Raw genomic sequence first — 140,905 nt, 5'->3', positions numbered from 1 at the left:
TTTCCCAACCGTTCTCTCGACTGGTACCTCCCCCTACACACATCGCTGAGATGGTCTCATTTCTCTGCCTCCTCCCTCACTTTTAGCCCTGCTTTAATTCTTGTCCTGACTTTACCTTCTAGCCTGACCTGGACTATTGCTTTGCTTTCTTTCCATCATGAAAATAATTTGGTCTCATCCAGGTGTGAAAGTACTGCCCCCCAAAACCAAAAAGCTAAAACCTTGTCCATCTGAGCCTTGTGATTGGCTTCTGCGCACTTGCTTCCCTGAAGCTTTTCCCATGCCTGTGCTAACAGCAGCTCCCAGACACCCCAGGCCCCAGCACCAGGGCCCAGATGTGCCCAGCCCGTCCGAAGGAAGCCAAAGGAAGGAGACCTCTTTGTGAAGCTGATTTTTTTTCATCTTCCTAAACTGTGGGGTAGGCAGAAGTCAGGGTTAACTCCGCCGGCTTCATAGACATGGCAAGAGTGACCCAGAGAGATGAATGACTCACAAGAGATGTCTGTGGAGTTAGAAATAAAATCATGTTTCAGTTTCTATTTTCAGAACCACTCACTAAGTCAGCTCTACTGGTTCACTCCTTGCATTTCAGGGGGGAGGGGGAACAGGTGTTGTGGATTTTCAGCCACGAGTAGATCTTTTCATCCCCAGGCACAAGGAAGCTCAGCTCTCTCTTATTTTTTGTAAAGACTGGCTTCATAATATAGCTATGTTTTGGCTTTCTTTTCCCACCATTTAGTGGCTTAAACAATGCAAGTGTATTATCTTAAGAGTCCAGTTGGTCAGAAGTCTGCAATGGGTCGGTCTGGCTAAAACCAAGGGGCTGTGTTCCTCGCAAGGGAAGCCTTTTTCTTGCTCATTTGGATATTGGCAGAATTCAATTTGCTGTGGTTTTAGGACTGAGATCCCTGTTCCCTTGCTGGCTGTCAGCTGAGGGCCATTTCCAGCTTCTAGAGGCTCCCACATTCCCTGGCTTGTTGGCCCCTTTCCTTAATCTTCAAAGCCAGCAGAGAAGGTCATGTGGCATGATTCTCTCCTACTTCTTTATCAGGTTCATGTTTCAGACCCATCTAGGGAAGGTATAATTAGATTGCGCACACTCGTATCATCCAGGGCAATCTCCCCATCCATAAGGATATAGATATGAGTCCATATCCTTAATCACACCTGCAAAGTCCCTTTTGCCATATAAAGTGAGATGCTCACAGGTTCCAGACATTAGGGGCTGGACATCTTTAGGGAATCATTATTCTGCCTACCAAAAATGATAAATTTCCAGATTTTCAAACCCTCTTGATTGTCCAGGATCTTTATCACATGATTTTCTTAATAACAGCTTTACTGAGATATAATCCACATACTATATAATTTACTCACTGGAAGTGTACAATTCATTTTTTTTTTTAGTATTGAGTTGTGCAACCATCACCACAATCAATTTAGAACATTTTTGTCAACCCCAACAAGATACTGTGTACCTATTAGCACTCAACTCCCCATTTCCCCTCCACCCTCTCAGCCCCAGGGAACCAATAATCTACTTTGCGACTCTGCGGATTTGCTGGTTTGGGGTATTTCGTACACATGAAATCATATCATATGGCCTTCCGTGTATGTATGTTAGATAGACACACAAATATATATAATGTCTATCTACATAATGTTTTCAAGGTTCATGCATGTTGTAGCACATATCAGTGTTTCATTCCTTTTTATTGCTAAATGATACTCTATTGTGTGGATATACCACCTTTTATGTATCCACACATTGGTTCATGGACATTTGGGTTGTTTCTACTTTTTAGCTGTTGTGAATAATGATGCTATGAGCCATATGTGTCCATGTTTTTGTGTGGACATATATTTTCATTTCTCTTAGATGTGTACCTAAGAGTAGAATTGCTAGGTCATATGGTAACTCTATGTTTAACCTTTTGAGCAACTGCCAGATTATTTTCCACAGTGGGTGCACCAGTTTGCATTAGCGCCAACAATTACAAGTGTTCCTATTTCTCTACATCCTCACCAACACTTGTTATTATCTGACTTTTTTATTCTAGCCATCCTTGTGGGCATGAAGTGTAATGTGACTATGGCTTTGGTTTGCATTTTTCTGATGGCTCCTGACACTGAGTATCCTTTCATGTGCTTTTGGCCATTTGTTTATCTTCTTTGGAGAAATTTCTAGTCATATTCTTTGCCAATTTTTCAATTGGGTCTCCTTGTTATTTTTGAGTTACTAGAATTCTTCATATATTCCAGATACAAGTCCCTTTCCATATACATTATTTATAAAAATTTCTTCTGTTTTGTGGGTTGTCTTTTCACTTTCTTGATGGTGTCCTTTGAAGCGTAAGAGTTTTAAATTCTCATGATGTCCAACTTATCTATTTTTTCTTTTGTTGTTTGTGCTTTTGGTGTCATATCTAAGAAGGTTTTGCCTAATCCAATATCCTGAAAATTTATGCTTGCATTTTCTTCTAAGCGTTCAATAGTTTTAGCTCTTACATTTAGACTTTTGGTCCATTTTTAGCTAACCTTTGTAGATGATATGAGAGGTAGCCAGTCCAGTTTCATTCTTTTGCCTGTGAATATCCAGTTGTCCCAGGATGCTTTGTTGAACTGTCACATAATGTGTTCCAAGAACATCTGCTTGGATAGCTATGCAACACTGGCATGACCAACATCCCTGCCCGGTCCAGTGAGACAGGCCCTAGCAAACCAATGCCTGGCCCTCAGAAAGTGTTTGTCAGATGAATGTGGTACAGAGTCACCCAGTTCAGAATCCCCTTTGCTCTGCGCATGGTTGTGGGCCCTCTGGGAATGTTCTCTCCACGTGGTCCCTTGGCCACAGTCTGAAGAGGTGCATTGGTGCCCCTGAGGAAAAGAGGCCAACTAGCAGTGCCATTACCGCCTGACCAGATCTCAGAAAAAAGTCCCAGATTTTGTCTTGAGACTGCCTGGGGGATGGGGAGGTGGTCAAGGGAAAAGAAGAGAGAAGAATGGGGGGCAGCAGCCTGGACATGAACCAGGACAGGGGACCTTGAGTAATGAAACAAGAGGCACCTGTGCTCAAGGTCAACATTTCTTGCCTTAAGCTTTAAGAGGCAAAAGCAGGGAACTGCTCTTGGCTGGCAGATGAAATGAAAAGATAAAAGTGCTGGCAGCCACCCCAGACATCTCTGCACCAGCAAAAGCTGCATCATATCCTTTGGGCCAAGCGGAGACGCAGCCTGGGACAGCCAGGCTTCTGGAACAGGTGACGGATGAGCCTGGGGTCTGGGGAAGGACAGGGCACCCTTGCAGGGGAAATGTGATGGTCAGCAGGACCTCACGAGACAGAGGCTGGCTTCCCTTTGGCTTGTCAGGAAGCAGGCACGGGTCTGCTTTCCCAGCCCTGACACTGCAGTGGCCTGGTCTGGGGCCAGGAGTCCGGGAGCCTCTGGTGAGCCAGCAGCTCCTGAGTAGCTGCAGGGTCACAGCAGGGGACACCTCTGCACTCATCAGCCCCTTCCTCTCCTCCCCCTCCAGACCTGGGAATACAGGCAAGGTACCCCTCATTCATTCACCCAGCACTGCATCCAAGCTGCCTAGGCTCGGGGGATGCAAGGCCCTGTCCTCAAGGAGTTTATATTCTACTCCAAATGGGGGATGTGTGGTGGGAGATGTAAAAAAATAATTACAGAGTGATAAATGTAATGGAAAACAAAATGAAGCAGAAAAATGGAATAGAATGAGTGGAGCGTATAAAGCTTCTCCAAGGGGTGTCATTTGACTGAGTTTAGAGGGAAGAGGCCAGTCATGTGAAAGCTGGGGGAAGAATGTTCCAGGCAGAGAGAACACAAGGTGCATACAAAGGCCCAAGCCAGGAAATAGTTCAGCATCTCTGAAGAGCTAACAGGGCCAGTGTGGCTTGAACACTAAGCAAGAGGTGGCCCAAGAATGGGTTTTAGGAGCTGGGACACCCAGGGCCTTCTAGGCCTCAGCAAAGAATGTCGATTTTATTCTAATTTGTAGTGGGAGGTGCTGGAAAATTCTAAATGAGAGTTTTCATTTTGGAAAAGTCTTGGGGCTCCTTGAAGCACATCCAGTATGTGTGTTGGGGGAGTGGGGTTCAGACTGGCTAGGGGCACAACTCCAGGGCATTTTAAAAAGTAAATGTTATTAATATTCAGGTATGGCAAGGCCAACAAATGAGGAATGCCTACCATTGGAAAGATAGTTTGTTACAGTTCCCAGGAAGAGGGGGCCTGCCGTGGCACCCACACAGGGCTGCATGGGGAAGTACCAGGGGCAGAGGGCAGAGGGCACCAGGGAAAATGGGCACAAGGGCCTGTATTGTGGGAAGGCATAGGCAAGGCAGGGTAGGCAGTCTTAGGATCGAAGAGTTCCAGCAGGTTCTGGGACACAGGGGCTGCCCCCTACGCGTGTGCCCTCGGTCCTGCATGATAAGACCAGGCGGATAGTGGCCCTGAGTGGGTGAGGGTATCGGTTCTGGATTGGTTTGTTTGTACAGGGAACATGCACTCCAGGGCGAATCACTGACAAGCTCTAGGATACCCTAGCACTAGCCCTAGCCTGGGGGTCAGTTCCTCCAGGGTCAGCCAGGCCCCAGATATCAAAGCGGGAGAAACACATAGTTACACTCAGGGGACACCTGTGTCCTGGGGCAAGAGGCTCCGGAGAGGAAATTGGCAGGAGGCGCTGCTGGGTTGGATAGAGGTGCAGAGGAAGGAGAAAGAAGGAAGGATGCTTTTGGCCTAAGCAACTGGGGCCCCTCACTCACAGAGCCAGTCTTTGGGGAGCCAGGAAACATAGCCAACATCAAGGAGCTTAAGCCCCGGTAGTGGGGGCCAGTTTCAAGTAGGGAAAGGTGGCAGAACAAGTCAGTGGCATTAGGCTCCCTGAAATATGAGCTTACTTTGACTTAAATGACAAATTTGTTGCTTAAAAGTAATACATAATGTAAAAATTCATATTAACCACTTAAAAATCCTGTTTCCCCTGTGTGCTTATGTTCATTTCAGCAACCATGATTTCTGGTTGGTTTTCACTTGTCCAAGGCTCTTCCATGATGAGGGTCTCTGTCTCTACAGTCCGGGAACTTTATGCTTCTATAGACCCAATTCATCTGTGGTAGAAAATCTCTTCATAGGAATTTAACATGAAGCCTTTCAAAAATACACTCTTCTGACCATGTAAATAATCGCCTTTTAATTTGTTTTGTTTTGTAAGACCTTATTTTGCTAAATTCAACTGTATATAATATATAACAGTAAATACTTTTATTACTATTATTTTAAAATCAAGACTAAGAAAACAGAGCACCTTTGACATAGAACAGGTGCTTGATAAAAAATTTCTTTTCTGTGATTTGATTTGATGGTGCAGCCTCCACAAAAGCAGGACTGGTGATGTATTTACAAAGAAACTCTCTCCCTAGAAATTAACCTTGACATGGTAAAGGACCAATGATCTGGGGATGTTATAACACCTGAAGTTAACATTCTTGAATTCTTGCTAATTTAGATGTCCCACAGCATCTACTATGAGGATTTAGATACTGATTTTGGTGAGAAATTTGCATGGTTTGGGGCAGGTGATGAAGGAATTGCATGGCTTTCCCTGATCAACCTCCCTTGATGCTGGAGAACTTTCTGGAATTCACACATTTGAATTATCGCAGGCGATAATCCATTTTGTTCTCAATCTCTCTGTTTTATGGGAAGTGTCTTGTCAACTAGACTATTAACACTTTGAAAGTGAGCTGTCTGCATAAACCCTCCCCAGCACTCAGCACAAGGCTCTCCTTGTGAGTTAAATGGGGGAAATGATTAATATAACATAGTTGTCAGCTGGCAGATCTTTGTCAGATCAGCTATTTTTTTACATATGCAAAAAGTCACATTTGGTTGTGCATCAATGGATACTATCGACAGAGTAAAAAGACAGCCACAGAATAAGAGAAAATATTTGCAAACCCTATGTCTGCTGCACGACTGATATTCAGAATGTATGAAGAACTCCTCCAGTTCAACAAGAAACCAAACATCCCAATTCAAAAACAGGCAGAGGACTTGAATAGATATCTTTCCAGAGAAGATAGACAAATGGCCAATAAGCACATGAAAAGATACTCAACATCGTTAGTCACTAGGGAAATGCAAATCAAAAGCACAACGAGATACTGTATCACACCCACGAGGTTGGCTATAATCAAAGGAACCAAGAAAATGGAGGGAAGTAATAAGAGTTGGTGAGGATGTGGAGAAACTGGGACCCTCATACACTGTCCGTGGGAATGTGTAATGAATGGTGCAGCTGCCATGCAAACAGTTTAGAGGCTCCTCAAAAAGTTAAACGTGGAGTTACTATGTGATGCAGCAATTCCATTTCTAGGTAACTGTCCAAAACTGAAAGCAGGGACTCAGATACGTGTACACCAGCATTCATACCAGCTTCAAAAGGTCTAGTGTCAATCAACAGATGAATAAACCAGATGAGGTCTATCCACCCAATGAAATATTATCCATAAAGGAATAATATTGCATAAAGGAATGAAAGTCTGATTATGTTACAACATGGATAAACCTTGAAAACATCACGCCAAGTGAAACAGGTCAGACAAAATATCATAGGATTCCATTTAATGCGATACCTAAACTAGGCACATTCAGAGACAGAGAGTCAAATGGTGGGTGCCAGGGGCAGGGTGGAGGGTGGGGGTGGGATAGGGAGTCCATGTTTAATGAGGGGAGAGTTCCTGTTTGGGAAGATGAAAAAGTTGTAGAGATGGATGGTGGTGATGGTTACTCAACATTGTGAGTAACCAAATGGTACACATACAAATGATTGCAGTGGTAGTAACTGTTATGACACAAATCTTTTATCACAATTTAAAAAAATCACTGAAAAGAAAAAGAGAGTCACATTAGGGCAGCATCCCGCGGATGAGGAGCTGAGAGGCACCCGGCTTGTGTGACATCATTTCACCCAGAATGCCTGCCCGCTTCCCCTGCCCTGGGATTAAGACAGAAGCCAACACCGCACGGCAAGGGCTCAGATCTTGTCTCCACTGCTCGTGTGTCCTTCTTGATGCCACAAAACCACCTGTCTGGCTGCAATTTTATTGGAAATGATAATTACGTGTTAGCTTAAGCCAGATGCTTTGCCTTGATAACCAGCCCACTGCAAGACGATGTTGAGTACATCCGATTCCCTGCTACAAAACAAAAGGTGTGTGAAATTCAAACGTATGCCAAGGTCTCTGAAACACTACATTCCCACAACCTGTGCAGTTGGGTAACACACAATGATGTTCTCCTGACTCTTCTAAAATTAAGTGCCACATGGATGAGGCCCAAAATTAGTTCATCTGTGTAAAATTCCAAGACGTTGGGCAATGTTAGAGCGAATCCCCCAGGTACATGAAGAAATCTGAATTACAAATAGAACCCTAAGGAGTGCAGCCTTTAGAAGGAATAGCCACATAAACAGGATTTTAGAGGTGGGATAGGAAGTGTAAATGGAGCCCTAATTAACGTAGGTGCTAATTGTGTTTCCCTGCAATTGGGAGATTAACCCTGACACATTTTTAAAGCTTCCGTGTGTAGCTGGTGAAAAAGAGGGACTCACTGGGTGCCATAGAAAAGAAGTTCATGTTCCCCCACGGCTCGTTGAAACCTGCGGGGCGCTCTAACTCCACCCTGGGATGGAATCGTAGGATGAAATCGGACTCTCCTGGGCTCTCTCCGCAGTCAGGATTTAAATTGTCTAGTCCGTGTAATAGTCAAAACCCCAAAGCCCAGCTCCTCCCCACCCTCGCCAGCCTCTGGCGGGGTGGGGGTGGGGGGTGGGGGGCTGGGCTGCTGTTCTCTGATAGATCCCTCTGCTTGCTCTCTCGCTCATGCAGTCTTTGCCTCCCCCAGGATTGCAGGGGGACGGGGAAGATAGGAGAAGGGACAGGTGAGGTTTACCTAGACTGGGACGCATGGAGTGGCCTCGCTGCTCTCGGGGCCCAGAAGGTATTTAAAGCTCACAGCACGGGCCCTTCGGGGGATCTTTGGGGATTCCAACAAAGTCAGAGCTCACACCTGCTGTTCTTTTGATTCCAGAGAAGACAACTTTTCTGGCTGGTCTTTTGTTATTTGTAATTCTACCCTCAGTCCCTGGAGATCAGACCCTTTCCTCTCCAGCCTCCTTCCCCTCCCAGGCAATTCCCTTGGGAAGATCTAAGACCACCAGACCCATCCCCGGTCTGCAGAAGCTCCCACCTTGGACTGGCTGTCAAGGAAAGAATGTCACTGCTGGGGCTGCTGTAAGCCAGGCCCCCTCCTCACCTTTCACTTCTCCGGTGGGAGTTGCACGCAAGCCATTGCATCCCTGACTCTGGGGCACACGTGCCTCCCTCTGGGTTCTCTCCGTAAAGATCCCTGCAGTCAGCAGGAGGCCTGGGGACGCAAGTCCCGTCTCCTCCACATGGGGGCGATACTCTGAAAACCGTTCCCTGATCTCGAATGTGCTGCATCTTTTTTCGGCTTCAAAGTAGTTTTTGCGCAGATGGAGGCAAAATGGTCCTTTGACCCTTCCCTTTGCTGTTTTCCCTTTGCTGTTTGTTCCGTTGTCCACGACTCACTCTGGAACTGGGAACTGTGGCCTCTAAAGACAGGCCTGCCGCTGACATGGGGCCCGAATCCCATTTTAGCATCTCTTACACACGCTTTTCATGGACTGAAGATTGAAGGCAAAGCAAGGGTTTCTTTGTTTTATCTTTTAAGAGTTTTTTGCATAGTATTAAATCTAAAAGGTGAAAAGCAAAATTCTCAGCAGAACTCAAGGGACCGGAATCTCTTCCACTGGATGAGTTTTGTCAGGAATACTAATGATTTCACTGGTGCCCTCCTTCCTGGGTAGGTAGCACAGTCTGTTTCCTCCCCTAACCGAATAAGGCTGGAGCCCAGGCACCTTCTCAGACTATTTCACACACATTTGTCATTTCTGTGGGCAAGCACCCCAGTGGTGGGTACCCCCCATCCATCATTTTATCCCCAGTCCCAGTACCTGGCACAGAGTAGGATCTAAACAAAGCCCAAATGGAATTACAATCTAAAGATGAAGTGGGGAGATCCACAGAGACTAGGAATTTATTCTTAAAGGAGCTTTCTTTCTAAAAACATTCTTTTTAATTAGATTTTCAGTATAAAAAAAAAATCAATCTGCTACTTTATTACTCTCCTGTTACATTAAAATGTGCCCCTGGTGGCTTAGAACCATAATGCTTGAAGTCTATAAAACAAAACAGCAGGCATGTTAAAACTGCCTGTACTTTTAAAAAGTAAGCCCTTAACATCCTCCTGTAGAAAAGGCCAGGGATCCTAATAAATAAGGAAAAAGGACATAGTGTTCTGTTGAGTCGATGACCTACCCCAATATCCGTTCTCCCCTTCTTCTAGTAACAGACTCTTGATTTTATTTGGGGTAGCAATGTACACGGTTATAACACTACATTTCCAAGCTTCTCTTGCAGCTAAATGTGGCCACATGACTAAGTTCTGGCCAGTGAGACATTAGCAGAAGTTACCAGAATTTACGAAAAGGGGAATAGACAGCTGACATGTGTTTTTTTCATATTTTTTCCCTATGCCCACTCCTTGCTTCCTACCTGGAATGCTGATGTGACAGCTGGGGCTCCAGCAATGCCGTTTGCTCATGAGGTGATGGTAAAACTGCAAGTCACATGCTAAGAATGGCAGAAGACAAATGTAGGAAGAGCCCAGGTCTCTGATGACAATGTGGGACCAACATGATATCCAGGACCTCTGATTTCTGGAACTTCTTTTACGTGAAAGAGCAATAAATTTCTATTTTGTTTTCTTTTTTAAACAAATTCTGTCATTTTCACAGCTCTTATCTGTTCCATCTGTCATAAAGGATCACTTAAACACAAATATTTTTATTTTACCCATTTGGGAAGGAAATCCTTCTGGAACACATTGCATACTCTCTTGTCTTTTTAAACCAAGCACATAGTGAACATAGGATTGCTAGATAAAATACAGCACACCCAGTAAATCTGAACTTCAGATAAGTAACAAATACTTTTTTAGTATAAGCATGTCCCATACATATGCATGAAACATACTGAAAAATAATTTGTTGTTTATCTGAAAAATTTGAATTTAACTGGGAGTCCTGTATTTTTATTTGCTAACTCTGCCAGCCCTAATGGAGCAGGCTCCTTTTCTGCCGCTACTCGTGATGATGTGTGTGGAGATGCTTCCAGGCCTCTGAGGCGTGAAGGGCTCTTAGTCCTTATACGAATCAGCCCCAGATCGCCATGCGTTTTATATACTCTTACTTCACTCTGTATTTCCCGACCCTTCTTGGGTTGCCAGCCTTCGGATTGTCTTGCCTGTTCCTCCATAAGTGTGCCTGCCGTCCTAGCCCCTCTCCCCGTTGATGATGTACGTTGGTGATCTGTGGGCAAACACGGAGTTCAGAGCACACTGAAGCGGGAAGTCTGGGTCTCCCCACTTTCAGCCCTATGACCTTCGGCAACTCATCTGACCTGTTGGCACTTGGATTCCCACCTACATAATAGGGGGTTAGTCAGAGCCGCCTCATGGGTTATGTGCGGCTTAAATGTGGGAAGTGCCGGGCCGGCGGCTGGCCCTTAGTAAGCACTGGTGAATGGGGTAATAGCCATGCGGCGGGCTCAGCAACCGGAAAACCAAGCTGGAGAAACAGGGATCTGAGGAGAAACCTTCTATGAGTAAAACATGAGCAATAGGGGTGCTGAGGAGGTCTGAGCAGGGGCGGGAGGGAGGCTGACACTGGATGCTGAGGCCATAGGGGAGTGGAGAGCACATGCTGTCAGCCGATGTGGGGTGCTTAAGTAGACAGCCTGTGTTCGGTCATGTGTCCCCCAAATTCACATATGGAAGCCCTTAGCTCCAGCATCTCAGAATGTGAGCAGATTTGGAGACAGGGTCTTTAAAGAGGTAAGGAAGGGCAAATGAAGTCATTAGGTGGGCCCTAACCCAGTGTGCCTGGTGCCCTTATAAGAAGAGGGGATTAGAACAGGCACACACAGAGGGACAACCACGTGGGACACAGGGAGAGGACAGCCTCTAAACCGGGGAGGATGCCTCAAGGGTAACCAGCCCTGTCGGGACCTGATCTGGGGACCTCCGGGCCTCCAGGAGGGAGAAATCAAAGTTCTGTTGTTTAAGCCCCCCAGTCTGTGGTTCTGTTAGGACAGCCCTGGGAAACTAACACAGGTGTCAAAAAAGGCTGCGGGAAGGCAGGAGGCAAGCCCTTGGCAGCCATTGGCCGCCCCTTTACCCCGCGGGTATTATTACTGTTCGTTACTGTTGTTGTTATTGGTGTCAGGATGTTCGGGTCTCATAAGAGATGAAGCACAAGTGAACAGCAGAACCAGAGGATCGTAGACAGCAGCAGATGCTGGGCTTGGGGGCTGCCTGGGGAGGGTGAGGAGCAGAGAGACAGGGGCTGCTCCAGGGAACCCCTCAAAGGCGCTCTCTGAGGAGGCAACCAGCTGGGGAAAGTTCCAGGGAGAGGGAACTGCCAGCGGCCTCTGAAAGACTCCAAAGGAGGTGGGTGCTGCTGGAGCCCAGCACGTGGAAAGACGGGGTCCAGAGGAGGCTGGGGCTGCCGAGGCCAGGCCTCGTGCCTCCTGGACCTCTGTGAGGCATTTGTGCTGTATTCTGGAGGAGGGGCAGCTGGGAAGGGAGCAAGTGGCAGAAGGACAGCCTTCCTCCCAGCCTCTGCGTCAAGGATGGCATGGTGACAGAGGTCCTGCGGGAAGCCAGCTTTCACGTTGGGGTAAATGAGAAGTGCCCACATGGAGCAGGTCATAGGTTTGCCTGGATTGATGAAGAATTCCACCAAGCACAGACAGGGGTCGGGTGGGAATGTGTTCATTCATTCACTCACTCATCTACAAACACCTATCGAGTCCCTACTATGTGCCGGGCGTGGTTCTGGTGTTAAGGACACAGCAGTGAATAAGAGTAACTGATCTGCTTGGAGGAGGATGCATTCCAGTGCAGGCAGACAAATAACAACAAATAAACAAGTATACAGTGTCAAGTGCTAAGATAGGGGCCTAGCAGAGAATAAAGTCAGGGGGTGGTGCTGGTATGCTGTTTTGAAGGCAGGAAAGACTGAAACGGGGACACCTGGGCCCTGACCAAGAGATGCAGGGTACATAACTAACATCTGCGGTCATTTCAAGGATCCAAGGAGGGCTTTCTTGCACCAAAACTATTTCTCATCTGACAACCAGGGTCTGAAAGTGCCCCCGTCCTCCCTTTGCAGTTAGTGTCTTCATTCTTCTGTCAAACACTGATACCCTGGCAAGAATAGCAGCCTAATGTGGTGAGCCTGCAACAGCTTAGCAGAGACACATTAACAATCGATGGAGCCTAGCTCACCTGTGTCCAATGTGGACAGAATTTGTAGTCTCCACTGCTTGGCACACAATAGCTGTTCAATAAACACTTGTAAATGAACAAGTGGGAAAACCCACAGAATGCGGATGTAAACTGGCAGATCTGATATTTGGGCATTTATGGTTCTGTTTAAATACACCAAGAGGCAGATTGGGAGGGTGGGAAATTGCCACCCCACTGTTGACAGTGACAAAGCAGGAAGGACGAACAACATGACTGTTTTGAGTGGAAGGGTTTTCAAGAATTATAAAATGCCTTTGGCTCCGTCTGTGCCTTCGCACGGTATTGCTCAGAGCAGAAAGAACCCTACACGGCACAGTTATCAACATACATGGCATAAGGGATTCAAGGCAGGAAAAGCCTTTCTCTTCTACCGAAGACCAGAGCCACCCTCTGGTACCCCTCCCCAGTGATGGTGGTTTTGTGTTGGCCGAGAAAAGGCCATGCACATGGAAGTCATCACAGAAGGCTTTACTCATCCGGAAAGGAAAGCCACTGTGATTCGATATTCTCAGGTTCCAACCCAAATGTTTTGCTATCTGAAGGCCGAGGGACTTTTTATGATTTAAGACATAGGGAATCTCCTGAGTCAGATGGCAATGTAGGGCTTACCTCCAGGCAGCTCTGCTGCTGGCCCTTTAGTGGCTCTACCTCATCCTAAAAAGGGAAAGACCCTGAGATCAACTTTAGAGTAACCCTTCAGAACAAATCCAGCCCCAACACTTTCCCTAGGCTTAGGCCAGTTTTTTCCTGCTGTTACTGAACAAAAAAAGAGACAGTGGGGCTTTTTGCATATTAACCCCACCCAAGGCAGCCGATGCCAAAAGCTGGGATGGTATCTGCCCTCCACCCCAGTGCCTGCAAATGCTAGAGCCAGTGCAGGAGACCCAAAGACGAATTACACTGCTCACCTTTATTTTCAAGGTCTAAGTTTGCCAGGGTCATTTGCATGTCAAAGCTACAGGATTTAGGGGCTAAGAAGAAATCTAGAGTGTGTTAGGACTTGTTCTTGGAGAAAATGGTAGAACCATCAGATTTGCTGAAACAGGAGGTAAAATGTAAGGACCCACGTTGGCAGTTCCAAAAGCCCACCATTGTTCCAAAATTTCTACTTATTTGAAAAAGAATGCTCGTTTCATATCAATTATTGACCCGAGAGTGGGTTTGTTAATCACCAGTGGCAAAGTTAGATGTGCGGCGACATGTCCCCTCCGTTCTCAAGATGACCTGAGCGCTGATCTGCACAATTAATTTTACTGAGTTGCTCCCATGTGTGTAAAGGCCATAGAGGCCACCCCAGGTCAGTTCGGCTGGGAAATAGCTGTAAGCGAAACACACCAGAGATTTGGGTTGGACAGAAAATTAATGGTGTCAAGTTGAGAAAAGAATCTGCAGCCCCAGCATGATTAAGCAGAAGACTGGGTAAGAGCACAAATTCTGGAGCCAGGGACCTAAATCCTGCCACTTAGTTGCAGGATGACTTAACGCCATTGTGCCTTAGTTTTCCGGACTGTGGGGGTGATAAGGCAGTGCCTGGGTCAGAGGGCTGCTGCCAGAAGCAAATAAGCCATCACATGTAAAGCACTTAGAAAGAGGCTGAGTGTTCTGTAGATGCAGCTAACTTCTAGCCAAAGGGCCCATCTTATGGCATCTCTAAAGATTAGATGGGACTGGAGGCCATCACATATCAAGGCTGTTGGTTCTCATATGAAAACCTTCACTCGGCAAGGCAGTGGGTTGAATGATGGCCCCCCAAAAGATATGTCCGGCTGGAACTTGTGGAGATGACCTTATTTGGGAAAAGGGTTTTTGCAGATGTAATTAAGTGAAGGATCTTGAGATGAGATCATACTGGATTTGGGTGGGCCCTAAATCCAATGACAAGTGCCCTGAGAAGAGATAGGAAAAGAAAGGAAGAAGATGCACAGAGGAGAAAGCCACGCAAAGACAGACGCGGAGATCAGAGTGCCGCCTCTACAAGCCGAGGAATGCCAAGGAGCGCCAGCCGCCACCAAAAGCCAGCGGAGAGGCATGGGATGGGGTCTCCTGCAGAGCCTCCAGAAGGAACCATCTTTGCTGACACCTCGATTTCAGACCTTGGGCGTCCAGAGGGTGAGACAATAAATTTCTGTTGATTGAAGCCACCAAGTTTGTGGCGATTTGTCACAACAGCTTTAGGACACTAATGCTGATGATATGCTGGGTCCCAAAACTGGAGGAGACTGAAATAAGGGTGTTTTGGTTCCTAAGCCTTCTGCACGGTCTTGTCCTTGGCAACAAGAAAATGATGTGGTATTTTCCCCCCACTTTCAACGAGTTTTCATTCCTTAGCCTAAGTCTGCATATCAACTGGGGAGGGGAAATAGAGTCTCTGAGCATAGAGGAGATCCTCAAGGTCATGTGAGAAAGAGGCAGGGCAAAAGGTCACCTAAAAGGGGATGATGATGGCAGGTCCAGCAGGACGACTACAGGATGGAGGATCTGAGGACCCCAATTCTAATCCAGGTTCTGCATTTTACTGGCCAGGTGACTGTGGGTGAGGTGCTGCCATTTCTTGGGTCTCAGTTTTCCTGTCTGTGAGATGGGAGAGTTGGGCTGTGAGCTCTCTGGGGTCCCCTCCCCTGAGACACTCAGTGAGTCTGCAGCCTGGAGAAGGAGCGTGACAACACCTCACATGGCAGGTGCTTGGCTGCGTCCGGCAGCATCACCCAAGCCGCCCGACCTTACCTGTCTGCCACAGCTCAGGGGTGAGGAAGGTAGACGAGGGCAGCGGAGGCAATGCAGAACCTGTGTAGGCTGTGGTGCCCTGCGGCAGCGTGGCCCTGGGCATCCCAGGCAGGATGCAGGTGGCCAAGCCTTGCCTCCCAGTCTGTTTAGAAATAAGTCACACACACAAAGTCATACATGCCGCATCTCATTTTGGTAATGAAATGTACACAGAATTGATGCAATTGGTTCTTCTGAACAATTTCTTTAGGAGTCTTAGCTGCCCTCCCTCCACTTTCTCCTCTTTTGTCCTTTCTGTGACTCTGAATTGGCATTAAATTCAAAACCTGGGATGACTCCCCTCACCTTCGGTCTATTCTGCCTCATCCCTTGTGGATTGTATTAGGATGCACTATTTTAACCATCTCTGCATTTAGACTGCTTCTCTCTCCTGGAATTTTCCCGATTAAATCCCTGTGTTAATCTTAAATGATACTAACTGCACAGAGGCAGGAGGAAAAACTTTAAGAATCACAGACATGTCAGATCAAAATTTACACTTTGTGGCCATCTTGTACATTTTTAAAATGGGGTTTTCTTGAAGGAGAGCAAAAAAGGAGGTTTCCCCAAACTGTGGAAAATTTGCCAGCAGATGGAGAGGAATTTTCCTCTTCTTTTTACCCTGAGTCTACCTCTGACCTTTTTAGGAAGATGATGGTATGGACTAGTCTGAGGCAAAGTAGACTGCCACACGTTACTTCTGATCCTTTCCTGGGCATTAGGCCACAATTCACAAACTTCTGACCAAGTGACACCTACTCCTAAAGGAAGTCCTAGAAAGGAGGGAATTAAGGATTCTGCAGCCCTGGTCTTTTTTGCAAGAAAAGCACCTCAGGTGAACAAATGCAGGAGGTGGTGCAAAGCCAGGGACCTGGCTGTGCAGAAGTGTGGGGATGGACGAGGTCCTTGGATGAGGTGTTTCAGAGAGGGGGCATCCTGTAGTGTCAGGTGTTTAAATTAAACCGAGGGAAGAAAAAGAGACCATTACCATCCCCACCGCCTGCAGTGCTAACTTCGGGCATCACTTCGCTGCAGGGACCCAGCTGACACTTCTTCTTTCGGGTCCTGCCTCCCCAGCGGAGCAGTCTGCAACTTGCCAGCATCCGGGCAGCATAGTAGCAGAAGAGCAGAGGAGAGAGGTAACTTCCAAGGAGGGGTGTGTTGATTTCCTGATGCTAGATCAGCTAGTTCTACATGCTCCTTAGACAGACGGCAGAAAGATCTCCTTTCCTTTGGGTTTTAAAAAGCTTTCTCTTCCAAGAAGCTGGAGCTCTCTCCCTGCACTTTGCAGAAACTCTGGTCTCCATGAAGTTCGTCTGGGTCCTTCTCCGCACGGCTTTCCAGCTGAGCAGCATAGGGAAAGCTGAGTCAGTTGCTCACAGGAGTAAATTTTTCAAAATAATCTTAAAATGCTGTTTGGATTATTGTTTTTTAAAATGGGTTTCTTTTTCATGTTGGTTTCATATTGATATCTTGTGTTCTCATTAAGCTGCAAAGAATATTAGTTTATGGAAGAAATTTTGGTGGGGGTTTTATCATTTAAAAAGCAAAATTCTCCTCCATTGCAGTCTTGCTGCAGTCCCGGCAACCTGGTTTAGCCGCAGAGGCTATCACGGTGCGGGCGGCCCCTCCTCTTTACCCTTGCTAGGGTCTGACTCTGATTCCCACCCGCCCGGCTTCTCTAAGCCCCTCATGCCCTCTCTCCTCGCCCACCCACGCTTGGCAAAGGACCCCGGTAAGTCAGCTGATGTCCGTGACACTTGGGTTTGAAGGAGAATTTGGACACTGCAGCTTTAAGAATGCCGTACTGCGAAATCTTTCTCCTTCAAGTGACTGCAGAACCTGGGCAGCAGCCGCCCGACAAGGGGAGAGGAAGAGGGGGGTGGAGGAGAGACAGGGACACCCGCTCCGGGGTCAGCCCACTGGGTACCTCAGATTGGAGAGCGCTCAGCACCGGGCAAAATCCACAGCACAGTCAGGACCTTACTTTGGGTTGGTTTCTGTCTCCCACATGCTTGGGGCGGGGGACCCCACAGACTTCCTGAGGAGTTGAAGCTTAGTCGTTGTCTTGATGCGTGCGTTTGCCTGCCTAACTGGCTTTTTAAGCCATGTGGAATCGGGCTGGAGGATTTGGGTCCGATCTCTGTTGTGATCTTTCCAACCTGCCTTGAACCCTGGGAACGCAGATGCAGCCTCCACTGTCTCATTAATTGGGGGTGGAGATTTTCTTCTTTAGGGTAAACAGAGATGAACTTTGGAGGGAAACTCGAAGCAGTGATTTGCAACCGCAAGGGCACAGGCTGCTGCATTTAAGAACGGATGAATTACCTCTGTGTTAGTCGTAGGTGTTGAATGATGATGCATGGGGTGCCAGGCAATTGGGAGGGCTCCATAAGGGGCTTTTCTGGACAGGGACTGCACAGAAGTAGCAGAAAGCATGCTGTGGGCAGAGGCTTTTTCCATGGAAGTGCACAAGCAGCCCCAAGTCCCTCAGCTCTGGTCTCTGAGACCAGACTCCTCCCCTACTTGATCAGACTCACCTCCTCCTACACCCCAAAGCCAGTTGCTGCCTCAGTACCTGCCTGCTGCAGGAGCTCCCCAGCTGGCAGGACTTCCTGGACAGGCGGTGCTTGGATCTGGACCTGCACTGGGGATGATGTTGTGCAGGGCCAATGGTAGCATCTGCTCAGGTGGTCCTAGGCACTGAGAGGGCTGAGCTCCTCACAATTCCTCCCATAGCAAAAAGGTGTCCTTTAAAAAAAAATCTTTAGGTCTCTCAATAAATCAGTTCCAAGGATGTGCAGTAGACCTCTCAGATATAAATTATCCAGGCAAGCCCCTGAAACAGCAACTGGACCGAGGCTGGCAATGTGCCGTGACCTCCGTAGGTCCCTGCCTTGTGTTCTGGTTCTTGCTGCAGACAGAAGCCAGACTTGAAGGCTCATCTTTAGAAACCCTTGCCTGTATTCCAGCAGTAGCTGCTGGAATGGAAGCTCCTTGGTGCATCCCACTAACTCCCCCATAGGCATTTGGGGAAATGCAGGCTCATAGACAAATATTTTATAGGGATTTAACGTGGACCACATACTCGCCTAGACTGCAAAGGCACACTGCAGGTGAAAGCAGATCTCTCCCCCAAATTAAAAGCGACTTCCTAGTTGTCTACTTTTGAAACCCCTGTTCTGTCTCTCAGAGCCTTTTGGCTTGCTCCACCCATGTTTCATACATTCCCTGTATGTTTAAAACCATCTCTGACCTCTGCTTATAAATGTTAAGTATATGTTTGCAGGAACCCCTGAGTGATGGGCAGTAACTTTATTTTTCCAGACTAACATCCTTGTACATGAAAGATGTTGAGCCTGGTGCATCCAGATGAGTCATAGGGTCCCACGTGCTAGGGTCTTTTGAGGTCAGTGTTGTGTGGGGATGAAGATGCAGCCTCATTTGTGTATTGGGCAGAATCTGCAATACCTCCACCCCCCCACACACACACTGCCCCAGCCCGGAGCTGCTAGGCTGTGCCATTTAGACAGACCTTGACAAGTTCTCCCTCATCAGCGGGCTGGAGGTATTGGTGGCCTCGTCACGTTAGGGAGTGAATGTTGCTGGTATGCCCAGGTCAGCTCCTCTCCCATTCAGTACCTCCCTGCCCAGCCTGGATGGCAGAGGAACATCCTTTATATCTGCAATTAGCCAAGAGAAGAGTGTTGTCAAAGGCTGCAAAGCAGATGCCACTGTTGGCCCTCAGTGGGCTGCCCATGTCCCGAGTCTGTGGTCCCCTGTGGGGAAGCCAGGTGAGGCAGCATATTCACGGATGTGCTCTGAGGGGGGCTGGGACGGAGCCCAGCACTCTGACATGGCTGGGCTTGTGCAGTGAAACACACACACTGCCAGGGAGATGAACAAGGGGCTTCACGATCTTCTCACTCCTGGATGCCTCCTTCCCACAGGCAGGTGCTGTCTGGGCCGAAGTGACCGCACCCAGGCAGTCCTGGAAGAAACAGCCGTGGGGGGCATGAGACCCTCAGGGATGGGTGGCAGGGGAGGGCCTCAGCCCCTCCCCCGCAGACCCCCAGGCACCCTCATCTCTCAGGCAGCAGAACAGGGAAGCCAGCTGCAGAGGAGCTGGTCAGTCAAGCGCTGGCCTAGGACAGCGAGGGGCCAGCACTTCCCAGGTTTTCTCAGGCAGAAAACCAGGAAGGGCCACTGCACACACCCATGGCCCCCATGTCAAATGCCCTAGCTGCCAGGCTACAGGGTGGCAGGAATGAGGAAAAGTTGCTCCCCTGCGCTGCCCAGAGGTGAGACCCGATGGCCCTGTGCTTGACCCCACAATAACATCTAGGGGGTGACATGTGCCTGGGCTGGTGGCCTTTAGAAAGAATCTCTGTTTCTCCATCCCCTGGAATACCCAGAACAGGGGCATTATAGCCCAGTAATCCTTGAGGGGAGAAACGAAGCCAGAGCAGGTCCCGGAGTCAGGAGGGGGTGCAAGGAAGGGGTGCAGACTTGGTCGGAGTCTCCAGGCGCCTCGCAATGCACCAGTGCTGACTCAGGGCTTCTGCAGCCTCCTCCCACCCCGTCAACTGCCCCAGCCTCGGCCAGCCCAGCCCGTGCGCTGGCTCTCCGGGTCTGCCTGCGCAGGGCCATTGGAACCCACGCTGCTGCAGGCCCTCCCCCACCCGCCGGGGCCCAGTCAGCAGTGCTGGGCTGCAGCAGCGGCGGTGCAGAGGCCCTGCACCACTGCTCCGGCGAGCGGGCGGGCGGCGCGCGTCTGCTCGTCCCCACGGCCACCTCCCAGCGGCTGCGCGCAGCCGGCGCCGAGACAGGACCCAGTCCCTGATTGGTGCGGTGAGTGAGTCTCGGGCTTTATTTATACAACCTTTTCTTCCCGACTCTACTTGATCCGAGTTGAGGGCTGGGGCAGGAGGCAGCCTTCCCGGGAGGGAAGGATGACAAACGGGCCGTTTTACCCACTGGCTTCGCGCATCCTTGGACGGGGCCATTTCACAGGCGCTTCGGTATTGAGTACACAAGTGTGGGCGTGATTTTGGAAACGTCCACAGAAGAGCAAGACGTGCAGCCCCTCGGAAGGGTTAGAAGGGTGAAGGCTTAGAGACAAGCCAAGGGAAGCTGTGCCCGGCGCCCTGGCTTTGGACCTCCTCCGAATCGCAGACATCAGTTTGGAAAGTGAGTCTGCCTTTCCAGCTGGGGGGTAAGAGGGGATTCCCAACTCAAGCATCCTCCTGGGGGAGGGCAAAGGGCCCCTCTTGGACCACACTCTAGAATGTCCCCACTCATGATTTCTGCAGAAGCCTATGGAGACAGGCCAAGGCTCAAAGGCAGTGGGAGAAGGGTTTCTCCTGTGTCGTGGGGACACCAGTTGGTTGAGGAAGGTTAAAGTTGCTTATGGAGGAAGTCCAGCTTCCCCTGCAGAGGGAAGCCAAGCCAGCAAATGTGGGTGGGGTCCAGTAGCTACTGATCCTTCTGGGTGACATGAGAGGCTTGGGTGGCAGAGCCAGGGACTGGGGACAGAGAGGACAGCCCCAGGGGTCCAGATAGCACCTTCTCCCTAGAGTAGCAGCCTCTGTGCAGGTGTTCATTTGTGCCAGAGGCATGAAAAGCCTGCCCTACTCGTCCCCAGGGGCCCATTCCGGCAAAAGCCCTGTCTCCCGGCAGGACGGGAAGTGATGTCACGCTGCGCACAGGAGGCTGCTTCTCCGGGGTTGCTCCCAGCTGTGAGACAGCTCAGGGACAGATGTCTCTCACTGTCCTGGACCCTGGACTCCAAAGAAGAGCCTTGGTGCTGGCGGCTACTTCTTCCTGTCTCTTGTTTTGGTGTCTCCACTTTGGGGGCCGCCCTTGGGGCCTGTGTTGCCCCCAGGTGGGAAAGGAGACTGCAGAGGGGCAGGAGGCCCCATGGCAGGGGGCGTGGGGCCTGCAGCCCCTGCTCCATGCTGATATCAGTTTTTTGGGCCTGTCCCTGCCCGTGGCTGCCCCAGAACTGACACAGGAGCCCTCCTGCTTAGCCTGGGACAGGCGCAGCACTGCGGCTGCCAACCTTCCAGCCAAGGACGCAGGGACAGGCAGATTTCCAGGGGACTGCCCACACCCTCCAGGCAGAGCCAACCGGCCAGCCGAGTCCTTGCTGCTCCTCCTGGGTCTAAGGTGTAAGGACTTAAGGTGAGGGTAATGGGGACAAATGGTGGGCCTGAGTTTTAACTGGAGAGAGGGTGGTGCTTCCAGCGAGGCAGGTGGGGGGCAGGAAAAGACTCCCCAGAGCTGCTGGGATCCTAGGGCACTGGGGCCCTGTCCTGACCTACAGCTCTTCCTGAGGAGCATCTTCTGCTTTTCACCCAATGGGGAGCTGGCAGTCACTCTGCTGTTCTCATTCTCTGCATATCTGACTAAGGAAGTACCCGTCTTTCCTTTTATGCATGTCAACTTCACCCCACAAATGGCAGATGCTTAGCAATCATCTGGTCCAGACTCTGGGCTGGGAAATGAGCACAGGGGGTCCCAGACATGACCAAAGTGCTGAAGGACACAGCTCAGGGCAGACCTGGGAGTCCCTGGGACATGTTCTGACCTGGCACTTGGGGCAAGGATGAAATCATCACGCTGGACCCATAGGGCACCCCAACTCGGGTAAATAGGACAAGGTAAGGAAATTGGGGACCAGGAGGTGACACAGACCTGGGGTCCTAAGAACCAAAGGGCAAACTTGCTGGACATCTGGCAATTCTGCTCCGGGATCTGAATGCTGCCTTGGAGCAGGTTTGAAGCTCCTCTGGTTTACAACTCCCACTGAGCAAAGTGCCAGGGGGCAGAAAACATGGGGCTTCTTTTACAGCTGCGCTTCTTTCTGATTCTGGAAAATTGGGGCCTCCTGAGTCCCGCGGTGCTCTGTCGGGTTATTAGTGCTGTAATGCAGGCTTCGACCAGCAGAGGGATCCCGAGGACGCAGGAAGGAAACTCGGGTGCCGGCGGCAGGGCTGTGCGGTTTGGACGCTTTGCGGAATGGGGTTTTCAGTTTTTCTTGTTTTCGTTCATGCGTTCACGCAGAAGAGTTTTTCAGGATTGTGTTTCCACTAATAAGAACATAAAGTATGCTTAGGAATTTCCCTGCCATTCAGAAACTGTGTCATCTCCTAGGTCATCCAATGTTTCATTTCCATCTCATAAAGCAAATGTCAAACACGATACACAGGGTGTCTGTGGCTTTTGCTAGATTCATTTCTTAGAGTAGACTTGCTTGATTGGTCGTTTGCACATCTGTTATTTGAGAAAATTTAACAGTATTCCCAGGGAGAGCTGGCCATCTCTGAACAGGGTGACAAAGGACAAATGGGATGGCCCACCTGCAATGCTAAACTGAGCATTCTGGCCCATTTGTAAGATCTTTAGGACAGCCTTAGGCTTCAGATGGGCACTTGTGCCCACTCCTCCTTGGGGAAGTTACAGAATGACAATAGCAAACCCAGACAGAAGATCACGTGGGGCAGCCACTGGGTTTGGCCTTATTCTTTTCCCTCCAGCTTCTTCCTTGAAGATCAATCTTTCCTTCCTTGTTTGGGGGCTTCTATTCAGTCTCAGCTCACTTTTGTGGCCAGTGAGTTCCCTGTCTCCTCCCAAATGGTTTCACTTGCTTAACACTGATTTGATGCTGTGAGTAGGACCCGTCTGAATACCCTTGAAACCAAAATGCTGTATGCTGATAACCTTCAGCCACTTGGAGGTTTATTATAGATTTTATAGAAGACAGCCCATTTAACAATGTCATGAGATCACCTCTCTTTTCCAAGGTGGAATATGTCCTCTTGTTTGGATGTTATCATATCCAGGTGGTACCTTCTTTCTTCTCCAGTTTAGGGCAAATATAAGACAATATTGTAAGTGTCCACGTATGCACAGCACATGTTTGTTGATGTAGTTCTGCAGAGCAGGAGAGCTGCCAGACCCCTTGTTAAGCTGTAGGTGGTGTTAGGTTGATTTGACATAGGTGGAGAAAGTTAACTAAAAAAATTTGACTAGGGCTGTCTTGAATGGGGCCAATAGGCAACACATAACTTCCTCACTCTCTGGCGGTTTAGAAATATTACAGCAGCCCCCATTTATCCATGGTCTTGCTTTCCCGGGTGGCAGTTACTCACAGTCAACCTTGGCCCAAAGGCAGATGATTTACCAGGTGCAGCGTCAGGTCAGTAGGAGCCTCATGCTGCGTCACAGCACCTACATCATTCACCTGACTTCATCTCATCATGAAGGCATTTTATCATCACATCATCACAGGAAGAAGGGTGAATGTGGTACAATAAAATATTTTGAGAGAGAAAGAGAAGGACCCCATTCACATAACTTTTATTACAGTATATTGTTCTATTTATTAGTAGGTATCATTATTGATCTCTTCCTGTGCCCAGTTTATAAACCAAGCTTTATCATAGGTATGTATATACAGGAGAAAACAGTATGTATATATAGGGCTCATGTTCAAAAAGGGCCTTCAGATTTTTTATAGCATTTCTAGTAAACACAGTTCTCTTGTATTTGGGGTGTGTGTGCTGGAAGCATTGTTTTTTAAATCTGAGGTATTTAGAATATGCATTTTTCTAATGCTGTTTTGACATTTCTTCATTTTGTAACCCCCTTGGTCCTCTAAGATGTAGCACAGGCCTGGGTATCTCATGTCCTGGGAAAGGCCCTGCTACACACTCAAGTCATTGACCCTTTGTGGTCTGAAGCCCATCTTGCCCTACAGCCTAAATGTTGTAAATAGTTTGTTCAAAGTCTGAGATATCAAGCTTCCTTCTATATCATAAATGTGCTTATTTCACAACAGAGAGTGGACCAGGCATAAGTGGTTTTTAAAAAGTACAAATTTGTTTTTTCTTCGAACCAGGAGGGGTAAGATAAGACTGGCTCAGGATAAAATTGTGAAATGGGCCAAGCTTGTCTTAGTTCCCTCATTGCCTACACCCTATTGACCTCCCAGGCTATTGCAGAGACACAGAGAAGAGCCCAGGCTATTGGGGACTCTCTGCTTAGTGCCTCTGCTCAGGCCTGAACACCAGATTGGTGTAGTGTCTGACCCATCTCTCTCTCTCTCTCCTACCTTAGAAGTTTGCAAATTCTGTTGGGGACATCAATGCACATAGGTCTCTGGAAGGCACAAGCATTTCCTGGGGTCTACAATGCCTTAACTCACAGGAGATATTCTTACCAGGCCCCTTGGGAGAGGTCGGTGAAGGATGCAGAGCACACCTGCCAGTACCCACAGGCTGCCTCCACGCATGCCTGGCCCTGGGGTCACTTTGGTTTTCATAAGTGTTTTGCTTTTTTGCTTCTCCAGGTCCCCAGAAGCCTAAAGCGGCTGCTCTCCCAAGGTGTCCCTTCCAAGCAGGGGGGTGGGAGACGCAGCTCTGGCAAAGATGTCCTGTGAGTGCCCTTTGTCTCTGCCAGCCAGAAATCTGGATGCTTGCAACTCAGTTTTCAGAGGGTTGTGCTAAGCATTCTTCCTATTTCAGGAAAGACACGGGTGACACTCATCTGTGGCCTGCTACAATGCAAGGGGCCAAAAGTGCAAATCTGTAACTTGGGGGTATGGGTCGGGAGGATGGAGGACGAAAACTGGGGTGGCTGAGTAGAGGGAAAGAGGTTTCACTGAGGACATGACCTGCATCTTTCATTAGGGTCATCCTGACGGTCTGCATGCTGCAAGTACATATTTTAGGATGTGGCTGCCTTTCTTTCTGGCTTTGTCTGTTGACCTTGGCTATCATTCAGAGTAGACTTACCTTAGGTGGGCGGCCTGTTCCACCAATCACTGTTTCACATCGGCCCGGTTTCACAAAGGCTGCATCTGTCCTCAGCATTTCAACAGCATTTCCCACCCCATGATCTCAAAGCCCAGGTGTGGAATTGTCTTCAACCCACCCTCAAACGGATGTCTCTTTCTTCTATAGGACAATCCCCCATCTCCTACTGGCGTGAGGTTTCCTCTCCTTTTTCTTTTTCTTCCCCTCTCTGGTTAATCAATAGAATAGTATGGTTATCTGCAGAGTAAACAAAGGCTTATGTTAATATTTTCTGAATTAAGAATTTTTCCCTCCATGGCCCTTTGGCTGTAAGAGATGGATGTGGTGACGATGGGCCTTAGTTCTGTTCCCTCGGATGTCTCCCTAGGGGCCCAGGATGGAAACTTGCTGAATGGGTGTAGCCTCTGGTTCTCACTGCCTGTTGGTGATGATGACAGTGGCGACCAAGGATGGTGAACGTTGGCCCCCAGTGCCCTGGTCTAGTTCCTTAGGCCAGAGAGAGGACTTCTTGGTGCATTCCAAGATCAGCAAGGAGGTGAGTGTGGCTGGAAAAAAGTAAGCAAGAGAGAGTAGCAAGAAATGAGATCAAGAGTCAGTTTGGGGCCAGTTCATTTGAACTTTTTAGGCCACGGAAGGAAGTTTAGGTTTGACTCTGAGCAAGGTGAAGGGTCACTGAAGGGTTCTGAGCAAAAGGTCATATGACCATTCATTCTAAATAGATTGCTCCTGGATGCTGTGTGGAGGTTGGACTTTAGGGAGCAAGGGCCAAGTGAACCCAGTTAGGAGGCTGCAGCCATCATCCAGGCGAGAGAGTGATACTGGCTTGGACAAGTGCAGAAGTAAAGAATGTGATGGGAAAAATCAGAGGAGGTCTGGGTTCCCGCTGTGTTTTGAAGGTGAAACCAGCAAGCTTTGCTGATGGACTGGATGTAGGGGAAGAGAGAGGTGAAGGATGGATTGGGAAGATTTTGGCCTGAGCACTGGGATGGTGCGGCTGCCGCGTGCAGAGATGGGGGAAACTCAGAGGCGCTCTCTCGGGAAGCCGGGTGCAGTCAGGAATTCAGTTTGGGATGCATCCTGTTTTCAGATTCCTCTTACACACCCATGAGACTGAATTGGCACTTGGCCATTGGAGTCTGGAGGTCAGCAGAGGTCATGAGGATAATTTGGGAGTCATCAGGATATAGATGTGATTAATAAGCCGTGAGGCTGGAAGAGCTCACCCAGGGAGGGAGTGTAGGTGGACCAAGCCCTGGGGTCCTCCAACACGAAGAGTGGGGGAGCCGGAGGAAGAGCCAGCAGAGGAAACTGACAAGGGGTGTCAGTGAAGTAGGTGAGAACCAAGAGAGTTGTATCCAAAAATCCAAATGGAAAGGAGAAAAGAGTCTGAAAGACCAGGGAGAGACCAGCCATGTCAAATGATGCAGATGGGACAAGCAAAACGGGGACTTGGAATTGACAATTGAGTTGAGTAACGTGGAGGTCACAGCGACCTTGTTAAGGTATGAATGGAACTAAAGCAAGGTTCAGTACTGCTTCCCTAGACCCAGTGGGCAAGAAAGAGGATCTGGCAGACCCGGGCCCATGGCAGCAAAATGGGTGGGCACCGGCGAAGCAGCCTTCAGATTCTGAGACCCCACAGGCTCAGAGGAAGCCCATCCCTTCTGCCATTGGTCTCCCCAGGTGCGGATGTAGCTGCAGGGCCTGGAGTCTGTCCGCTTGTCTCCAGTGATTGTAGAGAGACGGCCTCCAGGCCTTTGGTCTGTGGGGCCAACCAGACCTAGCTCTGGTCCCCCTGGGAGCTGCCAGGCGTTCAGCACCAGGCTGCTCAGCACAAGCGACCCATCAGAACTTTCAAAATACTTTGCCCAAACTCAGTCGCATAGGACCTTTCAAACACCATCCTTGTGCTCATATTCAATTGGCTGCCTTATAATCAGAGCTCATTGGCTGACTTGATCCTGAAAGACGTTTAGCCTTCAACTGTACATTTAAAGGACAATTTGGTGACCGAAGAAAAGTCTTCTTACCATGTTGCATTTGGGGATCCCAGACCCCGAAAGTGTATTGTCATGGAGACTCCCACCAATCCCTGCTATGCTTCATGTAAGCACAGTGGGCAGGGAGCTGTGTCCCAGGCTGTTTCTCATAAGGCCATAAGGCCCCTCGAGTAAGCCACTGACAGCTGGCCAACATGAATTACGGCTCAGGTTAGCCATTTTCTGATGTCCTAGATTAATTCAAGATAGAGCTTAGAGCTGTGTTGTCCAATACAGTAGCCACTTGTGCTAATGCAACAAGGAACTGAATGTTTCATTTTATTTGATTAATTAATTCCAATAGTCAAAAATGGCTAGTGGCTAATATATGGGATCAGCACCCTGATAAGGTCAGCCTGCAGGAACACAAGTTCAGGGGACGGGTCATCTGAAGGCAACCCCAGGACTGCGAAGTCCTAGGGAAAGGAGCAGCCTCAGGGCTGTGGTACCCTGGGGGCCATCCTAGATGGGGGGCTGACCGCAGACTCTGGAACCAGACCATCTGGGCACACATCCTAACTCTGCTGCTAACTATCAGCACGGCCTTGGCAAAGTTATCTAGCAGCTGTGTACCTCAGTTTCCTCATCCATAAGATGGGGATAATAAAAACCTGGGGTTACTTTGAGGATTAAGTGAGGTCATATCTGTAAGGCACTTAGACCAAAGCCTGGCCAAGAGAGAGCCTTAATGTAAGTGCTTGTTGAATAACTCGATGTGTGGATCAGCAAGACTCACGTCTCCAAAGAGCTATGACAATGAGGGCTGTGGGCTGGCCCTGGCTGAGAGGGGGCACTGCCCTCTACCACCTTGCCCAGCTGCCCCCAGGACACTAGCAGGTATCTTCTGAAGGGGTAACCAGGACTGGCAGCCTTGGGGTGAGCTGATGTTCCCAAGGTTCCTTGTGGGGCAGGATCCTCATCCTTCTCACAACTCTTAGGATGACAGCTTGGAGCCACTGTCAATGTGGACATTAAAAGGAAACTGACTGTATTTTCCTCTTTGACCTGGAGAAATAGGAGGTACCAGTTGCATGTATTTATGAAACCTGCAGGCAGCAAACAGATCTGGGCAAAGGTTATCTGGCCTCAAGGTTGTGGAGTTTGCCCTCATTCCAGCAAAAATGGCGGTGTTTCCCCCTGTGCCCTCTGCTTTTGTCAAACAGCGGCCCTGTGTTCTAAGTTAGCTGCCCTGCCTTGGGATTCAGCAGAGGTCCACATCTGGGGTCTGTCACTGATAAGCTGTATGACCTTTGACAAGGACATGGGACTGAAACTCCTCTGAGACTTAGTTTAACTATCACCTGCTAAATTGGCATGATGCCAGGGACATCACAGAGCTGCTGGGGATCAAAGGAGATCAGATCTGTACAACACATACAGTGCATTATATATATATATATATATATATATATATATATATATATATATATATATATATATTTTTTTTATTTTGGTATCATTAATCTGCAATTACATGAAGAACATCATGTTTACTAGGCTCCCCCTTTCACCAAGTCCCCCCCACATACCCCTTCACAGTCACCGTCCATCAGCATAGTAAGATGCTGTAAAATCACTACAGTGCATTATATATTTAATAAGGGCTTGATAACATGGTAATTGAATTAGGTAAGTACCTATACCTATTAAATATCTAGGGACAGACTGATCCGTAAGATCATCTCTTAAGAGTAAGTCAACCACTCTGCCCTCAATTAGGAAAAAGGCTGATCTGATGTATAAACCACAGAGCAACTTTAGGTACTGGAAAACAGAACCTTAAAGCTGTGTTTAGTTAAAATGCCTAGTCAGCATAGCAATGAGTCAACATTTCAAAGTAATTCTCCCCTTTGTACGGCATTTGGACTTCTTACATTTATTTGTTATTTTTAATCCAGTGTTGATTTCTCCATCAACCTGACAAGTCATGTTAGGCTTCCTTATTCAGAGATGGGGCCTTGAAAATTGTGCTCGCTGACACAGGGCTCTGTAAGTGCAAGGTGGGCTCCTTGGAGCACCCCCACGTGCCACACACACCGGCCTGTCCACCATCATCCAGTGATGTCAGGCTGCAATGAAGAAATGCCCTCCCCACAAGACCCTTTTCTCCTGCAGGGTCCAGTCCCAGACCCTGTGTCCCTATAGTCCTGCCTTCAGGCACATAAGAGACAAGATGCCCTGGCCCCTTGGCCACCTGCCCCGGAAACAGGCCCTGGCAGAGAATGGACGCGCAACCTTCCTGTTACCCACAACCTGGATTTGTCTTCTTAACCAGGGGAGTGAGCCTTTATTAAGAGTGCTTGGGGCTCTCTGATGACGTGCTAGGTTCTTGCCATGTATTTCTAGCCAGTAAGGAAAAATGGCAGCTCCTTTATTTTCTGCTGAGATATATGACTTACATTCCATAAATCTCCCCATTTAAGACTATAATCTAGTGGGGTTGTAGCACATCCACAAAACTGCACCCATCACCGTAATCTGATCCCAGGACATTGTTACTCTTTCTTTCATTCACATTTTTAGACAAGATCCATCCATAGGCCGACTGGAGAGCAGGACCCCCTGGGCCTCTGTAGTTAAATTTAAGGCCTGAAGGCCTCCAGGGTGCACCGGTTTGATACTGTTTGTGAGGATGGGGGCACCACCCACCCAGGGGCATAAACCAAAGCTTGTCCACATTACCCCGAAGCCCCCTTTGCTTGTTGGTAAGGTGGGGGGGGGGGTGCTTCCGGGTGCTGGGTGGGGTCTAGGGAAAATATAGCCCGGCCGGCATCCTCCTGCTTGGCGAGGCTGCCGGGAGGTGAAACGGACTTTGGCAAATAGAGAGGCCTTTGTAAAACAATCTTACCTCACACAAAAATGCTTAAAGGAAAAGAAATGAGGCCTGGATACGGTTTGGCCTCTCTGGATGGAAACGTGGGTAAGAATCTGCTTGTTTTAATTCTCTCGTGGCCAGAGTCTGGCGTCTCCAAAGTGTATTCCTTCACCTGTTAGCTTCCCAGGCTGAGGCATTTTGGTGGGTCTGAACGGAAAGGAAGAAGAAAGGCCGATGAGCGCAGAGGCTCTCAGACAGGAAAGTGCCCAGGCTGTCCGCAAGTAGGAGCAGAGAACTGGTGCTTGCTTGGGGCCTGGCCCCACACAGGTTCCGCAGATGAACGGGAGAAGCAGAGAAGCAAGTCAGGTGCGGTGGTTTTAGGTGCTCCTTAGAATTCCCGGAGGGGCGGGGCTTCATTCATTCCCGCAGGCGTGCATGCATTCCACGGTACTTCTGGAATGAGCCGGATGCTGTCTGTACACGTGAGGATACCACGCTCTGCTGGTAGGCTAGGCAGTGTGCCAAACTGAGGCAAGATGACAGGTGCTGAAGGAGTGAGGCTTGGGGGTCTGAAAGGCAGGCACTTAGGTCCTTGTTCCACCCCACTCTCCTCTTTGAGACAGTGGCCAAGTTTTATCTTTCTGGTCCTCGATGTCCTCACCCATAAGCAGGGCAGTATTAGTACCAATCTCACAGGACAGTTTTGAAGGTTGGATAACATTGCCTGGGAAAGGGCTTAGCATGATGTCTGGCACACTGGGAGTTAGATGATACTAGTATTCTCACCGAGGTCAAACAGCAAGTCAGGGGTAGAACCCCCCTTTCGCCGCCATGGCCACACCCTGCCTCAGAGCCATGAGCCTCGTTTAATACAAACGAGTCTCTGAGGATCTGTGAAAGCCTTCTCCACCCCATGTGGCCGTGGCCTCCCTGGGATGAGGGTGTGGGGGGAACTGTCCCTTCTCCCACACTGCTGGGGTGGTAGAAAGGTCAGCCTGACCTGCACCCATCCAGCAGCGCCTGGGCATTCTCACCGACTGACTGGCTCCTTCCTTCTCTAGGGCTGTTCTAGAATCCCTGGAAAAGTGTGGGAAACATGGGCTCCACCCAGACTCATGCCTTGAGCCTCGGGATTCTCATCTGTCAAATGGGGGCAGCTCACATGTAGCCTCCACTTGCTCCTTTCAGCGTGCCCAAATGCCAACGCTCACCTGGGCAGCAGCCGCTTCCCTAAGGTCCCCCAAGGATTATTTTCTCCTATTGCAAGATTAATGTCGCCATCCTCATTTTAGGGAGCCATTGTCTCTTGAGGCCAAGGAGACCTCGTGCCCTTCCGTTTCGTCAGTGTGGAGAGCACAGGTACCTGCCAGGTATCGGGTGCGTCTCTCTGAGTCCAGCAATTGTGCTGGCAGTGAGTTGCAGCGATCTCTATCCCTCACAACTCTAGGGCAGAAACTCTTGCAGAGAGAGCCTCCCCCCGCCTTGCCCTCTGGGAACTCCTTGTCCTTTAGTACCTGGGCACAGCAGTTCCTGGCACAGCTTATCTTTCAAGGGTCCCCACGTCCAAACCAGATGGGACTAAATGGGATCTGAGATGGTGAAGGGCAGGGTGGTGGATGGGGAGCCCCATCCCCACAGCAGACCCGGGAGGTCTTGGGGGCTGCCCATACATGTGCGTCCCCACCAACTCAGAGGGCGTCCTGTTCCACGGGCAGAGCAGGGGTGAAATCGCGAGAAGTAACAGGAGGAGCGCACCTTGCCGACTCCCCCGCTCCACCCTGCAGCTCCGCGCTCGGGCCCCGAGCCCGCGTTTGCGTCCCCGGGAACCTTTAAGGCCGAGCAGAGCGCTGCCCAGCGTGCGGTCGGCCTCCCCGCACACCAGGCCCCCGAGCACTGCGCCTCGTCCGTGCTCCCAGCCCGCCTCCTGCGCCCCGGGACCTGCCGGACCGAGGCACCCCAGGGGCCCGCAGCGCCGGAACTTGGGGGCGCGGTGAGTGGGGCGGGGCTCCAGGCCGGCGGGCTGTGGCCGCGGCCGGGTGCGGGTTCCTGAGCTGGAAAGTCCTTCCCCGTCTCCTTGCATCCGGGGCTGCGTGGAACCTGCCGTCTCTCCGGGCGGGCGGTGCCGCGGAGACTCCAGGTCCGGGCTGGGACGCCTCCTCCCCCGCGGCCGGGTCGTGAGTTTCCTCTTCCCCGGCCCCGGGAGACGCCCGCGGGCTGGGCACCGCGGTGAGCGCCCGCCGGGCCTCTCTGCCTTCTCACAGGCCCCCTGCGCCGCCCGGGCTGAGTCCCGCCTGCAGGGCGAGGCGTCCCCAGGAGGGGCCCGGCGGCTGTGGGGCCCGGGACGTCGACTCCGGCAGGCGCCCCCGCCCGGGCCGCGCGCTCACCGGGTTCCCGACGTGACCCCGCGGGCTGGCGCCGTCCCCGCCGCCTTTCCCCCCAGGGGGGACGCCGGCGCCCGGGCCCTCTGCGGCGAGCCCGCTCCCGGATCTCCGGCGGCAGCGACGCGTCTCCCACCCCGCGGCCGGGTGGCGCACGCGGGACGGAGGCCCCAGCAGCGGGCTCTGCCTGGGCTTGCCTGGGCTTGTTCGGAGAGCCGGGCTGCTGGTCTCGGTGGCCGCTCAGGCCCGCGGCGATTTCGAGGTGGGCGCCGGCCTTGCCGCAAGCCCCGGGCGGACGGGGGCCGGGAGCCCGCGCGACCTGCTCGCCCCGGCCAAGGTTGAGCCCAGGTAAACGCTTGTGTTCTCAGCCCGTGTGGAAGTTCGGGAAGAAGGCGGGAACTAGACTGCGGACTTTAATAATAATAATGGAAGCCCTGTTGAATGGGGTGGCCTCGGAGTCATGGGAAGAATTTTCCAAGATACAACAAATGCTCTTTGATTTCTTAATCTCTGGAGAGAAAGGTTGCGGTTTCTCTTCAGGGTTTGGTGCGGCTGATTCTTTCGCCCTCACTCCGCATGGTGGGTGCAGAAGGGCTCACTGGTCAGGGAGTGGAAATGTGACCCTGATTTTACTGCCGCTAACGACCACTTGGGCTGGGAGCAAATACCCTGTGGCCTGTAAGTGGGGGCATCGAGATGGGCCCAGAGTAGTTGCAAAAAATCTCAGGAGATGTGAAACGTGCTTTCGTTACGAAAGTTGTGTTGTATAAGAGGTCAGTCTGTCAACTTGCGTTTTAAAGAGAGAAACAGGAGAAGGGGTTGTCGGCCTTCCTCTCCCCAGGCTGAACACCAGCCCGCTTGCAGGGAGCGCTCCCAGCCTAGGAGCTGCAGGGGGGATGCAGAGGGCGCTCCTGGCAGTTCACCCTCTGCGCCAGGATCTCCTGGGCCATTGCTGCCAAGGCCCCCTCCCCCATCGTGGTGGCTATGTGGCTGGGTACCTGTAAGGCAATGAGCGCCAGCACCTTCACTATTTCTGTGCCTGCAGGGGCACAGGGAACCAGGCAACAGATAGCATAGGTGTGCAGAAAGACCCTGGGCTGCACCTCCTGATACGTCCACGCTGGTTTCCGGCAGCAAGGAGTGGCTGGGCTGCGTGGATATGCCTGTGGAACCCTTTAGCAGATGCCAAGAGCCACATCAGGTGACAAAAACAGCCCATTGGAAATTATGTGGGGCCACTTCTGCCTGTGCCCCCAGGTCTGAGAGACCTTCAGGACAAAGGGCTGCTCCCCTGAGCTTCTGTGTCCAGCATGAGCCACATATGGCCGGGATGGGTGGGCTGAGCAGGTGGGGAGGCTCCTGTATTTGCCAGCATTTCCCCTTGAGGGTCTACCCAGAGGCAGGGGGCTGATGGGACAGCATTAGTGGGTACCCTATTGGCCCCTGCTGCTGTGTAGATAGTGGCCTGTCTCCTGAGCCTTCCACACCTGAAGACTAGCCAGAACAGTCCTGCTCGGCCCTGCCAACCCAACTGTTTCTGCAGCCTCAAGGATCCCCAGTTAATAGGCTTGGCAGCCCCAGGGACTGTGCTTTTGTTCCCCACCCCACGCCCTTGGTGCACATCACAATTCAATAAAGCTAAGCCTAGACTTGTATGTGGGTCCTTCTCATCACTGCACACCAGGCAGCACTTCCCGCTGATCCTGTAATCTGACTGCCATCCCAGCCCTGTGCCTGCCCGTTTAACTGGCCCTGGGCTAGGAGGTGTAGGAAGGTGGAAGGACAAACAAAATGCAACCCCAGTCATAGGCTGCTCAAGGTCAGGTTAGAGGAGATCAGGCGTATGTGATACGAAGGTAACTAGGCAAGACTCATTCATTCATTCATTCATTCAGCCGGAATTACTGAGTCCTTGCTGTGGGCCAGTGTTACTTTAGCATTGGGAATACAGCAGTGAACACAACAGGCCGTTCTTGGCTTTTGTGGCGCTGATCTTCTGATGGAGGAAGCAGGTGATAAAGGAACAAAAAATAAATGTTTAAAACAATGTTGGTTTGTGTTAAATGGTGGAGGATGCCAGGGAGGGATTGTTATTTTTAATGGGAGGGGGTTTAAGTCATTGAGGATAAACCTGAATAAAGTGAGAAGAGGGCTTTTCAGGCAGAAGAGGCAGCAAGTGCTACGGTCCCATGTTTGGTGTATTTGAGAAATTTTCAAGAAAGCCAGTGAGGCTGGAGGTGGGTGGTGGCAGGTGAGGTCGGGCAGGGACCAGACCGTGTAAGGCTTTGTGTGCCCTGAGGCCTCAGAATAAAATCCAAAGGGTGATGTGCAAAGGCATTTGGAGAGTTTATTTGTTTGTTTATTTTGTTATCAGTAATCTACAATTACATGAAGAACATTATGTTTACTAGGCTCCCCCCTTCACCAAGTCGCTCCCACAAACCCCATTACAATCACTGTCCATCAGCGTAGTAAGATGCTGTAGAATCACTACTTGTCTTCTCTGTGTTGCACAGCCCTCCCCGTGCCCCCCGCCCCCATTATACATGCTAATCATAATGCCCCCTTTCTTCCCACCCCTTATCCCTCCCTTCCCACCCATCCTCTTCAGTCCCTTTCCCTTTGGTAACTGTTAGTCCATTCTTGGATTCTGTGATTCTGCTGCTGTTTTGTTCCTTCAGTTTTCCTTTGTTCTTACACTCCACATATGAGTGAAATCATTTGGTACTTGTCTTTCTCTGCCTGGCTTATTTCACTGAGCATAATACCCTCTAGCTCCATCCATGTTGTTGCAAATGGTAGGATTTGTTTTCTTCTTATGGCTGAGTAATATTCCATTGTATATATGTACCACATCTTCTCTATCCATTCATCTACTGATGGACACTTAGGTTGCTTCCATATCTTGGCTATTGTAAATAGTGCAGCGATAAACATAGGGGTGCATCTGTCTTTTTTCAAACTGGAGTACTGCATTCTTAGGGTAAATTCCTAGAAGTGGAATTCCTGGGTCAAATGGTATTTCTATTTTTAGTTTTTTGAGGAACCTCCGTACTGCTTTCCACAATGGTTGAACTAGTTTACATTCCCACCAGCAGTGTAGTTCCCCTTTCTCCACAGCCTCGCCAACATTTGTTGTTGTTTGTCTTTTGGATGGTGGCGATCCTTACTGGTGTGAGGTGATATCTCATTGTGGTTTTAATTTGCATTTCTCTGATGACTAGCCATGTGGAGCATCTTTTCATGTGCATTTGGAGGGTTCTGAGTTGCAAATGTCACGATCTTATGTTTTAAAACTATCACTCAGGCTGTTGTGTAAAGAATAGATGGAGCTAAGGGGGGGCAGCAGGGAGACCCCCTGTAGCTGTTTCTTGGGCCAGCAAACCAGTGGCTTGCACTAGGGCTGTAACACGGGGATAGGGCAGTAGGTTTTGAAGGGCGAGCTGACAGAGTGTGCTGGATGGATGGGGGAAACGGGGAGATGTGACAAAAAATGCGGGAGACAAGACTGACGCCAAAGTCTGTGACTTGCACAGAAGGGTGAATCATGTTTTGAGATGGAGAGAAGTGGCTGTAGGGCTTTGTGAGGGGTCCGGAATCCTGTTTTGGCTGCAGTGAGTTGCCTGTTGATACTGAAGCGCAGCTGGTGTTGGGTGTTGGAGCCTGGAGTGTGGGAGACAGCTCAGGGTGGAGGGTCTCTGACAGAGATGCTACCTCATGCCCCAAGGTTGGGTGAGACTGCCCAGGGTGTGGGTAGTGGGGGGCTTGAGGAAGAGCAGAAACTAGTCATCTTGGAGAATAGAGAGAGCATGGACCAGGGATGTGGCAAACAGCGCCTGGCATATGGCGGGTGCTTGATAAATATTTGTGGCATGCTTCGATGGAGGGGTAGATGAGGTAGGGAGTGTGTGGGGATTCAGAGCATCATTTCTGATAGATGAAAATTGAGGTGCAGGGAGCCCGTGGGGCTCCCCTCCTTAGTGGTGATGTGGGTGCCATTCCATGCAAAACCCCCCAGCTGTTTGTGCCTGTGGCCTGGGCTGAAGGGGTTGCCTGCAATCTTTTGTGTTAGGACTGAGGACAGAAACACCTGCTTATACCAAACCTTAAGGAAGAGTATACAGTCTGCACCACCCCAGGAAATCGGCATCCTTTTCTTTTAGGCTGTCTGAGGAGCGTCGGTGTGTGTGGTCAGGGAGGACTGGCAGGGGCTGATTTAAGTCTTGACTTAAGGACTAAAGAGTCCTTAGGAATGAAAGCGTTTGGTGGCCAGCTTTGGGGCCTCTCTTCCTGTTCTGGGTCTGCTATAGATGCCACGTAGTTGCTGCTGGACGCCAGGGTCCAGCTGTGGGTATGGGTCATGTTTCTCCACTCACAAGTCACCTCAGTTCCCATTGGGGCCCCCAAGAGTCCACTAAGCATATGACTTTTTAGTCAAAAACTTCCCTTCCAGGCCCATCCCTGTCCATAGCTGTGTGAATCTGGAAATATGACAGACCCTTCCTGGTTCTGGTTCCTCACGTATAAAATTTGGCTTATGTTAGGCCCTACTTTATAGAGTCACAGTTTAAAATAAATTCGATAATATACGTAAACCATGGACCTGCTGTGCAGCTATTAGGTCTTGTCAGTGGTAAAGAGCCTTATTTTCACAGATGTGTAATGCCTTCACTAAGTCACCCATATAATCTAAAGAGGGGTTTGGAGTTTTTTGTTTGATTTTTGCATTGCAAATATCCTTCACTTCTCCTTCCTAAAAATTGATGCTTTCATTTTTGTTGGTGTTGTTAACTAGTACTGCAGATACTTGAATGGGGTAAAATGCCTCAGGTTGATGCAAAAAGAATCCACCCTGCTCCCACGTCCCTGGTTGTGGGCAGGTGGTAACTGACTCCAGTGCTTGTGGGGAGTTCCGTACATGGAGCCCTTGGTCCATCAGTCACCCTGGGGCCCCACCCTGACCTCTGTGGAACCAAGTGGCCTCTTACTGCTTGTCATTTGAAGCTTGCTTTGCCCGTTCCTGAGAAGGTCTCTGACTCTTCTCCCAGCCTGCTGGCCTCACCTAGCCCCAGCCTGCAGCTCATGCCTGGTTCCCATTGCCTGGCGCAAGGAGGATGCCTCTTCCTCTTACCAGATCAGCCACAGGCTGGGTGCACCGCTGCTCCCTATGAGAAAGTGGGGTCTCAGCACTCAGTGGACGGGAAAGTGGGTGGAGGAATGGGAGGGTCCATCACCGGAGAAAGAGCTGGCCTGATAGTAGGGCACAGGGGTGTCTGAATTGGGGGAGGGGTGTTGGTTGACTTAAATTGAACTGATTCTTAATCCTGGCATTCATCGCATTCTGAGGCTGTCACGTCCTCTCACAACAAAATTAATTAAAATGGACTTGAAGTGAAAGTGGATACGATTACTGCCGCCGTGACCCCGTTTTATTATGAAACCCCTAACCTGTGATAGGGTGAGGCTAGTGTGAATTCCTAGACCACGTGACCTACCACGGCTGCAGTGTCTCCTCCAGGAGCACCACAGGGTAGCCAGTGGTTCTCAGAACCACCTCCCCAAACCCCAAAGCAGATTCAAATCCCCTGCCTCCCACCCTCAGAGGAACAGCTGCTCAGGGGCTGGTGCTGAATTTACTCACCTGGGTGCCACAAAGCTGTCTCCCTGCCTTGGTCATCCTCTCCCTGGTCAGGACAGAACCAAATGAGGGACGTAGGGTGACCCTCAAGAGTGCCACGATGGCCCTTTAGCAGGGGAGAAGGCGGGCCAGGCCCAGAGTGGCATTCCAGACCAGGGAGAACTTGCCTTGCGCCTCTTCCCTGCCAGGCATCACATCCATTGCCTGCTGCTCCACAGTTCTGAGCCTGCACCCCGCTTTGGCACCCCCTGAGGACTGTCCTCCCCCCTCATAAGCCATTTAACTACAAACACTTTAAAACTTCAGTTCCCGTGGGCTGACTAATAAGCCGCGTGGTTCCACACTGAATTTAGGCACAGAAAGCGAACACGTGCCTGTCTCATTCTCTTCCCTTCACCAAAGCATCGCACCTTCTCTCAAGTGCTTCCGGAAATGCGAATGACAACTATACACACATAGTGCTAATTATGTTCATTTATGTGAATTGTTTCCACTTAAGCCTAATTACTGTCCTGGAGGCTAACACTTATGCTTATCTGTGAAGATGTGTCAAATTAACGTTGTTAGAAATTGTATTTAAGGCACAAGAGAAATATAAAGAACATGGGGAGTGACTAGTCATCGAATTTCCCCTTGTTTCCTCGGTGGTACTGGGCAAGAAGTTAACATTTCTTGACCCATTTTCTTATCTTGGAATAATTGCTGCCCCGCCTACTCCACAGAGTCGCCAGGGTGATCACGGGAGACAGCTCATTCATTCACAGGAACTCCTTGGTCCACCCCCCAGTTCAAGGCTCTGTGCAACAGCAGGCAGGACAGACCGTCTCTGCCCTCGTGGACTTCAGGACAGCAGAAGGTAAGTAAGTAATGCATAAATAACAGGCATTTACTGAGCTCTTACTGGGTATGGGGCACTGTTCTAAGCACTTTTCAAATCTTGCTTAATCTTTGTAACAGCACTGTGTGGAGGCCGCTGTTGTCCGCATTTTATATGTGGGGACACTGAGGCTCAGGTTACAGCACTGGGCATGAGAGTGGTTATGGCAGAACCCAGGCTTGGAAGCGTGCAGTGTGACTCAGTCTGCCACCGCTGTGGTGGCTGTGCCGGAAGGTCCCACGGGAATGGAAGTGGGTGTGGAGGCACTTCTGCAACTGCACTCATGGGAGTGACTTCCCACCACCTTTGCCTTGTTCTGTGGGTGAAAAGTAAGTCTCAGGACTCACCCACGCCCCACAGGGGAGATGCACAAGGGTGTGGCCACCAGGAGGCTGCCATCAGGGGGGCCACCTTAGGGTCTTGCCACCACCATTTCCAGTTCTACCCGTGGATCTTTCATCCTCATACTTTCTTGTCATGTCAGCAATTTACAACTTAAACAGGACACCAGCAGCATTTCTTACATTTTTTTCCTGATCCCCCCCAGGTTGCAGATACCTGTCCTCCCGGGAGTTAATACCATCATGGCTGTTTCCATGGTTAAATGGTCCCAGGAATTTTGTAAAAGCAAAACCAAGCCACAGGAGCTTGAGGCAGTCAGTGGAGAGAGAGAGAAGGGGGAGCCCTGTGAAGAATTCAGACATTTAATCAAAACTTGAAAATTCACCCATTTTATTTCTTCCTTTATTGTTGTGTTTGCATGTCAGGCACACTTTGGTAAATTCTCCTGTGTTGTGTGCCCAGTGCTGTGCTGGCCACGTCCCTCCTCCGTATCCAGGGCAGAGTTAACAGAGAAGTGAGGGTGGGACCCCCTCCTGCCTGGGACAACGCGGGCAGCCCGACTCCCGTGGCGGCGGGGGGACCACCCTGGAGTTCACTGTGAGGACAGGCAGACAAAGGGAACAGTATGCTTCCTAAAACAGAATAAACACAATTTACCTTTTCCTGCTGAGCCAGATTATCAGTTTGAACGTTTGTGGCTGTGCTCTGTAGTGTGGAACAATGGCCTGGAGGCCCCAGCCCCAAAGCCCGGTGCTCTTTGGGGCTGGGTGTGTATGATAGCATTTCTATCTTTTCTGTCGTTCCCGCCCCTCACTTGCCTCTCTTTGGTTTTGTCTGTGAATCTGTTTTCCTCCCTACTGAGTTGCTGCTTCTAAGTTACTGTGGGGGCACAAAGCCCCATCCTTGTATCAAGTTAGCATTGTGTGTAAGATACAAGTTAATAAGTGGATATCAAGGGCAAGCCTGTCCCTGCCCCGATATCAGAATAAGGGGGCGGGTGTAGTTTGAAAACAAAGCGTTGCTTTGATTCATTGTTTTTGTTTAGTATCAGTCAGGCATTTACTTGATTTTGAACTTCGGCTAGCTGTAAAGTTGGGTGACTATGTTTATCCAAGGGGAGTGTTGATTAACAGAAAATGAGAGTATTCACAGACACAATATTGGGGGTATTGAGGGTAACAGTGTGTCCTGATGAAGGGAGCGTGGGACAGCTCAGGCACCTCATTCCTACCCCACCCACCACCGTCACAGTCGTTTAATGAGTTAATTGATGACTCCAGGAGTATGTTAGTGTCCTGTGGCTGCAGTAACAAATTGCCACAAACTTGGTGGCTTAAAACAACAGCAATGAATTCACTCACAATTCTGGAGGCTAGAAGTCTGGGAGCCAGCAGGTGTGCCCTGCCTCCGGAGGCTCTGGGGAAGATCCTTCCTGGCCTGTCTCAGCTTCTCAGGGCCACCTTGGACTTGTGGCCCCCTCTCTCCAACCTCTGCCTCTGTCTCCACAGCCCTTCTCTGTGTGTCTGTCCCCTCTTCTTTTTCTTCAATCTCTTCTGCCTCAATTTACAAGGACTCTTGTCATTGGACTTAAAGCCCGCCCAGATAATGTGGGGTGATCTCATCTCAAGATCCTTAAACATACATCTGCAAATACAGTCACATTCACAGTTTCCAGGGGTTTGGTGTGGACACCCTTTGAGGGGCATTGCTTGGCCCATGACAGTGAGTGACGCAGCTGAAGGGCTTAGAACTGTGCCTGGTGCACAGTGGGGCCCCTCCTGATGTCATGGCTGCTGCTATGTTACTCATCCACTGAGCAACCAGGTATCTGTCCCGGCCCCCCACACCGTGCTGCGTGCCAGGGATGCACAAGTGAAGTGGAGTGAGGTGTGACCCTGCCCTGCAGAGGGCACTTGCGGGGCTTCCCGACACCTGAGGTCTGCTCCGAGCACCAGCACGAGGCTAACCGGACGTCCCAGGCAGGGTCTGTTTGCCTGCATACACTTACGGTGTGGGGCATGGCGTTCCCTGGTTTCAAACACCCTCCTTACAAATAAACTTAATGAAAAGTCTGAATCACTGTTAACTTAGAAATTAGGCGTGCTCAAGTGAGTCTAAAACGTAAGCGGAATTCCCGACATTTACAGTTTTCAAACCACTTTCCCATCTGCTGCCTCACCTGCGCTGTGCGTGTTTGGCGCAGACGGCCCGCCCTGCGGCTCAGCCAGGCTGTGGAGCCAGCGAGGATGGGAGCCTGGGGTTCCTTCTCTGAGCGCAGGCTGGCCGGCTGGTCCGTCTGTCTGCTTTCCCCTCCTGTCCTTGCTCTTTCCACAGGCCTTAATTGGCTCCCGCCATGTCCGTCTGCTGTGCCAGGCGCTGAGAATACGAACAGGAAGTTCACCCTGAGTAGCAAGGAGGACGACCAGGACAGGGTGGGGCTTGCGGTGGGACTGGGAGCCCACAGTGGGGGTTGGGGGGAGCTTGCCTACCCTGGGGCGGGCTGACCGAGGTGTGATGGGCAAGCTGTGGTTACTTGGCAAGGCCCGCAGGAAGGCAGCTTGGGAGAACAGTGCCCACAAGGCCCTGGGGCAGGGGAGCCCGTGTCTGTGGGCGGACGGCCCTGGCCCGCCATCTCAGTGAGGTCTCCCCTCTGCTGCCACCCCTGCCCAGTCTCCTTCAGAGAAAGTGGATGCCCATGAGAAAGTCTGAAATGTGAGTTGTTCTGTGGGGTCAGCCCCTGCGTACCCAGTTCAGCCCTGTCTCTGGGTGTCTGGGTCCCTCTTGCAGGATGGGAACCAGGGAAGGCCAAAGCTCCTGGGCACACGTGTTGTGAGTTGTGCACCAGGCTGTGGGAATATCCATCGGAGGGCACCCAGAATTCTCGTGGTGGGGAGAAGCAAGAAGTAATAGTAGCAATAGTGCTGAGCTCAAGCCTGAGGCTGAGGCAGGATAGTAAGTGGGAACCAGATCTTGGGTTCTGAGGGTCCAGAAGTGGGGTGTGATGATGGTCAGCATGGCAGTTAAGTGGCTGTGCCTGTTCCAGTTGAGAGCAGGCTGGGTGGAAGAAGGCACTAAGCTTCAAGGTGCCATGGCGTGTGTGTGTGTGTGTGTGTGTGTGTGTGTGTGTGGTGAGGCACGTTTCAGCCTTGCATGACTTTCCTCATTTCGTGATCTTCACGGTCCGAACCTTGTCTGGGTCTGAGGGCGCCATTGGTGGTGACGGCCACCTGCTCAGGGTGGGTGGGCAGGAGGCCATGGGGGTGTCAGACTGCAGCTTCCCACCCACCTTGGGTTCCTGGCCCAGAGTGTGGGCTTGTTCTCGTTTCCTGAGATGGGCTGGTGAGGGGGCTTTCCCTGTGCCTCTGCCCTTTCTCTCTGGCCTTTGCAGAGTCTCACTGGGGGCAGGTTTTTGTGGTCTGACCCCGGGGATCAGTGCAAGACTTCAGGGGAGAGTTTCCTGAGCAGGTAGGTGTACTCACCGGGAACTGGGCCTGGTAACCAGATATTCTGCTTGCATGCTTTTTAAAAATGTTCTTTTGAAATTATAAAATTAGTAATAATGCTCATGAGAAGTCAAGCAATCCAGAGGTCGATGATGTTAATTGGTTAAACTCATTTCTGGCCTGCCTCTCTGCCCAGCTTCCCAGGGCAGCCACTCTCAGCCCTGGGTATGTGTTCTTCCTGTCCACCTAGCTCTAGGGTGGTTTCTATTGACTGTTCGCTGAGCCTTACGACAAACCAGACAAAACTGCAGGAATGTGCTGTGCTCCTTATATTTCTAGAGCCTTAGTCTCTTCGGTTGCAGGGATCTGCAGGCAGCAGCTAGGGCAGACCCCACAGGCTGCTGCCATTGGCTCCGCTCTGGGCCCTGGGGCCTCACCAGGCAGGAGGGACTCTTCGAGTCTATTGCTCAGGAGCCCCCACACTCAGCTTGCTCTGGGGGCCTGGGGTGGAGTTGCTGGACCAGCTCTCAGCTTCCCTCCATGCCTGCCTATACCTGGCTCTCCTCTCCCAACTTCCATGCTCTAGGATGTGTGGCCTCTGTATGATTCACTGGCCTGGCAGGTCAGAGAGAAGAAAGACTGCCTCCTGGGCCAGGCTCCTATTCATTCAGGTGAGACAAAGTGGGTGAAGGTCACTGACACCTAGAAGCACCTGCCTTGGGCGAGGCTGTGATGGAATGTCATCACTCTCTCTCCATAGTGTCACTCGGAGCTCTTCACAGTTGAGCGGCAGGGGTGGGTTCTGGGGCTTGGAACCCTTGGCCGGAGGCCAATGGAGGCCTGGAGCAGCAGCTTACTCAAGCTGGGGTCTGTTCCCCAGGCTCCTCCAGAGATACCAACCCCTTGATCACCTGGCCTCACCACAGGTAGGAGGTTGTCCCCACCAGGGCCCCACCAGGCCGAGGGACACGTCCAGTGACTAAAGGGGACCATTTTCCCAGGACTTAGAAGAAAGAAAAATATTTTTCATTGTATTAAAGCCATTCTCAGTCCTAGTACCATTGAACTGGTGGTGGGGTGACTCCTTGCTGTGGGACTGTCCTGTGCACTGCTGGATATTCAGCAGCATCCTGGCCTTTACCCACTAAATGCCAGCAGCACCCCTAGCTCCCCGTTGTGGCAACCAAAAGTGTCTCCAGACATTGGCAGACGTCCCCTGTCCCCCACTGAGAACCACCGGGTTCGAGGGCTCAGAAGCACTGCTCTGGCATCGGAAGCTGCCTCGAGCTTGGGTGCAGTTTTCTTTGTTCCTTTTCCAGAAAGCTGACCTCACCAGGCTCATTTGTTTTGTTGACTCACCCAGCTCTGACCTCAGGCAGCCCTCCTGCCCTGGGGGATCCCGGATGACTTATCCTGGGACTCTGTATGTAAATTTCAAAGATTCTTGTCTACTGAATCGGAGGCAGAAGCCCCCCACTTTTCGTACAGCTCTGCATGATAAACGCTTCCCCGAAGTATTTAAGGGCACCGGGAGCTCCTGCTGCTGCTGTTGTTGTGAACACATCTGAAGCACCGTTGTCTGAGATCTCTAAGCATTTCTCTCCCATCAGTTTGGGTCTTAGCCCAGGGACTAGCAGATGATCCGAGGCCAGGGCGGTCTGAAGTTGGCTGTTGCTTGGGGGTTTTCTGAGGCCTGTGATGCAGGGCTTGCTGTTTGAGAGCCAGGAGGAGGAGGAGGCCTCTTTGCTGGCCTCTCTTGGGGCCCCAGAGGGAGCTACCGGTTCTGCGTTCTGCGATGGGACTTCACAAAGCACAGTGTTGCCCTGAGGTCGGAGGCCACGCCTGGTCCAGGCAACCCTCCCCTTCTGCCTTTGGTGAGTCAGGCTGTAGCGCAGGAGGAAGGTTAAGATCTGTCTGAATCCCACACCACTGGTCGTCTCCTGGGCTCCTTTCCCTACCTCTCTGTCTCCTTAGGAGATGGATTCTGGTTTCCTAGTAGGAGCTACATATCTCAACGTCTGCCTTGTACTTGAAAACCCTAGTTATCAAAAGATCTCAGGGTGCCCACAGCTCTCCTCTTGGGCACTACTGTTTCTGCTCAGCTTAACTGGTGACCCCAAAGCATGCGACTACACGTGGGTGGGGTGCCTTGGGCCACTGCCTGTGACCTTACCCTCAGCCTGTGTTGTGAGCCACCATGCTCACTATTGATGGACATCAGGGGCCAAAGATTGGAGAGGGAGAGAAGCTAGATTTGGCTGCTAACGGCTCTTCATCCCGATGTCGGGAAAATAGACTGTTGTTGCTGAACCTGATGCCATCAGCCCCTCCAGCTGTGCCTGTCAGCACCCTGGTTGAGACATCAAGCCTGGACCTCCTCCTACAAACCAGGCAGTACTCACAGGTGCTCGGCAGTCCTTATATTGCGGGGCTGGGTGGGCCTATGAGTGCTCAGAGAGGAGTTTCGGGGTGTCTGTTAACCTGCCCCTTGCTTCTGGGGCTGTTCTCCTGTCTCTACCTGCGCTGGGGCCTGGCAGAGCTCTGAGTCTTCCGGATTCCAGTGTCTGCAGTAGCCAGTCTCCCGACTGCTGGAGGAAAGCTGCCTTCCTAAAATAGCCACCCAGAGGGGAAGGGCTGCCCTGGAATTTGACCCTGCCGATCACCGTGACGGCCTTGCCCAGGCCCTGGGTCCCACCCGGCTCCATCACCAGGGTCTGCTGGTGGGTGTGGGAGCTGGGTTTTTCCTCTCTCCCCTTCCCTCCTTCCTCTTCCCTTTTGTCCTTTCTCTGCCCCAGCTTTAGGTTAGAATCCAGATAGCTCAGGAGGGATGTTCCCAGGCCTGATTGGCTGGGGGCGGCGCGGTGGGAGCAGAGAGGGGAGGGACCTGTGTGCCCGCACCTCTCCGCAGGTGAATGCACACCCACGGGGGGCCCAGCCCCTGGCGGCCATGCCAGGCCCAAGGCAGCAGCAAGCAGACAGGTCAGACAGGCAGAGCAGCCTGCGGCTGCGGGGCCCTGGCCGAAGGTCCGATCCCCGTCCCTCCTCAGCCCACAGGTAATCCTCCTTTTTGTTTTTTCTGCTAGTTTAGTTCACTGTCCACCTCAGGGAACACTTCCAATGTGAGAAAAAGACCTTTGGCATCAGCAGGGAAAATCATGAATTTGGAGAGGATTCATTGTGGTTCATGTGTAGGAAATCTCGCCTTGGCATCAGCAAAGCATTTCTGGTTTTCTAGTCCTTTGTTCTGAAGAGTAAATTTCTTACGGAGCCTGGCAAGTTGGATGCTTAGTGGCAAATTAGGAAGGCACGGTCCAGAAACGGTCAGATGTGTTTGCTGACTGCAAATGGAAAGCCTGCAAAGGCTTCATCGTGGCAGGTGGGCTGTTTGCCTTTACTCCAGGGCAGGGGCTTGGCTTTGTCCAGGCAGTGTCCTCAACCCAACTCAGAGACCCTCGGGGGGTGCTGGGCTTCTTCTGAAACCCAAATTTATATTACAGCCCCTTGGCCTGGATTCTATTTTGAAATGGTTTGAAGTTCTGAAATCACCTCTCCTGTTAAGACTAGACTTGTAAAGCCAGCCTCCAGCATTCTCACTCCCACCGTATTTAGGCGGGGAATGTTCCCTTAGACAGTCTTTTGGGGGATTTCTGGCTCGAGGAGGATAGGAAGGGAAGGAGCTCGAGTCTGAAGAGCAAACCTAGGATCCCCCACCCCCACCCCACCTGAAACCAGGGCTGGTTTTGTCCCATTTGGTGTCACTGAAAATGTATTGACCATCTCCCCTTGAGCCTTTGCTGTTCTGTCCTGCCTGGGACCATTATGGGACATCACCCGGATGCCCACTGGGAAGAGCCTCCCTGGGAAGCGAAAGGCTAAGAGCAGGTACAGGGCTGCCTAAAGCTGCACTTGTCCGTCAGACCTTGCAGGGAGAGGACAGGGAAGCTGTTTCTGCTGTTGAACTTTGTGTGATGGAGATGATGTTTTTTATTAAATGGTTTGCCTTTTTTTTTAATTCCAAGGTAATTTGTAACCCAAATTGCTTAGATTATGCAATATATCAGTGAGATTCCGTCCTCTGTAAGTAAGAGAAAACTGCTACTCAAAATGACTTTATCAGAGCCTTAAAATTTTTATAAAATGTAAGTCCAGAGGTCAGGCATCTTCATGATGGCCCAGCGATGAACAGGAGTTAGGTTCCATCGGTGTTTCTGCTCTGCCTTTCTCCACTTACCCCACATGTCTCCTGCCAGCACCCTTCCCATCAGGCTCCTCCTCGGGGTCTCCTGTTAGGCGGGAGGAGCCTTTCCCAAAGCCCCTGGCTGACTTTCCCACACACCTCATTGGCCAGAATTATGCCTCATGCTCAGCCCCAACCAGTCAGTGGCAAGGGGAGGGGTTATTGTGGAGGAATTTTGGAAGAGGGTAAGTAGGGAGGGGAGGGCAGTTGCCTGAATCACATCAGGGCCAGTGAGCCCAGAAGAGAGGGTGGGGGTTGGGAACCAACATCTGCTACATCAGGAAATTTAAATTTATTCAGATTTCCAACTAGGGTAAGACAATAACAGTGGGTCCTAAAATACATGTATTTTGTACTCAGTTATTAATGCAAGGGAAGTTTTACACAATCATATGTCTGCTCAGTCTTTCACTTCCCAGGGGGGCCCTCTTACCAATAAGCATCCAGGCTGGTGGTTGTCAGGCATTTAGACTTTTCTTCCTCCATGAACCTGCTGCCTCCCAGAGGTGGCTGCTCAAGGCGCCATCCATAAGGATGAGAACAGGAGGAAATAAAGGCGTCCTAAATATTAACAGGCATTAGATGGCCAAGTCTCCCCGCTTAGCAAAGGCAGAGACAACAGGCTTCTGCCTGGCAGCCCCCAGGAGCCAGCGGGTGCACCCACCACTTGCCCGAGGACACCGTGGGATCAGCAGAGGGACAGCTGTGCACCATCACCTACCAGAGACTTGCTGGAGTTTTTTCTCCAGGGCAGGTGCAGGTGGCCCCTGAAATTCGGGAGAAATGAGGGTGGTAGCTACACTACTAGGAAAAAACTGGCTCCAGTAGACACAGACCTGATGGTAATTTTTGAGGCTGAACATCCAAATTGGTCTTTATTTGGCCTCATCCCTGAGACCCGCCGCTGTTAAGGCAGGGTTCTCTCCACCCCTGGACAGAAGTCACCTGCAGATCTAGGCAGGTGTCTTGAGTTCCTTTGAGCCTCCATCGCCTTCTGCTGCCAGGTTAGGTATTTTAGATGAGATCAATGCAAGACTAGAAAAACTCCCTCCAGCTTTCAACATCATTGTGAAATTTGGGAGGACACTGGTGGCTGGTGTTAGACATCCTCAGATTCCCTTCAAAGCCTGGAGGGCAGGGGAGTGTGTGATGCAAAACCGTGACTCATTCTCAGCACGCTGCTTCCCCCCAGCCGGATCTGAACCTCCGTGTGGAGCTGGGAATCCACATTTACCAACCGCCCAGGTGATTCCTAACCTGATAAACATGCTCTGCTGGGACTTCCTTTGGGACAAAATTGGACATATTGGAGGCTTTTTTTCCACAGTAAAACATCGTAATTTAAGTCTAGTCTAGCTTGCTTTTTAGGCTGAGCATTTCAGGTTCACCTGTTTGGTGGCAGAGGACTAAGGTAAGTGCAAATGCCCACTGGACAGTTAGTAGCCAGGAGAGGATGAGCTCTCCACCCCACGTCCTGGTGAGTGTGTGGGAAGGCCTCGGAGGGGCTCTCTCTGCCCGGGCAGAGGGACCCTGCTGGCTCATGAGCTGCTTTCCTCCGCACAACCTTGCCTGGAACTCGGGTTTTTGGGATCTTCCTTGCTGGAGTAGAGGTCATACTGACCCTCTCAGGACTACCTCTGCGTGTCCCCACACCCACACGGTAGAGGAACTGTTCGTTGGTGGCCAGCAGCTAAACGTTCAAGCAGCCTCTGTGGTGGAGAGTTTGAGAGGCCAGCCTGGCAGGGCTGTAAGAGCCAGTAACCCAACCCAATGCTAGTCTAGGGGGAGCTGTGACGGCATTTGGCGGAACATCCACTATCCGTTGGCTTAAGTGAACATTATCCTCTGCGTGGGTGGGCCTCATCCAATCAGTTGAGAGGCCGTCAGGGCAAAGCTGGGGTTTTCCCAAGGAAGAAGTTCCACCTGTGGACTGCAGCGTCAGCGCCTGCCTGAGACTTCCCAGCCCACCAGGCTGCCCTACAGCTGCAGCCCTGCTGAGCGAGCCCCACACTCAGGCGAGCCAGTTCCTTGATGGGGGTGAGTCCCTTAACCTGTATCTCCTGCTTCTGTTTCTCTGGCAGAACTCTGACTAATGCACCCTCTGAATGGTGCCCAAGGTCGGGGGGCATGGGGCGGGGGGTGGCCAGTGTAGTTTATGGCCTTGCTTCCTTTTCATGGAGGCAAGCAAGTTTTAAACTGCTGTCATTTTCTAACTTTCTCTTCCAGGGAAGTACTGACTTGTCTTTCCCTCTGTGTCAGTGAGCCGTGGCCAGCCCTGTTGGAGTCTGTTGCCCGGCTCGGCTTTCTCCTCCATCCTGTCTTCCTCCCCCATGTCTTCCTATCCACAGGTCGCAGGGAGAGGCAGGCAGGCCTGCCCCCTGAGTCATCGGCGGGGCCAGCTGTGCGTGTTTCTTTGGCAGTGTCTTAGCTGGTTGTTGTGAGTAATAGTGGGGAAGCAATCAGCAAGTATACTGCCCTAGAAGTGCCGCACGTTGGTGGGCCCAAGGGAAGAGACGGGCGAGACTCAGCCAGTGCAGGACGCCAGGACCAGGGCGTCGGAAGCTCTGCTCTGCCATGTCGGTGGGTAAGGGCTGCCGGGAAGCAAGCTCGAGGCCCTAGCGTGGTCTTGGGCTCACAGATGTGGAAAGGCGCACAGGCTGGGGCATGGGCCGTTTCTGGCTGCAACACGTTATATAGGAATAACAATAATCAGCAATTAGGTATGAAGCCCAGTTTGAAGCCTTTGAAATGTATTATCTTGCGAGCAAGAGTCTCATGTTATTCTCATCTTACAGAGAAGAACACAGAAGTACCAAGAGCAGAAGTAACTAAGGATGCAGTTGGTAGAAAGGGGGCCCAGGTTTTGAGCCCAAGTAGACTGGCCAGAGCCTCTGTTCTCTTAACCACAGGCTCTTGTCGTAAGAGACGGCCCTAGGGTGGACTCAGGAACCTGTGGACCTGCTTTACAGAGGGCTTGAGTGTGAACACACGGACACTCTCTCTCCCGCCGTGAGGCATATTTCAAATGCAGTCATTAGCTTTGGAGAATGTACCTGGGTGGGCATTCCATGCATCTGCCTTGGGGAGAAGGTTTCTTTTCAGCTGAAGTCAGGCCCAGGATGTCGGAGGGAATGAAGAGTCGGTGGAGTTTTCTGCTCCAGTGGCTGATGAGAAAGATTCCCCTGAGGGAGCTCAGCGGGAAAGGTTCCCCCAAGGGACCTCAGTGGAGCAGCGCACCCAGTTCTCTGGGTACCAACAGCTCCGCCTGCAGACACCAACTCTGGGTCCAGTGAACAGCGACACTGGCTTGATTACATGGCAACAGGAACAGCACCCAAGCCAGAGGACAGAGAGGGAAGACGCCACGTTGGCTTCTCCACATCTTGGACCACAAGACACATACCCGTGGCCTCCAGGGAGCCTGGCGTGTAGCCCATTAGCAGGCCCTGTGCTTTGACACGGCCCCCTATGCCAGCCTTCGGTCCTTGCTTGTCTCCCATTGGTGTCTGTGCTTTGACATTGAGCCATGGAGACTCAGGTTCTCTGCCCCACTGATTTGTTTCCATTGTTCTCCCATCCTGTGCTTGTAGGAATTTCCCAAGTCTGAGAGGTGAATCCAAACACCACCGGCTCCGTGGACTAAGACAAGCCTCCGGAGTCCATGAGGTGATGGGGCCACTGGCACTTTTGACACAGACCAAGGACAGCCCCTATGGTGACCCCCAGTGTCTACATGTCTCCCGCTGCCCCCCTTCCAGCCCCACCCAGGGAACCTCCCCTGCCTGGACCTCATGCTCATGTTGCCTGTCATGCTTCCTAGCGCTGGAGGGGAGAGGAGCCTGTTGCCATTCTAAACACTTGATGAAATTCCAAAGGCCTCTCGGAGATGTCTTCTGGGATTTGGAGTCTCACCTTGGCCCTGACACACTCCAGCTGGCAGGCCCTCCTCCAGTCCAAGGCAGTCCTTTCTTACTGCCGGAAACTAGCGCAGGCAGCCAGGCTCTCTCCAGCAAAGCAGATTCCTGTGGGAACCGGAGGGCTCGCTTCAGAGTGGGCCCCTTTAATGCACATGGATTGACCACGCCTGTGCCCACTTGGCCACAAATTCCCCTCTGCTCCCCGGGCCGTGGAGCCAGACGTGGGCTGAAGTGGGGCTGAAGGAATGGCTGGAATGCCGGCTGCAGTGACAGACCAGCGCTCAGATCCCTACCGGGAGCTTTGACTGAGGCAACATTCGGTTTTGCTTTTGAGCTGAAGTCTTCGCATTTTTCCCAGTTTTAGGCAGAAGTAAAGAATGTTTGCCTTCTCCCACCAACTGATTCAGGGTCTTGCACTTGCAAATTAAAGGGACCACACTCTTGGATTATGATCTAACTAGTCTGTTAATTCAAGTGCAGGTAAAATCATTTGCAAGCAATCTCTTTCCCTGTCTGGCTTTGCTTTTAGCTATGCTAAAAACACAGAAACAAGAAAACTGGTCCTTCTCCAGATACTAACTGCACTAGTAGAGGTGAGGATTTAATTATCTGGGTAACTGTTGAACCACTGTGTTGTAATATTTGAAACCAACATAAGATTGTATATCAACAATAGTTCAATAAAAAAAAAAAAGGAAAAATGGTCCTTTTCAGATAACATTCGCCTGTAGAGGTTTCTGTGTAGTAAGTTAGGAAACAGAAACGGCAGACTTTGCTTCAGCTCAGCTCTTTGCATAAAACTGAAGTATTTGTGGCTGTTGATTCCAGCAGTCTTTGGAGCAGATATATAGTCTGTATTCTGTTATCTTTATACATGACAGTAGCCTCTCTCTCTCCTCTGTCTCTGTGTCACGCACGTGTGTGTACCTTGGCCATAAATGTGGGAAGGCTCTTGTGATAAGGCAGTGGCTCCCAGAGACGTCACAGTGCCTGGGGCACTCTGACCTTTGCTCCCCTGCCATTCCCTAACAGCAGAACTGGCTTCTTGGGTGTGCCCGTTTACAGGACCCTGCACTTAGCAGGGCCTGCATTTGAGCGGTCACCAAATTGAAATCAGTAATGATTTCTGAGCAAGGGCTCTGCCACATTATCATTTTGCACCAGGCCTCACATGTTGTGCAGCCACTTCTGCTTAACAACCTTCTGCTTGCTTTCTGTCATCCCACATCAAACCTGTAACCTGGCATAGGCTTGGGACTTGGTGCCCACTTCCCAAGAGGGCCTGGCCCAGAGCAGGTGCTCCTGCTAAAGGTGGGACCCACTCATCCAGAAGATTGGGGCAAGTGGGGCTGAGTGGGACCAGACCCTCCCTGCAGCTGAACCCCAGGCTGCCCAGGGGGGACATGCAAATAGAGAGCCCAGGTCCTGTGCACAGGGCAGCCTCTGGCCATAGTGAGAAACTGGTTCATCAGAATTCAGGGAGGGAGTTTGTCGTTTGCAAATAGTATCCATTTGGGCATTGTATTAAGTCTGCTATGGCTGCTCTTACAGATTACCACAGACTGGGTGGCTTGAACAATAAAATTTGTTTTCTCACAGTTCTGGAAGCTAGAAATTCAAGATAAGGGGTCAGCAGAGTGGTTTCTTCTGAGGCCCCTCTTGGCTTGTAGGTGGCTGGCCACCTTCTCCTGTGTCCCCACATGTCTTCTCTCTGTACCCATCTGCCCAAATTTCCCCTTTCTATAAGGAGATTGGATTAGAGCCCACCTTAATGACCCCCTTTTAATTACCTCTTTACAGACCCTATATCCAAATACGGTCACATTCTGAGGTGATGGGGGTTAGACTTCAACATATGAATTTTGGGGGCACTCAACTCAGCCCATCACTGGTTTATCTGGACACTTCAGAATCAAGTTCAGCCAGCTTAACAGTCTCTTCCCATCTGAAAGTCCTAGAAATCATCAACTCCAGGGTCTGTTCTCCATCCGCAGGAAGGGGCAACGAAGACTGGGCGGCCAGCAGAGTGGGGCCGTGGGAGGTTGCGCAAGGGTGTGAGGCGTGGGTTACTTAATCCCAGCGTTCAGATAGACACAGGAAGAGTGGCTACCGAGGACAGGAGCCAGCTGTTCCGAGCCCAAGGCCTGTGGGGCCTGAGTGAGAGGAGATTGGTGTGGTGTGAGCAGGGGGTTTGGGTCAGAATCCCTTAGCATGGCAGCGGTGGGGAGCCGAGGTTGTGGGAGCCTGGCACTGGGTCGCCTGGGGTGTCCGGGAGGCGGGGCCACGTGCATAACCGTGGTTCCCAAAGGGGCCTGGCAGTGTTGTGAGCCCTAAGCCTCTCCTTCCCCCTTCTTGGGCGGGGCCTGGGCGTCTGCACACTTACCTCCCCAGGCAGGTGTAACAAGACGAAACAAGATTGGTCGTGAGGCAATAATCATTGAAGCTGGCTCATGGCTCCCTGGGGATTCATATACTTTTGCACATGTTCGAGACTTCCCATAATTAAAGTTTTTTTAAGGGAGAAAACCTGCCAGTTTATGATGCCAGCCCTGGTTAGGACAAAGATGGGAGGGAGGAAGCCCTGAGCCTGCCTCTGGGCTTCCTCTGACATGGGGGAAGCAGCGCCTCCTGGTGGTGAGATACGGCACTACGCAGATCATGACCAGAGGACTCGCGTCTGGGACCAAGATTGTCCCAGGGATGACGGTAGACGGGGAAGCCAGGCAAGCCCTTGTAGCAGACTCTGGACCTGTTACACCACAGACCCCTCTGCACATCCATTGATGCCTATGGACCCAAAGGAGAACGGTGAAAAATAAAACGTGGGATTACAAAGCGGTACAATTCTAGTGCAATATAGTTATCAAAATAGTTAATAAAACCGAATTTGTTGGAGTAGTACACGTCCCCCTTATTAGCGCATTAAGTAAGATACAGCAGCAGCTGGTCTTATAACAACCACAGTCCCTGGACATACAGGCTGTTCTCCTCTCCAGTGGTCGGCAGGGCCTTTGCATGTGCTGTTTCCTCTGCCTAGAATGCTTCCCCCACAACCCCCCTGGGGTCCCAGGACTCATTCCTTCACTGCAGGATCTTGCACAAATGTTACCCCATCAAAGACACCCTCTCTGGACATCTGTATATAATTGATATATAATTTTTCTTACTGAAATTTTTCCTTCAGTTCCTTTTTCAAACTTTTTAAAAATTGAAGTATAGTTGATATACAATCTTATATTGGTTACAAGTATTAGTTCCGTTTCCTTTAAAGCCAGTTTTTCAACCAGTTTAGCCCATGGTCCCTTTTTACCAAGCAAAAGAAATCTTACATCCTCTGCAAGATTCTGAAGGGCTTCTGAGGAGGGCTGTTCACTCCTTTTATCTCCTCCCCAGATCTATATTAAGAGTCACTGCTTATTCATAACATTACTCTCAACAGCAAAAAGGCAGAAACAACCCAGGCATATATCAACAGGTGAATGAATAAGTAAAATATCATATAATGGAATATTATTTAGCCCTGAAAGGAAATGAGGTGCCATTACCACATGGCAAAGCCTTGAAAACATTATGGTAGGTTAAAGCAGCCATACACAAAAGACCACCTATTGTCTGATTGCATTGGTGTGGAATGTCCAGAAAAGGCAAATCCATAGAGACAGGTTAGTGACTGCCGGGGCTGGGGGGAAGGAGGCGATGGGAGTTACTGCCTAAGGGGGACAGAGTTTCCGTTGGGGGTGATGAAAAGTGTTGGAAATAGTGGTGACGGTTACACAGCCCTGTGAATGCCATCGGTGCCATGATTTGTATACTTAAAAATGATCTAAATGGCAATTTTTAATATAAAAATTTTACCACAATTTTTTTTTTTTAAAAAGTCACTGCTTAAAGACATCTTACTCACTATGCTGACTCACACCCCCACCTCTGGTCATTGCAGGACCCCCGGCTCCCTCTAGAGATGTCTTTCTATACGTGTGATCTCAAGTCTCATGGCTTACACACCATCTTCAGGCCAACTTCCCCCAAATTTCTATCTCCAGAAAGGACCTCCCCAAGAACTCCACCCCAGCCCCTGCCCTTGGCTTGTCTAATGGAACCTAGTGCATCCAGGACTAAGCTGCTATTGCCTCCCCATGAACCTGCTCCCTCCAGTGCAAAGCAACACTGCCCTCTAATCTGAGAAATCTAGAATCTTCCTTGGCTCTTTTTTTGCTCACACTCACATCTGACACCCCCCACCCAGGGAAATCCTGTTATCTCTACATCCAGATTATATCCATGACTTCTGTCTCCATCATCCCTCACACAGGTGACAGAGCAGCCTCTAAGCCGGGCTTCATTCTGCACAAGTAGCTTGCAGGGCGCCTCTGCTCAGCCCTCCAGGGGCTCCCATGTCAGTGCGTAAGCTGAAGTCCTCACGCTGGCTGTGGGCCCCCGCCTCCCTGCAGCCTCCTCCCCCCAGCACTGCTCCAGCCACAGTAGCTCCTTGCTCCCTGAATGGATAGGCTGTGCTCCTCCTCCATGGGTTGGCAGGGCCTTTGCACGTGCTGTTTCCTTTGCCTGGAATGTTCTTCCCCCAGGTGTCCAGGACTCACTCCTCCACTTCAGGATCTTGCTCAAATGCTCTCTATCAGAGACACCTCTGAATACCTGTACAAAGCACTCCCATCATGCCCACCAGTGTGCCCTGACCCACTACCAGGCTTTCTTCTCTCCCACACTTACTGCCATTTGATATATTATATATTTGTTCATTGTTTATCATCTGTCCTGGCCAAAAGGTAAACTCCTTGTAGGCAGGGAATTTTTGTGTGCTGCATCTTCAAATAATTTAGGGGATCAGTAGATATTTGTGGAATTAATAAATTACTAGAACCCCTTGATTCACTGAAATTCTAGAACAGTCTTCAAATAACACATATTTATAAGCACAAGTAAATTACGTGACACATATAATAGCTCTGTTTTACAAAGCAAAACACTGGGCTAATGCTTACAGGGCACTGCCAAATTTTCCCTGTGACCCCCAGACCTATTTTCCCTGTAGTGGTTGCTTGTATTGGTTCAGCCAGAAACGACTGCTGTAACAAAGATGCCCCAATAGCCAGTGGATCTGAGGAAACATAAGATGTTTATTTCTCCCCCAGCCAACATCAAAGACAAGCATGCCAGATTAGTAGGTGACCCAGCAACACCTGCCAGTCAGGTTCTTTCCATCTTCTTTCTCCACATCCTATAGGTCATGTTCCTTGCTGGCATGTGGAAGCCCTGTGGCTGACCTCAGCATCTCAGTATTCCAGTCATAGGAAGGAGAAAGAGCCAGAGGGCATGTGCATGTTTTAAGGCCCACACCTGGCATCCTATATGCCTGAACTTATGGTTCATTGGTGAAACCTTGTCATGGGGCCACAGCTAGTTGCAAGGGGCTCTGGGAACTGTAATCTGGTTGAGTGGCTATATGTCTGGCTACTACTCAGTTACGAAGAAATAGCTGCTGTTGCCTGGATTGCAGAGGGGAGGAAAATGAGTCTAAGTGACATGACTTGCTCAACGTGGCACAAGTAGCAGATTCTGGCCCTCTGGTCCCCAGTCCAGGGCTTTGTCTGCACACCCAATGGCCTCTTATCCACAACAGCCCTGTGAATTTTCTGGATGAGGCAATGGAGGCTCAGAAAGATTAAGTGGCCCCTTTTAGGTCATGTGCTGTTACAGTTTGCTATCACTGTGTAACAAGTTACATAAACTTGGTGGCTTATAAGAAGACAATACCCGTTTATTGCACAGTTTCTGTAGGTCAGAAGTCTGTCATGGCTCAACCAGGTCTCCTGCTCGGGGTCTCACACACCGACTGTTGCTCAGCTGCTTCCCCAGCTCGTTCAGATGGCCGTCATCCTAGCCGCCACCTGCATTTCCTTCCTGTTCACAGGCCCCCCCATGACATGCAGCAGGTGGCTGGATCACCAGGCCGCATGTCCCTCACACAGAATCTCCCTCACTCTTCAGATTTCTCTAACTTCCCCTTCTGCTACCAGGCAAAGAAAAATTTATGCTTTTAGAGGGTTCTTCTGATGGGGTCAGGCCAACCTGGATAATCTTTGTGTCTTAAAGTCCACTTAATGTGGGACCTGACTTAGTTTGGGCTGTGTAACAAAATACCACAGCGTGGGCAGCTTAAATCATAGACGCCGGTTTCTCACCGTTCTGGAGGCTGGAAGATCAAGGTGCCGGCTGGTTGGGGTCCTCGGGACGGCCTGCTTCCTGGCTTACGGACAGCTGCCTTCTTGCTGTGTCCTTATGTGGCAGAAGGAGAAACAGCTGTGGTATTTCTTCCTCTTTAAGGGGCCCTGTCCCATCATGAGGCTCCATCCATATGACCTCCTCCAAGCCCAATTACTTCCCAAAGGCCCCACTTCCTAATATCACTACATTGAGGGTTGGGGCTTCAATCTAGGGATTTGGGGGTCGGGAGACAAACATTCAGTCCGTAACAGACCTTTAATTCCACCCTCGGAACCCCCTCACAGAAACACCTAGATTCGCGTTTACTTAAATAATCAGGAGACAGGAACTCTGAGTGGAAGGTCTTCAGGGTTCTGCCCACCAGACGTGGCCAGGACAGAGGAGCAGGCCCAGAACCTGGGTTTCCTGTGTATGCTAAGCCCTCTCCTGGTGCCAGCAGTGTGCTTTAAGTCAGCCCATTCAAAGAGTGAGGCCCCAAGTAGAGGCTTAGAGGAAGATCGCCTTTCCCTTCAGTGGCTTAGCTACTCTTCAGTCAACCCGGGCAGCTTGCAGCTCTGCTGCAGTGACCCCGGGAGCTGCTGCAACCTAAAAGCCCATCAGAACCAGGGTTGTAGGGTTTCTGCAGGCAGGAGGGACAGTACGGAGCAAGCTGGAGCAAGAGCCTTCAGAGTTTGGGGTGGGGAGAGCGAGGCTCAGGTGTTGGGAGAGAGTTTAGGCACACCTCACAGAGGACTGAGGGCGTCTCCCTAGGAAAATCCACCCACCAGATGGTGCCCCTCGCAGAGGAGCCCTCGACTCCAGAAACATGGCTGGTCAGTCTTGTCCTGGTTTTTCATTTGTGTGGCGCAACGGTCACATGAACATGCCAGAGGTTGCACAACCTCCTGGTGTGGGGAGTACGGCAAGGGGCCCACATGGCCAGGTTCCTCTTCCACTGTTATTGCTTGCTGTGTACCTGGAAATGACAAGATGAGCCATACTCACCTTTAAAAAGGGAAATGAGAAAGGTGGCCAGCTCACATTCCTACCAACAATGTGAGGAAAAGTCCCTCTTATGTTCCCTTTTTAAAAATCACACATGGGGCTTGTTGATTAGTTTGTAGCTGAGCTCAGAAAATCATTCAGGGCTCCTCGATTTCGAGACTCCAAACTGTTGCCCCTTTTGCAGTTGTCAGAGGAGAAGAATCTTGTGCCAGTTCCTGGGGGGAGGCAGGAGGAAAAGCAGGCCAAAGCCAGTCTGCTCCTGGGACCTCTGGCCTCTCTGGTCATGGGCCTCTCTGGGTCTGGGCCCCAGCTCTGCAGCCGGACATCTGCAGTGCAAAGGAGGCTGTTGTGGGGTGCCAGGACCTTGGACATGGCCTCTTTGGACACTGGACATGGAGCAGCAGACGACTGCCAGCTGGCTTGGCACAGCCTCTAGAGAGTTGACTTGGGATCAAAAGAATCCATCTGAGCTCTTACCAGTCCCCCCATGGAGGAGGAAGGAAAGGGAGGGCTGAGGGACTGAAAATGAAACGCGTGTCTAATAGGATATCACAGTCCATATGGGGTGGGAACTGGCAGTGGCAGCCAAGCCTGAGTTTTCTCTGGGTCTGCTGTTCTTTGAGGACCAGCCCCTGGGATAGAAGCAGCAGAGCCCAGGAACTCTATTGAGAAATGTGGGGATGGGTGGGGTGTCAGGAGTTATTGGCTTCCTTTGGTGGAGAACACTAAGGCAGCTCATGATCACCCAGAAACTTGGGAGTAGTGCTTCTCACCTCCTGCTTGATTCTCACCTCCATCCAGGCAACATCAGTGAGTTCAGACTGGAAAACCAGCCTCAAGCTTAAGTCTAAACCATCTGAAGCTAGATCGTTGCATGTCTTTACCATTTTTTCCCCTTATAGTGGGAAGTATGAATATTCTTTGAATGTTGTCTTCCAGTGCAAATAAAACCAAGCCATCTCCTGACCAAATTATCAGTAAAATAGCCAAATGCTCACCTGGAGAAGTGAGCGAAGGCTTTCATCTCAGCAAAGCAGGAAAGATATAGTCAGGCTTGATCTGCAGCAGAGCAGCTTCCAGAAGACTTCTTCTGTCCCTCTTTCTCCCCAGAATATCCAGAGGATTAAATGACTATGATCATTTAATCCTGGAGGGATTTAACTTCGGGAGGGAGTCCATTCCAGGCTTTTGCTGGGCCATGTGCTGAAGCCCAGAGCCAGTTGCACAATCCAAACTTAAAATTGCTCATGCCAGTAAAAAGCTGAGAAGCTTCATTGACAGCAAGCTCTCTCATGGTGAGTTCCTGGTCTGGGGTCCCCTCAGGAGGAGGTCAGGGCCTTCTGAAGTGACTACGAAGGAAAGCAGCTGCTCTTCAGCTCTCTGCAAAGTCCATGAGTATGCTTTGCTTGAGCTGCTGAGAATTGCTTTTAGTAATTAAAAATAAAAATTAAAGATACATGCTCATTCTGGCATTGCTTGTATTAACCAAAACCTGCAAACAACCCAAATGTCCAAAGCAGTAGACTGGGTTAATATATTATACATATAATGGAATACTATACAGTGATGCAAATGAATGAGTAACAGCTTCCTGCAAAGAACATGGCTGAATCCCATAAAAATAATATTGGGCAAAAAAAATAGTGTGATTTCATTTATATAAAGTTCAATGCAGGCAAACTATGCTTTGTTCAGAGATACATACATATATGAATGAATTAATAAAAAGCAAGGAAATGACTAAGGAGGTAGAAAGGTTTGGGGGACAGTCTGGTGTGCTGGAAATGTTCTTCTTACTCAGGGTGACTATGTGCTTTATAATTATTTGATTTTATATTTTAGGTACTTTTTTAGTATGTATAAACTAATGGACACTGACAACTACATAACATCATTGAAAGAAATTAAAGATGACCTAAATAAATGGGAAGACATCACAGTGGATAAGAAGATTTAATATTATCAGGATAGTATTATTCCCCCAGTTTATATACAGATTAAATGCAATCCCTATAAAAATTCTGGCTGGCTCCCCATACCCCCTGCAGAAATGGGAAAGCTGATCTTTAAATTGATACAAAATTGCAAGGGGCTCCAAACAGCTAAAATAATACTGAAAAAGGAAAATACACTTCCTCATTTCAAAACTTACTGCAGAGCTACAGTAACCAAAACTGTCATATTGGGAAGAAAGAAAACATAGTTGTAACTCTTCGTGATGTTGGGTTAGGCAATAATTTCTTAGATAAGACACAAAAAGCAGAGCAGCCAAAGAAAACAATAGGCAAATCAGACATCATCAAATTAAAACCGTTTGTGCTTCAAAGTACACTATCAAGAGAGTAAAAAGACACACCACAGAATGGGTGACAATTTTTGAAAATCATGTATGCGAGAAGAATCTAGTATCTAGAATATATAAAGAACTCTTAGCACTCAATAACCAAAAAAAGCAAACATTTTTTAAAAACAGGTGAGGGAACTGGACAGTTCTCCAAAAAGGTAAGCAAATGGCCAACAGGCACATGAAAAGATGTTCCACATCATTATTAATTAGAGAAATGCAAATCAAAACCACAATGAGACACCACTTCAGGCCACTAAAATGGTTAGAATCAAAAAGAGATAGTAAGTGTTAGGAGAAATGTGGAGAAACTGGAACCCTCCTACATTGTTGTAGGACTGTAACACAACGCAGCCACACTGGAAAACAGTCTAGCAGTTCCTCAAAAAGTTAAACTTAGAGTAACCATATAACCCAGCAATTCCTTTCCTAGGTATTATATATAACCAAGAGAATTGAAAACACATGCCCACACAAAATCTTGTACGTGAAAGTTCACAGCAACATTATTCATAATAGCCAAGTGGCTGTCAATTGATAAATTGAAAAGCAAATGTGGTGCATCTATACAACAGAATATTATTTGGTCATAAAAAGAAAGAAAGCTACAATGTGCATGAACCTTGAAAGCATGCAAAGTGAAAGAAGCCAGTCACAAAAGGACACCTATTGTCTAATTCCATCTATGTGAGATGTCCAGAATATACAAATACAGGGACAGAAAGTGGATTGGTGGTTGCGGGGTGGTGGGGGAGCCTGGCGGGGAAGGGAGAGGGGAGTGACTGCCAACTGGATTTCTTTTTGAGGTGATGAAACGTAGAATTTATACGATGGCTGCACAAACTAGTGAGTATTACTATTAACCACTAAATTGTACACTTAAAAGAGCCAAATTTACAGTATACGAATAGTATCTCAATTTTTAAAATGAAATTTTAAAAGAACCAAAAATCAATAAATGGGAACTAATGTTTCATTAAAAAAAGACAAATAAGCTTAATTTAAGAAGATAGTGTGCTCATTGTAAGAAAATTTGGAAACACCCTCTTCCCGAAATAACTACCACCAGCAACCCTGTGAACACTTCGGGCACCACTGCTAAAGGATTTTACTCTAGTTGTTGTGTTACTACTGGAAAGAATACCTCCATCCCCCATCCAACACACACACACCCGTACACGAGCTGGCGAAAGGAGGGTATTATTAGCCCTAAAAATACTAGTCCTTCCCTCTCCAGGACGGGACGTCCCAGGCATCTGGCAAGAGCAGGGAGGGGTAGGTAGCCCTGCACGCGGGAGGCGGATAGGAATGCAGGGCGAGGCACGGGGACGCCGACGGGATGGGGAGCCACGGGCAGACGCGGGCGGGGCTGATTGGAGAGGCTTACGGCCCGGGTGCGGAGCCCCGGACAGGGCGTGGGGGGTGCAAAGGTGGGGCGTGGCGGGCTTGGGGGCGTGAGGCCGCAGGGGGCACGTGGGCGCCACGGGGAGGAGTGTGGAGGGCGAGGGGACGTTAGGGGGCGGGGCCAGGGAGCGGGAGGGGCGGGGCCCAGGCCCGGGGGGCTCGGGTACGGGGAGGGGCGGGGCTCGGGTGCGGGGAGGGGCGGGGCTCGGGAGCGGGGAGGGGCGGGGCTCGGGAGCGGGGAGGGGCGGGGACCGGGCGCGGGGCGAAGTAGGCTGCGGGCGGGGTGCGCGCCGGCACACGAGCCGCGGGCGCGTTGGCGCCCAGACGGCGGTGGCCGCTCGCGCGGTCCCGCCTGAGTGCTCGCGGCGCTCGCCACCGGCCCCTCCGCACCCGCCATGCCGCCGCCTGCGCCGCCCACCGAGCTGGTGCCGTCGGAGCGCGTCGTGGTGCTGCTGTCCTGCGCGCTCTCCGCGCTCGGCTCCGGCCTGCTGGTGGCCACGCACGCCCTGTGGCCCGACCTGCGCAGCCGGGCGCGGCAACTGCTGCTCTTCCTGTCGCTGGCGGACCTGCTCTCGGCCGCCTCCTACTTCTACGGGGTGCTGCAGGACTTCGAGGGCCCCTCGTGGGACTGCGTGCTGCAGGGCGCGCTCTCCACCTTCGCCAACACCAGCTCCTTCTTCTGGACGGTGGCCGTCGCCCTCTACCTGTACCTCAGCATCGTCCGCGCCTCGCGCGGGCCCCGGGACGGCCGCCTGCTCTGGGCCTTTCACGTCGTCAGGTGGGTGGCGGCGGCGGCGCTGCTTTCCTCCCGCTCCCGGTCCCTCGGGGGGCCGCCCCTGTGGCCCTCTCGCCCCTCTAGCACCCGCATCTTGGTTGGACCTGCCAGGCGTGTAGCGGGCAGTGGCCGCTCATGTCTCACCCCTCCCACGCCCGGCAGGCCTGGGCCCGCAGGACGATGCCAGGCTTGCCCAAGAGATAGACGGGTGCCTCGCCTCACCGCTCAGGGCGCCCTTTGTGCCTGCCCCAAGCCGAGCCTCTCCGCAATGTGGGTGCCTCGGTGCAACCCCTTGGTGGGTGCGGGGGCCAGAGCTCACCCTCAGAGCCCTTGCCTGGTAACTGGCAGCGCCTGGAGAACTGGGCGAGGACACCTTACGCCCTTCGCCTCCTGATTTCCCTGCGTTCTGGCTATCTCTGATGCCCACGGGGAGAAGCACCTGGTTCCAGGCTGTGAGATGAGTTAGGTGCTGCCCCAGGTTGCAGAGTGGGGCAGTTCCCCATCCCATCCTCCCACCCCACACCACAGCACTTGTGGTGCGTTCAGCCGCTTCCAGGCTGCCCATCTGGCCAGCCCTCTGCACGTGCACTACCTCAGCTGTAAAATGTCCTAATGACTGTCTGTCTTTTGTCTTTGCTCATCTCTAGACCTCCAGGCCCAGTCTCTCATTCTGTTCTTGATGATCTAGGCTAGTTTCTAGAGTTTAGCAACTCTGAGGTTGAGGTCAGTGGCAGAGGCTGGTCTGGAAGAGGGCCACCAACTGTCAGGCGTCTCTGAGAGTCGAGAAAACCAAGGCGTTGCCCTGCCCTGTTGTGAAAGCATCTCATCAGGTAACCCTCACCTGCTGAAGGTTGCTCTCTTTCTGCGCAATTTCAAGATCCAAACACCTGGTGCTGTCCTGTGCTGAGCCCAAGGCAGGAATCTTATAGGGCTTGTTCCCTCTTCTCCCTCCCCCAGATAAGAGCACCAAATACTGCCCTAATTATAGGTCCTCTCTGTTAAATATCTGAGTGCTTTCCAAGGGACTGAGGACAGTCAGCACTTTGGTAGGGACAGGTCACCTGGGTGTCACAACAGTGAGGTCACAAGCCTGTAAGAGTCACTTGACCGCCACATCTCAGAGCTGCTGGATGGAGGCCAGCTGGTCCCTGGGAAACCAAATGGCCTGCTTCTCAGCTGTTCACATCAAGAGCTTTGCAAAGAGCCATTCAGACAGTCCCTCAGATGCTTCAGAGACCTGCAGACAGGAACGTTGTCTGTGGTGCTTAGGAAAGGCCTTCTGTGAGAGTGTGTATCCCCTTCTGGCTGTGAGAAAGATGGGAGCTGTTCATCTTGTCTGTTATTTGTAGTCCCTGTTTCTTTTTCTTTTTTTTTCAGCTTTAAGGATGTTAATTATAGCTAACATTGGGACCATGCAGAATGTTTAGCATCAGGGAGCCAATACACTGTGATAAACCTGTAAGGTAGGATTCTTTTTTCTTAAGTTTCTTTTTATTTTGGTATCATTAATATATGATTACATGAGCAACATTGTGGTTGCTAGATTCCCCCCATTATCAAGTCCCCACCACATACCCCATTATAGTCACTGTCCATCAGCATAGTAAGATGCTGTAAAGTCACTACTTGTCTTCTCTGTGCTATACTGCCTTCCCTGTGCACCCCACACCCCCCGCCCTACATTATGTGTGCTAATTTTAATGCCCCTTATTTCCCTGTCCCTCCCCAGTCCCTTTCCCTTTGGAAACTGTTAGTCCATTCTTGGGTTCTGTGAGTCTTCTGCTATTTTGTTCCTTCAGTTTTTGCTTTGTTCTTATGCTCCACAGATGAGTGAAATCCTTTGGTACTTGTCTTTCTCCACCTGGCTTATTTCACTGAGCATAATACCCTCTAGATCCATCCATGTTGTTGCAAATGGTAGGATTTGTTTTCTTCTTATGGCTGAATAATATTCCATTGTGTGTATGTACCACATCTTCTTTATCCATTCATCTACTGATGGAAACTTAGGTTGCTTCCATTTCTTGGCTATTGTAAATAGTGCTGCGATTAACATAGGGGTCCATAGTCCCTCTGTTTCTTAAAAAGAAAAAAATATTACCTGTATCACAGTTTGACAGTTTGTTCTCTGGAGCCTCTAGCTCTTAGCACATGGACTTTGCTAGTCTAAGAGAATTGATAGAGCACCTGTCTAACAGGTCCATTTATTGACCTAGATCCTCTCAGACTGTATTGCTCATGGCCTTGCTAAGGACTCTTTAGTGTCTTTCTTTGCTGTACCAGTTTATTGTTGCTGAAAGACCTGATGGCATGAGAAATCTCATCCTCGAACATGGCTAATTGGTCACCCACTTATTAACCATTTCAGCCCACGGAGAATCAGTCCTGTTCTTCAAGCCTTCCAGCTTTGGAGAGTATTTTTAAATTTGGCAATACAAAAGGTTGATATCTCCATTCTGTAAAATGGTTTTTATCAATTGATTAAAAAAATAGTAACTAACTTGATAAACGGACAAAGGACAAAATTATAAAAGCAGTTGATAAATATGTGGAGAAAAGTTTAGCCCACATTAATACTCAAAACAATACAGATTATAACAGCACCATTTTCTCATTCAATTATAAGAAAAAAAATAGGTTACTGATATCATAAATGTCACTGAAACTGGTATTTTCCTACATTGTTATTGGCAACAGAGGTTGGAATAAACCATTTAGACAATATTTGGTTCATACCCCTTGACCCAGTAATTCTGTTTATTGGGACCTAATCTAAAGAGATAATCCAAAGTTCATGCAAAGCTTTATGTACAAAGGAGTTTGTGTGGCACTGTCAGGTAACCCCAATGTCCAAGCAATAGGGAACATTAAGTTTGAGACCACACCCCACCATTAACTGGTATGCTGCCATTGAATATTGGTTGTGCACTCTATAAGTCATATTTTCAAAAATGGCATGATACAATGTTAAGTGGAAAAAGCCGTCTATGAAACCAAATGCAGCCGTGTAAAGCAGGAGGCAGGAGAGAACCCTGCACACATACAAGTTCCCAAAAAGTGCCTGCCTGGCCCTCCAGGGCCCCATCGTGAGCTGACATGGTTCCCCTCAGAGAAAGGCTTTTTTTTTTCTCATTGGAGGGAAGCAGTTTGGTCTTTAGAGAAACTGCATCTCATCACAAACTGCCTCTGGCTCCTGAGGTCCTGCTAAGTACTGTTCTTTCCTTTGATCACCAGTAAGCTGAGGGTCGGCGGGATGGTCACCCTCCAGTCCCAGCTGCTGAGACTTGCCACATAACCACAGGTGGGAGGCTTGGGTTTGTTCTTTTATGATTCCATCTTGTCTCCTGGCCTTGACATTAGTTTTTTAAATTGAGATAAAATTCAGCAATAATTAATTTTTAACTTTCTGGATTATTTTCCCCCATTATTAGTATTTTGCCATGTCAGCTTTATCCTAATTATTTTTTCTGTAACCATTTATGACTAGCTTGCAGACCTGGTGTCCCTGGAATTCCTGAGTCCTCGTGTATTTCCAAAAGAGAAGGACATGCACCTTCCAAAAGCAGGAGAAAACATGGACAAAGCTGTTACCTGATTGTGGGCTCCACTGAGATTTTGTCAATAGCAATGCAGAGAAAAGGGAAAATGTGAGCCCTGAAGGGCAGGGTGTTCTAAGCTGTCTGATTGGAAACCAGCTCACTTTGCAGCCAGCGACAAGGCCTCGAGGAGGTGGTGTCTGAATGAGGGATACGCACATTGGCTGCATGAGAAGTCTGCCATGTTGGGCTGTACTTCTCCAGATCACAGGAGTTGAACTGGCTTTGTTTGCTTGCCCCAAAAGGTTCTCAGAGGGTAGTGCTGGGGAGGGAGGTCTCTGTGCTGCACCCCTGTGTGTTCATGGGAAGCTGGCTGTAGTCCTAGAGGCCACCACGCCCCTCCAGCCAGAGTAAGGCCTGACTCTTCGGGCCCTTACACCTTGCCCAGCATCTCTGAGCACTACAGGGTGGTTCCTTGGGGCACACTAGAACCAGAGCTGCAGAAGGTATTGCTATCGTGTGGGTGGTTAAAAGTTCCTCTGGACACCCCCCGCTTCTGCAGCCAGAGCTGCAGTGACCTCATGGTGGCCCGGCTGGTGGCCAACTCCCTGAACTTCTCCCACGACCTGCCCCTCCTCCCCATGCTTAACAGTAAGTGCCTGTTGTCCCAGGAACAAACCTCCAGGCCACGGCGCCCATGGGGCTCTTTACCAGGCCCTGCTGGCTGCAGCTGGGCTTCTGCTCCCAAGAGCTTTATAAATTGACACATTGTTGCCTGATAGTTTTGTTCTCAAAGCATTTTTTGAGTTATGTTACCATTCAGGGCTTTCCATAAGCTTTCCTACATAGACCAGGCACTGCTATTTGGGGGAGAAAACCCTTTCATTCCTTCCCAGCAGGAGCCACCCCTTCTGAAAGAGCTGTAGGAAGGGTGAGGTTCTAGGGTGAGGGAAAGTGCAGGAACCCAACCCAGGGGCCTTGAGCCGCTTGCAGGCCAACCCCCTCATGCAGATGGGGAAGGGTATTCCCATTTGTGTGTGAACTGGAGACCTCTTGTCACTGCAGGTGTCCCCCACCCTGACTCTGGTGGGGAGGCTTCAGGGACCACATGACAGGAGGCCCCCAGCTGGGCAGAGCTGGGAACTGCAAGGGGAAGCCAGAGGCTCCACTGTTCTGGGGGCAGGCCCCCTGCTCCGCGTTCCCTGGCAAATGCACGGAGTTCCGGGGTCAGCGAAGCCTTCCACGCCACGTGCTAATCCTGCTATGCTTCTGGCTCTGCTTCTCTGAAGGAGAGTTAAAAAGCGAAAGGGATGCAAGTTCCGAAAAGAGCTAAACTCGTGACAGATCTGAATGGCTTTTGTCGGCTCACCTCCCCTGCAAGCTTACTGTGGGTCCTCCGCCCAGCTCTGCCAGTCAGGGTGTGGGAGGCCCAGGAACTGGGATATGATCCCCTGCTGGGACATGTGACTCCCGCGTAGTTGTAGAAAGCCTCTGTATTAGTCTGCTGGGGCTGCCCCAACAAAGGACCACAGACTGGGCAGCTTTCTGCCAGTCCTGGGGGCTGCAGTCTGAGATCAAGGTGTTGGCAGGGGTGGTGTCCCCCGTCCTTGGCTTGCAGACAGCCATCTATACCCTGTGTGCTCGCTGGTGCCCCTCTGTGTGTGTCTGTGTCCTAATTTCCTCTTCATATGAGGACACCAGATAGATGGGATTAGAGCCCACCCTACAGACTCATGTTAACTTAATCCCCTCGTTGAAGGTCCTGTCTGCAAGTAGAAGTATATCCTGATGTACTGGGGGTGAGGACTGCAACATAGGAATTTTGGGGTGATGTAACTCAGCCCTTAACAGCCTCTGAGTGGGAATGAAGCCAACTCAGAATCTGGCGTTGGTTTCAGGCAAACACAGTGAGAACTGGGGCCCGGTCTTCAAGGGGGGATTCTGTTTGGAGTGTGGCCTGCAGGCTCCAGCCCTGCTTCCCCTGGCTCAGTCACAGCTTTGGAGAGAAGGGGCACTAGAAGGCACCTGCTTTAGCCATGTCCCTCAACTGGCATCCTTCATGCATCTCTGCCCAATCCTGGGCTTCCTGGGAAGCTGCCCGGTCAGCCCTTGGGTTAAGATTGAGCAGGCCACCCTGCCCTTTCCTCCGGGTGCCTCACCCCTTCTTCCCAGCAGGACCTCCTCATATGAGATGACTCAAGGCCCACGTCTCCTAATGTGCCCTGTGTTGGGCCAACTTAATCCCAGATTTAGAATGTGGGTCACAGGTGCCCACACAGAGACAGGACAGTCTATTTACTGGCAGTTCTGAGCCGTCTACCTCTGGGCATCCGGGCAACCCCACTCACCTCACGAGTTTCTAGATCACAATCAACTAAAGGTCTTTTTCATGTGCGTTGCTGTAAGCTATATCTTACTGGTTGTGATTTTGTTTATTTTTTGGTGGATGGCTTCTTTTTTTGGAGCGGAAAAAATGGTTATGTGGTACATGACAGAAATTGGAAGTGTATATTCTGGAAAGCAAGAATCACACATGGCTTTGTGGGGTGCCTTCCAGATTCACACCACCTACAGCTCAGGGTAGCTCGGCTTATCCGAGGTTGTCAAAAAATGCCAACCTGCGACACGCTCCCCAGGCTGAGAATGTGGGGGAATCTTCAGCTCACTCTCCTTTTAATGTCCTGCCCAGTGGTGAACTGGAGCTGGCTAGTGAGACCCCATAGTTAAATTTTAGGGCATTTTGTGAGCTGATTGTTAAACACAACTATTAATAAAAATTAAATTGTATAAGCTTACAATTAAATACATTATATTAAAAACAAAAGTAATAAAAATACTCAAAAATCTTAATTATTTTACTTTTATCAGTGCACATCTGTTGGGTCTGTGTGATGGAAATTCTGTGTAATGGTATGCTACTGCTCATCTGTTCCCAGCTACATATATTGGTGGCTTGAAATTAGCCATGGGGGGATTGGGTATAGCATGGAAATTGGCAACCACTACAGAACAGGGCTTGGTTTATTGTTTTGTCAATTGTGTAGAGCAGAGGTCAGCAAAATTCCTGTAAAGGGCCAGATAGTATTTTTAGCCTTATAGGCTGTGTGATCTCAATTGCACCTGTTCAGCTCTGCGGTGCTGACTTGCAAACAGCCATAGACAATATGTAAATGAATGAATGTTGCAGCTTTGCAATAAAACTTTATTTTAAAAAACACAGACCGTGGACCAGATTTGGCCAAGGGCCATAGTCTGCTGGATCCCCGACCTAGACTTAAAAGAGCAATGGAGAAAATACTAATAGTAAAGGTTAAACTTAAAAGTGTTACTTGTCTGAATTTAAGCAGAAATGGCAGCCACCATGGGGCAAGCAGAATGCCAGGTGTTTAAGGGAGGAGGTGGTAAGAAGAGGCAGTATCATGGAGCAGGAACAAAAAATACTCCTCCGCTGTCGGAAAGTATCGTCTAATCCCACGAAGAAGTGGCTTAAGTCACTGCTGAACCAGTGACTTCCCGCTTTGCCTTGCTTCTTGTATCTTCTGGATTTAACTTTCATCCTACTTGTTAAGGAAAATGAAAATAGCAACCACTTTTACATCATGGAACTACAGGAAGACCTCATTTTACTGAGCTTCACTTTATTGTGCTTTGCAGATACGCATGTTTTGCAAATCGAAGATTTGTGGCAACCCTGCATCAAGCACCATTCCAGTAGCACTTGCTCACTTCATGTCTCTGTCACATTTTGGTTATTTCCTATAATATTTCAAACTTTTTCATTATTACTATATTTGTTACAGTGATATGTGATCAGTGATTACAACTGAGAGCTCACGAGGGTTGGCATTTTTTAGCAATAAAGCATTTTTTAACTAAGATACGTACCTTTTTTAGACATATGCTTTTTACACCTTTAGTAGACTATATTATAGTATAAACAAAACTTGCTTATACACTGGGAATCCAGAGAATTCATTTGACTGCCTTACTGCATTATTCACTTTATTGTGGTGGTCTGGGACTGAACCCATTGACCGTGGCTCTGAGGTCTGCCTGTGCTGTCATTTGCTAACTGCAGCCACAGAATGGCCACAGATAACCAGACTGTGGCAAACATCAACAACAGCATTCTGTGCGATTCAATTGGCTATGTAAGGAATTTTGTGTATCTTATAATTAGTTGCAAATTGTGTGCTTCACATCTTGTATATCAGTAAAATTTTTAATTAGTTTATATGTGCATGTTTACATATATACATGCATACAATTACATTTTTGTGGAGAGCCAGTTGTTGAAACACTACCAGCACACCATGGCCCAGATGCACAAATTATGAGTTTGGGTGAGCCTGCTGTGCTGGTCATTTGACTGTTCCTCCTCCTCCACCCACCCCATCTCCCCATTACTACCTCTTACCATCTCACTTAAATACCTCCTCGGTACCTCCCAGTACCTTCTGGCTTCACATAGCTTCCACCTGTGCTTAAGTTCAAACAGTGACTGACTGACCAACCCACATTCTTAACCGTGTATGGCCCTCTGCCCGTTTGGTCTTCTGTTTCCTAGCACACACTCCGCTCTGGGCACACCGCAGTAGCAGAGGAAATACATCACTTTGTAGCTTTCATTCCAGAAGTCTCAAGTTATAGAATGCAGTCTGTCACCATCTGGTCTCCAGGTTCCTGTGTGTGGGGCTGCTCCATCCTGCTGGGCCCTGCCTCTGCTCTTCCAGCCCCCACAGCAACCCTCAGCTCTGGTCCAGCTTCCTTCAGGCTGACACTCCCTATACACAGCGCTTTTCTCTTCCCCGAATTCCTTGGAGGAACCCTGTAAACCATAATGTCATGAGAAACAAACATGTAACTCCAGGATTGCAGTTTTAGCACTTTTAAGAGCCCTTTGCTTGCTTTTCAGTAATGTCCTTGCCGTGAATATTTAAGGAGTAAGTTAGGGAGAACTGTCTCAGGCACTTGGCTCAAACTTTGTTCATTCATTCAGCAGGCCCTTGTTTTGCCCCTGCCAGGTGCCAGGCACAGTTCTAGGTGCTGGAGATGGAGCAGTGAACCAGACCTTGTGGAGCACATAACTGGGACATATGTTGTCCTAAAATCCCAGGATGGCATGAGTTTTAAAAAGCTGACCACCTATTATGACAAAACAGCTTCACACTGACATATATTAACTTATCAGATGAATAACTTTGTACAGACGAAGCATTTAAAATAGGACGAACTCCTGGGTGTAACTGGTTACCATTCTCATACACCTTTACCTTTTATGGGTTTTTGCCCCTTCTGTGCCTTTGTGACTTCAGAGAGCACAGGCTGCCTCCCACCTGCCTGTTCTCGGGGACGTGGATGCTGAGGCTGCTGGTCATGCGCTCCCCTCGTGCTCCTGTCCATCCCTGCAAGGCCAGCATGGGGGAAGACGGCAGGTTGCACATGGCACCTCTGTTCTGAAAGTGACTGGCGCCGAGTCCTCCCCCGGCCACTTGAGTCCTCCACAGTCCTGCAGCTTTTGGAGGACCTTCCTGAAACAGCACTCTAGCCTCATTTTGGCACCTTTGAACTCATCGTTTTTCTTCTTCTGAAACTTCTCTCAGAAAGAGCCACTCTTCCTTACACAGAGCTCTCAAAATATAACCAATACCTGAACTGGACACTTTAGTGATGACACTGCCTTGTTTATGTATTGCTTGTCCTCCAGGTGACTAACTAGGACATAGGCCCCAGAAACCACACAGGCCCAAATCCTGGGGCAGAGACATGACAGCAACAATGGCGGTCGTGAACACTGACACACCCAGTCCTGTACACCGCACATACGCCCATTAGTTTATTCTCATAATGACCTATGGTGATACTCTGCTGTAGACACCGTACCATCTCCGCTTTGCAGAGAAAAATACTGACATGTTGGCCAATTGGGGGCCAGGCTGAGACTTGGACCCAGCCTATTACATCACAGGCCAAGTTCTTAATCACCCTGCTGTGCTGCCGGGAAGATCAGTGTGTCCCCCTGACCAGTTTAAAGTGCTTTGCAAGCTGACTCAGTGCAGGCATCACTGGGCTCTCATCCCTCGTTGCCATAGGGTAAGCTCTAGGAGAGTCAGCCCGGCACTGCCCGAGAGGGGCCTCTGCCCTGGGCTTTATGCTTTAAGTCCCCCCTTCGGCCCTTTCCAGGGTATGCCCCCATCCTATAGAGCAAGAAGGCCTTAGGACCAAGGAGATGTGTCTGCCCAGATCCTGTTGCACATGCACGGGACCCTGGAATTCCCTGCCCAGGCCACACCAGCCATGAGTGTGTGCATCCCTGGACCCTGGTTGGCCAAGGGGCTGACTGCTTGTTGAGTGTGTGGGTGAGGCACGGACATGCTGGCTGGTGTGTGCGACTGGCACAGAGGCCCCCTGAGCACGTGAAGGAGCCGCCTCCCCATGCCATGGCATTTTAGTGCCATCTCCAAGGATCCCTGCAGTGCTGCAGTAGAACCAGCCTCAGGGGTGGGAGGGTGTGTCTGTCCAGGCAGGGAGGGGCTGGGACGTCCTGTGTCCTCCTACCTGGGCTCGGTGACATGAGGGTGGGCTTGGCCGGGCTGGGTGGGTGGGTCTGGGGACTCCTGTTCCGTCTTCTCCAGGGACGCCGTCTCGCCCTGCAGACCTTGCCGGGAGCTGGGGCCTGACCTCTGTCTCCTCTGCTCGTCATTCCTTAGCTGGGGGGTCCCACTGGTCATCACCGTAGCAGCAGTGGCCCTGAAGAAGATCGGCTACGACGCCTCGGACGTGTCAGTGGGCTGGTGCTGGATCGACCTGCAGGCGGAGGACCGCGTGCTGTGGATGCTGCTGACCGGGAAGCTGTGGGAGGGGCTGGCCTACGTCGCGCTGCCGGTGCTCTACCTGCTGGTCCGGAAGCACATCAGCAGAGCGGTGGGTGCCCGGGCGGCCTTCTCTAGTGGCGGGGCACTTGTCGCGTCTCGGATCGGCTGGTTCGCTGACTGCGCGGTCCTGTCGGGAGCGTCGGGTTGGGGCTGAGAGATCGGGGCCCGCAGAGGGTGGGGCCCCAGACCCGCCCAGCGCCCAGGTGCGCGCGCCGCGGCTGCTCCCTGCCGGCCCTCGACCGCCCCCTGCCGGGCGGACCCGCCACTCAGCCGCGAGCCGCTGGCCGGAGGTGAGCAGGATCCCAGTGGGACCCAACGGCGGCGCCCCGGGAGGGCCGGGCACCGGCTTTCCTAATGCGCAACACAGGCGACCACCTCGCCATCCCCGCTGACACAGGTGCTCCCACAAATGGTAGGCTTTCGGGCTCTCAGGAATTCATAAATCAGTAGGCTGCGCTGGCCAGAAATTCTAGGAAAGGATGGCTTTTCTCTGACAATCTGCCTAAACTGTTCCTCATTCTTAACTTCAGTTCTGCAAAGGTGAAGTATGGGCTTCCTCCCAGCTACAAATACTGCTACCAAAAAAGGCCTCAAGTTAAACGCATGGTGGATCCACGCAGCCATTCATCAGCACATTTTTATTGAGTCTCAACTGTGCACAAAAGCGGGTTGATGGTGGGGCTTCAGAATGAGGGCGCAGACGTGGGCCCGCGGCTGGGCAGTGAGACAGCTGCTGTGAAAGCTCTGAACAGGCCGCTGCGCCCAGCCCGCAGGGCCTCTGGTCCTCTTGCCTTGATTTGTCAGAGGCTGAAATTGTAGAAGGGAGTGTGTCCCACCACCCGACTTCAGGGCACACTGTTGGCTCAGCCTATTGTAGGGTGCCCCTCGCAGTCGCGTGTGACAACTAATCCTCACCCTCTGCTCCCATCTGTGTCATCTCAAGTCCAAGCTTCTGATTCTCTTTTTACTCAGAAATTTAACCTATTTCCCCCTTCCTGCCAACCGCTTCTGACTCAGCTGGAGTAATTGACGGAGACCCAACCAGGGCTTACCAGTTGGTCCGGTCTTCTTTAGGCCTTTTAGCCTGGAGCACCTTCCCACCTCCTCCTCTCTGCCGCCCTGGTGAGCTTCCTGGCCCCCTCCGGAGGCTCCCGGAGCTCCTCCCAGCTCTGCCCGGGGGCCCTCTGCAGCCGCCCTTTGGTGCGCCTCTCCTTCTGTCCCTTCCTGCAGCAGGGCGAGAAGCCTGGGGCAGGGGCTGACCCCGACACGTGAGTGTGGGCCCTCTCAGCTCCTCAGGGGTTTCCAGGGAGTTGTAGGAGTTGCTCCCTGCCTCTGGCTAGGAGGGAGAGCTGAAAATGCATGAACTGGACAGAGCTCTGCTCTGAAGCCAGGTACCAGCAGCCCTAGCTGGTGCCCAGCACCCACCCTCCTCCCTGCCCCGTGGCCCGCTGGGTTCTGGAGGGGATGGTGGGCAAGCAGCTCTCTGGTCTGCTGCTAAAGGGCGCAAGTTGCAGCAGCTTGGGTGTTCAGAGATGCCCGGCTGTGCGGCTCCTCCTGGACCCAGGACCAGCCTCAAAATCACAGCTTAGTCATGAGTAGTCTAATCTGTTTTTCCAAATTTAGGTGTGATCTGGAGGTGGGGAACCCCTTCCTCCCACCAAGGGCATTCCCAGGAGTAGAAGCCCTGCCTGCTCACCATTTCTTTCTGCCCAGCTGTGGTTGGAGCCCCTCCTTTGCAGGCTTTCGGCCTGGGGGAACTTGCCTTCTGGAGGGGGAGTGCACTAGGAAGCAACAGGGCTGACAAACAGGGATGAGGGACATCCAGGAAGGAGGATGATGAGAGCTATGAAAACAAAAATAAAGAGCTGGCGATGGGCACGAGGCTACCTGAAAATGCCTTTGTACTTTATATAGGGTTGTTAGGAAAGGCCTCATCCAGAGGGCGACATTGGAGCAAAGACTTGAAGAGGGTGAGGGAGTGGATGGATGGGGAAGAGCATTTCAGATAAGGGGGCAGCTAGTGCAAAGGCCCTGCAGTGGGTGTACCTGGGGGCAAATCAAACACTCTAGCTACCCAGAGTGCTCTAAAATAAATGGGTTTATTGAGCCTTTACAGATGTAGCAAGATAAGGACTGAGTCCCGGGACAGAAAGTTTCTGATTCACCAGCAGCAAGGCCAGGTAACAGAACAGATTGTCCACCAGATTTAAGGAACAGGACATATTCATGAGAGGTTGGTTGCAAGGAAAGACAGTTCTTTAAATTCTCATCAGCTACAGATAAGGAAGGTGGACTAACTCAAAGTGAGAAAAGTCTGGAGATAGGTGGTTAGTGCATAGAGAAGGGTGGTGGATTGGTTGTTGACGGTAAGATACCAGTCACGTGCAAGGGGGATGTAGTGGATTCGGGAACCTTCTAGATGATTGTTGACATGACCATCCAGGAACATGGAGTTTCTGGCTAGCTGTGGCCCATAGCTATTGACTGATGACTTTTCCTTGTCTCTCTCCCTCATTCTCCAGCCCTTATGTCCCTTAATTTAGGACATATCAGATTTTTTCCTTATCACTGGGGTGTGTGGGGAATGATGAGGGAGTGTAGCTGGAATACAGTAAACAAGAGGGAAAGCAGCAGGAATTCGGTCACAGTCAGACCAGGAGGGGGCCACTGTGTGAACTGGGGAGCCACTGAGAGCTTTGAGTGGAAGGTTGGTTTAAGGTGACTTAGGTTTTCAAGGAACTGTGCTACTTCTGTGCTGAGGACAAGACCGTAGTGGGGAGGAGGCTGGGTGGCAAGGGTGACGAGGGGCACAGTTAAGAGGGGGTGATGGTGCCTGGACCAAGCTGGTGGCAGTGACAGCAGACAGAACATCCAGATTCCAGATCTCTTGAAGGTCGAGCCCTCAGGACTGGCCTGTGCATGAGATGTGGGCTGGAGTAGCCTGGGCAGCTGAAAGGATGGGTTTCCATTAGCTTCCGTCAGAAGCACACAATAGGCATAGGGTAGAGATTAGGCGTTCCGTTTTCAACAAGAGAAATTTCAGATGTGTCTTAGGCAACCATGTGGATATATGGAGCAGGCAGTGGATCGAGGAGAGAGGAGCTCAGGAGAAGGATCTGACTGAGGGATGGGAGCCCGGGATACCAGGGTGCAGGTGGAAGGCGCTGCCCGCCTCTCTTCCTTCTTGAGCTAGTCTGAGTCCCTAGGACCTGGGCAGCCTGTTTTATTCACATCTGTTCTCGGTGTTGCCCGCACAGCACGAGGCGCTCTCTGAGTACCGGCCTCTCCTCTCTGAGGCGCACCGGTCCCAGCACCACACTTCTGTGGCCGATAAGAAGCTGGTCCTTATCCCGCTCATCTTCATCTGCCTCCGGGTCTGGAGCACTGTGCGATTCATCCTGACCCTCTGTGGCTCCCCGGCAGTGCGGACACCAGTGCTGGTCATTCTGCACGTACGTAGGTCTGACCTCCGCAGCCCTCACTGCGCTGGTGGCCGGGTCTGAGCCCTTCCCCCAGCAGAATGGGTATACATCCCAACAGGCCAGCAGACATACGGCTAGCTTGGGTCTTGGTTCCACTGTGCCTTCCTCTCCGCGGGACAGGGAGGCCTTGACGAGAGGAGGTGGAAGGGCAGTGTGTGTCTAACAGCCCCAGATGGTAGGTGCTATCCGGTGGCGTAAGAGTGGCCCCAGGAGAGATGGCTGATCCTGCAAGTTCAGGCCTGCCCAGCGCTCTGCCAAAGGCCCACATGGCCAGAGTCATTGCAGACCAGCCTCAAGGGGTGGAAGAAAGGTCCTGGGGTCCACACACTTGCAGCACGTTGGTTTGAGACCCACTCCAGGCCCGGCACTCATGCCTCTTCTGTATTTTTTTATTTTTATTTACTTAGTTAATTTGTTATTTCCTTGCTCCTCTTCTCTCCTCCCTGACAGGGCATCGGGAACACCTTTCAGGGGGGCGCCAACTGCATCATGTTCGTGCTCTGCACCCGCGCCGTCCGAGCCCGGCTCTGCTCTCTCTGCCGCTGCTGCTATTCTCGGCCTTTGGCTGAGAGGCCAGTTCCCGAGGCTCCTGCGTCCTCCAAGGCGGGAGAATCTCAGGGACCCAGACGGACCCCAGGGGAACCTCCAAGCACCTGAGCTTCTCTCTTCCCAGTTCTGTGTGTAGGTGCTACCTGCCTGGGGACAGGCGGTCCTGGGTGCCTCTGCTGCAGGGAGCAGGGTGACATCTGCCGCACTGAAAACCTGCTTTTGAAGCTCTTGACCCCTGGTGGGGGCACAGCCACAGACTCAGCTTCTTCTACCTCCTAGACCCTCAGGTGACACATGTCCACTCACACCCAAGTTCTGCTGCACCGGGGGCGTCTGTTTGCACCAGGGCTGGCAGGGAGAGCCAGGGAACCCAGCTGTACGTGCTCATTGCGTGCTGCCTGCTGGCCTAGTGGTCGTCGGCCTCTTGACCACTCAGCACTGCTTACAGTTTGAGGGACCCACCACACCTGCGGGAAAAGAGTGAAGAGATATGTACACTATGCATCCATCCTCAATAAAATGTCAGGGGTTCCAGAGATGTGTCCCCCAGCTAGGTATCATGGGCAGACCCTGGTTTGGAGGGTGTTGAGATTCCCTGGAGAACCTGGCTTTTCTTGGGTGGCTTTGCTGGTCAACAGAAGAGCCTGTTACCTGTGACCAGGTGGAAGGTCCCTTTGAGGTTTCCTGGAGACTGTCGCGCTCACAGCCCAACACAGTGGCTCAGGGCAACCCCGTTCGCTCTGTGGGTTGCCAACCCTTGATGTAAATTGTGTTTGGGTCTCAAGCACAGGCTAGAATCCAGAGTCCTGCCTTCCCTAGGCCCTTAAATACAGGTTCCCTCTTGCAATGCAAGGGCTGGAGCAAGGAGAGGAAGAGGCTGTTGCGGGGAATCCCTGCAGAAGCCGCTCTCAGGTCTGGGCTGGTGAAGGCAGAAGCTAGGGTGAGCAGGGCGCAGGAGTTGGCTGTTCGCCTCCCAGGAGAGGGGACCAGAGAGCAAATGACCCAAGTACTGATCCTTCCCTGGAGGTGAAGGTTGTGGGAGATGGTTGCATGGGGTGACTGTGTACATTTAAAAGAAAAGGGGCTTCAAATAAGCTTCTGTCCTCTATATTCTATGGCTCTTCCACCAATACTTCTGTGTAATTTCAGAAAACAATTTCTCTGTTAAATCACAGACGCCACTGGCTAGGAACGGGAGGTGTAAATGTCACTGAGGGTGTGGGGGTGGGCAGGGCAGGAGGGAAATGACAACTTTACCCGACAGCAGCCCTCCCCTGGGTTCTGTCAGACCTCTGCAGAATGGACATGGTTTTCTGAACCCATGAAATCGGTCAGGTTTTAAATCAATGCCTCACCATCCTGTTGATTCCTGTGTTACTCTCAGAAGCAGAATCTGTAACGGGAAGAGAATCTGAAAGGAATAGTCATTCATAGAACTAGGCCCAAACGCTCATTTTTGGTTTCCTTTAAAGGAAAGTCTCTTTATGAAAATCAACAAGAGGTGGAAAGCCTCTTAGGATTCAAAGAAAGCGCTGGGCTGCCCTACGGAAAGCAGTAAGGTGATCTCCTTACAGAAATGGACTATGTCAGGGGAACTGGGTCTCCCCTAAAGCTGTTACAGTGGATCACATAGCTGGTAGACACCCTCATGTGAGCTTCTAGAATGGAGCAGAGATGCAGGAAATTGCTTCCTGCAATGAAGAAAATGATCCACACCTGAGTGAGAGTTTGGCCCCAGGGAAGTGCTGCTGTGATAAATCCTGCTCAGAAGGGCTCTGGGCTCCACTGTGCATGGCTGCCCTGGCCTCTACATGACAGGCCCAGACCTGGGTTTCCCAGGAGGCTGCAGTGAGGAAAGGCCTGCAGGGGGAGTCCAGGGCTCACAAGAGCACCTCTGGGTACCCAGGGCTCCCTCCAGCTCCTATTCCGCTTGCCTGCTGCTTCTTTGGTAAAAACCGCCCAAAAGTTACAGCTGGGGACTTCCATTGCAGTTTCCTCTACTGCCCACCTGGTCTCTGCAGGTGGAGACTGTGCGGGCAGGGGAGGGGCTTGTCCCAGCCCAGGAGCCAGGTCCCTTGAAGAACGTGGCTGAGTCTCTGGCCAGCCAATCTTGAAAACAACATCGCCTCTTTCTGAGATCAGTCTGGCTGGGAAAGTCACATTCATAACTGAAGGAATATGGGAATGAAGCCACGTCCCAAAAGTCCAGCAGGGACTCTTGCTTCTGATCCGAGCGACACAAAGATGTGTTCTTTACCCTTTGCTCTGCCTCAGCGGGTTTCCTTCTCTCCTGTTAGTGTTGTTAATGTTTACCTCCCTGCATCCCCGGCTACAGATGTGTGACAGCCTGAACCGGTGCTACGGCCTCATTATAGTGTGTTCACAGCCCAGAGCCCCTCTCTTCTCAGGCACTTTCTGAACTTTGGTATTGTAATCAGGTTTTCCAGGCATTTCTGCCTCTCTGTGCTTCTGAGGGGTTTTCGTTTGTTTTGTTTTTAATGCAAGTAATTATCTGACCCAGGCTGAGGATGCAAACAAACCTCTTCATATGTCCACGACAAGAAAAAACATTTTTACAAACTTCTGTTGTGACGTAACAACATAGCGTGAAGTTGTTGTGCACGTGCAAAACTCAAAATTGTAATGCAAGCCCTGGCCACCGGGGTTGAGGCCAAAGTCTTATTATTTAAAATAAAATAAAATAATTATTTTTCATTTGCCTGTTTGGTAAACTTGTGATGTGGGGAGTGGGGGCGGGGCAAGGTAGCTCAGAGTGGCCTGTGCTGTGAGGGTGGCTCCAGAGCCCTACATGTAGTTGAGACCTGGACACGATTATCTGGGCCCTTCCCTATGGACAAATGTAGTCACAGAGGTGGCCACCCTGTTGGCATAGCCAGCTTCCCTGGAGTTTGCCCCATGGGATCACAGGTGTGTGGGAGGGTAGGAGGGAGATTACAGATTCCTGGGCCCTGTCCCATGTGAGGCTCCACAGTCCAAGTTCCAAGGACCCACGGAGTGGGGCTAAATTCTCATGGATGAAATGTTCCGGTGCTGAGCCACCAACCCCATCATCCTTCCCACACCGTGAAGACCCACTGCGACCCACTGCAATGGTAGCGATGGGCTTCTGGGCAGTCAGGGGCTGCTGGGACACAAGGGCTCTTCTCTGGAGGGAGCAGCCTTCCAAAATCAGCCACAGGGGCCAGCTGCCTCATTCCGTGGGCCTGCACAGCCCATGCAGCCCCACCCAACTCTTTCTTTTAATTGCTTTGGGAACTTTACCCACCCCCACCCCCCCACCCCCCGCCAAAGGTGGCTTGTTCCTTTGTTCTACTTCCTGGATTTTGTGAAGTTAATACATGAACTCTCAAGAGGATGGGAAGACAAACCACAGACTAGGAGAAAATATTTACAAAAGACACATCAGTGTGTCCATATGAGATGATGGATGTTAACTAAACCTATTGTGATCATTTCACAATATATGTAAATCAGACCATCATGCTGTTCACCTTAAACCTACAGAGTGATGTATGTCAATTATTTCTCAATAAAACTGGAAAAAAAATAAGACATAGCTGATTAAGGACTATTATCCTAAATACACAGTGAACTCTTTTAAAACTGAACAAGAAACCCAGAGTAAGAAATGGGTGAAAGGCCTTGACAGATACTTCATCAGAGAAGACACGCAGATGTACCATCAGGGAAATGCAAATTAAAACAACGAGATTCCACTACATACCTATCATAGTGGCCATGGTCCAGAGCACCGACAGTATCAAATGCTGGCGAGGACGTGGAGCAACAGGAACGCTCCCTCATTGCTGGTGGGAATGCAACATGGTGCAGTCACTTAAGGAGACAGTTTGGCAGTTCTTACAAAACTAAACATACTCTTACCACATGATCCAGCAATCACACTTCTCGGTATTTACCCAAAGCTGAAAAAACCTGCACACAAATGTTTATAGCAGCTTTAATTCATAAAGCCTAAACTTGGAAGCCACCAAGATGTCCTTCAGAAGTTGAAAAACCGTGGAACCTTAGGCAATGGAATATTACTCAGGACTAAAATGAAATAAACTATCAAGCCATGAAAAGACATGGAGGAACCTTAAATGCATACTCCTGAGTTGAAAAGCCAATCAGATCAGGCTACGTGCTATATGATTCCAACAATATGACATTCTGGAAAAACCAAAACTATAGAGACTGAAGGATCAGTGGTTGCCGGGTGTTGGGGAAGGATGAAAAGGCAAAGCACGGAGAGTTCTAGAGCAATGAACTCCTCTGCATGATGGTATGATGATGGATACTTGGAAGTATCTATTTGTCCAAACCCACAGACCTCCCCAACACCAAATGTGAACCCCAATGTAAACTATGGACATTGGGTGATTATGTGCCCAAGAAGATTCATCCTAGGTAACAAATGGCCCCTCTGGTGGGGGTGTGAATAATGAAGGTCTGTGCATGCATTGGGAAGGGGGTACATGGGAAATCTCCATACCTTCCACTCACTTCTGCTAAAACCTAAAGTCTTAATGAAATTAATTAATTAAAAATACATTGACTAGCACCTAGAAATGGCATGCATCTTTTTCATATTAATTTTGCTATTAAGATGCAACATGCACAAACTTAAATAATTTAAAATAGCAGTGCCCTGTCCTGCTTCTTTGAGGTGGCCACTTTGGAGGTTTTTTAAATTCCCTTGTGTTTACCTCTGCATCTCAGAACTAGATGCTATGTGCTTATCTGTGGGAGATTGGAAGAAGCCTCTTCCTCCCATGCTGAGAAACCTTCCTGTCACCCTGCACTCCTCACTAGGTGTGGTGTGCCTCCCCGCTCCATCCTGTCTCTCCTCGTGACCCTTCAGCACCTCTTCCCTGACCTTCCCACCAGCGTCCTTGCTCTACTCAGGGAGGTCCTGCCACTTCCCCAAAGCTCAGTCTGGCCAGGTGCCCCCCACCCCCACCTGAACTGCAGAGGCTGCTGGGAGCAGTCAAAGCCCTGGCTGCTCTCAGGCCTCCCCTGACCTGGTACCTGTCCCTCCTCAGGGCCCTGGCCGCTCTTTGTATCCCAGCAAACAACACTGTTCCATGCTGGTTGTGTGTGTTTTTTCCCAATGTCAACAAGCAATTCTCTGACACCAGCTGGGCGTCCTACAATTCAATTAGATTCTGACACTGTCTGCCTGGAGATAGTGTCAGATCCCACAGGTAAAGGGCTCAGTCCCAACCGCCGCCTGCTCAGATGCCAGGTGAAAGTCCGGGTTGTCACCTGTGCTTCTGACCGACTCTCTGTAGATGGGAGGGTCTCATGACTCCCTCTGTAGGTTCAGTAATTTGCTCGATCAGCTCACAGAACTCAGAGAAACGTTTGCTTATTAGATTACCAGTTTTATAAAAGTATGTAACTCAGCAACAGCCAGACAGAAGAGATGCATAGGGCAACGTATGGGGAAAGGTATCTACGAATGCCTCCCCCCACCTGAACTTCTATGCACTCACCAACTTGGAAGCCTTCTGGACCCCATCCTTTTGGGTTTTTATGGAGGCTTCACTGCAGCAGCGTGACTGATTATATCACTGGCCATTGGTGGTTGAGTTCAATCCCACCCCTCTCCCTGGAGGCTGATGGGCGGGATGGAAAGTTCCAACCCTCTAATCATGTGGTTGGTTCCCCTAGCAACCAGCCCTATCCTTAGCTTACCTAGGACTTTTCCAAAGGTCACCTTTACTATTCTTAACACTTAGGAAATTCCGAGGAGTTTAGAATCTGGGTGCCAGGAATGAGATGAAGACAAATATATATTTATTATAAATCACAATATCACAGTGCTGTTCCATGCTGTCCCGTGCTGTTCCCCCTCCCCGAAAGCCCTCTTTTCCCCTTGTTGTCCATGTCCTGCTTCTGCCCTTTACCAGCCGACACCCAACAAGGCACCTCCCTCTGTTTCACAGCCTCCTAAGCAGACCTCTGGGATGCCACGGTGTCCACAGGGCCTGAAGTCCCAGAGGCCACTCTCCCAGCCTGTTCCTCCAGAGCCTTCTGAGTTCCTGGCACAGAGAGGGACTCTATCAGGGCCAGCCCAGCATACGCCTGGGGCTTTGGCCTTTCACATCCGAAAAGTCAGAAGCTTGGGGGAAGAGGTGAACCACTTTCCGAATGAAGCATATGGGTCCAAAAATAAAAACAAAAACCTCAGAGTCACTTATTGGAGCCAAGTCCAGGATCCAAGCTCCATGAAGAAAGGGCTTGCCTCATGGAATGGGGTCAGGACATGGTCAGTAGTAATAGCCAACATTTACCAGGTATGGGGCCGAATGACGCAGCCCTTCTCCGTGCAGAGCCTGGGTGCCTGCACTGGGCACAGGCCCAGAGAGCCGGCCGGCGCTGTCTATTGCTAAGACAAAGCCACATGTTCTTGCCAGGGTGGGGGAAAGCACTCCGAGACAGGCCCTCAGGGGCTCAGAGTGGGAGGGGCAACGTTGCCACAGTCAGGGATCTTTCTGAAGTGTGCTTAAGGCAGGGCCCTCAAAGCACGGGATCAGGCAAGGATCACAACACGGTTGCAAGTTTGTGGGCATGGTAGATGGGGATTTGGAGGTGAAGAGTTTGAGGAGTTTGGGGTATAAACCATCAGCTGATGCCTTTTCTTTGGAGAGCTGTCCAGTGTTTCTGGGAAGTTCTTGGAGTGAACAATGAGGTTATTTGTGATTTCTTTCTCTCAGGGCCAGAGTGCCCTAGGCATACAGGAGTGATGTTGGTGAGGACAGCTGTGTCTTCGTCTGTGCTATGGTAGACAAGTCGTGTCCGAGGAGGGCATCAGGAGACACAGGGGACCCCACCAACCAGGCTTGTGAGCCTCGAGACTATGGAAAGAGAGACAAGGGGGCTAATGGCAGAGCACGCGGTTGGCCTGAGGACCACAGCTCTGCCACGTACAATCACACCACTCCGGGCAAACAACTGTGACCTCTCAGTCTCGGAACATGGTGGGGAAGATGAGACCGAAATGAGCCCCAGCGCCTGGTACAGAGACTGAGCCGGAGAGCTCCGTAAAGCCGAGCTGTCCTTGTCAAGGCCCCGAGCCCTTCTCGCGTCACTCAAGAGGCCCTGGGGACTCTAACTCTGCCCCACCTCACACACTGGTCCCACCACCCTCCTTCCAGCGCCCCTGGCTCTGGCGGGGAAAAGCTAAACTTAATCTCACAGGGCAGCCGCTGTGAACAAGCCTTTGGGGAATCTCCTGACCCTTGTGTCAGAGGTGGGAGTAGACCGTCCTTGCCTCTAATCCTTTCTGCAGCTTCTCTTCTCCCTGGCAGACTGCGAATCCCCAGGTCTGCTGGGCCCATTGCATCGGGGAGAGCATCGCAAATACCATCAGAGAAAGCCTCCCTGCAGCCAGCATGTGTTCGCTCCCTGCCTCTTGCCCACCTCTTGTCTCAGCAGGCAGCGAGAGCCCAGAGTCGGGGCCAGCACTCAGTGCTGTCTGCATTCGGCTGAGCAGCACCCACCTGAGCGACGAGAAGACCCCTGAGAACACTGCCGGGCTGGGGGTGAGTCTGCCCTGACAGGGCACAGAGGCAGGAGGCCTTGGGGCTGGCTGGTCAGGGAGGAATTGATGCCACATTCAGGAAAATCACAGAGCAACGCTTCTTGCTTTCAGGAACTGGAACCACCTGGGGTTCTGGTTAAAATGCAGGTCCTGGCTGAGCAAGTCTGGGGCAGATCCCTCCCCAGTCCACTCGCCCCTTCCCCCTGGCAGCCGGCAGCCTGCTTTCTGTCTCTATGGATTCACCTATTCTGGATTTCTCTTGTAAGCAGAATCACACTCTCTATGACCTTTTTATGCCTGGCTCCTTTCACTTAGCATAATGTTTATGAGGTTAATGTAGCAGGTATCAATACTTCATTCCTTTTTATAGCTGCATAATCCGTTGTGTGTATATATCACTATTTGTTTATCCATTCACCCATCGATGGACATTTGGGCTGTTTCCACCTTCTGGCTGTTGTAAATAGTGTTGCTGTGTAGGTGTGTGTGTGTGTATATATATATATATATATATATATATATATATATATATATATATATATATATATTTGCTTGCATACCTGTCTTTAATTCTCTCGGGTATATACCTAGGACTAGAATTGTTGGGTTTACCTTTTTGAGGAACCATCAAATTGTGTTTCACAGTGGCTGCACCACTTCACATTCTCACCAGCAATACACAAGGGTTCCACTTTCTCCACATTGTTGCCTACAGTGTGGATGAACCTTGACGACATCATGCTCAGTGAAATCAGTCAGTCACAAAAAGACAAATACTGTGGGATTCCACTTCATAAAGTGACTACAGTATCCAAATTCATAGAAACCGAAAGTAGATTGCTAGAGCTGGGGGCGGGGGGCAGAAATGGGGAGTCGTTTAATGGATATTAGGCCTTAGTTTCACAAGATGAGAAAGTTCTGGAGATGGCTTGCCCAAGTAAATATACTAAACGCCACTGAACTGTACATTTTAAAATGGTAAATTTTGTTGTGTTTTTTACCATAGTTGAAAAAAAAAGGCTTATCTATCCAGGGTAATATGCAACCAATAGAAGCCACCTAGGTCCCTAAGGAGCCTTGTGACCCTTAGAATGGTTTTCCTGCGTTCTGTCCGTGATTCCGGAGGGGCACACCCTTTCCTGCATGTGCACATGGATAGCAAGGTCAAATTCTGTTCTTGGTAAGAAAATAGAGGAACCTCATGTCTCTGCAGTCTACTCACCAGGTGTTCTGGCCAGATCAGTAACCTACCCACCTTGGGGGCAACTGATAGAATCTTGGACCAGATTCAATAATGGCAGAGCACGCGGTTGGCCTGAGGACCAGACACATCTTCTTCCTCCTCCTTCACGCCGCAGAGTTGGGATCCGATGGTCTGGGTGGGGTGTGTTGGCCTCACTGGGCCCGGGGCTTGGGGAGTCTCGTGTCAGCAGATTGGACATCTGGCTCCTCCCTTCCCCGTGTAGGGCGCTGCATCCCGTGGGATGTGGTAATTACTCCTTCCTTGCCTAACCTGGAGCGGGGATGACTCAACTCCGTTCCAGCCTTCCTGCCCCTCCCTCCAGTCAGGCAATCTGCGGATGCCCTGAACCTTGGCAGCAGCCCCCTTTTGTACTTTCTGAGGCACCTGTGGGCATTTCTGCTATGACACGTCACGCACCTTCCTAAAGAAACCCACATTCTACCATGTGGCACACAAAAATAATAGGACGTAAAGAAGAAATTCAGACTGCCAACAGGCACATGAAAAGATGCTCCACGTTACTAATTATCAGGGAAATGCAAATTAAAGCCACAGTGAGATATCCCCTCACACCAGTTAGGATGGCCAACATAGAAAAGACTAGGAATAACAAATGCTGGCGAGGATGCGGAGAAAGGGGAACCCTCCTGCACTGCTGGTGGGAATGTAAATTAGTTCAATCATTGTGGAAAGCAGTATGGAGATTCCTCAAAAACTCAAAATAGAAATACCATTTGACCCAGGAATTCCACTCCTAGGAATTTACCCTAAGAATGTAGGATCCCAGTTTGAAAAAGACATATGCACCCCTATGTTTATCGCAGCACTATTTACAATAGCCAAGATATGGAAGCAACCTGAGTGTCCATCAGTAGATGAATGGATAAAGAAGATGTGGTACATACACACAATGGAATATTATTCAGCCATAAGAGAAAAACAAATCCTACCATTTGCAACAACATGGATGGAGCTAGAGGGTATTATGCTCAGTGAAATAAGTCAGGTGGAGAAAGACAAGTACCAAATGATTTCATTCATCTATGGAACATAAGAACAAAGAACTGAAGGAACAAAACAGCAGCAGACTCACAGAACCCAAGAATGAACTGAAAGTTGTCAAAGGGAAAGGGACTGGGGAGGGTGGGTGGGAAGGGAAGGGTAAGGGGGAATAAGGGGCATTACAATTAGCACACATAACGTAGGGAGGGGCATGGGTAAGGCAGTATAACACAGAGAAGACAAGTAGTGATTCTATAGCATCTTACTACACTGACGGACAGTGACTGTAATGGGGTATGTGGTGGGGAAATCTAGTAATGGGGGGAATCTAGTAACCACAATGTTGCCCATGTGATTTTATATTAATAATACCAAAATTTTAAAAATTAATTAATTTTTAAAATGTAAAAAATAATACAGACTACACACTCCCTGTTTGCAAACAAATATGAATAATAAAATTTCAACTTGTTTGAAAAAATAATAATAATAATAGGGGGTAAGAGAAAAAGAGGACTGTTGCAGACATGCGAACCCCATGAAAACTTTTTAGCCTGAAAACCAAATGCAGTCCTGGTGAAAAGGGAAGGCGGGGTGAATCTCCCCCCAGGGTTCACACCTGAGGTGCAGGGCTTCGCCCTTTGTTTCCGAAGACGGGGGGCTTTTCTGGCTGCTCATATTCAACTGAGAGCCTTTCCATCAAAATTTACAATCTGACTTAGGCCATAGTCAATTAAAACAAACAAATACATAGACATACAAAATGTCTTCACAGCTTCTCTTCCCGTTTTCTGTCCCAACAGACTTGGCAGGCAGATGCTTGATGGTTATGTCAGTGGGAATTAGGCTGGGCAGCAAGTGACAGGAAATGAAACAGATGAGGATTTTTCTTTCATGTTAGGTCCATGGGAGGGATGGGGCGGGAATAGAACTTCGATGGTAAGTGACCTACACATCTTCCCGCATGCTGCTCTGTCCCTCAACCTCATGGTCCAAGCTGGTGGCAGCCATATTCCAGGCAGCAGGAAGGAGAGAAGGGCAAAGAAGAGAGTGAGGTTCCTGGCGGCCACCGCATGACACCTGTGCATACGGAACTTGGTATGTCTGCGCCAGCTGCAACAGTGGTGGGGAAATGCAGTCTTTATTTGGGGCAGCCACAGGTCCTGCTCCAATTCCACTGAAGAGGGACTGAGCAAGTGATCTGGGGATGGGATGGGAGAGCCCCAGCAGTCTGTACAATACAGGCCCATGGCAAAACTTTAAAATCCCAGAACATTCTTAGCAGAGGGAAAACCAGCAGTGACCTGAAGTCCTGCTATCGTTGTCTGGTCCCAGAACAGCCCCCAGCTTTTCCAGCCTGCTTTGCCGTGCTAAGTCAACCGTGACCTAGCAATTTCTTGATGTCAGCGCCCTCACTTCTACCACAGGGCCTTGACACATACTGTCCCCCCCGTCTGGAAGGCTCCCTTTGCCACCCCATCTCCACTGCCTTTGCCTAGTAAACTCTTTTATCCTCCCTTCTCATCTCAGCAGCTCAAACTCGCTTTTTTAGGGAAGCCTTCCCTGCCCCCTATCTTTAAGAGCCCCTTTTGTAGTTGTGAATTCATCAGTGTGCTTCACTAAATTCTGTTTCCTCAGCAGTCTGAGCTGCATGAGGCCAAAAGTACATTTATTCCTGCCCCTTCTTATATCCTAGTATAGTAGCAGGCTTGGTACTTATAAAGGTAAACATATGCTAGGATTAAAACCACCCATAATCTCATATCCCAGAGTAATCACTGTGCTCCGATTCTGGTTAAGCCTTGCAAAACCGTGTGCTAGCATGTTTACATTTTGTGTTTGCAGGAACAATTTGGGAAATGAGATCTGGGACCCAAATCTTCACATAGAATCCTTGGCAGACATTTTCTCCATTGCGAGAGGTTAGAGAGGCCCTCTGAGAAGAAGGAACACTGGCTTTGTCCCTCCGTGATCAAATCCTAATGTAATTTCCCTGTAATGACTCAAACTGTAAGGAAGGTGGAGAAGAGAAGGTGAGGAAAGCCTGGCCAGTCCCCAGGAGTGACCCTGCAACTAACTGTCCAGTTTCCCTTTACTTTAAAAGGGACTCTCTGGCTCTCCTCAGAGGTGGTTTCAAAACATAAGTCAGTTTCTTGGAATTATTAGCACTTATCCCTGCACGTGCCTCAGCCTGGTATCTGCCCTGAGCTGAAAGGTCGTCAGGCTAATTAGTGTTGTTTATTAGTGTCATTTTAAACCCTAAGGCAAACGCAGGCTTTAGTTGGCAGGTCCCCTTTCTAGTCCTGACAGGGCGGGGACAAAGCTGTGGGGACAGCAAGGCCCAGTGGGTGGGAATCTGAGGCCCCCTCCCCTTTCCAGCTCTGGCGGGCAGTAAATAAACATGAAAGTTCACGGAACCAAAAGACCACTTGTGTTGAGTGAGCCCAGGCCACACACCTCAGGTCAGCCTGAGGCTGGGACTTGGAAGGACCCCAGAGAGGGACAGTCCCCAGGTCCGAGGGGTGGGCTATTCCCCCATCTGAGACCCCAATTCTCAGGAGCCCAGGGACCCCCAGTGGGCCTGAGGGCAGCCTGAGACCCAGCGGCTACTGTTGCTGGCTCAGGAGCAGGAAGGACCCAGCAGGGGACAGCGAGGACATGAGTAGGGACAGTATCCCCGGCTTTGGGCCCATTTCCAACTGTTCTAGGCCCTTCTGGAACCTGCGGGGGGGAGCCTTGGATCCTACAGGACTAATGGTGGCTGGGCCGGGGAGCTGCACGTCACTGGGCCCACAGGCCCACCGCATATCCTGCACCCCACCGCCCATATGCAAGCCCCTCCTTCCTTCTTTACATCCACCAAGGAGGCGTTGGTGACCTCATGGTCATGTCTGCGATGCCCTGGGACCTACAGGAGCCAGGGAGGGCGGCCTCTCTTTGCAGAGCACCCCCTACAGGTGGGGAAGTCAAGACGGAGTGGGCGTGTCCACAGTGCGGTGCCCCCCCTGCTTCACAGGGGCAGCTGGAGGCCTGGGCCTGACAGTGAGCAAAGATTGCAAACTTCGGACATTTCCTTTTGCTTGCACAACCTGCACCCTTTCCATCATTTCCCAGTAGTTGATTTTCCCCCCAACTAAAGTGCATTTTCTTTGGAAACGTTTTCAATGCTCTGAAATAACTGGAATCCTCTCATCTTGCCAAACCTTAGTTGGAAATCATTAAATTAGGGCTGTGACACGGAAAGGACAAGAAATGAAGTTGGTGAAAGGAAATGGCCAGTCCTCCCTTGTGATCAGACACAGGGACCCCCCAACACACGCACGCAGAGGCCATCCCCTCTGCGGTCCCCTCACTGTGCCCCACACCGTCACAATTTCCCAGCCTGCTGCTGGTGCCAGGAATGGGGCCCCACACATGGTGGGCTCCCCATTAACTGGTTATTTGAAGGTGAATGAAGGGAAGGAATGACCGAATCAACCGGATTTGTACCACTGCAAATAAAACAAAGAGCTGTCCCATAAAGATGAAAGCCTGCAGACCCTGTGGGCCTTTGCTCTGGATTCTGGCCACTTGACCTGGTGCCCCATGGCAGCCACATGCATGCTGAGCACAGGGTGCCGGTGGTGGCCTGGCGGGTGTGGAGGGCCCACACCAGCAGTGGTGACTCACTTTTCCTGCCCTGCAGATAAAGGAATTTGAAATATTTACTGTCTTTACAGTAGTGTTGGTTACACAGAAAATAACTTGGAGTTTCTTAAAAAGGAAAATAAGAAACTCGCTAAGAAAATGTTGCATGGTTACTTGGGCAAATGCTGACTGTCCAGTAGAGAGCCTCGGCTGCAGGCTTCCTGGCAGGAGCCACTTCCGAGAAGCTTGGAATAACCCTGTCCTTTGCCCCTGAATTATCTGGGGTGGTAAAGGGCCCATGGCTTTCTATGGGTTTGTGACAAAAATAACCCTTCCAGTCACTCACCACAAGCCTGATCAGGGTGGAAACATCTCAGACTGTCCCAATCAGGAAGGCGGGGGGCTGCCATGCTGGGGTGCCTGCTTGCTGAGCTAAGCCCCAGACATTTAATTAACGGAAGTGAAAGGAAGACAAACCTCTGGGCTCCTGAAAGGGTTATTGTGCCCTAGACTTGCCATAAAAATTCTATTGGCTGTTCCCTGGCGTGGCCAAAGAATAGCAGAATGCCTGCCTCTCTCTCCATTCTGTGCACTTGTCAGAGCTGAACGGAGGTAAGGCGCGCTCTGCGCTTCCCGAGCCAAGATGGAGCAGCAGGACGCAATCAGACAGGAAGGCGTAAGTGTGCTGCTGCCGTGCCTTCAGAGTCCCTGCACCGAGGAGGTGCATAATGACAGGAAGATATGAGTTTGCTGACACTTTTAAGAAACTTGCATTTTACTCATCTCAACAGCATTCATTAGCTTATAGTTATGGGAGGAGAGGCACCTAACTGTGTTCATTAGTATTTGTTCCATCATGGATGTGAGACTGGCCATAGCCAGGTTGGGAATGTGCGTTGCAGCCATGGATTAAAAGCAGTTTTGGGAGGCAGACCTACCTGAGTTTCATTCCTGTTCCATCCTGTTCTTGCTGTGGGGACCTGGCAAGTTATTTAAATGCTCCACACCTCAGTTTTCTCATCTATAAAATGGGACTAATAACCACACCGCCTCGTAGGGCTGCTGGGACAATTAAATGAGATAATGCATGTAAGTTGCCTGGCACATAGTGAGGCCCCCATAGATGTTATCACTTTTGAGCACCCTTTAGAGCAGGGCACTGTTGACATTTGGGGCCAGAGGGTCCTTTGCTGTGTGGATGCTGGCCTGTGCGTTGTAGGAGCTCAGTGGCCCGCCTGGTCTCTCCTCACTGGATGCCAGTGAGCCTTTCGTCCCAATGAGAACTGAAGCATTAGCCATTACCAAGTACCCCCACATGGATCTTGTTTGACCTCACAATAACTAAGAAAGTCTTAGATAAGTCAAGTGTTATACCCTCTATTTTATAAAAAAGGAACTGTGAGGTTACAAGGTCTTAGGGGTTTTGGGGTCCAGCGAGGCCCTGATCTGGTCTATATCCCCTCTTCAAAGAGAAATGGTCCATCCAGCTGTGTCCCCCAGGTGTGGCTGCAGAACGGACATGCCCCTGCATGGTGGGCCCTAAAAACAAGCAATAGGTTTGGAAAGGAAATGATTTAAATGGTCACCTGCAAAAGGTATGGGTTGAGCACACTGCCTGCCCCCTCAGTTCTCTGCTGAAGGAAGCCTCCTGCAGGGGCCCTGGGGCTAAGGCAGCTCCTTCAGCCACCTGAGGGCAGACACGCCTTCTTGGACAAAGGCCAGAGCCCTTGCTGGGCTTCCCGCAGGCACCAAAAGAAGACTGGTGCTATGGTGGCTGCTGGTAAGGCTTACAAAAATCATTAAGTGACCCCGAGGAGGGATTTGGGAGGCAAGGAGATGTAGAGGGGCCAGCACGGTCTGCTGAGAGCCGGAGCTGGGCTGGCAGAGGAAGGGGCCAGCTCTCGGTCCCCGCGTGGCTGCGTGACTGTGACCTCAATGGCTTTTGGGTTCTTCATCTGTTAAGAGAAAAAGACCAGAATCTGTCCAGTGTGTATCAAGGACTACCTGACAGCAAAAACGGACTCTTGGCCTGAGAGGAAAAAAATAAGGGTGCAAAAAGATGCCAAAGCTCCCTGGGAAATGCAGACATATTTGCTGTTTTTGCTGGTGCCCCCCCCTCCCCCCACTGACGCCTTCCCCTCTGGGCTGGTCCCTTACTGTTGATAATGACAGTAAATGCGACTGTAACACCTAATGAAGCCAGGTGTGGTTCCACGCATTTTCCGTGCATGAACTCATTCATTCCTTGCATCAATCCTGTGAGGGACAATTGTAGGTTCGTTGAACCCATTGCACAGGCAAAGGAACCCAGATGCAGAGTTCAGTAACTGGCCCAAGGCCACACAGCCTGCAGCTGGAAAAGCGGGATTCCACCCCACGTCATAGGCTGTGGCGACGTGCTCCAAACCACCACAGCCAGAGACTGGCATCTCCAGCTCGAAAATACTAGGAGGTTTCTGTCTCCTCTCTCCCCCCACCTAAAGCTCACTTTCTGTTGGTGAAACTTTGAGTTCAATAGACTGATAAAGTGACTTGAAGTGTTAGTGATTCATAGGAACTAATTTTCCCGGAGATGCTTGCCTTCTGAATGGCGATCCGGGCTAGTTAGAGTCTTAGGCTGAGAGTGCCTCTGCCACACGGAGATGGAAGGCGGAGGGAGACACACGCCCGGGGGAGATGGTTTGGAAGGGGCGTCCTTCCCGGCGCCCTCACACCCCCCAGGAGGCCCGCCCCAAAGCTGGTTGTTTTCCTCCAGTCTCAGAGTGCCCACAGCCTTGTGAGAACAAGGAGCCAGTTGGCTGTGGGCACAATGGGCGTGGTTCCTGGTTTCTCCCAAAGCACAGCTCAGAGTTGGGGCACCCCTTGGGTCCGAGAACCTCCTCCCATTCATGGCTCAAGGCCCCTGGGCCACTTGTCATTTTAATAACTCACGGGAGACCTGGAAATCCTTTTTGACCCCTTCCTTTTCCCTGTGCCTAATCCAGCCCAGTACCAAATCTGCTTTTTTTCTCTCCTGAAAAAAAAAAAAGAAGCTTTTAGCTTTATACCTAGCTTTTACATGCCTTTTAAAAATATAATAACCTTTACTGAGAATATAACTCACAGACCATCCGATCCACCCATTTAAAGTAGACAATGCAGTGTATATTCCCAGAGCTATGCAACCTTCACCCCAATCAGCTTGGGGGCACTTTCATTCCCCTGGAAGGAAACCCCGTACCTGCCGGCCGCAGCTCCGACTTTCTTCCCGGCGTCCGCAAACCGCTCATCTACCTTTGTCTCCGCGCATTTGTCTGCTCTGGACATTTCACCTGGAATCAGGCAATTGGTGGTCTTTCGCGACTGGCTAAGCTTTCACTTAGCATGTTTTCAAGGTTCCTCCACATGTAGCTTCTTTCAGTGCCCCATTTCTTTTTATGGTCAAATAATAATTCATCGTATGGATGGACCACATTTGTTCATCCATGCATCAGCTGGTGGACATTTGGGCTGTTTCTGCATTTGAGTTGTTGTTAATAATGTCATTGTGAACATTTGTGTCCACGTTCTTGTGTGAAACATGTTTTCATTTCTCTTGACTATATACCTAGGAGTGGGATAGCTGGGTCTTATGTTTCCTTTGGGAGGAATTTGCCCAACTGCTTTCAAAGTGACTGCACCATATTGCATTCTTGCCAGCAACGTAAGAGGGTTCCAGTTTTCTCCTTGCTAACACTTATTATCTGACTTGTGATATGTATTTTTTTTTTATGTCTGTCTTTCTCATTGGACCCTTGTCATTCAGAGGGCTGCTGTTTTCCTCATGAAACTGTAGAATGGTGCCCGGACTACAGTCAGTTGTCAGTCAGTATTTATTTGTTTGGTGAATGAAAGTATTTGGACCAGTATGGTTAGCGCGAACCTACCCAGAATGTCTCTGCTCATTCCGCAAAGGGTAAATCTTGATTTCTGTGGGTCCATAGAATGTTCTGTGGCTGGATTTCAGGGAGGGAGCTGAAGAATAGAAGTTGAATTGTGCACTCTATGCTTAGAGACCCGACAGCCAGAGGTCCCATAAAAGCAGGTGGCTGGTCATCCATGCTCCCTGGCAGAGTCCCCGTCTGGGGCATGAGTTGCTGGAACACCAGCTCGCTCCCCAGCTGAGCTTTGCTAAGGACATCAAACCTGAGGACCTCAAAACAGAGAGTGGTCAGGGGCTGTACCTGGCAGTGGGAGTGGAGCCTGCTGCTTTTGGCGTTAATCATTTACTGGGAAGAGAATTAGAAGAGGCGACATTTTTATCAATATTTTCTTCACTGTCTCTTCTCCTCCCTCCTACCCTTCCTCCCTTCCACAAAATCAAGCAGTAGAACAGCTGTAGTGGAGGGACCTCTGCCTTGTCCTCCACTGTATCCCCAGCACTTAGAACAATGCTGGGCTCACAGTGCAGCCTCAGTGTGTTGAATGAATGAGTGAGTGAATGAATGAATCAATACCCAGAGCACTTCAGGTGCGTGGTGAGCTAAGTGGGCCCTCTCCTGCATCTCGGGGTGTGGGGGGTGCCTACTTGCATATCACCTGCCTTTTGAAAACACGAGGAGGGGGAGCAGCAGCCCCTGGACCCGCTTCCCTCCTGGGCACCATCACCCGCCCAGCTCCCCTTGTGTCACCCACCCCCAGTGCTGGCCCAGGAACGGTGGGCGTGGAGGAGAGACTCAGGCCCAGAGCCCACCGCTCCTGGCAGGCTGCCTTGGCTGAAGCCCTTTTCTTCCTTAGCAGAAATCTGCTGCTGTGTTAGCCGTTCATTTGTTCCTTTGGTGGGCGGAGAAGGGTGATGTTTTCCTGGTGGGCTTGCCCCTGGCCAGGGTCCCCCAGGTCCTGCTCCTGCTCTGCGGAGGCGGACTTCCGTCCTCTCTGGGGCACAAAGAGGCAGGAGTGGCCACCGTTTCTCTGCCTGTCCTGCTCCTCACTTACCTCTAGAGGTAGTCAGCCTCTAGATTAGGTGGCGTGTAGCCCAGAGGGCGCCACAGGCCCTCAGCTGGCCACTGGAGGGACATGTGTGCCGTGGACAGGGGTCCTCCATCAGAGCCGTGGATGAAGGTGATCAACGGCAGGTGGCTTCAGAGAGCCACGCGCAGGCCGCCCTGGCCGGCAGATTCCCCTGCATGCTGGACGCTCTCCTTAATCTTTGCAATGACTCTGAGGGAGTGTTGCTATCCTCATTTTGAAGATGAGGAAACTGAAGATCAGAGAAGTTAAGCTACAAAGTGGCAGTGAGCAAATTAAAGATGTGATTTGTAGATTCTAGAAGCAATGCTCTTCCTGCTTCTATGTTTCTCCTGTTTCTCATTACTTCACTTATGAATTCCCTCCTCAGTAAAGGTGCTTGAGTGTCCAGTCTCCCTCCTCGTGTGTCAAGGGGAGATATTACAGATGTGTGTGTTTAAGAGTCCCTAGAAATCTGTATTTAAATATTTTCCCCTGCGCCTCCTGCCAGTTACAGCAGGTCTGGGGCCTAAAGGGGATTAATCAGTGGCCCTAAATAAATAATTTTAAATGCCCTTATTTTTTCTTCTTTGCATTTGGGGGAGTTTTGTGTTTAAGGCTGTGCTTGAGTGCATTTGCCACAGGGCACATATGTAGCCACGTGGCAGGAATGTCACAGAAGCAGTTCAGACATTAGATGGAGCGTTGGAGTGGGTGACCCTTCAGTGTCTTTCTGACCCAGTGGTTCGCAACCAGGGGCAGTTCCCCTCCTTCCACGGGGGGCGTTTAGCAATGTCTGGAGACGTCTGGGTCGTCACAGTTGCAGGGAGGATGTTCCTATAGTGCGCACAGGACAGCTCCCCATAACCCAGGAGAGTCCTGCTCCAGGTGAGACAAGCTGCTTCCCCCCCGAGCTAGAGGGTGGGTTTCAATACAGGGAGCAGTTGAGAGACTACAAATGATCAGATTCCTGTATTTGCACAACACCTTGAAGGAAATTCGATTTCCCTTAAACCCCACACTGACCCAAGCCTGACCTCCCCTCCCGCAGAAGCTGACACCCGTGCTCGCCCTAGCAACCCTGATAGCTGCGTTTGGGTCATCCTTCCAGTACGGGTACAATGTGGCTGTAATTAACTCCCCAGCTGAGGTAGGTCACTGTGGTGAGTGGGACATAGCCCCCAGGAAACAGGGGGCACCTGGATGTGGCCCTGGGGTGGGACGGCTCACACACTGAGGAAGGGCAGGGAACACCCACAGGACAGGGGACTTGCAGGCACAGAGACACAGGGGTGAATCGGGTCCACAGGGTCCAGCTTCTCCTGGAGAACTGGGCCTGGCTGGACACAGGGTGGGCTGCCTCTGGGAGCCGGGGGCTCCGGCCTTCTGCAGTCCTGCAATCTGTGGGGGGTCTGAGGGGCAGGGCCCACCCAGCAGACTGGAAGGCTGGAGTTATTGCTTTCTGGTGTTAGAAACGCCCCGGGCTGCCTGCCTCTCAGGAGTATCCCAGGCCTCCCCACAGGGGCCCCCTGCTAACTGCTGGGCATACAGCTTGTCCCTCCCGCCTGTCTTCCCCTTAATAACGCTGGGCACCCCATTGAGGGCCTAACAGCTGACATGGTTCTTCCTGCAAAATCAGGCCAAATCATTTTGGTGTTCTATTTTGCTCTGTTCTGCAGCTCATGAAGGATTTTTATAATGAGACCTACTCTTCTCGAACCCATGAGTACTTGAGCGAGTTCTCCTTAACATGGCTGTGGTCTCTTTCCGTGTCCATGTTCCCCTTCGGAGGCTTCCTCGGATCCCTCATGGTCGGGCCCTTGGTGAATAGACTTGGCAGGTAAGGGAAGGTGAATCTTCAGCTCCCTGAACCTCATAGAGACCCCATCAGAGTTTAAGACCCAGACCTAAAGCTGAAACCATTATTGTAAAGCTGGTGGTAACCTCTGTGATGATGTCTGTTTTCTAATGTGAAGACCAGGCACTGACTGACCGTTTGGGGATGCAGGCAGGGTCTGGGGTCTAGAGGTGGGGGTGACAAGTTTCAGGCTCTAGGCAGACATGGAAGGAGCCAGGTGTGCTTCCAAGAGGAGGGCCAGTCCCGCCCTCTCTGCTCTCTTGCCTTGACAGTTTCCTCACCGAAAACAAAAACAAGTTCTCTTTGCTTCATGACATCACTCCCAGTGCAGATCATAGCATGGCGTCCTTGACCTCTGCCTCCTAACGAGCTAACTGCTCTTCTAACTTGGGATCAAGTAATATGCAAAATTTAGCCCAAGTTAAATGCCTGTAAAACTCAGAAGAGGTGGAGATGAATGGCAGGCACTTCCGTGTGAAACTGTGTGAGGCCCCAGTGCAACTCTCAATGTGAGTGTCATGAGCATCAAGGGCAATTCTCGAAGCATTAGAAATTCTTTATTTGTTTCCCAAAAGGTCCTTAAGACATCACACTACCCCGGTGAGTTCCACAGGCATGTGGAATCTTGAATCCTTGTTATGAACAGGATTCAAGAGCCTCTCCTCCAGGGCCTTCCCTCTGAGGTCGAGCAGAATGAGGTCAAGTCCCTGTTCTCAGCCACAGTCGTAGTTAGCTCCGGAGTCAAGGCCAGAACCGGTCCTTGATTCCTTCTCCAGTACTTTTTTTTTAAAAGAGTCTGCGAATAGAAAGATACAGCCTCTGGTCTGGGATCTAAGATCCTAAGGTCTTCCTGGGAGATGGGTGTTGAACTCACAGTCTTCCCTGGGGACCCCCAGGGGGCAGGACATCAGTGAAGTCATGGTCAGATCTGCAGGACGCGTCTCCTTGAGCGAAGGACTTTGCCATCTGGTCCACAGATGGAGCTGACAGTTGCTTGTCCAACTGTCTCCTTGAGGATGTGATAAATGCTATTCATTGGTTTGTGGTCAAGGACTTGAAGGTGTTGGTTAAATAACAGCAGCAACTAACAATTTATTGAGGGCTTCCTATGTGTCAGGCTCTGTCCTGGGTGCCTTTAGGGTTATCAATTCCTCTGATCCTTACAAAAGCTCCATCTCTTTTCAAAGGTGGGAAAATGAGGCAGAGAGAGAGAGAGAGAGAGAGAGAGAGAGAGAGAGAGAGAGAGAGAGGCTGTAACTTACCCAAAATTGCACAGCTAGGAGGAAATTTCACTTCTGGGCATATCCAAGTAACCTCCATACTGTACTCTGTCTGATACAAGCTGGTGAATGTCTTCTCAATCCGCTGCTTTATTTTTTGATCATACACCTAGTATCTTTTTTATACAAAATTTTTTAATGTTCAAGGGGCCAAATTTAACTGTCATTTATGATGTTTGCTTTTTTGTGTCCTAAGACAGCCTTCCCTACCATAAGTAGAAAAGTCGTAACGATAGCTTTCTGTAATTTAAAAAGTAATTTTACAATTTCGCTTTTCCCAGCTCGATCTGGATGTTTATTTTACATAAGGTCAGTAGTGAGAGAAAGCTAATTTTGTTGTCTTGTTTTTTTTTCATGTGATAAGTCAATTGCTTTCAAATCTATCTTACTTATGTTCCTTTACTCTTCTGTGTTAGCTTTTAAATCAGTTTATCGAAATCCCTGAAAAAGGATCCTGCTTGGAATTGCTTTGGATTTATAATTTAATTTGAGGAAAACTGACTTCCTCACACCGTTGAATCCTCCCCTTCACGAGCAAGCTGGGGCTAAACTTGTCTACCCCGAAACTCACTGTGGTTCCTCGCTTAAGATGGCATGTCTTTCTCATCAGTTCTGGAAAATTTTCAGCCATCATTTCTACAAATATTGTCTCCTCTATTTTCTATATTCTTTCTTCTAGAACTCCAAGGAGTCCTTCCACGTCTTTGTTGCCCTACTGACTTCCCCCTGAGCTGTGGTCCTTTCCATTTGCTCCCACAGGGAATGTTCCCAACCAGGCTGGGCACTTGATCCATATCCATCTTAGGTCACGGAGAGCTTAGAACAACAGCAAAGCCCACTGCTGTCCCCGAGGAGACGCTTGACGGACACTTGCTGCATGGACAAGGGCTCCTCAGAGCAAACTAATCGGCTTTCTGTCCTCTGCAGAAAGGGGACCCTGCTGTTCAACAACATCTTCTCCATAGTGCCTGCGATCTTAATGGGGTGCAGTGATGTCGCCAGGTCGTTCGAGATGATCATTGTGTCCAGACTTTTGGTGGGAATTTGTGCAGGTGAGCAATGCCTCACTGGGCTTCTGCTCTGTACTGTGGGGTGAGTGAGGGCAAGGGAGAAGGAGCCTGGGGCCTGAAGTTGGGGTCACTGGCACCTGCAAATTCCAGCCATTTCTGTGCCTCTGCCCAGATGGATGCTTGAGCCCCCACATTAGTTTCAAATGTGGTTGGCAGGCAGATCTTCACTGCTGACGTTTCCTGCAAAGAAAGCTGCTCTTGGGCAGACAAACACGGAATCTTGGGTTCGGAAGGGTCCCTCTGGTGAAGCACTTTATCTCAGTGTTTTCTAAACTGCTGGTCAGGATGGTTAGTGGGTGAGGACTTCCGTTTAGTAAGCAGCATTTTCTTTTTTATGTAGACTGTCACACTCAGTAAAAGTAAGGACTGTCCTTTGAAACTTTCATTTCGGTTATTTACCTGTATAGTATGTGAGAATCAGGGTGTAATGGAGCATGTCTTTATTTTCTACTGCGGGTTGTGGTCAAAAAAGCTTGAGAAACAATCGGATATACAACTCCCTCCCCCAGAAAGACATCAATGATAACAAACTCCCGGCTTTCCTAGGGGCAAAGGGCGTGCTGTGGATTCTGCATCACTTAGTCCTTCAAGGCCCACCTGCCTTGAGGAGGGTAATGACTCCCTGAAGAGTCTCAGCTCATCAGCTGGGCAGCTGGTCTGCAGACCCGCCAGAGCTATGCTGCTTCAGACTGAAGAGAGGAGGTTAAAGCCGTGCCTGTGGCCTCCTGCCAAGTTGGCATTCTTCCGTAGGCAGTATTTCCCAGAGCCGGTCAGTGAGCAAGATGCCCAGGTGTTAAGTGAGGAGGCGCCCACTTTCAGGGCCATGCACCTTCAGAGTGAGCACCCCCAGCAATGCTGCAGCCTGGGCTCCTGACCTGCTCCCTGCCACTCCACCCTCGTGTTGCCAAGCCACTTACCTTCTCCTTCCACACACAGGGATGGGGACCCGAGGATGACTTGGCTGAGCAAAACCCTCAGCTGGAGTTAACTGAAAATAGGGAGACGTCAAGGAGCCTGGGGCTCGGGGGAATGGCGAGCAATTGCAGGGCTGGGACATAAAGGACCCCAAGATTCCAGCAGACAGAAGAGGGCATATAAGGAGAGAGTGACGGGCCCTGGGACAGCCCGAACTCCTTGCTTGCTTTCCCTGAGAGTGCCTGGAAGGAGCTGCTGTCCTGGCTGACCCGGGGGGCCCTGGGCCCTACGCCTACCTTGCAGGGCTCAGCTTTATGAAAAATAGGTGGTTCCTAAAAGTTGTCAGCAGTGAGCCAGTGCTGCCCCTGCTGATACCTGATACCTTGGAGGTGCTCCCACAGAGAAGGATGACAGTAGATAGCAAAGCACGGTTCCAAAGCCCAACCTCCACTCTTAAAGAAGAGTTATTTTCAGTCACCTATTCTCAAACTTTTCAACCTCAGGACACTCTAAATTATTGAGGACTCCAAAGAGCTTGTGCTCACATGGGCTCTGTTGATCCATATTTACCATATTAGAAATTACAACCAAGAACTGATTGATTCATTTAAAAATAGCAATAATAAGTCCACTACATATCTTTATGAATATGACTGTATTTTCTAAAAAAAATTTTTTTTTTAAAGTGAGAAGAGGGGCATTGCTTTACATTTTTTGCAAATGTCTTTAATGTCTGGCTTTGTGGAAGACACTGGGTTCTGAAACCTACTGCTGGCTTCTGTCATTTATACTCCGCCATGTGCTCCTGACAACACAAGAATGAAAAGAGCACATGACATCTCAGATTGTTCTGAAACTAGCTCTGACCTCACAGACCCCCTGAAAGGGTGGGAGGCACTTCCTGGGCCCTCAGGTCATACTTGGGCAACCCCAGCAGAAGCATAATCCATTGGCAGTTCATTCTCTCACAGGGAAGTGTGTGATCCAGCACATGCTACACAGGCATCCTAGAAACGAAGTGAACACCGACTCAGACAAAGGGGCACAGAGGTATATACAACTGGGCCTTTGGATGCTGTTTGCCGGCTTGCCATGAGTCAGCTTCTTTGGCAAGAACGCCAGATCCTTTCACTGAAGGAATTAAAATGTAAAAGCTGCTTTCTGTGATTCTGTCAGAAGACACTGGCAGCAATTGCACAGTAGAGTCATTTCTAGGACAAAATAGAGATTGCTTTCCTCCAAGGTGAAGGAAAATCTCATCTCTTCACAAACCTCCTGATGTTTGACTCTACAGTTTTATCCACAGTCAAGGAACATGTGCCATTAGGAAGTGGCCACCAGGGCCCTGAGTGGCAACCACAGAGCCCCCACCTCAAGGGCCTCTGCTTCCTCCCCACCATTTGGGCCCTAGGTCTGCAGGGTCTCCCCATAACAAGACATCTGAGGGCTGCTCTAAAGAGTGCCCTTTGCTCTGAAAATTGGCAAGAATAGGTATTAATGAACAGTGAGGTCCCTTTTCTTTTCTTTTTTAATTAAGGTATTGATATACAATCTTATGGAGGTTTCACATGAGCAACATTGTGGTTTCAACATTCACCCATATTATCAAGTCCTGCATTGCAGTCACTGTCCATCACCATAGTAAGATGCTATAGAGTCATTACTTGTCATCTCCATGCTCTACTGCCTTCCCATACTCTCATTATGTAAGTGTGCTAATCATAATGGCCCTCAATCCCCTTCTCCCTCCCTCCTCCCCCACCCTCTCCCACCCCTCCCCTTTGGTAACCGCTAGTCCCTTCTTGGAGTCTGTGAGTCTGCTGCTGTATTGTTCTTTCAGTTTTGCTTTGTTGTTAAATTCCACAAATGAGTGAAATCATTTGGTACTTGTCTTTCTCTGCCTGGATTATTTCACTAAAGCATAATACCCTCTAGCTCCATCCATGTTGTTGCAAATGGTAGGATTTGTTTTCTTACGGCTGAATAATATTCCATTGTGTATATGTACCACATCTTTTTTATCCATTTCTACTGATGGACACTTAGGTTGCATCCATATCTTGGCTATTGTAAATAGTGCTGTGGTAAACATAGGGGTGCATATGTCTTTTTGAATCTGGGATCTTGTTTTCTTTGGGTAAATTCCTAGAAGTGGAATTCCTGGGTCAAATGGTATTTCTATTTTTAGTTTTTGAGGAATATTCATGTTGCTTTCCACAATGGTAGAACTAATTTACATTCTCACCAACAGTGTAGGAGGGTTTCCCTTTTCACTGCATCCTCCCCAGCATTTGTTGTTCCTAGTCTTTTTGATGTTGGCCATCCTAACTGGTGTTAGGTGATATCTCATTGCGGTTTTAATTTGTATTTCCCTGATGATTAGTGATGTGGAGCATCTTTTTGTGTGCATCTGAATTTCTTCTTTGGAGAGGTGTTTGTTCAGATCCTCTGCCCATTTTTTAATCGAGTTATTTGTTTTTGGGTGTTGAGGCATGTGAGCTCTTTATATATTTTGGATGTTAACCCCTTATCAGATATGTTATATAGTCTCCCATACTGTAGGATGCCTTTTTGTTCTGCTGATGGTGTCCTTTGCTGTACAGAAGCATTTTAGCTTGATGTAGCCCCATTTGTTCATTTTTGCTTTTGTTTCTCTTGCCCAAGGAGATGTGTTCAGGAAAAAGTTGCTCATGTTTATATTCAAGAGAGTTTTGCCTATGTTTTCTTCTAAGAGTTTTATGGTTTCATGACTTACATTCAGGTCTTTGATCCATTTGACTTTACTTTTCTGTATGGAGTTAGACAATAATCCAGTTTCACTCTCTTACATGTAGCTGTCCAGTTTTGCCAACACCAGTTGTTGAATAGGCTGTCATTTCCCCATTGTATGTCCATAGCTTCTTTATCATATATTAATTGACCATATATGTGTGGGTTTATATCTGGGCTCTCTATTCTGTTCCACTGATCTATGGGTCTGTTCTTGTGTCAGGAGCAACTTGTTTTTATTACTGTGGCTTTGTAATAGAGCTTAAAGTTGGGAAGCATAACCCCCCTGCTTTATTCTTCCATCTCAGGATTGCTTTGGCTATTTGAGGTCTTTTGTGGTTCCATATGAATTTTAGAACTATTTATTCTAGTTCATTGAAGAATGCTGTTAATATTTTGTTAGGGATTGCATTGAATCTGTAGATTGTTTAGGCCGGATGGCCATTTTGACAAATTAATTCTTCCTATCCATGAATATGGGTCTTCTTTAATTTCTTTCATAAGTATCTTGTAGTTTTCAGAGTATAGGGCTTTCACCTCCTTGGTTAGGTTTATTCCTAGGTATTTTATTCTTTTTGATGTAATTGTAAATGGAGTTGTTTTCCTGATATCTCTTTCTGCTAGTTCATCATTAGTATATAGGAATGCAACAGATTTCTGTGTATTAATTTTATATCCTGCAACTTTGCTGAATTCAGTTATAAGTTCTAGTAGTTTTCGGGTGGATTCTTTGGGTTTTTTTATGTACAATATCATGTCATCTGCAAACAGTGACAGTTTAACTTCTTTCTTAACAATCTGGATACCTTTTATTTCTTTGTGCTGTCTGATTGCCATGGCTAGGACCTCCAGTACTATGTTGAATGAAAGCGGGGAGAGTGGGCATCCTTGTCTTGTTCCTGATCTTAGAGGAAAAGCTTTCAGCTTTTTGCTGTTAAGTATGATGTTGACTGTGTGTTTATCATATATTGCCTTTATTATCTTGAGGTACTTGTCCTCTATTCCCATTTTTTAGAATTTTTAATCATGAACGGATGTTGAATTTTGTCAAATGCTTTTTCAGCATCTCTTGAGATGATCATGTGATTTTTGTTCTTCTTTTTGTTCATGTGGTGTATGTTGTTGATGGATTTTTGAATACTATGCCATCCTTGCATCCCTGGAATAAATCCTACTGGATCATGATGGATGATCTTTTTGATGTATTTTTGAATTTGGTTGACTAGTATTTTGTTGAGTATTTTTGCATCTATGTTCATCGGGCTATAGGTCTATAATTTTCTATACTTGTGGTGTCTTTGTCTGGTTTTGCCATTAGAGTGATGCTGGCCTCATAGAATGAGTTTGGAAGTATTTCCCTCCTCTTCTACTTTTTGGAAAATTTTAAGGAGAATGGGTATTAGGTCTTCTCTAAATGATAAAATTCAGCGTTAAAGCCGTCTGGTCCATGGGTTTTGTTCTTAGGAAGTTTTTTCATTACCAATTCAATTTTGCTGCTGGTAATTGGTCTGTTTAGATTTTCTGTTTCTTCCTGGGTCAGCCTTGGAAGGTTGTATTTTTCTAGAAAGTTATCCATTTCTTCTAGGTTATCCAATTTGTTAGCATATAATTTTTCATAGTATCCTCTAATAATTCTTTGTATTTCTGTGGTGTCCATAGTTATTTTTCCTTTCTCTTTTGTGATTTTGTTTATGTTTGTAGACTCTATTTTATTCTTGATAAGTCTAGTTAGGGGTTATCTATTTTATTACTTTTCTTGAAGAACCAGCTCCTGCTTTCATTGATCCTTTCTATTGTTTTATTCTTCTCAATTTTATTTATTTCTGCTCTGATCTTTATTATATCCTTCCTGCTACTGACTTTGGGCCTCATTTGTTCTTCTTTTTCTAGTTTCATTAATTGTGAGTTTATACTGTTCATTTGGGATCGTTCTTCTTTCATGACATACGCCTGTATTGCAATATACTTTCCCCTTAGAACTGCCTTCACGGCATCCCACAGGTTTTGGGGTGTTGAGTTGTTGTTTCCATTCGTCTCCATATGTTGCTTGATCTCTGTTTTTATTTGGTCATTGATCCACAGTGACATCTCTTTAAATTATTATGCAGAGACAACCTTGTGCAAAATTGCAAAGCTGGAAAACTTCAGTTTCCTCCTGTGTCAATGTTATCAAATTACCAGCAGCCATAAGCTCCACTCACTCCAAACTCTATTTCCTTTTGGTCTCTCCCTGGCCAGGGCCTCCCTCTCAGACCCCCATGTCTTTCTGAGCCTCAGTGTGACTCCTGATTAGGTGCATAATACTTGAACTACTGACAAAGGATTCCCAGCTTCTCATTGGCCTGTTTGGAGAATTAAATGAGATAATACATGTGAAAATACTTCAGAGCCTGTAAATTAGATTCCACCTATTCTTCAGTGAGTCAAATTCCAGTAAGATGGGAAAACCTAAATGTTTAAATATTGGGGATTCAGAAGTAGTTCGGGCATTACATAAATCCCAGATTGCAATTATTCCATAGTATATATTTAAGTTTCCAATGCTATCTATAATTATAGTTTGTGCTTAAATGTCTATGAACATATCCATGCATCCATTTATTATGCAATGGACTGTCTTAGAAGGTGGAGTTGGCAGGCAGGGATCTTTGACCTTTTATTAACAGATTCTTCCCAAGGAGCAAGAGGGGAGGCAGTGTCTAGAACCCCATCTGGGCTCTTCCTTTCAGAGACCATGCCAGTCGGGAGAGAAGGCCTGAGGGCAGGCCAGCCTGTGTCCCCAGGTGACACTAGTTGAGAAGCAAGGGCACCTGTCCACAAACTTCTTCAGTCAAGATTATTTTCTCTTTCCTTAAATCTTAAAGGATGAAGAAGTACAAGAAGTGTTTACTTACTCCTGCAACTCTGAGACACTTGCAGTCTGACTAACGGGATCACTGAGTGAGAATAAATGGATTTGAAGACTCAGCTTGTCCCTTCCAGACCCAGGTTTCCTGACTGTGTTTTCACTTCATTCCCCCTCCCAGGTCTGTCTTCCAACGTCGTTCCCATGTACTTAGGGGAGCTGGCCCCTAAAAACATGAGGGGGGCCTTGGGAGTGGTGCCCCAGCTCCTCATCACTATCGGCATCCTCGTGGCCCAGATCTTTGGCCTTCGGAGCCTCCTCGCAAACAAAGAAGGTAACTCAGGACGCCTCTGGAGCCCCAGCCCTCCCTCTGCTCCAACAGGATGTTTCTATGAGCTGGCCAGCTGGCTGTCCTTGTGAGCCCCCACACCGTCCTGTCCGCACGACGCTGGGATGGTGTTTGCACCGAGCAGGCCCTGGGCAAGTTGGTGGGGACAGCCTAGCTGATGTTTTCTAGTCCCTCACAGGACGTGGATGAGGTGGCTTTGAGAAGGAGGCCCTGTAGTCTTTCTCTTGGCTAGCTTGGTGTCTGTCCATATAGGGGCCTGGAGCATGGTAACAACAGCCACCACTGTGCCTGGTTCTGGGCCCAAGGCTTCTCCAGCACCCCTTGGGCCTCCCAGCCACACTGCTGCAGGGGTCTGTGATCAGCCCGCTCCACAGACCCAGAAGGGGAGGGTCGCCTGACCCATCCCATGTGGGTGAGGTGGTCAGTCCTATCCCAGAGCCCAACTCTGGAGCCACACCACCCTCCCCAAAAGACAGGGGCCTTGCCCATAGTAGGTGCACAGTAACTCATAACTATCCCTGTTTTTGTGTGATTGCCCCATTCTTTGTCTTGGATCTTGAACTTGTGAAAGCAAAATCACTATAAATAACCCATCAAAATATAGAAAATGCTTATCATAGACCAGGCACCAGGTTTTTCACATTAATTCCATTTATTCCTCCAAACCACCCTATGAAGCCTACAGGGTCATTATGACCACCTTACAGACATGGAGCCTGAGGCATAGAAAGGCTGGGTCACACATCCAAGGTCTCATTAGGGCACGGATCCGGGCAGCTCAGGCCTCAGGCTTGTGTTTGACTACCACACTCTCCCACCCTCTGATCACCCTTGTCAGGGGCTGGGACCCGGAGTGGAGGAGCCAGGTTCCTGTGTCCCTGTGATGGCACACGAGTGACCGGCAGGACCCTGAGTAACCTGCAGAGCCCCGGCCACTGTGCAAGGCCTCTGTGCTGTGGGGAAGGGGGCGGTTGGCTGCACAGGGAGGGGCTAGGCTCGGGGAGGTGCAGGTATGGGCAGAGGGGACAGAAGTGTGTTCTGTGTGCACTCAGGGGGCTCCTGGTGTGGTGCTGGACTGCATTTGGTCCCTCCATCCCTAGTGAGGGTCTGCAACCATTGGCCTCTTGTTCAGGTCAGAGCGTGGAGGGTAGGGCTTGGCCTCGCTCCTCTTTGAATGTGTAGCACAATTCCTGGCTTATAGTAAGTGCTCAAAAAACAAGAAGGGAGGGTTGGAAGGAGGGAAGATTGCAAGAGAATGGTGTCAGAGAAGCCTCTGGGGGAGCGTGGCATGGGGTGGGTGGGGTGGGCAGTCCCCGTGAAAAGTCTGGAAAGTCAGGGGGCAAGATGGAAACACAGCATCTGGACTTGGCAGTCCAGGGGTCTCTGAGAGGAGCTGGGGTGCAGGGGTGGGGGCAGGGGCCTGAATGGGAGGTGGGACCACACTCATTGTAGGCCACTTGGGGTGGCTGAAGCAGGATCCAAGATTAGCACGGCTCTGCCGAGGCAGGAGAGGAGGTCAGGGAAATGATGACCCAGCCGTGCAGGGGAGGGCAGGGCAGCAGCTGAGCTTAGCATTGCATGGCACTCGTCTCCTTGCGAAGAGTGACAGTGTTGTGGGATGGGGGGTTTGTTCAAAGGCTGAGGTGTGACTTAAGAGATGATGTCTAAATGAGGACGTTCTTCATTTAAAAACAAACCAGGGATTAGTCACGGGTTGGCAGGTGGTCATCGCCTTGAGTTTGACTAAAAGTCCATATAACATATGATGAGGGGTTCCCAGGGTTCACTGTGCCTGGGTTCAAATATCAGCTTTGCTCCTAAATAATTGACCTTGGGTGAGGGGCCTAGACCCTCCATGCCCCAGGGTTTGCAGTTGTAAAGTGAAGTTGGGCTGGTTCCTGCCTCATAACGGGACTGCCGTGGGAGGTGAGCTGACACGTGAAGAGCCATTAGACTAGTGCCGAGCTTGCAGACACCCGCTCTTGTCACCAGCTGCAAACCCTAGCAGAAAGGGGGTGGGTTGGCTCATGCACAGTTCCTCGAAGGACCTCAACTACTGATTCACTTACTGAACCATTTTTATTGTGAGACATAACATACGTAAGGAAGAGTGCATAAGATACCAATGGACATTTTGTCAACTAGAAATCAAACATCTGTGTGAGCCTTTCTTGGGTCCAGCCCTAGAACCATGTCAGCCCCCTGGAAGCCTGCCATGTTCCCTCCCATCAGGGCCGCCCCACCCTGAAAGGGGCCACAATGCCAACATTTATGATCGTCTCATCCTTCCTTTTCTCAGTAGTCTCTACCACCTTTTGCAAAGACAGGTTTTCCCTGTTTGACGTTGTATGATGGGACCACACTGAAGAGTGCTGCACAGGCAGCTTGTTTGTGGCGTTGGTCCCGTGGAGCTTGCTTCCTTGTCGCTGCAGTAGAGAATTCTGTTTTATGAATACACCATGGTTTATGGATCCAGGCTACCATTATGGCGCTTTGTACTGTTTCCAGTTTTCATTTCTTTTTATTTACTTATATACTTATTTTTTATTTTGGTATCATTAATGTACAGTTACTTGAACAACATTATGGTTACTAGACTCCCCCTATTATCAAGTCCCTACCACATACCCCATTACAGTCACTGTCCATCAGAGTACTAAGATGTAAGATGCTACAGAATCACTACTTGTCTTCTCTGTGTTATACTGCCTTTCCTGTGTCCCCCCCCTGCTACATCATGTGTGCTAATCGTAATGCCCCTTTTTCCCTCTTATCCCTCCCTCCCCACCCATCCTCCTCAGTCCCTTTCCCTTTGGTAACTGTTAGTCCATTCTTGGGTTCTGTGAGTCTGCTGCTGTTTTGTTCCTTCAGTTTTTTCTTTGTTCTAATGCTCCACAGCTGAGTGAAATCATTTGGTACTTGTCTTTCTTTGCCTGGCTTATTTCACTGAGCATAATACCCTCTAGCTCCATCCATGTTGTTGCAAATGGTAGGATTTATCTTCTTACAGCTGAATAATATTCCACTGTATATATGTACCACATCTTCTTTATCCATTCATCTACTGATGGACACTTAGGTTGCTTTCATTTCTTGGCTATTGTAAATAGTGCTGCGATAAACATAGGGGTGCATATGTCTTTTTCAAACTGGGCTCCTGCATTCTTAGGGTAAATTCCTAGGAGTGGAAATCCTGGGTCAAATGGTATTTCTATTTTGAGTTTTTTGAGGAACCTCCATACTGCTTTCCACAATGGTTGAACTAGTTTTCATTCCCACCAGCAGGGTAGGAGGGTTCCTCTTTCTCTACATCCTCACCAGCATTTGTTGTTGTTTGACTATTGGATGTTGGCCATCCTAACTGGTGTGAGGTGATATCTCGTAGTTTTAATTTGCATTTCTCTGATGACTAGCGATGTGGAGCATCTTTTAATGTGCCTGTTGGCCATCTGAATTTCTTCTTTGGAGAAGTGTCTGTTCAGCTCTTCTGTCCATTTTTTTTTAAATTTAATTTAATTTAATTTAATTTTTTTTGAGAGGGCATCGCTCATATTTATTGATCAAATGGTTGTTAACAACAATAAAATTCTGTATAGGGGGGTCAATACTCAATGCACAATCATTAATACATCTCAAGCCTAATTCTCATCAGTCTCTTATCTTCTGAAGCATAACAACAAGTTCTTACATGGTGAACGAATTCTTACATAGTGAATAAATTCTTACATGGTGAACAGTACAAGGGCAGTCATCACAGAAACTTTCGGTTTCGATCATGCATTATGAACTATAAACAATCAGGTCAAATATGAATATTCCTTTGATTTTTATACTTGATTTATATTTGGATCCCACATTTCTCCCTTTATTATTATTATTATTATTATTTTTAATAAAATGTTGAAGTGGTAGGTAGATGCAAGATAAAGGTAGAAAACATAGTTTAGTGCTGTAAGAGGGCAAATGTAGATGATCAGATGGTCAGGTGTGTGCCTGTAGACTAAGTATTAATCCAAGCTAGACAAGGGCAGCAAAACATCCACGGATGCAGAAGATTTCTCTCAAAGCAGGGGGGGTGAGGTTCTGAGCCTCACCTCTGTTGATCCCCAATTTCTCACCTGATGGCCCCCCTGCGACTGTGCCTGTCTTAGGTTGTTCCTCCCTTGAGGAATCTTACCCGTCTCTGGCCAACCAGCCATCTTCCGGGGCCATACAGGGAACTGTAAAGTTGGTAAGTGAGAGAGAAGCCATATTGTTTGAAAAGGTTAGCTTTTTACTTCTTTGCAGATTTATGCCCTGTGGCTTCTATGCCCAGCAGTTGTCTCGAGGTATCTTTACCACCTGGAGGAATTATGATACTCGGTAAATTCGATATGAGGCACAAATTCTATTTAAGGGTTGTAATTAGGAAGGAAGAAGAAAAGCTATAGAGATAGCAGACGGAAGAAAACATGGGAGGATTGATTATTTCTTTGACATATCTTCTTGTAGAGTACCTTAAGTATGTATAGGTTTTAAACTACTAACTAATTTGCACACACATATTAACATAATAGGAATACGGTGACATAAACAAAGCAAATCTATAATTACCATCCATCTCCAGTGAAGCCAAGAAAACCATTTAGGCACCCTAGGCATTTGTGAAAATTTATCTATGATATGATGGATATTGTCCAACTGTACTTGAACCATCAGACAAATTATAGCAGCCCATTTCTGGGATCTGTTCACATCCCATATGTTCTTTTAACCATAGATAGTCTATAGTCATGAGATTTTGGGGTGCTACAACTTGCACCCCTCCCAACTCCTGGTTGAGTTCCAACAGTACAGATCTGGTCAAATTCGTTGTCTCACTGTATGCACATGCCAGCCTAGACATCTCCCTCCTCCTTCTTATGGCAAGTCCAGGAAACGGTGGGCTGGATGCAGCCACAACCGCAGCATCGTCCGGATCCCTGTGGAGGCTTTTTGATGATCATCCCCCGGCACAAGTCCTCCAGAGAGTGCTGATGCCGGAAGCTCCTCCTCATATCGTATCTTAGTTCATTTTCTGGGTATCCAAGCTAGGCCTTGATCTTCTGCATAGAAACAAACAGACCCTTTGCCCACACTTTGACATGCCCTCTATACCACTGTGCAGAACTCATTGGAGGTCAGCACACAGTAACTGCTTTTTTTTTTTTTTTTTTAATTAAGAGAAAGGAATATTATCAGAAAAGAGTACCTCCATAGCTGATCATCTGACACCCTTTAAGTGATCAACATTAAGGATATTTAAAGCATGTATTGATCTTTGATTTACCAATAATTTTATCCTATCAAGGAGTAATCCCCTTTTTCTTTCTTTCTTTCTTTTTTTTTTTAATCTTTAATCTACACTTACATGAAGAATACTATGTTTACTATGCTCTCCCCTATATCAGGTCCCCCCTAAGAACCACATTACGGTTACTGTCCATCAGCTTAGCAAAATGTTGTAGAGTCACTACTTGTCCTCTCTCTGTTGTGCAGCCCACCCTCCCCTTTCTCCCTCCCCCCCATGCATGCTAATCTTAATAGCCTCCTTCTTCTTCCCCCCCCTTATCCCTCCCTGCACACCCATCCTCCCCAGTTCCTTTCCCTTTGGTACCTGTTAGTCCATTTTTGGGTTCTGTAATTCCGCTGCTGTTTTGTTCCTTCAGTTTTTCCTTTGTTCCTATACTCCTCAGATGAGTGAAATCATTTGGTATTTCTCTTTCTCCGCTTGGCTTATTTCACTGAGCATAATACTCTCCAGCTCCATCCATGTTGCTGCAAATGGTTGGATTTTTCCACTTCTTATGGCTGAGTAGTATTCCATTGTGTATATGTACCACATCTTCTTTATCCATTCATCTACCGATGGACATTTAGGTTGCTTCCAATTCTTGGCTATTGTAAATAGTGCTGCGATAAACATAGGGGTGCATCTGTCTTTCTCAAACTTGATTGCTGCGTTCTTAGGGTAAATTCCTAGGAGTGGAATTCCTGGGTCAAATGGTAGGTCTGTTTTGAGCATTTTGATGAACCTCCATACTGCTTTCCACGATGGTTGAACTAATTTACATTCCCACCAGCAGTATAGGAGGGTTCCTCTTTCTCCACAGCCTCACCAACATTTGTTGTTGTTTGTCTTTTGGATGGGAGCCATCCTTACTGGTGTGAGGTGGTACCTCATTGTAGTTTTAATTTGCATTTCTCTGATAATTAGCGATGTGGAGCATCTTTTCATGTGTCTGTTGGCCATCTGTATTTCTTTTTTAGAGAACTGTCTGTTCAGCTCCTCTGCCCATTTTTTAATTGGGTTATTTGTTTTTTGTTTGTTTAGGTGTGTGAGCTCTTTATATATTCTGGACGTCAAGCCTTTATCAGATCTGTCATTTTCAAATATATTCTCCCATACTGTAGGGTTCCTCTTTGTTCTATTGATGGTGTCTTTTGCTGTACAGCAGCTTTTCAGCTTAATGTAGTCCCACTTGCTCATTTTTGCTGTTGTTTTCCTTGCCCGGGGAGATATGTTCAAGAAGAGGTCACTCATGTTTATGTCTAAGAGGTTTTTGCCTATGTTTTTTTCCAGGAGTTTAATGGTTTCATGACTTACATTCAGGTCTTTGATCCATTTTGAGTTTACCTTTGTATATGGGGTTAGACAATGGTCCAGTTTCATTCTCCTACATGTAGCTGTCCAGTTTTGCCAGCACCATCTGTTGAAGAGACTGTCATTTTGCCATTGTATGTCCATGGCTCCTTTATCAAATATTAATTGACCATATATGTTTGGGTCAATTTCTGGAGTCTCTAATCTGTTCCACTGGTCTGTGGCTCTGTTCTTGTGCCAGTACCAAATTGTCTTGTTTACTATGGCTTTGTAGTAGAGCTTGAAGTTGGGGAGTGAGATCCCCCCTACTTTATTCTTCTTTTTCAGGATTGCTTTGGCTATTCGGGGTCTTTGGTGTTTCCATATGAATTTTTGAATTATTTGTTCCAATTCATTGAAGAATGTTGCTGGTAATTTGAGAGGGATTGCATCAAATCTGTATATTGCTTTGGGAAGGATGGCCATTTTGACTATTTAATTCTTCCTAGCCATGAGCATAGGATGAGTTTCCATTTATTAGTGTCCCCTTTAATTTCTCTTAAGAGTGACTTGTAGTTTTCAGAGTATAAGTCTTTCACTTGTTTGGTTAGGTTTATTCCTAGGTATTTTATTCTTTTTGATGCAATGGTGAATGGAATTGTTTTCCTGATTTCTCTTTCTATTAGTTCATTGTAAGTGTATAGGAAATCCACAGATTTCTGGGTGTTAATTTTGTATCCTGCAACTTTGCTGTATTCTGATATCAGTTCTAGTAGTTTTGGAGTGGAGTCTTTAGGGTTTTTTATGTACAGTATCATATCATCTGCAAATAGTGACAGTTTAACTTCTTCTTTACCAATTTGGATTCCTTGTATTTCTTTGTTTTGTCTGATTGCCGTGGCTAGGACCTCCAGTACTATGTTAAATAACAGTGGGGAGAGTGGGCATCCCTGTCTGGTTCCCGATCTCAGAGGAAATGCTTTCAGCTTCTCGCTGTTCAGTATAATGCTGGCTGTGGGTTTATCATATATGGCCTTTATTATGTTGAGGTACTTGCCCTCTATTCCCATTTTGCTGAGAGTTTTTATCATGAATGGATGTTGAATTTTGTCAAATGCTTTTTCAGCATCTATGGAGATGATCATGTGGTTTTTGTCTTTCTTTTTGTTGATGTGGTGGATGATGTTGATGGATTTTCGAATGTTGTACCATCCTTGCATCCCTGGGATGAATCCCACTTGGTCATGGTGTATGATCCTTTTGATATACTGTTGAATTCTGTTTGCTAATATTTTATTGAGTATTTTTGCATCTACATTCATCAGGGATATTGGTCTGTAATTTTCTTTTTTGGTGGGGTCTTTGCCTGGTTTTGGTATTAGGGTGATGCTGGCTTCATAGAATGAGTTTGGGAGTATTCCCTCTTCTTCTATTTTTTGGAACACTTTAAGGGGAATGGGTATTATGTCTTCTCTGTGTGTCTGATAAAATTCCGAGGTAAATCCGTCCGGCCCCGGGGTTTTGTTCTTGGGTAGTTTTTTGATTACCGTTTCAATTTCTTTGCTCGTAATTGGTTTGTTTAACTTTTGTGTTTCTTCCTTGGTCAGTCTTGGGAGGTTGTATTTTTCTAGGAAGTTGTCCATTTCTTCTAGGTTTTCCAGCTTGTTGGCATATAGGTTTTCATAGTAGTCTTTAATAATTCTTTGTATTTCTGTGGAGTCTGTTGTGATTTTTCCATTCTTATTTCTGATTATGTTGATTTGTGTTGATTCTCTTTTTCTCTTAATAAGTTTGGCTAGAGGCTTATCTATTTTGTTTATTTTCTCAAAGAACCAGCTCTTGGTTTCATTGATTTTTGCTATTGTTTTATTCTTCTCAATTTTGTTTATTTCTTCTCTGATCTTTATTATGTCCCTCCTTCTGCTGACTTTAGGCCTCATTTGTTCTTCTTTTTCCAATTTCGATAATTGTGATGTTAGACTATTCATTTGGGATTGTTCTTCCTTCTTCAAGTGTGCCTGGATCGCTGTATACTTTCCTCTTAAGACTGCTTTCACTGCGTCCCACAGAAGTTGGGGCTTAGTGTTGTTGTTGTCATTTGTTTCTCTATATTCCTTGATCTCTATTTTGATTTGTTCATTGATCCATTGATAATTTAGTAGCATGTTGTTAAGCCTCCATGTGTTTGTGAGCCTTTTTGTTTTCTTTGTAGAATTTATTTCTACTTTTAAACCTTTGTGGTCTGAAAAATTGGTTGGTAGAATTTCAATATTTTGGAATTTACTGAGGCTCTTTTTGTGAGCTAGTATGTGGTCTATTCTGGAGAATGTTCCATGTGCACTTGAGAAGAATGTGTATCCTGTTGCTTTTGGATGTAGAGTTCTATAGATGTCTATTAGGTCCATCTGTTCTAGTGTGTTGTTCAGTGCCTGTGTGTCCTTACTTATTTTCTGCCCGGTGTATCTATCCTTTGGGATGAGTGGTGTGTTGAAGTCTCCTAAAATGAATGCATTGCAGTCTATTTCCCTCTTTAGTTCTGTTAGTATTTGCTTCACATATGCTGGTGCTCCTGTGTTGGGTGCATATATATTTAGAATGGTTATATCCTCTTGTTGGACTGAGCCCTTTTTCATTATGTAGTATCCTTCTTTATCTCTTGTTACTTTCTTCGTTTTGAAGTCTATTTTGTCTGATATTAGTACTGCAACCCCTGCTTTCTTCTCACTGTTGTTTGCCTGAAATATGTTTTTCCATCCCTTGACTTTTAGTCTGTGGTTGTCTTTGGGTTTAAGGTGAGTTTCTTGTAAGGAGCATATAGATGGGTTTTGCTTTTTTATCCATTCTATTACTCTGTGTCTTTTGATTGGTGCATTAAGTCCATTTACATTTAGGGTGACTATTGAGAGATATGTACTTATTGCCATTGCAGGCTTTAGATTCATGGTTACCAAAGGTTCAAGGTTAGCTTCTTTAGTATCTTACTGCCTAACTTAGCTCGCTTATTGAGCTGTTATATACACTGTCTGGAGATTCTTTTCTTCTCTCCCTTCTTATTCCTCCTCCTCCATTCTTCATATGTTGTGTGTTTTGTTTTGTGCTCATTTTAGGGGTTCTCCCATCTAGAGCAGTCCCTGTAGGATGCCCTGTAGAGGTGGTTTGTGGGAAGCAAATTCCCTCAGGTTTTGCTTGTCTGGGAATTGTTTAATCCCACCATCATATTTAAATGATAGTCATGCTGGATACAGTATCCTTGGTTCAAGGCCCTTCTGTTTCATTGCATTAAATATATCATGCATTCTCTTCTGTCCTGTAGGGTTTCTGTCGAGAAGTCTGATGTTAGCCTGATGGGTTTTCCTTTATAGGTGACCTTTTTCTCTCTAGCTGCCTTTAAAACTCTTTCCTTGTCCTTGATCCTTGCCATTTTAATTACTATGTGTCTTGCTGTTGTCCTCCTTGGATCCTTTCTGTTGGGGGTTCTGTGTAATTCCGTGGTCTGTTCGATTATTTCCTCCCCCAGTTTGGGGAAGTTTTCAGCAATTATTTCTTCAAAGAGACTTTCTATCCCTTTTCCTCTCTCTTCTTCTTCTGGTATCCCTATAATATGAATATTATTCCTTTTGGATTGGTCACATAGTTCTCTTAGTGTTGTTTCATTCCTGGAGATCCTTTTATCTCTCTCTGTGTCAGCTTCTATACGTTCCTGTTCTCTGGCTTCTATTCCTTCAATGGCCTCTTGCATCTTATCCATTCTGCTTATAAATCCTTCCAGGGATTGTTTCACTTCTGTGATCTCCTTCCTGACATCTGTGATCTCCCTCCGGACTTCATCCCATTGCTCTTGCATTTTTCTCTGCATCTCATCCCATTGCTCTTGCATTTTTCTCTGCATCTCTGTCAGCATGTTCATGATTTTTATTTTGAATTCTTTTTCAGGAGGACTGGTTAGGTCTGTCTCCTTCTCAGGTGTTGTCTCTGTGATCTTTGTCTGCCTGTAGTTTTGCCTTTTCATGGTGATAGAGATAGTTTGCAGAGCTGGCATGAGTGACGGCTGGAAGAGCTTCCCTTCTTGTTGGTTTGTGGCCTTCCTCTCCTGGGAGAATAGCTACCTCTAGTGGCTTATGCTTGTCAGCTGTGCGCAGACAGGGCTTCTGCTACCTGCCCGTTTGCTATGGAGTTTATCTCCGCTGTTGCTGTGGGCGTGGCCTGGCTGGGGCTGCTCCTCCAAAGTGGTGGAGCCCCATTGGAGGGGGAGCGGCCGGGAGGCTATTTATCTCCCTAAGGGGCCTCTGTGCTCCCTGTTACCCAGGGGGTTAGAGTGCCCAGAGATCCCCAGATTCCCTGCCTCTGGTCTAAGTGTCCTGTCCTACCCCTTTAAGACTTCCAAAAAGCACTCTCCAAACCAAAACAACAACAGCAACAACGAAAGAGGAAAAAGAAAAAAAAAAAAAAAAAAGGAAAAAACGCACGATTTTCTTTGTCCTCAGGTGCCGGCCCCAGGCCCCCGCCCACCGGTCCTGCCACCCTGCCTCCCTAGTATTGGGAAAAATGCGTGATTTTCTTTGTCCCCAGGCGCCGGTCTCAGGCACCCGCTCACCAGTCTTGCTGCCCTGTTTCACTGGTATTGGGGTCCCTGTCCCTTTAAGGCTTCCAAAAAGCACTCGCCAAAAAGAAAAAAAAAAGGGAAAAATGCGCGATTTTCTCTGTCCTCAGGTGCCAGTCTCAGGCACCCGTTCACCGGTCCTGCTGCCCTGCCTCCCTAGCACAGGGGTCCCTGTCCCTTTAAGGCTTCCAAAAAGCACTCGCCAAAAAAAAAAATCGCTCCGGTTTCTTTCCACCCGCCGGGAGCCGGGGGGAGGGGCGCTCGTGTCCCGCCGGGCCGGGGCTTGTATCTTACCCCCTTCACAAGGCGCTGGGTTCTTGCAGGTGTGGATGTGGTCTGGATGTTGTCCTGTGTCCTCTGGTCTCTATTTTAGGAAGAGTTTTCTTTGTTATATTTTCATAGATCTATGTGTTTTTGGGAGGAGATTTCCACTGCTCTGCTCATGCCACCATCCTGGCTCCGCCTCTTCTGTCCATTTTTTAATTGGCTTATTTGCTTGTAGTTTGTTGAGGTGCGTGAGCTTTTTATATAATTTGGATTTCAACCCCTTATTGTATATGTCATTTATGAATATATTCTCCCATACTGTAAGATACCTTTTTGTTCTATTGATGGTGTCCTTTGCTGTACAGAAGCTTTTTAGTTTGATATAATCCCACTTGTTCATTTTTGCTTTTGTTTCCCTTGCCCGGGGAGATATGTTCATGAAGAAGTTGCTCATGTTTATGTCTAAGAGAGTTTTGCCTATGTTTTTTTCTAAGAGTTTTATGATTTCATGACTTATATTCAGGTCTTTGATCCATTTTGAGTTAACTTTTGTGCATGGGGTTAGACAGTGATCCAGTTTCATTCTCTTGCATGTGGCTGTCCACCAGTTTTCATTTCTATGGTCAGTGATGCTCTGACCATCCTAGCTCAGGTGTCCTGGTGGCCTGGTGTACCTGAGCAGGTCTGCCGGCTCAGAGCGTGTGAGGGTGTCCAGCGTTACCAGCTCCTGCCAGACTGTCCTCTGAAGGTGTCTAAACGATGACAGTGTGGAGACTGCACATTTGCCCACATTCTTGCCTGTGCTCGGTCTTGTGAGAATCTCTCGTTCGTTTTGCCCACCCGGTAGGTGGGTAGCGGTTATTCACCACCTCCCATTACAGAGTGTCCACTATTTAGGCACTGTTCTTGGTGCTGGGGATACAGGGCTGAGAGAGACTAAGGCCCTGACCCCCCAAGGCCCTGTGTTTTGGCTCTGAAGAAAATCACCCAGGGCCACGGGACAGTGGCCGGCTGGGCTCCGTGGGGGCTGGGGCGGGCCTGCCCGGGAGGCGCCCCAGAACTGGCTCTCCTGAGATGCCGGTGTCCCTGCAGGCTGGCCGGTGCTCCTGGGGCTCACGGGCATCCCTGCAGCGCTGCAGCTCCTCCTCCTGCCCTTCTTCCCGGAGAGCCCCAGGTACCTGCTGACTCAGAGGAAAGACCCAGGAGCTGCCCCGCACGGTAAGGCTCCCCCGTGGGCGGAGGGAGGGGGTGGGGGTCCCAGCAGCGCCGCTCCGGGAGGCTGCGCCCTCAGACTGCCCGGCTGCCCTCCCTCAGCGCTGCGGAGGCTGCGCGGCTGGGACCACGTGGACGCCGAGATGGAGGAGATCGAGCAGGAGGCGGAGGCCGAGAGGGCCGCGGGCATCGTCTCCGTGCCGAAGCTGCTCCGCGTGAGGTCCCTGCGGTGGCAGGTCCTCTCCGTCATCGTCCTCATGGGCGGCCAGCAGCTGTCGGGGGTGAACGCGGTAGGCGGGAAGGCTGGGCCGGGGGCTGGGGGGCAGGGACCTGGCTGTGGCCCTGCCAGCCCCACTAGCTCCTGGGGTGTCTTCCAGATCTACTACTACGCAGACCAGATCTACCTGAGGGCTGGGGTGGGGACACAAGATGTCCAGTACGTGACGGTGGGCACGGGGGCCGTCAACGTGCTGATGACCTGCTGCGCTGTGAGTATCCCCCGGGGCTGAGGTCTGTCAGGGGCATCTTGAGAGTGGGGGGTTCTGCTGATGAAGGAGCCCAGATCCAAGGTGGTGACATGCCCCAGGGTCCCCTCACCTCTACAGCCTATGGCCCTCAGAGATGGAGACCCCGTCCCCACTCCGGAAGCCTCCCCAGGTGAGGTGGCTCTGCTTCAACATCTTACATTTGGGGCCAGTACCTGTGCCAGGGCCACAGCGTGACAGCAACAGCGGCCCGGGCTGGGCAGCATGGTGGCCATGCAAGGGCATGCACACTGGGCAGGGGGCCCCCCCAAGCCCCCCACCCCAGCTACAATGCACGGCAGCTCCAGGGAGGGGTGTGGCTGGAACCCCAGGCCCACCGGCCTGCCCGTGGGGTGCAGGGCCCCTGAGCCTCCCCACTCGCCCTTGCTCCTTCCCCTGCAGGTGTTCGTGGTGGAGCTCCTGGGGAGGAGAGCCCTGCTCCTCCTGGGCTTCTCCGTCTGCTTCATCGCCTGCTGTGTGCTGACCGCCGCCCTGGCCCTGCAGGTGATGGTGGGGCCTGGGGCGCACGCTCCTCACTCTCGGTACAAGGCAAAAAGACCAAAATGACATTGTTTTAGCAATTGTAATGCAGCAGGAGTCCAGGGACCATCCGTCTGCGGCCCCCAACCCAGTGGTCCAGTACTCGCTTCCAGCTGATTTTCTGGAGGCATCAGGGTGGTGCTGCCTGTTGAATGAGGAGCTAGACGCCATCCTCCCCCAGCCCGGTGGGGTGGCTGGCCCTCGGGACCAAGGTTCCTGCTGTTCCTGAAGTTGTCTGTGTTTTGCCAGGTGTGACCCAACTGTTTCCTCCCACAGGACATGGTAACCGGGATGTCCTATGTCAGCATTACCTGTGTCATCGCCTACGTCATAGGACACGCCCTGGGGCCCAGTAGGTACCCCAGACCTGGTTCTCTGGTTTCATTGCCCACCTCCCACACCATCAGCCCTTAGAAACTTCAGGCTTGAGCCCCTTGGCGAGGCTCCGGGGAGGGCTGGATGCAGCCCTGAGATGGCTCCTCTCCCTACCTTCCTTTTGAAAAAGGATTTGGGCAGAGCGTAATCAGGGCAAAATCAGCAGAGCGGCCTGCGTAGGTGGCAACACGCAGCCCTGTGCGGTCACGGAGAGCCTTAGGTCGTCCCCTCGGGGGACATCAGAGGATGTAGCCTATTACGCTGAAACTCTTGTTTGCCCTCTCACACTGCTTTTTCACAAGACCAGAGCCCTGGAGACACACCGCTCCTCCTGTGGGCCGGGTGCCTCGGGCCCCAGGCCGCAGCAGGGGCCCCAGGGTGTCTGTGGGCTTGCGACGTCTTCAGGGCAAACAGCTCTTCCCCTTCCTCCCCTCTGCACCCACAAGGCCCCATCCCCGCGCTGCTCATCACCGAGATCTTCCTGCAGTCCCCCCGGCCAGCCGCCTACATGGTGGGGGGCAGCGTCCACTGGCTCTCCAACTTCGCCGTGGGCTTGGTCTTCCCATTCATTCAGGTAAGTGCAACCCGAGGGCCCTGGATTCACGAAATCCTGCAGCAATCAAGTGAGGACCTTTGCAAGGAAGTGAGCCTGGCTCCCCTTCCCACAGGTGGGCCTCGGGGCTTACAGCTTCATCATTTTTGCCGCCATATGCCTTCTTACCACCATCTACACCTTCCTGGTGGTCCCTGAGACCAAGGGCAAGACCTTCATGGAGATCAATCATATCTTCACCAAGAGGAACAAGGTGCCGGATGTGGACCCAGTAAAGGAGGAGCTGAAGGACTATCCGCCCACCGCGCTGGGGCAGTGACCCAAGAGCAGGAGCCTGCTGAGCAGGTCTGCACGGAGCTGCCCTGCTGGGATTCTTCCTGGCCAGCAGTTGTCTGTGAATATCCAGAACTAGGACATGTCCAGTGCGGAAAGCAGGCCCCGCTGGGACTGGCCGGAGCACCGCTGTGCAGTTCTGAAAGCCAGGCTGTGTCTCTCCGGACTGTCACACCAGCGGCCCCGGGTCACCGCGAGAACTGCTGCTCAGCCGCACTGGGTCCACCACTGCGTGGCTCCTGGTAACACCAGCTCTTACAGTGAACATCATTACTAAGGTGGCGAGATGGAAGGAATCAAATTTGGCCAGAGAAACAAACTCCTCTCCAATCTCTCGGGTCTTCAGACAGAGACCTTGGACCTCTGTTCTGAGCAGAATTAGTCCTCTTGTCAGAGCCGTCTCCAGAAAGGCCAGCCTTGGAAAGTGTGATGCCACAAAGAATGATGTCTAGGAAGCTGGGGAAAAGGTCCTGAGTCAGGGATGATTGATCCTAAATTACATTGTTAGAAGACAGTGGAGTTGCCTCTGTATACGCATTAAAACAAGTATGATCACTTTTTACCAAGATGCGCTGCTTTTCTGTGTGCAAGTGGAAGGCAGGGGGCATTCCCTGCTCATTCAAGAAGTTTACGCTAGGCTGTCAGCCCCTTGAGGGCATGGGTGGGGCCAGTGTTTTTCATCCTGGGATTCCAGTCCCCCTGCCTAGAGCAGGGCCTGGCCTGGAGCAGGCACACAGACAATATTTGCTGAAAGAAGGGGAGGAGTGAAGGGTGAGGTGGCTGCAAAGTTGTGATTTTTAACAGTAAAGATTGGGGAAGCCTCTGCACAGTGAACCCCGAGGTACACAGTGAACGCTGAGGGCTCCTGGGGTGGAGAGTCCTGGGTCCCTCTCCATCTATAGCCAAGCTACAGGCTCTTCTTAGACTTGTGTGTGCATGAAAAGGGTGTGTTCCAAAGGGTAGAGAAGACTTTGAGGCATGGGAAAGGGGAGGCTGCCTGCTGAGGAGCCTCTGGCAGGATGGGAATTCTCCTGCAAGTTTGGGAGACAGAGGCCAGGGACCAGGCAAAACAGAGGGGAGAGTGGTAGCAGCTGTTGTCAGGGTGGAACGGGCATTCCACAGGTGATGAGTTAGAGGACCTGCAAGAGTAAGAAGGCCCAGGCAAGTAAACATCGCAATCCACCATTGAACTATCCTTGACCTTCTGCAGCAGGGACGCGCAGTGTGAAGGGGACACAGAAAACAGCCACAGACAGAACCTGTCAAGGCTGAGAAGTGGGAAGGCTGGAATGTCAGAAGTCAAGGGACTGTGGTGTTTGGTCTGAAAGTGAAGCCAGGAAGGTGTGGGACACTGACTGAGATCCTTTGGGTCCTCGTGAGCCAAACTGATCTGAACTTTGTCTGCAAGAGGAGCGCATGGGATGTGCAAAAAGATGCCTAGAAGGAGATTGGCCATAGGGCTCTGGAGCTTAGGAGAGCTGGGATGTAGATTTGGGGAAACAACGCGTATTTGCTGAGCACCTACTGTGTTCCAGGCACTGGGCTTCAGCAATGAAGAAAACCATGCGGAGTGGGAGGTATGGTAAAGGAAAATAGAATAGCATAAGGGGTGACAGATGGGGGCCTGTTGTTTTTGAGGGAAGGACAGGAGGACCTCCAGAATGAGGAAGAGAGCCCGTCAGGAGGGAAGCTACACAAGCATGGGCCCAGGGGAGAGCAGGTGCAGACGTCTCGAGGTGAGGGGCCTGGTCCTGTCCAGGAAGTGAGGAGAGGCCGGTGGAGCTACGGCAGAAAGGGGAGAGGAAGGTCAGGCTGTGCAGTCTTAGTGGGCCACCGGGGATTTGGGATTTCACTCCAGCTGTGACAGGAAGCCACTGGCTGACTTGAGCCAGGGTGTCTGAGTCTGATTTGCAACAGGAAGAGCCCTTCCAGCTCTCTAGAGAAGACAGATCCTCTCCAAAAGACCCACAAACAGGTTAATGCCCCAACTTTGCCTAAGATTGCCCTGGGCTGCAGACTGGGTGGACGAAAGGTGAGTGGTGAAGTACCATCAAATAAGGGACACAGGTGCCACTAAAGACCCAGCTGCCAGCTCTGCTGTTTGCTGGGACCACAGAAGGAGGTGTCCATCAGTTCAAGGACTCAGTGATCTCAAGGAGAGCAGTTAGAAGAGAATGAGGGCAGAAGGGAGACCTCCAGAGCAAGGGTGACATCAAGGCAGAGATGAAGTTTTATAACCAAAATGTATTCTTATTTCCTCCTTCCTCCCCTCACAGTTCCTGTTTGAGTATGTGTTTTATCCCATAACATGTAAATGTATAGAACTTGCAAAAAATAAATGTACATATATTGGCAGTGTGTGTGCAAAACTTTGTCACTGATGGAATAGTACGATGGAAAGGGTTTGGAGACCCCTGGGGACCAAGCTGACTGCAAAGACAAGCAAAGACCGAGGAGAAATGACATGTTGGGAGAATTGGAAAATGTCAGGAGATCAGAGGTCCCTTGGATGCTGGTCAAAGTCGGTTGGGGTCAGGGCAGTCAGCAAGTGATTGGCAGGTGCAGAGTGGCTGCAGACCCCATGTGCTCACTGCTGCATCTAGAGGGCCACGAGGAGTGGCTGGCTCGCAGCAGGGCCTCCCTGCGTGGTTTCAAATGGATGAGACTTGGCCAGGAGGATTTTTCTGGGGTGAAGGCCAAGTAGAGTGAGGCTGAGCTGACACAGGCAAGAGCATAACTGGGGAGCAATTGCCAGCCCCAAGGCCACATGTTCATAACCTCATCAGGCATCTGGGGAGCAGCTGTCACCAGCAGTTTCCACACGTGTATGTCACCAACCCAAATGTGATGGGCCAACACCGGCCGTGTACTTTTTATTTTGCAAGCAAAAACACTAAAAATGAATAAATAAGTAACTCCTGACTACCACCATAATGAGAAATAGACAATTTTTTTGAAAGGGCATCTGACCACAAAGGAAAGATGTGATGTGATCACAGAATAAATTTTAGTCCTTTATATTGAATAGACTTTTCTTTGTGGACACCTCACTACATTGCTCTCATCCTGATGTCCCTTAACCAGCAGGAGGCAGGCTTCAGGACCCAGAGGGCGGCAACGTCGGCTGTTTTGGGTATGGGAGGGCTTGTGGAAAGGAGTCTGAAGTCCCACCCTGGAGCTTGTGTGAGGCGGAGTCCTGCCTTCTTAAATCTGCTTCCTCAAGGACAAGCTCCTGAGAGAAGAAGGAGGAGGGATGTAGCTGCCAGCTTGACACCTCATTTGCATGCATTTCATCGCACAAATATGTGAACTTTGGCTCTTACCCATGAACACTGCCTGTCCTCTTCCCCTCTCCCACTCTCCCCTAGCCAGCTGACTGCAAGCTCGCTGAGGGCCGCTCCTGTCCCCCAGCTTTCAGCTCAGCACTGGGACAGGGCAGGGATGCCTGGATGGCATCATCTGTCTTCAAGGAATTTCCTATCTAGCCAGGAAGATGAAAACCACATAAAAGAGGTACTTCAGGGCAATAAGAACTGACCAAACGGGAGCAGCTGTAGCTAGTTTTGAGTCTGCTGTCAGCATTGTCTTCATCAGCTGAGCAGCTCTAGTGTCTCACAGGGGGCTTGGCATTTGTTGGCACTTAATAAATGTTGAATGGATAAGGTGATTTGGAGGGTAGAAGCGGGGGCAGCATCGTGAGCACCAGGAATCAAGGACATTCATTTATCCGACAAATAACTGTTGAGATCCTACTATGTGCCAGGTAGGGGATATAATGGATCTAATGGTCAAAAATACAAGTGAACAAATACTTACGGTACTTCAAAATAATGCTCAGGGTGAAGTGTTTAGAGAGTGCCAGGTGAGGGGCGGGAGCTACTAAGAAAGGATGGTAAGGAGGTGACATTTTCCCTGAGACCAAGAGGGGACTGTTTCAAGCAGAGGGAAGGAGCGTGGTTTTGCCGTCAGCTTGACGTTGTTGCTGTGATCCACTCGGCGAGGCAGGGAGGCGTGCAGAGCGTGATCAGCTAACCCAGAGGTGGGGATTGTTCTGGATTATTCACGTGGGCCCAGTGTAATCCCAGGGAAAAGGGAGACCCAGCAGGAGAAAGACTCAGCCCCGTGTTGATGACTTTGCAGATGGAGGAAGCGACCATAAGCAAGGGGCATGGGTGGCCTTTACAAGCTGGAAAAGGCAAGGAAATGGATTCTCCCTTAGAACGTCTGGAACCCAGTGCAGCTCTGCTGACACCTTTATTTGAGCTCAGTGGAATCTGTGTCAGACTGCTGACCACCTCCAGAACTGTAAGGTGACCATTTGTGTTGTTTTAAGGCACTAAGTTTGTGGTATTTTGCTACAGCGGCCACAGGAGATGCATACAGTTCTTGAAAGTGGGAAGTAAGGAAGCTATAACAAATACCTAAAAACTCAGAAATGGCTTTAGCATTGGGAATGGGAAGAGGCTAGAAGAATTTTGTAGAAAACACCTAGGTTGCCTTGAACAGACTGTGAGTAGAAATATGAATGTTAACATTCCACTGCTCATTGGGCAGCCAGGCTCTGCCGCTAAGGTTAAAAGGCAGGCAGGTGCCACCCAAGGCAGAGACCAGGGCAGAACTCAAGGTTGCAATCTGTTTTCTTTTGCGATAAAGTTCTCCTTGTTTATCTGTCCTGTCAGTTAATTGACATAATTAAGTTGTATTTCTTCAGAAGTATATTTAGTTTGCTCTTTCCCACAAATGGACAATAAGTCCAAATTTGTAAGAGGAACACAGGCAGAGAAATAACACAGGAGAGCGTAATAGAGCCAGGCAACCAGGCCCAGCTGGTTTCCAAGACGCTACCTTTCTAGGGACCAACAGCAGATAGTGGTTTGCCATCCTTGGGGCAACGGGGAAGCTTCTGGTTTGGGGCTTGGCAGAGGCAAAAATCCGTGCTGTGTGTGACTCTATCAACACCTCCAAGGAAAATGTGCTCCCCCGGAAAGCTAGCAGCTTCCAGAGGCCAAAAGGGCAATAGAGCCACACAGACGCGGGAGAAACAACCGGTCCTGCAAGTGGTCAGCACAAAGGGGTTCCAGGTGTCACTTGGGAGGCAGAGCGCACCTGCTTTTCACCTGAACAAGGATGAAGATAAGGAGGGGCCCCTCTGCCCACCCCACCCGGGGAGGGGGTAAGTGACAAGTCTAGGAAACTGTCACTGTTCTTTTCCCACCAGGAGGGGGAATCTGGGGGGTGGGGGACGGGAAGGCTCCTGCAATGCTTCTAGCAGGGAGAGCACCACCCCTGCCTTTGCTGGGGTCACCCACCCTGGGAGAGCAGTGGGGATAAAGCAGCTTCTCCAAACATCAGACCCATAGCCTGAGAGATGGGGGAGGAGTCCAGCTCTAGGGCAGTGCGGGAGGCGAGGATGGTGGAGAGGCTGCCCTCCCTGCCTCCTGGTCCCCCAACCCCCACAGGTGCAGGAATCCCTCCCTTCTCTGCCCGGCTGGCTCCGGGGGCTGTCACAGTCAGGCAGCTGATGGTAGCAGGGAGGTCAGGGGTGCAGTTAATAGTCTGGCCGGGGGTGGGTGCCAGGCCCAGGGGCGGTGGCTCTGCACCAGCGGGCTTCTTGGAGCCCCGAGGCGTGGACTCATGGACTGGGGCAGCCACAGACCCTGGGCCCCACCCCCTCCTCAGATTTGTCCCACGGGCCAGTTCCCTGGAGCCACAGAAGCGCGACACGGTGGTTTCCCAGGCCTGTCTGGGAGTGTAGGCCCGTCCGCGGAGAGGCACTCCCTGTCCGTCCCAATGGATGTGGCCCTCGCCCCACACTGGCTCGCCGCACCCCATTACCCTGTTTGATTGTCCTCAGCTTGATGGCTAGTTGGAATTCTCTTTGTTTGTCTTTGCCTTGCGTCCTCCCCCCACTGGAATGTAAGCTCTGCAAGGGGAGGGCGATGCTGGGCCTTCACCGGAAGCATCCCTGCTCACGCAGGGCCAGGCGGGACCCACGGGAGCCTTAGGCCAGGTCCTCCAGGAGGGCGGGAGTGGGCACCGCGAGCAGCGCCACAGCCCTCGCCGCCGCCGGCCGCCCCTGCCTGCATGGCCACCTCCACCTGCCGGGCCAGGGCCTGGGGTCCGGCCCCTACCACCGGCCCCACCCGGTGGTGCTCCTGGGGGTCTCAGGGGCCACCCAGCCCCTGCCCAGGGATCACGCCTCCTACCCAGCGGGCATCACTGAGCCAGCCCTTGGCTCAAACTCCCGATGTGGCTGCGTCACTGTGGTCAGCCCGCTGCCCCAGGCAGGCACAAGGTGGGCACGAGGTGGGCACGAGGTGGGCAGGAGGCAGCCGCCCTCTTCCTTCCAGAGCCTCCGTCTTCCCCTGGTATTGCCGGATGCCGGCCTCTGAGGACCAGGGAATGGGTCCGGTTGTTTCTTCCCGGGGTGTCATCCTTTCCAGGCACATTGAGACACAGAGGGTGGGGCGGGGTGGGGGGACCTGGACTCTCTGCCCAGTGGTTGTGGGTCTTAGTCCCACTTCCCTTATCCTGGGAAAGCCACTTGGAGATGGCAGAGGATGGGGTCAAGGACCAGACCCTGGGCATTTAGGGATTGCGATAGAACGAGGGGAAGCAAAGGAAAAAGAGAAGGGCCTTGTCAGGTGGGGAAGTGCCTGAGGGCAGAGGGTCCCCAGGGCCTAGTAAAGGAGGTGAGCCCCAGCTGCTGGGTCAAGAGGAGGGCTGAGAACCGACCACCGGCCTTGGCCTCATAGAGGGTGTGAGTGACCCTGACAGGACCAGCTGGAGGCAACAGCTTGACTGGAGTGGGTTCAGGGGAGAACGGGGGTGGGCCAGAGAGGGACCGTGAGGACACACAGCAGCTTGGTGTTCTGCATAAGGGAGCAAAAAATGAAGCTTGGAGATGAGAGATGAGGGGGTCATGGTAGGACCTCCTAGGGCAGGAGTCATGCTTCCATACCCATGAGAAGGAGGGACAGTGGTGCAGGACAGACAGGACAGCCACAGGGAGAAATCCCCGGAAGGGTAAGGACGGGCCCCGGTGTCAGCTGCTGTCATTTGGGTATATGGGCTCCGCTGTACTTTTAAAATCCATGTCATTAGTTAATAGCTACACATCACTCAGCATCTGCTTTATAGGCTGCACTACAACAGCCTGTAACATGTCGCTTGTGACATGTTAATATAATTACTGCCACTCATGGGCCTTTTTTTCTCAGTCAAGCAATATGCCAGCGCGGTATCATCCTGACTGCTCAGGAATTCTCTCTTGGATCCACTTTATTCCTGTAACTGATAAGGAAACTAAGGCTTAGAGAAGTAATGGAATTCGTCCAAAGTCACACAATTAGTAATAGTATTTCTTATGTCGCCTCTTCCTCTCACGACTAGGGCTCTGCAAAGCGAATTTTTTAACAGTGAATGTTTAACACCTCTGTGCCCTCTGGCCGCTCCCCAGCCCTTGTGTTCTCAGGTAACAGCAGGAAAGCAATTGTGTCCCAGGGGTGTTGGCAGACAATGACACAGGGCAGCTGGAACACTACCTCGTCATCTCACCAGTTGCCCAATATTCTTGGCTGCGGCTGGAGCCGTGTTTTCCAGGTCTTTAAGTCGTTTTATAAGGAAACCTACTTTGAGTGATGACACAGACATTCACGGACATGAAGGTCCCGGGGCGTCTGTAGTCTTGCACCAGATCTCTGTTTCCTCCGGGCTTGTTGGGGTCGCCGACAGTTGGCCTGCTGGCTGCAAATGCAGCGGGTAAAAAGGAAGTGTGCCGCTCTCCCTTAAAATTCACGTTGGTGAGCCACACTATCTCCTGATGCTTGTGCACATGGCGGGGAGATGGCGTGACCCTGAATATCAGTCCCCACTTTGCCATGGACAGCAGCCCTTAAAGCAAGCCCCCGAATTTCTCTGGGATTTCTTCCCCTTGTCAGTTGCACGGGAACAGCAGTCCCCCTGCCACTGGCCCCATGGAGGAGGCACAGCCTTGGGGAGCAAAGCTGATGCTACTTAACTGAGTGTCTCATGAGCTCCTCTGGCAGGTGCTCACTGACTGCTGTCAGTCAGGTTTAATGGGTGGTCAGGTGGCCCGTGGCTGCAGGTGGTGACAGCTGCAGCCTCTCCCCACGTGGCCTCATCACCGTCGTTCTGAGGTTTGGGGTTCAGACTGAGTCACTGCACGTGGCCCTGGCTCATGTCTTGTCTGAGAGTGAGGAATAGTTCTTTGTACTTTGCTTGGCTTACACAGACCCGCTGATCTTTAAGCCTAAGCTGGGGTGCAGCAAGGACGTGACTTGGCAGGTAAGGGAGGATGCCCAGGGCCAGGTTCCCGGGAAGCGAGGGCGTGAGCTGAGCTCTCAGGGTGAGGCACCGCGGAATTGCATTTGGCCAGAGCCCCCTCCTTGCAGTTCACAGTTACACTTGGACCTGATGTGCTGACGTCTGCAGTTTGTGGGAGGGAGCAGAAAGCCCCTTAAAGAAAACAAACTTTTAAAGGACCGTAGCAATTCCGTTTTCATGCATAAAAGAAAATATTGCCAATTGAAAATGATTTAGTTATTAAAGCAGGACCCATAGGACCTCTTCTTCTGGGTACTTGATTAACAATTCTCCATACGTTGTATACGTAGATGAAGAAAATATTCAACATGCTGTAATTATGCTATATAAGTACATATATATATAATATCCAATATTGTTTATAATTCAAGACTATGCTGTTTGCAGCTACACCAAGAATGATGACTAAACTGTTCTAGAAGCCTAGGCCTGGCCTCCACTTCCTTGCCTGAACCCCACAGTCACATAGCTTGGGACCTCAGAGGTGGTCTCGTCACTGCCCTTATTTTGCCCCTGAGGACTGAGAGCAGCTGCTGTGGAGGGACTGGCCTTGTCTGGTCGGGTCTGGACAACACTGAGCTAAGCTAAGGCTTCCTGGGAGTCAGGAAGGGCTGCAGGAGGGCAGGCAGGTGTGGGCTGCTTGTTCTCTTGGGGCTCAGGCCTGGCTGACCCTCTGCTCTCAGGGTCTGGGCTCAGATGCTTGCTCTCTGGGGTGTGGCTGCCCCAGGGAGAGCAAAGTGGCCTTAGAAAGCCAGTCTGCCCATCTGTGAGTCCCTGGCGTTGCCTGGCAGGGATTCTCACAGAGCTCTGCGGCTACCCCTCAGGAGGGATTTGTGTTTGGAGATCTCCCCACCCCCAACTGCGCTCCTGGCATCAGAGCCCCACCCGCTGGCTGACTGACTCAGCGCACCCGTGTCAGCCAGGGTCCTGATGGTCCTCAAAGGTGGGCAGAGAGTGGGGAGGGCACAAAGCTGGGGCACCGGCAGCCACCCACCGCTGGGGCACTCCCTTCCTGCCCAGTCCACTGCTATTTTGTCCTTTGGCAAAACCCAAACCAACGGTGGGGTGGGGGGCAGGGGAGCCATTGATGCGAGTCACTGTGGGGCACAGAGCATGGTCTGGGAGGCGGGTGGGGCTCATCCAGCATGGCTCTGTTCCTCAGATGTCCTCCCTCCTGCACATCTTATGGTGTTCTGGCTTTGGGAGGGATCTTAGAGGTCATCTAGTCTAATTCTATATCCCACTTGTGAGAATCCTCCATTCAACATTCCCACCAATCTAGTCTCTGCTTGAATACCTCCAGGGACAGGATGCTCCCTACCTGTGGAGGTAGCCCATTCTCTTTCCTCCCTGTGGGGAGTATGGAAGTTCCTAGGCCAGGATCTTCCCCTGATGCTACTGGATGATATAATTGGCCTACTGCTAGGCTACTGCTTCCACACCCATAGGCAATGAGTATTATTGACTGAGTAACTGTATAAAGAACACCCGTGCTCTGGGGGGCGGTGGGGGCAGATAGGTGGTGGATTAAGGACCTGCAGACTGTTGACCCACCCCAGGGGGAATAAAGCAAGGTATAAACCCTTTTATGCACAGTGAACTTGCCTGAAGCTGAAACCTTCAGACAAGACACTCCCCTGCTGTTTCAGTCCAATTGTTAGCATGCTCCTGTGGATAAAGTGAAGGTTCCTGTGGCCAGGATTCTCACCTGGCTCTGGTTGGCTGGCTCACTACACATGTTTGGGCAATATGTTGCTACTGACTCTATATAAAGAGCTCCGCCCAGTGCTCTGGGTGACACAGTGGCATGGCTGCAGGAGGGCAGACCCTGAGATGGCTGCAGGAGGGCAGACCCTGAGATGGCTGCAGGGGCAGAGAGGCCCAGAGGCAGAGAGTGGCTTGCTGCGTGCAGACTCGCTCTGAGTGGGTGGAATTTTAGTGACTGACCTGCTACTGAGGGAATGAAGTTGGATATAAACCCCTTTCACCCAAGAACATTCCATTGTCATTCCTTGGTCTCATAGAATCCATGTTGAACTTGCCTGGGGCTGAAACCCATTGGCAAGATAATTAGCCACCTTGTCAGGATTCATTGTTGAACAAGGAAAAGAACAGGCTGCCCCTATGGATGGGGAGACATCCGAGTGTCCCCCAGTGGACGTGTGGTCCGACGTGGCTGCCTCCTAGAGGACTGGGCACCCCCACCCCAAGACTGGGAAGGGTTGAAGGTGACACCTGAGGCAGTGAAGTTGGCCCCCAGCAAAATAGGGAATTTCTTGGAGAACCAGAGGCTGCCGGAACAGTGGGGAGTTTTTCTCTCACAGTAATGAGAGGGGCCCTAAGGGAGAAAGACGCCCTCCTGCAGGAAGCGCGAGAACATGAGCTGCGAGGCGCCATTGAGGAGGTAAAAAATTTGTTGGTGACTGAAACGGCGTCGTGATGAGATGCTGTGGAAAGGGTGAAGGATGCCGTGGTGGCCCGAGAGGAAGCAGCGGCACGAGGGCGCAGGCGGCCAGGCGCCCTGGGGCAGGTGACGGACGCCGGGGAGCCGCAGCCCCAGCAACGGAGGAGCGGAGGTCTGATGAACAGGTGGGGGTGGAGGCCCTGCCCGTGCCGGACGCATCAGCCCCTCTTCAGTCGAATCCCCACCCAGGTGCAAATTGGATGGAAGGTCAAACAGACTCTTCCTGGAGCTGCAACAACTGAGACGGAGCAGCGGTTCTGGCCGCCGAGGACGGAGCAGCAGAAGCCAGAGACAAAGCAACAAGACCGGCCTGTGTGTCTGCAAGACTTCCTGCCGGAGCCGACCGAGAAGGTGGGTGTTGTTAGGTCCACCCGTGGTCCTTTGGGTCAGCCCATCTGAGTAGAGCCGGTTTGAACACAGCCGGGATGACCCTTTGGGGGCAGTCATCTCCTCAGGCTGGAGGGTTATTACAATTTGTCATGATTTTTGTTATTTGTACAACATTGTAGCTTCCTTGCACAGGGACTATTGCAGAAGATCGAGGGCATGTAGATTGAGAGGCGAGAATATGGGAGGTGTGGAGTGTGGATAGAAAGAAGGTTCCTGCGGCCAGGATTCTCACCCGACCCTGGTCAGCTAACGGCATCGTGATGTGGGCAATACATGGCTGCACACGTGTGGGCAATACATGGCTGTTGACTCTCTCTATATATATGTACATATATACATATATATATATATAGAAAGAGAGATGGATGGCTGCGGGGGTAGAGACTGACTTGCTGCGTGCAGACTCAACTCTGAGTGGATGGGATTCTAGTGACTGACCTGCCACCATGGGAATAAAGTTGGGTATAAACCTTTTCACCTCAAGAACGTTCCATTGTCGTTCCTCATTCTCACTGAATCCATAGTGAACCTGCCGAGGGCTGAAACCCATTAGCAAAACACTCCTGCACCCCACCCTGCCCCGCTGACCCCAAACCTTCCAGGGGCTTCTGCCCGTGGGCCCTTGCTTTCCTGTTCTCCCCAGCCCCTCTCAGGTACATTCCCAGATGGCGCCTTGGTAATGGCTGGCCTGGACACTAGGAGATGGTGTCAGGAGGGCTTCTGCCACCTCAGTCCCCCGGGCTCTGCTGTCCTCAAGAAAGGGAACCCTGCTGATCAACCAACGTTCCTGTCGTCATTGCCGTCATCTGGCTGGGAGTCAGCAAAGTGGGCAGGACCTCAGGGCTGATGGCCTCTGGAGTGGTGCTGGGGGTCTGCGCAGGTGCCTGGAGTGACACCGGAAGCCCCAGGCCTGTGCTCAGGCTGACCCATGGGGGTGGGGTCTGCGTCAGACACGCCCGGCGCCGCTGGTCCAGATGGAAGCAGAGGGACAGGGCCTTCCTGGCTGAGTCGGGCTCTTTTCCTTTTGGGGCACCCTTGGGTCTCTGTTCCCAGGCCCTTGCAAACCTAACGCTCTCTCCCCTTCTCCTTACTTAATAAAATTTTCTACCAGGGAAGGATCTTTAAAGACACACTTGTACCATCAAGTATAAGTAACTGAAAAGGCTTTACGGGGTATCTTCCAAGAAGTTTACACCAAGGATAAGGGGCTTCAAGCAAAAAGGAATACAGAGTTTGGGGCCTTGGTCGGCAGGGGAGGAAGCTTTTTTAACTGTAGCAGTTTCTTCTAAGACAAAAGTAGCACAAGCCATCTGTGCTTTAGGGAAAGTCGGGAAGTAAGTCACAGGAAAGGCATTGTCTTGGAGTCCCGTCCCAGGGGATGCACCCAGGTGTAGCAAGTGCCCTGGCATCCTCAGCCCATGAGCTGAGGATGCTGGGAGGATCTCCTCAGATGTGCAACCTGAGCAGTCCACACGGCCTTTCATCTCCACAGAGGAAGGCAGGGCTCTGAGCTGCCTGTCAGTGGTGGCTGACACCACAGAAGCTCAAGGACTGGGATGAAGCTGACGTAAGCTTAGGCTCCTGGGACTGCTTTTCTCCCCCTGTGATTTGTTTTTGTTTTGCCAGAACCAGGTTATCTCCTACATGTCCTTCCCACATACCTAGGAGAGGTGGCCCCCAAGAACTGTGGGGCATGCTGGGAAACATGACCGAAGTCTCTGTCGTGGTGGGCATCTTCCAGGGGCGGCTCTTCAGCCTGCGGGTCGTCCTAAGCAGTCCTACAGGTACTGGTGCTGCGGGGGTCAAAGGGCCTGCAGGGCCTGCAGGGCCTGCAGGCTGTGTGGGGTCGCGGGCTCTCAGCTCTGCCCAGGTTACTGGCGGATCAGGTCAGATACCAAGAGGTGACCTTTGGACTGGGCAGCGGGCAGCCTGGTGGTCATGGGTGACCTTGACGAGGGCAGTTTTGGTGAGTGATGGGGACAGGCTGAGCTTGGGAATGGAAGGAGACGAGGTGCACACAGGCCTCTCCCTCTGTAAAATGGTTATCGTGACTGCAGTGCCCGGGGTACCAGCATAGCTGTTATTATGGGTGATGGTAAACTTGTTTCGGAGTTTTATGTTCAAAAGCTGAACCCCCTATGCCTTACTATATATGCTGTGTTAAAAAAGTGAATCAACAAATGTTGCTCGTTTCCGTGTCAAGGGGCCACAGTGTTCCTTTCTCTAGGTTTCCAAGCTCTCTTACTTCTGGTTGTTGTTTCCTGAGTTATCCGCGAGGTCAAAGATGGTTAGAAAGTCATTTATTACGGGGAGGGAGAGCAGCAGAAGGGGACGGTGAGGGCGGGGGCCTCCCAGCCTGCTCCCTGAGTCTGTCCCCCTCCTGCTGATTCCCTTGCCCTCCACCTGGTGCACGGCAGGACCCATCCCCTTGCTCCAGAGCCCCTAGGGTGCGCTGTCCTACTGGGACCCTCTTCCCTCTCACCTGCTTGGAGAAACCCAAGTCAGAAAGATGGGGAGCCTCCCTCTCTCTGGAGGAACGGTGGCTGGGTGCTAGGCGCAGACGATGAGGTTGGTCTTCTCTCTCTAACTTTTAAATCCAATACCAGGGTTGCCATTTTGCTCCCCACGGGCCCTCCCTGCAGGGCAGCAGTAACCACCGTCTATATGGGTGTGGGGAGGCCTGAAGTGACGTGTGTAGTGGCACAGGGCCTGGCGTTGAGCCTGCCCTCGTGGTGGTGCCGTCATGGATGCTGGTGGTGGGGATGGGGTAGAATTGGAAATGGCATTAGATGCCGAAGGAAGGGAGGAACGCTAGCTGCAGGGAGCGTGGCCCGGGCTTGGGAAACTGGAGGAGGGAGGGACTGGGCAGGAAGGGCATGTCCAGGAGTAGAAGGGGGCAGTGTGGGGTGATGGGCCCCTCATGATGGGAGGCCAGACCGGAGGCCAGGGTGTGAACTGGAGCAGCAGGTAAGCGGAGGGGCTACACTGCAGAATGTAGGTTTTATTAACGTTCAGGTATGGGGAGAGGCCAGCAGATGGGAAGGTAATTGCTGTTATAAAGACAATTTGTTACTTGGAGTTGCCAAGGGAGGGAGTGGCATGTGTGCCACCCAGGGAAGCATGGGGTTGGGGGCGTGGGTACAGACTTTACTGTGGCTTCTGTGGGAAGGAACAGGCGAGGCAGGGCAAGCAGGTTTAGGATTCGCTAGTGTGAATAATTTCAGCAGGTTCTGAGGTCAAGGGGTCACCCCCAGTTGTCTGGTACCCCCTGTGGGTGACCGGGCTTGTATCCACCTGTCCTAGAGTGTGAGAGCCTGGCGAGGCTTCTCCCAGGCCAGCTGTTTGCAATCTCTAGACAGTGGCTCGCCAGGGGAGGGGCCGTTCCAGGGTCCGAGCTGCAGAGACCAAGACTAGGCAACGTGACTACAGTTGGTGGGGCTGGGAGTTCAGGCAGACGACATCTGGGCTCTGTAGAGACTGATACAAGGAAGGATAGTGGGTAGAGTCTGACAGCATGAACATCGAACTCAAGTCCAGATAAGCGGCCTGCATTCCACGTGGCAGGCAGCAGGGGTCAGAGAGGGCCCTAGGAGGCCCTGGGGGAGGGAGCAGGTGCCCAGAGGCCAGCTCTTAGGCCCACATGTGCTGGGCGCTCTGGTGCCACGGAGGCACCTCACTGGCCTTCCCCTCCAGGCCGGAGCCCTAGGGCGACAGGAACAGGTGGGGCCTCCTGCTGGTCAGCTCCTGCACGTGCAGCTTAGCCTGCCCCATGCCTGCTCCGCCTCCAGGTCTGACCCACAGGTCTGTCCAAGGGGCGGGAGGCCTGTGTGACAGGACCAACACCACCAGACCAGGGTGGGTGTCAGCCGGGTCCAGCTCCACATCCCTTTCAGGCGCAAGTACTTTGTTATGCCCTGTACTGAAGTTCCTTGGTGACCTTACTCAACTCAACATGTATGCAAATAACTAAATATAACAACACCCTAAGGGTAAGATAAAGGAGAAATAGGGAGAATTTACGATAAAATGTGTATTCCAATATGTGCACCACCTGCACTAGAAAATGCCCACCCATACTGAACAGGAGTAGATTCAGCAGGAAGGTGGGAGATGATGCTGCTCAGGAGGGAGAAGAGAGGCAGGCACGGGCGCAGCTAGTGTTAGGATAAGCAACGGTGCCAGACAAACATATTTGGGTGTGATAAGGGAAATGCCCATAATTTAGGAGGGACAACACGCAAGCCAAAATAGAAGACACCATGGAGGCCGTGAGGAAGGAGCCTGACGTTCTCACAAGTGAGCTTGATCTAATTTATAAACGTGGTGTTAAAATAATGGCCCAGCTTACACAGCGGGCAGAGCTCTCATCCAGAAACCGCATCGCGTCAGGATGTGTCTCAGTCTCTGATGCTGGAAACGCCGGAGGCCAGATGAAAATGAGGCGGGCAGAGGAAGGGCAGCGGACGGGGCTGCGGAGGAGCCGGGAAGGGCCTCGGAGTGAGGCTGAGACCCGGCGCTGCCCAAGAGCTACGGCGTGCTGGTTGCAGTGTTCGCGGCACGTGTTTATCGACCCTGCTCAACGAAAATTTTGAAAATAGCCAGGACGCCCACAGTACAAAGTGCTCCGAAACAACCACATTGTGTGCGTCCTGGTCTACTTCTCTGCCCTGGTTGCATTTGCAGTAGTTGCACGAGCGGACAGAACTCCTTTTCCAAACCCCGGGGGTGGGAATGCCGTCACACATGAGGGGAGGGGCGGGGACCAGTCCGATGCAGAGACCGTGCCTTCATCGCCTCCTCCTCCAAGCTGTCCTCTGTAACCGCTTCCTCCTCCATTGCTGGGCGAGAGCAAAGACCCCGAGGCCCAGGACCGCCAGCTGTGTCCAGGGAATCACAGCTCCGCAGGGGGCTGACGCTGGCAAGGAAAATACCAGTTCCCAGCCTGCCTCTCCCCATCCCTGTGTGTCCTCCTGAGAATGGAACCCCGTTCTCTCTGTCTGGGGAATGTCTCCTCTGACTCCTAAGACTAGGACAATCCCCGAGGAATCTTGGTTTTGAACAATCTGTCTGTAAACGAAAGTAAAGGTGCCGGTCCATTCTGCACACACTGGCAGGCGGCCTGCTAGTCCGGGCTGCACCAGGCACCGGGGACACAGCCGAGACGGGCACAGTCATGTCTGAGGACGTTTAAGCAGGGTTTTTTCAGCAGGAGGCTTTCCCGGGGTGCTTTGACTGTGGAGGCAGGGGGGCCTAGTGGGGAAAGTGCTGGTGTTTGTGTCAGGAAACCCGGCTTCTAGACCCTTCTACCCTTTAATGCCTGTGCCACCTGCAGCGAGCCACGGCACTTCTCCCTGTCTCGGGCTCCTGCCTGAAGAACGTGGCAGATTCAGGATCAGATCGTGGACTGACTGGAGCTGTGAGCCGGGTCCTAAGGAGTGGCTTGGCCGCTGGGGGGAGGCCGGAGGACATATAACTCCCCCACCAGCGCCCCCTTGTGGTGCAGAGCCCTGAGGAAGGGGACCCCCTCCTCTCTGGAGTTGTAGGAGTTTCACAATTGCGGTCCCAAGGGCAGTTTGCATGGGGCTTTGAATTCCGCCGCATCTCCATCCCTTGGGACTGCGTTTACAGTGTGGCCTCATCACCTCCAAGAGTGGGAAATTACTTGGGGGAAGAACAGAATCTTATCTTTTTATGTATAAAGGCATAGATAGACATATACAGTATGTGGTATTAAAATCTCATGAGGGATGGTGATTAGGGAAAAAATGGCTTTAGACATTTTAGAAAATTCTTAATGAAAAAAGGTTGAGAAACAGACCCCAAGGCAATATCGTGGCAGGTGCCTGCCTTTCCTCAGACCTACCACAGGGGGGCAGCACTTCCTAGGCACAGGCGCTCATTGAGTCCTGTACCGCCCCCACAACCCCACCTCCAGTCTAAGAATCTCAAAATGAAACCGTGGGCGGGCTGGGGAGGTTTTCCTTGCCTGTGCCACACAGCTGTGGGTGCTCCCAGGAGGAGCCACCGGGGAGAGAAAGCAGGGCATGCTGGCTGAGAGAGGTCAGCATCTTCGGCCATCTGGGACAGACTGCCCCAAGGGGTCTGGGTTGAGGACTAAGGCTGGCCCCATACTGCTAGCCCTTGAGGGCCTTCTGAGCCCCTCTCTGCTCCATGTGCTCTTCGTCCTGTGCACTCTGGCCTCGAGGTCCTGTCCCCTTTGGGGTGGGGGGCTGATCTTCCTGCCACCCTCCCAGCCCAGCCCCCTGCGCGGAGGACCAGGCTGTGCACTGGCTCACCAAGTTCACTGTGGGCCTCATGCTCCCATCCAGGCTAGTGGGGATGTCAGGGGGGAACCAGGGGTGGGTGGCCTCTTGTGTCCACTCCCTATTCCACTACCCACCTTCAAGGCAGAAGGGGCTCCAGGAAATAAGCAGTGGTACCCCTTCTAAGAACCTCTGCTGAGGGGGGTGGCTCTCAGACACTTTCAAGATCCATAAAACCTGTGCGGTGCCTCTTCAAATTCTGTCAACATGCCAGTTTCCCACTTACTGAAGGGAGCTCCCACTCAATCGTGAAGGGCTAGTTACAAGGGCCTCTGTTCTGCCAAGTTCAGAGGCAACAGAAAACAAGCTAGAGGCAGGGTAAGGGAGCACAGTCACCTTCCTGTTTCTAAAGGTGTACACATCAACTCTAGGGGCCACAACATCCCTGTGGTTAAAAGGCAAGAAGTCCCTTTTTGACGTGAGGGTGGGACCCAACTCTCTAGCTATTTCACTCCTCCAGGTAGATAAAACTGGCCACCAGGAAACTCCTGTATGATTCACGAGGCCTCGCCCAGAACTGTCCCTGTCATTTCTTCCATCCCTCATCCCCCTCTTGTCTCTTCGCCTGGGGTGGGGGAGTCACTGCTGCCTACAGTTTCATCACCTTTTCTGGAAGCTGCCTCTCTACTGCTGTTTACATCTATGTGGCCATTCCTGAGACCAGGGGCCAAATATCTGTGGAGATAAACCAAATTTTTGCCGAGAGAAACAAAGTGGAGATTCCAGAGAAGAAAGAAGAAATCGCCGTTGTCGGGCCTCCCACCCCGGCTCTGCTGCCAAGGAGGCTTCCTCTCACTGGCTCTGGTGGCCTCCAGGTGCCATATCCAAGGCTTCCTTCTCTGAGCAGGGACTCTGCCCCAGGCCTCCAGGAAGGGTCACGGCTCTGAGGTTCTTGTACTCACCTTGCAACTGGAAGGCTGGGAAGCTTAGTCCCTGACTTAGTTGAGAAGTGATTCCCTTTCAGCACTGACCACCGGGAGGCCTGACGGAGGACAGGCAAGCATGGCAGCTTTGATTGGCAGGACAGTTCCCTGATTCTACATCAGCATGATGTTTGGACGCACTTTTTAAAAGTAAAACATTTCCAGGGATGATATGGAAGCCCAAATCCCGACCGATGGGTTGGTTAGAGAATCGAAGGCACTAGAGGCCCCCGCTCTGGATCGTGTTGCCTTCCTGGGACAGCGCCCGTGGGTTGCAAGGCTAATCCCGGGGAGCGTTTGCAGCTCGCAGGAGCAGTTGAGCAGGAGAGGCCAGGAAGGTGGGACTGTTTGGAATGACCACCCAAGGAACTGCCCTCCCTGGGCTGGGTCGGTTGATACCTGTGGTGGGAACCATGAGAGCACTATGTCACCTTCCAACACCTACGTGCTGGCCTAACCTTGTCACCTCCCTGCTAAAATCCTTGGATAGCTGTCACTGAAGATTATAAGGCCCAAACCCTTGGCATGGCTTTCCTGCCACCACCTCCGAGCACCTCGGACTTCTGGGCCACTCTGCCTGGGAGCTCCCGTGCTCCCTTCTCCCAAACTGTCAAAGCCCGACTCAGCCTTCAAAACTCTGCTGAATGCACCTTTATAATCTCTCCTGTGCTGGGCCAAAGGCCCTCTCACCTCTGCACCCCTGAAACACTTTCACCGCTCTCCACTGAAGCACTTACCACACTGCACATTAGTCATTACTTACCTGTTGCCATGTAACAAGTTACCCCCAGACTTACTGGCTTAACGTAACAGGCATTATTATCTCTCATGATTTCTGTGGATTAGGGATTCAGAAAAAGCACAGTGGGAACAGCTTCTCTGTTTCTGACATCTGGGGCTTCAGCTGGACGACTCAGAGGCCAGGCCCAGGACCATCTGAAGGCTCATCCACTTGCATTTCTGATCCCTGATGCTGGAGGTGGGCTGATGCTGAAGCACCGTTTGGGCATCCTCAGACCTTGGGAAGTG

The 140,905-nt window shown here is 50.2% G+C and overlaps 2 protein-coding genes and 3 long non-coding RNA genes across 15 annotated transcripts; 4 read left to right on the top strand and 1 right to left on the bottom strand.

Moving 5' to 3' along the window:
• Positions 1 to 39,327: 39,327 nt before the first annotated feature.
• LOC108398240 (uncharacterized) lies at positions 39,328 to 63,442 on the bottom strand. 7 transcript variants are annotated; one of them, XR_012129966.1, is made up of 7 exons: positions 63,335 to 63,442; positions 58,969 to 59,394; positions 57,751 to 57,941; positions 56,944 to 57,037; positions 50,739 to 50,848; positions 41,326 to 41,522; positions 39,328 to 39,778 (listed from the first exon to the last, which is right to left on the bottom strand). It is a non-coding gene; the product is annotated as an uncharacterized lncRNA (long non-coding RNA). The 7 variants fall into 7 exon arrangements; XR_012129967.1 differs by lacking the exon at positions 39,328 to 39,778 and adding an exon at positions 39,969 to 40,790; XR_012129964.1 differs by lacking the exon at positions 39,328 to 39,778 and having other exon boundaries at positions 39,967 to 41,522.
• Positions 45,124 to 51,461, top strand: LOC108398239 (uncharacterized). 4 transcript variants are annotated; one of them, XR_012129962.1, is made up of 3 exons: positions 45,124 to 45,643; positions 48,741 to 48,863; positions 49,175 to 51,461. It is a non-coding gene; the product is annotated as an uncharacterized lncRNA (long non-coding RNA). The 4 variants fall into 4 exon arrangements; XR_012129961.1 differs by having other exon boundaries at positions 48,737 to 48,863; XR_012129963.1 differs by lacking the exon at positions 45,124 to 45,643 and adding an exon at positions 45,652 to 48,237 and having other exon boundaries at positions 48,737 to 48,863.
• GPR157 (G protein-coupled receptor 157) lies at positions 61,983 to 79,650 on the top strand. Of its 2 annotated transcripts, XM_036999889.2 has the most exons (4): positions 61,991 to 62,496; positions 72,740 to 72,953; positions 76,162 to 76,356; positions 76,837 to 79,650. In XM_036999889.2, exons 1-4 carry the CDS (start codon positions 62,114 to 62,116, stop codon positions 77,041 to 77,043), a joined length of 999 nt encoding a protein of 332 aa, XP_036855784.2. In that variant the 5' UTR covers positions 61,991 to 62,113; the 3' UTR covers positions 77,044 to 79,650. The 2 variants fall into 2 exon arrangements, with proteins under 2 accessions (XP_036855786.2, XP_036855784.2); XM_036999891.2 differs by lacking the exon at positions 76,162 to 76,356 and having other exon boundaries at positions 61,983 to 62,496.
• On the top strand, positions 63,183 to 68,879 carry LOC140848814 (uncharacterized). The gene is made up of 4 exons (XR_012129970.1): positions 63,183 to 63,323; positions 63,871 to 63,956; positions 64,320 to 64,410; positions 65,981 to 68,879. It is a non-coding gene; the product is annotated as an uncharacterized lncRNA (long non-coding RNA).
• An 11,109-nt stretch (positions 79,651 to 90,759) lies between the features above and the next one.
• On the top strand, positions 90,760 to 123,779 carry LOC108387697 (solute carrier family 2, facilitated glucose transporter member 5). Its single transcript, XM_036999568.2, has 12 exons — positions 90,760 to 91,050; positions 96,391 to 96,489; positions 97,019 to 97,179; positions 99,405 to 99,529; positions 106,258 to 106,410; positions 118,986 to 119,111; positions 119,208 to 119,395; positions 119,483 to 119,593; positions 120,032 to 120,133; positions 120,446 to 120,521; positions 120,991 to 121,118; positions 121,213 to 123,779. The coding sequence occupies exons 1-12, from the start codon at positions 91,018 to 91,020 to the stop codon at positions 121,414 to 121,416; spliced, it is 1,506 nt and encodes a 501-aa protein (XP_036855463.2). The 5' UTR covers positions 90,760 to 91,017; the 3' UTR covers positions 121,417 to 123,779.
• Positions 123,780 to 140,905: the final 17,126 nt, after the last annotated feature.

The sequence above is a fragment of the Manis javanica genome, chromosome 4, assembly GCF_040802235.1.
Source record: "Manis javanica isolate MJ-LG chromosome 4, MJ_LKY, whole genome shotgun sequence".
Lineage (NCBI taxonomy): Eukaryota > Metazoa > Chordata > Mammalia > Pholidota > Manidae > Manis > Manis javanica.
The sequence above is the reverse complement of the archived record's forward strand: the minus strand, read 5'-3'. Positions and strand labels throughout refer to the sequence as shown.

Coding starts and splice junctions, on each gene's coding strand:
- LOC108387697 (XM_036999568.2), top strand. CDS start 91,018: ATGGAGCAGCAGGACGCAATCAGACAGGAAGGC. Junction 119,594..120,031: donor TGCTGATGACCTGCTGCGCT/GTGAGTATCCCC, acceptor CTTCCCCTGCAG/GTGTTCGTGGTGGAGCTCCT. Junction 120,134..120,445: donor CCGCCGCCCTGGCCCTGCAG/GTGATGGTGGGG, acceptor TTCCTCCCACAG/GACATGGTAACCGGGATGTC.
- GPR157 (XM_036999889.2), top strand. CDS start 62,114: ATGCCGCCGCCTGCGCCGCCCACCGAGCTGGTGCCGTCGGAGCGCGTC. Junction 62,497..72,739: donor TGGGCCTTTCACGTCGTCAG/GTGGGTGGCGGC, acceptor GTCATTCCTTAG/CTGGGGGGTCCCACTGGTCA. Junction 76,357..76,836: donor CAGTGCTGGTCATTCTGCAC/GTACGTAGGTCT, acceptor CCTCCCTGACAG/GGCATCGGGAACACCTTTCA.